This window comes from Mus musculus, chromosome 17 (genome assembly GCF_000001635.26).
Source record: "Mus musculus strain C57BL/6J chromosome 17, GRCm38.p6 C57BL/6J".
Lineage (NCBI taxonomy): Eukaryota > Metazoa > Chordata > Mammalia > Rodentia > Muridae > Mus > Mus musculus.
In genome coordinates, this window is record NC_000083.6 from 41,970,511 (window position 1) to 42,114,689 (window position 144,179).

At 38.7% G+C, this 144,179-nt stretch overlaps 1 pseudogene; it reads right to left on the minus strand.

The window, feature by feature from the left end:
• On the minus strand, positions 40,146-40,363 carry Gm19847 (predicted gene, 19847; annotated as a pseudogene).

The window sequence follows — 144,179 nt, forward strand, 5'->3', positions numbered from 1 at the left end:
TTTTTGCCCATCTCCTAAGGGAAGTGCTCTTAATATCTTAATTTTACCTCAGCCATATCTGTGTGAAGCATCAGACCCAGAGAACTGCACCATAAAACCTTTTTTATTCTTTAAGCCATTAAATTTATACAGCTTGACACAATGTCAGTAAGAAATTAATATAGCTTCCATCCAAAATAATTGTCTTGCACACTTCACCAATACGTTTTCATATATATTTACCAGCTCATTTTGCCAAACTGTTTTCAGGTGATACACATTTTGTACTTGTATACTGCTTTGTTTCAGTAAGTGCCTGAACACTCAACACAAATTTGTCGAACAAATAAGAGAATATGTTATTTTATGGTCTATTTTCCCTTTAAATTATATTATGTAAAATTTTGTTTACTATGTTCTACTGATCTATGAGAATAATTAGCGGTTTTTCCCTGTTGTATTAAAATCAAATGAAATAAAACACAGGTAGTAACACTGGAAACCTTAAAGCCTAATGTAAATTTAGGTTTCAGTTATTGGTGCTAAGTAAAAAAAACAATTAAACTAATCTAGTTATTGAGCAGACAAATTAGTAGCAAATTTTAATTTAACTATATTTGTTATTTCTTGAGTTCTTAGGTAGTGGAAATTAACATAATGCATAGTGCAGCCAACTCTGTGTTAAAACCAGACTTTCAACAAGACAAGAATAAGACAGTGCAATTAATTGTATTTATTAAATATATGTTGGTAAGTAGAAAGTGCCTTGGACAGTCATTGTAGTTACAGCTAGAAATCCTAGATTAGTAACAGGAGACATTTGGCTGAAAACCCTGCGATTTCATACACAGTGCTTACAGCATGTGCGGGTTAGGGCTGGAGATACACATCAATGATAGTGGGCAAATCTAGCAAGTGTAAGACTTAAGTTTAACCATAGGAACCCTCCAAACAGAATGCCTAAGTGATCTATGTCGTGAAATTTAATTCACAAAATATGTGACTAAACTGACTCTGGACTCTTGTTGTGTTTCATTGTTTTCTAGGGAATTTTATTTGAGTTTATTGGTATTTTTCATTTAGGAAACTTTATGGGAATTTGTTTTGTGTAATATAAATAAATCTGAATAAACATATGCACAGATGCAAATATCCAGCAAGATACTGAAACACAAGGAAGGGTATTACTGAGGATTCAGCTATAATAGCATCTACCAGGCATATCTAACTGTGAATGTGACTCCAAACATTTGTAGATGACAACATCATATTGTCATGTAAAAAGATCATGCAATCATAATAAACATTGGAATCCATAGTACAAGGCCATGGATTTTTTTAATTAAGTTATTTATTTACTTTACATCCTGATCAAAGCTTCCTCTCATTCATCTCCTCCCAGGTCCCCTGTCTCATAAACCCCTCCCCCACATCTACCCCTGCTCCGGTCTCCTCAGAAGAGGGGGCACCTCCCATGGATATCATCCGGCCCTGGCATATCAAGTTAAGGCCATGACTGTTTGATGTGGGAGTCTCTAAGCTTGGAGAAGGATGCTCTGTGTTGTTGGACTCAGGCCTTTAAGCAGGAATGATGCTCAGCTGGTATTGACCAGGCACAAATCATGGTGAATATGTTCGTATGGGATGTCAGAAGTCCAATACTGGGTCGACTGAAGCTATTGGAACAAACTAGTGTTTCAGGGCTGGAAAGATGACTAAGGAGCTCCTGATAGACACTGGACACATAAATTACCCTCGACACAGTCTCTCTCCAGACCTGCAGGCTCATTTCAGTTTCCCTTCTCTGCAAAATCTAATTATAGTCAACTATTGAGGTCAGGTGGTAGTGTGTGGAGTAATAGCCTCAACATCACAAAGACAACAAAACTAAGAATAATAGAGAAATAGGCAGTTAATTCCAGGTATAAAAGAGTCTAAGAAACAAAATGAGATCTGTTTGTATGTTGCTGTTATAATTATTATGATTGTGTTTTAAGAGCCAAAGATTTCCCTTGCTTAATACACACACACACACACACACACACACACAGAGAGAGAGAGAGAGAGAGAGAGAGAGAGAGAGAGAGAGACCCTTCTTCAGAATCATGAGGCACTTTGAGCAATAATGAATGATCCTCATAAATGTGTCCTTATACAGAAAGTGTTTTGAAGCTTGTTTAGTTTGTCTTACAGTGAGTGACCATGTTCTAGAGAAACTCCTGGTATTATTAGTTAAGAATATTTTTTTCTTTTCTCCCTTTCTTTTTCTCCTTTAAGCTACACAGTACTTTTTGGTGAGAAGAAATAAATGTAGGTGTTATTCCTTCTTAAAATAGTCTAGAATATTTATTGCCATGAGACAACATGTTCCCATAGAATATATCAATCTTTGTACCACTCTGGACATATGTTCTTATTTCATTAGCCTATTATCTTCTCCAGAGTCTAAGTCTTAATATAGATTTTTTTAGCTCTTAACAGTATTTCAAGTACAAGATTAATTGTATTATTGATTATGTAATTAATGTTCATTCCATGATGAATATCTTGTAGCAGAAGCCATGAGCCCTCCTAAATCTATTTTCTTGAGATACATCTCAGAGTGTTTAAAAACTTCCATTCCGTTTCTTCCTTTTTATCTTCCTGTGCTTTCTCTTTCTTTTGAGGTAATCTTGAGAGCTGGAGAGATATTCCATTCGGTAAAGTGTTTACTGTGCATATGAGGATATCACTTTAAACCCCACTACCCACATCAAAAGCCAGCTGCAGTAAACTATGCTTACAACCCCAGCCCTGGGCATTTGGAGACAGGAGGATACCTGGAGCTTACTCGCCAAGTAGACTATGGAGCCCCAGATGGTACTGAGACACTCTGTCCCAAAACACAAAATGATTGGCTCTTGGAAAATAGCACCTGGGCTAAAGCTTTACCCTCTACACCCACACACAAATACACAAATTATATAAATATTACACACACACACACACACACAAGAGTAGTTTTAGATTTATCCTAATCTTTTAGAATGGGTCCAATATGAACATTTTTTTTTTAGCATGCAGTCTATAGTAAGGATCAGCTAAAGCTAAGGTGGTGGTCCCCTTTCACCCATTTCTAGGTACAGAGAATGGCCTTACTAATTCAATAATTTTATAGGTATATAACCATTCCTCCCTTCCTGTGTCTTCCCTTTTCTCTTTTATTGTTTCTTACTCAATAAGAAACAAAATAAGACCACTCAGCCTTACCCTATACCACTTTGTTGACATCACCTGAAGCACCTAAAGTTTCAGCTGGGATTCCCTGCTTCCCATTCTCAGTTAGGGTTAAGGGTCAGATTGAATAAAATTCTAGCACAGTTAGGGTGACTGTGTCAAAGGCTGCCATGTGAGTTCAAATATCATGTGTCCATATTTTTTGTTCAAAATCCTCCAAGGAGATTCAGAACTAGACCTGAAAGTTCAATTCTCTATTGTTTTTGTCTTGATGGGAGATGATCACTCCTTCATCTGAGAAGCAGTCAAGATTAGTCAACTGCATACATGTACGAGTCTTTAAGCACTCAAAAAATATTTACTTAAGAAAAGTGCAATTAATCTTTGCAAGACCAAGGGCCTCTCCTCTGAATGATGGCTGACTAGGCCATCTTTTGCTACATATACAGCTAGAGACATGAGCTCAGGGGGTACTGGTTAGTTCATATTGTTGTTCCTCCTATAGGGTTGCAGACCCCTTCAGCTCCTTGGGTACTTTCTTTAGCTCCTCCATTGAGGGCCCTGTGTTCCATCCAGGAGAAGATGGTGAGCATCCACTTCTGTATTTGCCAGGCACTGATTATATGCCCCACTACAGGGGAGTGCCAGGGCTGGGAGGCGGGAGTGGGTGGGTTGGGGAGCAGGGTAGGGGAGAATAAAAGGGACTTTTGGGATAGCATTTGAAATGTAAATGAAGAAAATATCTAATAAAAAATTATTAAAAGAAAAAAAGATGAACAGTGCAATTCTTATATATCAAAATGAGTATATAATGAGAGCTAACCAAAACAAGGCCACGTCTAAATTCTAATTTCCAAATAATCATCAGATTAGACCTGGTGTATGCAAACAGACCGGACTCTGTATGTAAAGTCACTGATAAAGAAATTTGAGTGTCTGATGCCATAGTACACAAGGGTTTTGTTTGTGACACAAATAATTTTGCTTCCCTCTCTGATAAGATAAAAATATACAGGCATTTTGATCCAAGGACAACACAAAATAATCTACCCATTGAATTGCTCAACACCCCCACAAGCTCATGACTCAACAACACAAGAGTTAAGTGGTAGATCAGAATAGACCTGTCTCCTTTGTTTCTATCCTAGTTTCTGTATTATAAAAGGTGTTTTCCCCAGTTACAATCAAGTACAGAGAAGGAGGAACATCTCCTTATGATTATATTATTTATGAAACTCTTATTTGGGCTTTCTCAAGCTACAAATACAGACAGCCCTTACCCATGAATAACCACATAGCTCCAAGTGATTGCATTTAGGATTTCAGGTCATTGGAAAGCACAGAGACAGTACAGACTTGAGCTTTGCCCTGCTTCCCTGCAGTTTCCCTTCCTTGCACACTCACCTGGGATGATCCTACAGCAGTTGCCGTTCCTCACCTTCACGTAAATCACAAGATAGATTAAGCATTTCCAGAAAAAGAAGAAATTCATCAGATGTTTAGGCAGCTGGAATATTCCTAGTGTGACTTTACATTACAAAAAGAAAACCTTGTCTCAATGTTAAAAATAAATATATTAGTTTTCTTGGGAGTTTGACTCCATTGCCATTGCCCTTCCCCCCCAAAGTGTAAGCAAAACAACTCATGGGGACAAAGCTAAGGTTTACTGGATGAGGAGTGCCATGGACTGAGGACTTGTTTCCTAAGACCCAGTTTCTTTGGACAAGCAAGGGAAGAATTGAATGTTTAGTATTTTTATGGAAAGGTGATGCTGTAGTGTCTTTTATAACCTACTCCCTTGATATGTTCCATGAATAAGGCTTATTGTACTGATTGGTTTTTAGAACAATCCAATTTTTTTGTTTGTAATTTCCTTTCATAACAAACAAATGCTACAGACCAATCCCTACAGGATGCCTAGCTGGTTATTAGCTTTGACTGTCTCCTTAGATAAAGAACTATATTTCTCAACACTAGCATTTGCCTCAATGGTTTAGGGAAATGTCAGTTGCAATAGAGTCAGCACATTTTGGAACTCAATATTACCATTTTTTTGGTAGTTTATTCTACCATAAAATATATTAAAAGATAAAAATCTGGACTCAGTAAAAAAAAACACCCTCCTTTTAGTTGTGAGCCTAGCCTTTTGGCTGAGCCATCTCTCCAGCCCGAAACATCATCTTTTCAAACAAAGAATTAGATGATGTTAACAAGGGAGAAGGAAGGAAAGGGGGATGCAGCCTTGCTTAAAGTAGATTTGTCTTTAGAAACTTAATGACAAGTAACAATGGATACTGGAAGGAAACATTGTTCAATTTCTCTTAAGACTGGGTATATTTTTAAAGCCGTATTTATTTTACATTTAAAAAAAATCTTTAAAATCGCAGCTTCTTCATTCTCTCATTGTAGACACCTACAACCCAGATTGTAGGATGAATGTGATTAGTAATATTTTTCTCCTTTCTAAAATCTTCCTTTTCTTCATATGTTCAAATTTTTTCATATCTTAGAATTTTCTATGGGCCCATACAGGATTTTTATTCCTTTATTCCTTTCCAAATAAATGGGGGAAGATAATGAGTAAGATACTTCTACAATCACAGCATTGCTGCTTCCAATGATTTATAGCTTGCTATGACTATTCATAGTGCATTAAAAATGCATGCATTTCTCAAGCGCTCATTCACTTTTATAGATGCCACTGGGCTACAGTAGTGAGTGTACCATAAAGGGCTGTTGCAAATAATCCCAGACACTTTGTAAGTGTTACAGCTGATTGTAAATGTATCTGTATTTTATGACCTTGTACCTTGAGATTTAAAAATGTGGAAGATAAAGAAAACAAAGGAAGGAAGGGGGGGAGGAAGGAAGGAAGGAAGGAAGGAAGGAAGGAAGGAAGGAAGGAAGGAAGGAAGGAAGATAAAATCTATAAACCCAGAAACAGTGATGTCTTCAAAGAATTTTTCAGTTCTATCAATGACAGTCAGTGTGTCTTGCCTCTATTTCTTTGTTCTACTTGGGGTCTCTACAGATTGGATGATACCTTTCCACACAGACAGGGTTTTTTGCTCTTTTCAGTTTGTCAAGTTTTCCAGAAACACCTAGAAAGTACTAACTAGCTGGGCAATCTTTTATTCTTTCTGAACAAGCAAGTTCAGAAGTAAAATTAAGCAACAAACCAACCTGCCTTTTGGATCACAGAATCACATTTGTGTTTCCTTTTCTCTGTTTCTACCCCTGTGAAATCAAGAATTAAATTCTCTGCTACTAGGATCCAGACTTGTACTTCTTAGAAGTAGCTGAGAATGTATTTCACATTTCAGATTTTATTATCCACCACCTATAAAACAATATTGTATTATTTGCTTCAAGGAAACATTGAGTATGAGTTTTTGTCCTCTAAAATGTAAGGAAAAAGTTTAGTAATATTATTACTAAATTACAGTTTTATATATATAATATCTCAGGTCTTGTCTCAGCTTGAGGAGGGCCCAGAGAAAGGCAGAAATTGGGAACAGCGCTGATTCAATAATGACTTGAAGTCAGAAGTGAATCCAAGCTGCTAGTTTAGGTACTCTCTCAGTTCTTGATGATCTTCAGTATTCTTTATTCTTCAACTTTAGCTTAAGTTTAATAGCTTGATAGCTTGATTCTTCAACTTAATTCTTCCTCCTTCTCATTCTTTTGCTTTTTCCAATCTCATGCTGTTGCTCGTCCTCAGAAAGCATGAACCCAGTCTTTTATTTACTAAAGCTACATCATTAGGGCTTTGATCATTGTTAGTAATTATCAAGAATTCTTAGATTTACATAAACTCTATGAGTCCCAGCCCCCATTTCTTTAGAGCATAACCAAGCATAAAGCAAAAGCACATTTCCTTATAGGTTTGCACTACCTATTCTTTATGGGTAGCTGAACAGAGCTCTCCCAGTTTTCTGGTACAACAGACAATAGTCTTTAGTAACTGCTTCCATGTAAGAATAGAAAAATGACCAACTACTAAAATTAAAAATGATTCCTTACAAAGATTTGAATTTATGTAAGTAAAACTGTAAACCAGTTAGCTCTCTAATCTTTTCACACATTGTTACTTTCAATTCTTCACTCAGCTTTAAAACAAACAAACAAACAAACAAACAAACAAACAAAAACAAAACAAAACAAAAAAACCCAGCTTACTAACAATTTTTTCCAATATTCTATTAGGTATTTTCTTCATTTACATTTCAAACGCTATCCTGAAAGTCCCCTATACCCTCCCCAAACCCCACTCCCCTACACAACCACTCCCATTTCTTGACCCTGGTGTTCCCCTATACTGGGGCATATAAAGTTTGCAAGACCAAGGGGCCTCTCTTCACAATGATGGCCAACTAGGCCATCTTCTGCTACATATGCAGCTAGAAACACAAGCTCTAGAGTTAGTTCATATTGTTGTTCCACCTATAGGGTTGCAGACACCTTCAGCTCCTTGGGTAATTTCTCTAGCTCCATTGGGGGCCCTGTGTTCCATTCAATACCTGACTGTGAGCATCCACTTCTGTGTTTGCCAGGCACTGGCATAGCCTCAAAAGACACAGCTATATCAGGGTCCTTTGAGCAAAATCTTGCTGATATATGCGATAGTACCTGCATTTGGTGGCTGATTAGGGGATATATCCCCTGGTGTAGCAGTCTCTGGATGGTCCATCCTTTTGTCTCAGCTCCAAACATTGTCTCTGTGACCCCTTCCATGGGTGTTTTGTTCCCAATTCTATAAAGGGGCAAAGTGTCCACACATTGGTCATCATTTTTCTTGAGATTCATGTATTTTGCAAATTTTATCTTGGGTATTCTAAGTTTCTGGGCTTATATCCACTTATCAGTGAGTTCATATCATGGGAGTTCTTTTGTGATTGGGTTACCTCACTCAGGATGATACCCTCCAGATCCATCCATTTGCCTAGGAATTTCATAAATTCATTATTTTTAATAGCTGAGTAGTACTCCATTGTGCAATGTACCACATTTTCTGTCTCCAGTCCTCTGTTGAGGGACATCTTGGTTGTTTCCAGCTTCTGGCTATTATAAAAAGGCTGCTATGAAAATAGTGGAGAATGTGTCGTTCTTACCAGTTGGAACATCTTCGGGATATATGTCCAGGAGAGGTATTGCAGGATCCTCCGGTAGTACTGTGTCCAATTTTCTGAGGAACCACCAGACTGATGTCCAGAGTGGTTGTACAAGCTTTCAATACCACCAACAATGAAGGAGTGTTCCTCTTTCTCCACATCCTCGCCACCATATGCTGTCCCATGAATTTTTTATCTTAGCCATTCTGACTGGTGTGAGGTGGAATCTCAGGGTTGCTTTGATTTACATTTCCCTGATGATTAAGGATGTTGAACACTTTTTCAAGTGCTTCTCAGCCATTTGATAATCCTCAGTTGAGAATAATTGCTTTAGCACTATAGCCCATTTTTTAAAGGTGTTATTTGATTTTCTGGAGTCTACCTTCTTGAGTTCTTTATATATATTAGATATTAGAACCCTATCTGATTTAGGATAGGTAAAGATCCTTTCCCAGTCTGTTGGTGGCCTTTTTGTCTTATTGAGAGTGTCTTTTGCCTTACAGAAGCTTTGTAATTTTCTGAGTTCCAATTTGTCAATTATCAATCTTATAGCACAAGCCATTGCTGTTCTATTTAGGAATTTTTCCCCTGTGCCCATATCTTTCAGGCTTTTCCCCACTTTTTCCTCTCTAAGTTTCAGTGTTTCTGGTTTTATGTGGAGTTCCTTAATCCACTTAGATTTGACCTTAGTACAAGGAGATAAGAATGGATCAATTCGCATTCTTCTACATGATAACCACCAGTTGTGCCAGCACCATTTGTTGAAAATGCTGTCTTTTTTCCACTGGATTGTTTTAGCTCCCTTGTCAAAGATCAAGTGACCATAGGTGTGTGGGTTGATTTCTGGGTCTTCAATTCTATTCCATTGGTCTACTTGTCTGTTGCTATACTAGTACCATGCAGTTTTTACCACAATTGCTCTATAGTACAGTTTTAGGTCAGGCATGGTGATTCCATCAGAGATTCTTTTATCATTGAGAAGACTTTTTTTTCTTTTTTTTTTTTCACTTTTTAAAAAATTAGGTATTTTCCTCATTTACATTTAGAATGCTATCCCAAAAGTCCCCAATACCCACCCCCCCCCCCACTCCCCTACCCACCCACTCCCCCTTTTTGGCCCTGGCATTCCCCTGTACTGGGGCATATAAAGTTTGCAAGTCCAATGGGCCTCTCTTTCCAGTGATGGCCGACTAGGCCATCTTTTGATACATATGCAGCTAGAGTCAAGAGCTCTGGGGTACTGGTTAGTTTATAATGTTGTTCCACTGATAGGGTTGCAGTTCCCTTTAGTTCCTTGGGTGCTTTCTCTAGCTCCTCCATTGGGGCCCTGTGATCCATTCAATAGCTGACTATGATCATCTACTTCTGTGTTTGCTAGGCCCCGGCATAGTCTCACAAGAGACAGCTATATCTGGGTCCTTTCAGCAAAATCTTGCTACTGTATGCAATGGTGTCAGCGTTTGGAAGCTGATTATGGGATGGATCCCTGGATATGGCAATCAATAGATGGTCCATCCTTTCCTCAAAGCTCCAAATTTTTTCTCTGTAACTCCTTCCATGGGTGTTTTGTTCCCAATTCTAAGAAGGGGCAAAGTGTCCACACCTTGGTCTTCGTTCTTCTTGAGTTTCATGCGTTTAGCAAATTGTATCTTATATCTTGGGTATTCTAAGTTTCTGGGCTAATATCCACTTATCAGTGAGTACATATTGTGTGAGTTTTTGCTATCCTAGGTTTTTTGTTATTCCAGATGAATTTGCAAATTGCCCTTTCTAATTCATTGAAGAATTGCGTTGGAATTTTGATGGGAATTGCATTGAATCTGTAGATTGCTTTTGGCAGGATAGCCATTTTTACTATATTAATCCTGACCATCCATGAGCATGGGAGATCTTTCCATCTTCTGAGATCTTTAATTTCTTTCTTCAGAGACTTAAAGTTTCTGTCATACAGATCTTTCATTTCCTTAGTTAGTGTCACACCAAGGTATTTTATATTATTTGTGATTATTGTGAAGGGTATAGTTTCCATAATTTCTCTCTCAGTCTGTTTATCCTTTGTGTAGAGAAAGGCCACTGATTTGTTTGAGTTAATTTTATATCCAGCTACTTCACCAAAGCTGTTTACCAGGTTTAGGAGTTCTCTGGGTGGAATTTTTAGGTCACTTATGTATATTATCATATCATCTGCAAATAGTGATATTTTGACTTCTTCTTTCCAATTTGTATCCCCTTGATCTCCTTTTGTTGTTGAATTGCTCTGGCTAGGACTTCAAGTACTATATTGAATAGGTAGGGAGAAAGTGGGCAGCCTTGTCTAGTCCCTGATTTTAGTAGGATTACGTCCAGTTTTTCTCCATTTACTTTGATGATGGCTACTGTTATGCTGTAGATTGCTTTTATTATGTTTAGGTATGGGCCTTGAATTCCTGATCTTTCTAAGACTCTTATCAAGAATGGGTGTTGGATAGTGTCAAGTGCTTTCTGATCATCTAAGGAGATGATCATGTGATTTTTGTCTTTGAGTGTGTTTATATATTGAATTACGTTGATGAATTTCCATCTATTAAATGATCCCTGCTTCCCTCCTATGAAGCCTACTTGGTCATGATGGATGACAATTTTGATGTGTTCTTTTATTCGGTTTGAGAGGATTTTCTTGAGTATTTTTGCATCGATATTCATAAGGGAAATTGGTCTGAAGTTCTGTTTCTTTTTTGGATCTCTGTGTGGTTTAGGTATCAGACTAATTTTGTGGCTTCATAAAATGAATTGGGTAGAGTACCTTCTGTTTTTATTTTGTGGAATAGTTTGAGGAGATTTGAAATTGGTTCTTCTTTGAGGGTCTGATAGTACTCTGCACAAAACCATCTGGTCCTGGCCTTTTTTTGGTTGGAAAACTATTAATGACTGCTTCTATTCCTTTAAGGAAAATGGGAGTGTTAAGATGGTTAATCTCGCCCTTCTGGCCCACTCCAGCACCAGGGTGCCTTGCCCACAGATGAACCACACAGGATTCCCCACAGGATCCTAAGACCTCTAGTGAGTGGAACACAACATCTGCTCCAATCCAATCCCTCGGGACCTAAGACTGCATTAACTAGGGAAGCAGATAACCCAGCCTGAGCAGGGGCACAAGTCCCTTCCGGTTCACTCTAGCAGCAGAGTTCCTTGTGCGCAGAGTTTCTGGACACCCCCAAGGTCCTCACAGGATCCTCCATGGGATCTTAAGACTGCTGGTGTGTGGAACACAACTTCTGCCAGGAGGCAGGTTCAAACACCTATCTGGGCACCTTCCCTTCAAGAGGAGAGCTTGCCTGCAGAGAGTACACTGACCACTGAAACTAAGGATAGAGCCAGTCTCCCAGGTCTGCTGATAGAGGCTAACATAATCACCTGAGGAACAAGCTCTAACCAGAGACAACTATAACAACTAGCTCCAGAGAATACCAGATGGCGAAAGGCAAATTTAAGAATCCTACTAACAGAAATCAAGACCACTCACCACCATCAGAACGCAGCACTCCCACCCCACCTAGTCCTGGGCACCCCAACACAACCGAAAAGCTAGACACGGATTTAAAAGCATATCTCATGATGATGGTAGAGGACATCAAGAAGGACTTTAATAACTCACTTAAAGAAATACAGGAGAACACTGCTAAAGAGTTATAAGTCCTTAAAGAAAAACAGGAAACACAACCAAACAGGTGATGGAAATGAACAAAACCATACTAGAACTAAAAACGGAAGTAGACACAATAAAGAAAACCCAAAGCGAGGCAACGCTGGAGATAGAAACCCTAGGAAATAAATCTGGAACCATAGATGCGAGCATCAGCAACAGAATACAAGAGATGGAAAAGAGAATCTCAGGTGCAGAAGATTCCATAAAGAACATCAGCACAACAATAAAAGAAAATACAAAATGCAAAAGGATCCTAACTCAAAACATCCAGGAAATCCAGGACACAATGAGAAGACCAAACCTATGGATAATAGGAGTTGATGAGAATGAAGATTTTCAAACTTAAAGGGACAGCAAATATCTTCAACAAAATTATAGAAGAAAACTTCCCATACCTAAAGAAAGACATGCCCATGATCATACAAGAAGCCTACAGAATTCCAAATAGACTGGACCAGAAAAGGAATTCCTCCGGACAAATAATAATCAGAACAACAAATGCACTAAATAAAGATAGAATATTAAAAGCAGTAAAGGAGAAAGGTCAAGTAACATATAAAGGCAGGCCTATCAGAATTACACCAAGCAAAGTATTCCAAAACAAAACCAAATTCACACATTATCTATCCACAAATCCAGCCCTTCAAAGGATAATAACAGAAAGAAACCAATACAAGGACAGAAATCATGCCCTAGAAAAAGCAAGAAAGTAATCCCTCAACAAACCAAAAGGAAGACAGCCACACGAACAGAATGCCAACTCTAACAACAAAAATAAAAGGAAGCAACAATTACTTTTCCTTAATATCTCTTAATATCAATGGACTCAATTCCCTAATAAAACGACATAGACTAACAGACTGGCTACAAAAACAGGACCCAACATTCTGCTGCTTACAGGAAACCCATCTCAGGGAAAAAGATAGACACTACCTCAGAGTGAAAGGCTGGAAAACAATTTTCGAAGCAAATGGTCTGAAGAAAAAAGTTGGAGTAGCCATTCTAATATCGAATAATAACGACTTCCAACCCAAAGTCATCAAAAAAGACAAGGAGGGACACTTCATACTCATCACAGGTAAAATCCTCCAAGAGGAACTCTCAATTCTGAAAATCTACGCTCCAAATGCAAGGGCAGCCACATTCATTAAAGACACTTTAGTAAAGCTCAAAGCACACATTGCACCTCACACAATAATAGTGGGAGACTTCAACATACCACTGTCATCAATGGACAGATCATGGAAAAAGAAGCTAACGAGGGACACAGTGAAACTAACAGAAGTTATGAAACAAATGGATCTAACAGATATCTACAAAACATTTTATTCTAAAACTAAAGGATATACCTTCTTCTCAGCACTTCACAGGACCTTCTCCAAAATTGACCATATAATTGGTCACAAAACAAGCCTCAACAGATACAAAAATATTGAAATTGTCCCATGCATCCTATCAGACCACCATGGACTAAGGCTGATCTTCAATAACAACATAAATAATGGAAAGCCAACATTCACATTGAAACTGAACAACACTCTTCTCAATGATAGCTTGGTCAAGGAAGGAATAAAAAAAGAAATTAAAGACTTTTTAGAATTTAATGAAAATGAAGCCACAACATACCCAAACCTATGGGACACAATGAAAGCATTTCTAAGAGGGAAACTCATAGCTCTGAGTGCCTCCAAAAAGAAACTAGAGAGAGTACACACTAGCAGCTTGACAACACATCTAAATGCTCTTGAAAAAAAGGAAGAATATTCACCCAAGAGGAGTAGACGGCAGGAAATAATCAAACTCAAGGGCGAAATCAACCAAGTGGAAACAAAAAGAACTATTCAAAGAATTAACCAAATGAGGAATTGGTTCTTTGAGAAAATCAACAAGATAGATAAACCCTTAGCTAGACTCACTAGAGGGCACAGGGACAGCATCCTAATTAACAAAATCAGAAGGGAAAAGGGAGACATAACAACAGATCCTGAAGCAATCCAAAACACAAACAGATCCTTCTACAAAAGGCTATACTCAACAAAACTGGAAAACCTGGACGAAATGAACAAATTTCTAGACAGATACCAGTTACCAAAGTTAAATCAGGATCAAGTTAATGATCTAAACAGTCCCATATCCCCTAAAGAAATAGAAGCAGTCATTAATAGTCTCCCATCCAAAAAAAAGCCCAGGACCAGATGGGTTTAGTGCAGAGTTCTATCAGACCTTTAAAGAAGATCTAATTCCAGTTCTGCACAAACTATTTCACAACATAGAAGTAGAAGTTCTTCTACCCAACTCATTCTATGAAGCCACAATTACTCTGATACCTAAATTACAGAAAGATCCAACAAAGATAGAGTTTTCAGACCAATTTCCCTTATGAATATCGATGCAAAAATACTCAATAAAATTCTCGCTAACCGAATCCAAGAACACATTATAGCAATCATTAGTCCTGACCAAGTAAGTTTTATTCCAGGGATGCAGGGATGGTTTAATATACAGAAATCCATCAATGTAATCCATTATATAAACAAACTCAAAGACAAAAACCACATGATAATCTGGTTAGATGCTGAAAAAGCATTCGACAAGATCCAACAGCCATTCATGATAAAAGCCTTGGAAAGATCAGGAATTCAAATCCCATACCTAACCATGATAAAAGCAAACTACAGCAAACCAGTAGCCAACATCAAAGTAAATGGTGAGAAGCTGGAAGCAATCCCACTAAAATCAGGGACTAGACAAGCCTGCCCACTTTCTCCCTACCTGTTCAACATAGTACTTGAAGTCCTAGCCAGAGCAATTCAACAACAAATGAGATCAAGGGGATACAAATTGGAAAAGATGAAGTCAAAATATCACTCTTTGCAGATGATATGATAGTATATATAAGTGACCCTAAAAATTCCACTAGAGAACTCCTAAACCTGATAAACAGCTTCGGTAAAGTAGCTGGATATAAAATTAACTCAAACAAGTCAATGGCCTTTCTCTACACAAAGAATAAACAGGCTGAGAAAGAAATTAGGGAAACAACACCCTTCTCAATAGTCACAAATAATATAAAATATCTCAGCGTGATTCTAAATAAGGAAGTGAAAGATCTGTATGATAAGAACTTCAAGTCTTTGAAGAAAGAAATTAAAGATCTCAGAAGATGTAAAGATCTCCCATGCTCATGGATTGGCAGGATCAACATTGTAAAAATGGCTATTTTGCCAAAAGCAATCTACAGATTCAATGCAATCCCCATCAAAATTCCAACTCAATTCTTCAACGAATTAGAAAGAGCAATCTGCAAATTCATCTGGAATAACAAAAACCCTAGGATAGCAGAACTCTTCTCAAGTATAAAGAACCTCTGGTGGAATCACCATGCCTGACATAAAGCTTTACTACAGAGCAATTGTGATAAAAACTGCATGGTACTGGTATAGAAACAGACAAGTAGACCAATGGAATAGAATTGAAGACCCAGAAATGAACCCACACACCTATGGTCACTTGATCTTAGACAAGGGAGCTAAAACCATCAAGTGGAAGAAAGACAGCATTTTCAACAAATGGTGCTGGCACAACTGGTTGTTAACATGTAGAAGAATGCGAATCGATCCATACTTACCTCCTTGTACTAAGGTCAAATCTAAGTGGATCAAGGAACTTCACATAAAACCAGAGACACTGAAACTTATAGAGGAGAAAGTGAGGAAAAGCCTCGAAGATATGGGCACAGGAGGGAAATTCCTGAATAGAACAGCAATGGCTTGTGCTGTATGATTGAGAATTGACAAATGGGACCTCATGAAACTTCAAAGCTTCTGTAAGGCAAAAGACACTGTCAATAAGACAAAAAGGCCACCAACAGATTGGGAAAGGATCTTTACCTATCCTAAATCAGCTAGGGGACTTATATTCAATATATATAAAGAACTCATGAAGGTGAACTCCAGAAAATCAAATACCCCCTTAAAAAATGGGGCTCAGAGCTAAACAAAGAATTCTCACCTGAGGAATACCAAATGGCTGAGAAGCACCTGAAAAAATGTTCAGCATCCTTTATCATCAGAGAAATGCAAATCAAAACAACCCCTAGATTCCATCTCACACCAGTCAGAATGGCTAAGATCAAAAATTCAGTTGACAGCAGATGCTGATGAGGATGTGGAGAAAGAGGAACACTCCTCCATTGTTGGTGGGATTGCAAGCTTGTACAACCACTCTGGAAATCAGTCTGGAGGTTTCTCAGAAAATTAGACATAGTACTACCGATGGATCCCACAATACCTCTCCTGGGCATACATCCAGAAGTTGTCCCAACCGGTAAGAAGGACACATGCTCCACTATGTTCATAGCAACTTTATTTATAATAGCCAGAAGCTGGAAAGAACCCAGATGCCCCTCAACAGAGGAATGGATACAGAAAATGTGGTACATCTATACAATGGAGTACTACTCAGCTATTAAAAAGAATGAATTTATGAAATTCCTAGGCAAATCGATGGACCTGGAGGGCATAATCCTTAGTGAGATAACTCAATCACAAAAGAACTCACATGATATGTACTCACTGATAAGTGGATATTAGCCCAGAAACTTAGTATACCCAAGATATAAGAGACAATTTGTAAAACACATGAAACTGAAGAAGAACAAAGACCAAAGTGTGGACACTTTGCCCCTTCTTAGAATTGGAAACAATCACCCATGGAAGGAGTTAAAGAGAGAAAGTTTGGAGCTGAGACAAAAGGATGGACCATTTAGAGACTTCCATATCCAGGGATCCATCCCATGATTAGCCTCCAAACGATGACACCATTGTATACACTAGCAAGCGTTTGCTGAAAGTACCCTGATATAGCTGTCTCTTGTGAGACAAGGCCGGGGGCTAGCAAACACATAAGTGGATGCTCACAGTCAGCTATTGGATGGATCACAGGGCTCCCAATGGAGGAGCTAGAGAAAGTACCCAAGGAGCTAAAGGAATCTGCAACCCTATAGGTACAACAACATTATGAACTAACCAGTACCCCGGAGCTCTTGACTCTAGCTGCATATGTATCAAAAGATGGCCTAGTCGGCCATCACTGGAAAGAGAGGCCCATTGGACACGCAAACTTTATATGCCCCAGTACAGGGGAATGCCAAGGCCATAAAATGGGAATGGGTGGGTAGGGAAGTTAGGGGGAGGGCATGGGGGACTTTTGGGATAGCATTCTAAATGTAATTGAGGAAAATACTTAATAATAAACATATTTTAATAAAAGATGGTTAATCTCATCCTGATTTTACTCTGGTACCTGGTATCTGTCTAGGAAGTTGTCCATTTCATCTAGGTTTTCCAGTTTTGTTGAGTATAGCCTTTTGTAGTAGGATCTGATGATGTTTTGGATTTCCTCAGGATCTGTTGTTATATTTTTTTTTCATTTCTGATTTTGTTAAATAGCATACTTTCCCTGTAACCTCTAGCTAGTTTGGCTAAGGGTTTATGTATCTTGTTGATTTTTCTCAAAGAACCAGCTCCTGATCTGGTTGATTTTTTGTATAGTTCTTTTTGTTTCCACTTGGTTGATTTCTGCCCTAAGTTTGATTATTTCCTGCTTTCTACTCCTCTTGGGTGAATTTGCTTCTTTTCATTCTAGAGCTTCTAGGTGTACTCTCAGACTCTTAGTGTATGCTCTCTCTACTTTGTTTTTGGAGGCACTCAGGGCTATGAGTTTTCCTCTTAGGACCACTTTCATTGTGTCCCATAAGTTTGGGTATGTTGTGGCTTCATTTTCATTAAACTCTAAAAAGTCTTTGATTTCTTTATTTCATCCTTGACCAAGGTATCATTGAGTAGAGTATTGTTCAGTTTCCACGTGTTTGTTTGCTTTCTATAATTGATGCTGTTATTGAAGATTAGGCTTTGTCCATGGTGATCTGATAGGATGCATGGGACAATTTCAATATTTTTATATCTGTTGAGGCCTGTTTTGTGAATGATTATATGGTCAATTTTGGAGGAGGTATCATGAGGTGCTGAGAAAAACGTATATCCTTTTGTTTTAGGATAAACTATTTTGTAGATATTTGTTGAATCCATTTGTATCATAACTTCTGTAAGTGTCCATGTGTGTCTGCTTAGTCTCTGTTTCCAGGATCTGTCCATTGTTTGAGTGGGGTGTTGAAGTTTCCCACTATTTTTTTTTTAGATTTATTTATTTATTATATGTAACTACACTGTAGCTGTCTTCAGACACTCCAGAAGAGGGTATCAGATTTCATTAGGGATGGTTGTGAGACACCATGTGGTTGGTGGGATTTGAACTTGGGACCTTTGGGAGAGTATTTAGCACTCTTAACGACTGAGACATCTCACTAGCCCAAAGTCTCCCATTATTATTTTGTAAGGTGCAATGTGTGCTTTGAGCTTTACTAAAGTTTCATTAATGAATTTTGCTGCCCTTGCATTTGGAGCATAGATACTTAGAACTGAGAGTTCATCTTGGTAGTTTTTTACTTTGATGAGTATGAAGTGCCCCTCTTTGTCTTTTTTGATAACTTTGGGTTGGAATTCAATTTTATTCAATATTAGAATGGCTACTCCAGCTTGTTTCTTCAGACCATTTGCTTGAAAAAATGTTTTCCAGACTTTTACTCTCAGGTAGTATCTGTCTGTTTCCCTGAGGTGGGTTTCCTGTAAGCACCAAAATGTTGGGACCTGTTTGTGTAGCCAGTCTGTTAGTCTATGTCTTTTTATTGGGGAATTGAGTCCACTGATGTTAAAAGAAATCAAAGAAAAGTAATTGTTACTTCCTGTCATTTTTATTGTTAGAGTTGGCATTCTTTTCTTGTGGCTGTCTTTTTTTTAGGTTTGTTGAAGGATTACTTTCTTGCTTTTTCTAGGGTGTAGTTTCCATCCTTATATTGGTGTTTTTCCATTATTATCCTTTGAAGGGCTGGACTCATGGAAAGATATTTTGTGAATTTGGTTTTGTCATGGAACACTTTGCTTTCTCCATCTATAGTAATTGAGAGTTTTGCTGGGTGTAGTAGCCTGGCTCACATTTCTGTTCTCTTAGTGTCTGTATAACATCTGTCCAGGATCTTCTGGCTTTCATAGTCTCTGGTGAGAAGTCTGGAGTAATTCTAATAGGCCTGCCTTTATATGTTACTTGACCATTTTCCCTTACTGCTTTTAATATTCTGTCTTTATTTAGTGCATTTTTTTCCTCTGATTATTATGTGTTGGGAGTAATTTCTTTTCTGGTCCAGTCTATTTGGAGTTCTGTAGGCTTCTTGTATGTTCAGGGCATCTCTTTCTTTAGGTATGGGAAGTTTTCTTCTATAATTTTATTGAAGATATTTGCTGGCCCTTTAAGTTGAAAATCTTCATTCTCATCAACTCCTATTATCCGTAGGTTTGGTCTTCTCAACGTGTCCTGAATATCCTGGATGTTTTGAGTTAGGATCTTTTTGCATTTTGCATTTTCTTTGATTGTTGTGTCCATCTTCCCTATGGAATCTTCTGCACCTGAGATTCTCTCTTCCATCTCTTTATTCTGTTGCTGATGCTCACATCTATGGTTCTTGATTTCTTTTCTAGGGTTTCTATCTCCAGAGTTGTCTCCCTTTTGGTTTTCTTCATTGTTTCTACTTCCATTTTTAGATATTGGATGGTTTTGTTCAATTCCATTGCCTGTTTGGTAGTGTTTTCTTGTAACTCTCTAAGGGATTTTTCTGTTTCTTTTTTAAGGGCTTCTAGCTGTTTATCTGTTTTTTCCTGTATTTCCTTCTTAAAGTCCTCCATCATCATCATGAGAAGTGACTTTAGATCCATGTCTTGCTCTTCTGGTGTGATGGTGTACCCAGGACTTGCTATGGTGGGAGAGTTTGGTTCTGATGATGCCAAGTAACCTTGGTATCTGTTGCTTCTGTTCTCATGGTTGCCTCCTGCCTTCTGATTATCTCAAGTGCTTGCTGCCCTCAATATATCTGATTGGAGACTGACCTTCTTATAATCCCAGTTGATTTTAGACTCCTCAGAGTTCAACTTTCTCTGTCATCCTTTGATTGTGGGCTCCTGTGAACCTGAAATTCTGGGTGTGTCAAAGGTCTTGGCAGTCAAGCTTCTCTGAGACCCTGAAATACTGTTGTGACCCAGCTCCTGTTATCCTGGGATCCTGTTGTCCTAAGATCCTGGGAGTATTACAGTGCCTGGAAATGGTGTCTCCTTTGAGGACCGTGGAGCTGTCTGGTCTGTTCAAAACCAAGCTAAACCAGAACTGATCAAAAGGAACCTGAGCCTCTGGCCAGGAAGGGATCCGGTGTCCTTGTTCCTGCTTTCACAGGCCCATCAATTGGATTGGAATTGATGTTGTGTTCTGCTCACCAGTGATCCTATGATCTCGTGGAGAGTCCTCTAGGGACCGTAGGGGTGTCCACTGATTCCTTGCCCAAGGTGACCTGGTACTGGCGCTGACCGGAAGGGAGGGGCTTGTGCCCTTGGTCAGGCTGGTTTTCTGCTTCCTTAATGCTGTCTCAGGTCCCGTAAGATTGGATTGGAACCAATGTTGTCTTCCACTCACCAGTGATCCTACGATAGTGTGGAGAGTCCTCTAGGGACCATGGGGGTGTGCACCAACTTCAGCACCCAAGGTGACACAGTGCTGGTGCCGACCAGAAGGCACGTACTAACATCTTATATGCTTCTATATCATCTTTCAATTCTCTAGTCTTCATTTCTTTATCCTAGCAATTCCATGGCATCTTGTTATTTCCTTCTAATACTATTTATTCCTAAATCATATATAAATTCCTGTGTTTTTCTATGCATACCCTTTTTCCCTGAGAGCATTGTAACTCTCTGTCCTAGATACCTTCAAGTTCATCCTGGCTAATCAATGCAGCAGTCATTGGATTGGAGAATACATGTGTTTCCCCATGATTCCAAATTCAGGGCCAAGTCTGGCAATGAACTACTGCCAAAAAGGACTATGTAGGCTTATATTGTCTAGATCTTAATGACCCTAATGGCCAAGTAGGGGGCCTGTTCTTCATTCTCCATAGCCTCATGATCATCTCCATTCCTCATTCCTGAGAACTGCACCTATTTCCTTTACTATGGTGTGTTAAGCTCTGAGTAATGGGGAAGTCTTTTCCCCAGAAAGAAAGATTGAAAGTAGAGTAATAATGAGAGCAGATCAACTTTGGAGCAACAGCAACCATCAGCACAGGTTAGGGTCATGAGATCAACAGCCTGCTGGTGCTCCAAAGGCAGGAACCATGTCACATCTCCCCTTAAGCAGCCATGAGCTCCAAGGGCAGGAACTATGCCACACCTCCCCTTAAGCAGCCATGCTGGATCTGGCATTTAATAATTACTTTTACCCCTTTTAGCTCCTTGGGTACTTTCTCTAGGAACAACAATATGAACTAACCAGTAGCCCCAGAGCTCGTGTCTCTAGCTGCATATGTAGCAGAAGATGGCCTAGTTGGCCATCATTGGGAAGAGAGGCCCATTGGTCTTTCAAACTTTATATGTCCCAGTACAGGGGAACGCTAGGGCAAAGAAGTGGGAGTGGGTGGGTAGGGGAGCAGGGCGGCGGGGGGCGGGGGGGAAGGTATAGAGGACTTTCAGGATAACATTTGAAATGTAAATGAAGAAAATATCTACTAAAAAAAGAAAAAAATTACTTTTACATCAGTAGAAGAAAATACCTCAGTTTCATATAGTGATTCATGTAACTAAAGTTACATCATAAGTATTATTCCACTGAAATTTTGTGCTAAAGTAAATTTTCATTATATGTTTTCTAAAAAGCAAACAAACATAAAATGTATTTCTAACTCTAGGGTAGAGAGAGTGATATTTGAAGAAATGGAACTTTTAGGATTTCTTCCCATATATCATGTGCTTCTGGTTGACATCTGTCAACCTAGAGATAATAAAAAGATCTTAATACTTTAATCTGCATAGAGGATCTTCTTTATAAGATGTAGTAACTCTTAGGAATTAGAGTAACTCTAAGTTTAAAAAGAATTTAACCTAAAACTTGAGGCTAAGAAATAGTCAGCAAGGCAGGGCAGATTTTAAAGTCTATTTCCCCATTGTTCACTGCTTTAAAAAAAAAAGATGAGAGTCAGTTCTCAAGACAATACATAAACTAATAACTGACATATTAACTTAATGGAACTGTTTATATTGTCCAGAAAAATCTTATCAGGGAATTTAAAATTCAAGGTATATATTGCAGGCTTCTATATGTCAAATGCTATATCTTTCTGTACATTAAAAAATCAACTCATGGATGAGAAGAAAAGAAATGATCTGGTGACTAATAGATCTGAATTAAATCTGGGCTTGCCATTTTCTAGTTACATGATACTTAACATGTTATTTTCTCACTTTAAAGTAAAGTAGTACTAATGGTGATCTCCACATCCTATGGTTTGTGGTAATCACTATAACTAGTAGAACACCTGTCACATATTAAAAATGAATACCTATTGACCAGGTAGACCTCTTTGAAATACAACAAATCATTTATAATTCCACTCCTGAACTCTTTATACTTCATTTATCAGTTGTCCAATGAGGGCACCAAATATTTTATAACAAAATAGGAACATTTTGTTATTCCATGTTGTCCTAACTGAGAAATCATTGGCAGATGAATTAAAATCCTTCTTTCTCTTTGCCCCAATAAATCTAAGCCATAGAAAAGCAAGAACATGGAGAGTCAGGGCCAGTAAGCTTGAAATCTTTTTAGAAGATGAATAATTGCCAAGGTATGAATACTTACTAAGACAAGCCATGCCTGAATTAGTTTATCAGAAGCCGAGTTTCCAAAGTAAGCTGTCAAAAGTGTTTTGTGGGGATGGTGACAAGGCCATATTCACAGTGCTGTTGTCAATGGTTGAGCATGAATAAAAGGAAAATCATTGGGTTTGAAAACATCAAGAAATTTTATGGCAAAGCCTTTGGTTATATTATATTAAAATTTCTATGGCAATTCTCCAATGCCCAAGAGACAGTTAAATAGCAGGCATAAATAAACAAGTTTCAATGCCATTTTTACACAATGATTTTTCTTCTTCCTGTTATAACTGGAAATTTCTGGTTCCCGTGTTTGTGTAGTCTACCATCTTTAGGCTTTGAACATCAACACACATTTTGAGTTTCTTTGAGTTTCACACATGAATGTATTTTTGAGACCTGGGGTTGTAGAAGAAAGAGACAAAGAAACAAGAAATAGAGTTGGAATTCAGTGCAAATGACTCACACCAGAAATGTGGCATTATCCATTATGTGTTACCAACATTAGAGGAAATGAGTTGAAAAGAAATCTGACAAATTGTTTATTATAACCAACTTCCAGTCAATAACCTAAACAAATTTAAAAGTGTTACCTTATCATTATTGGATACAATTTTTACAACTAATGGCAAAAATAAGGTATTTTGTTCTTTCTTCCACACTCAAGGACTAGAGATACTGTTTTATGAAGGAGGAAGACAATAGGAAAAAAAATAGATGCCCAGACTCCAGTCAAAAAAGGGAATAGCACACCCCAAATTCCCTTTTATCTCAGTGTCCTATTTTCACTGAAAGCCAACAAAAAGCACTGATAGTTGAATTTTTTTATTTCAGTTTTCTTTCTGGGGATTGTAAAGAATCCCAAACATATAAATCTTTCAGGATCCTCTCTTATTGTATCATATAATAGTATCTTTTTTGATAAAGAATCAATGTGTGCAAGACGCTAGGACCTCATTTTCACTAGAGTTCTTGGCTATTGTCCATTTTCCATACTCTCATACCATAAGGTACTATAACTTTTTGAAGCAGATTTTCCTTAGAGATCAATAAAATAATAAACTGCAAAAGTACAACCATTAACGTATTGGCTTTACCATGAAAATACCACATTTTACTGGCTGCCCTTCAAGTCCCTTGGCTCCACTAAGACTTATGGAAGCGTCTAGGGTTGCTACTAATGGCCAAACAATCAGCAAAGCTCTTGTGTTGCTCTTGCCCTTGCTGCACTCTCTTCCTCACTGTGAGCTATAAGTTCTTTTGAGTTATTGTGTTGTTTGAAGTCGCTCTATATATTGCTTGTAAGAATCCACCCCCTCTTTTTCTGTAAAGGAGAAAGCTCTATGAGGGGGTGGGTGACAATTATAGAGAAGGAAAACAATTAGTCATGTGTCACAAGGTGCTGCTATTAAATGCTACAGCACAATGGTATTTCCAGTTTAGCTTCAAGTGATTGCAGAAGTCTATTCCATGGGGCTACTTTCTCAGAGTGTAAAGCCTGGTTTAATGCTGTTGTACACTCAGTAAGTTAGGAAGTAGTATATTTTTGTAAAGTACATGTTCTAGTTTGTTTCTTGCTGCTGTTACCAAAAGAAGCTTGGGTGTAAAAGGGCTTTAAACTGGCTTATGGCTTTAGTTTATCACTTACCAAAGCCAAGGTAGAAACTAAAGACAGAAACCTAGAGGCAGGAATGGAAGCAGAGACTACAGATAAGCTCTGTGTAGGTTTTCTCTCAAGATCATGTTTAGTTACCCTTTCTAATACCTTCCAGGAACATCTGCCTATGAATGTTGAAGAGTCAAATATTCTTCTCAATAACTATGAGTTAGAAAAATTCATGAGTACAATGTCTGTGCCATGCTTCAAAGACCACCTTCTTCTTCCTCTTCTTCCTCCTCTTTCTCCTCCACTTCCCCCTCCTCCTCTTCTTCTTCAGACTTATTTATTTATTTTATGTATATATACACTATTACTGTCTTCAGACATACCAGATGAGGGCATCAGATCTCAATACAGATGGTTGTGGGCCACCATCCGTTACTGGGAATTGAACTCAGGAATTCTGAATGAGAGCATCCAGTGCTCTTAATCCTCTTAACTCCTGAGCCATCTCTCCTGTCCCTAAAGACTTCTTTTTGTAGAGACTTCCCCACACCTCTTTACTTCTCCTCCCCCTATCACGAAGTGCTTGAAACATAGGAGAGAGTCATATAGATGTCACATTTGGTACTGAGCCCTTCATAGTCACATAATCAATGTTTCCACCAGTTATGAGTCTCTGCATGAGCCACTGCCTGATGCAATAAGAAGCTTCTCCAAGGAAGTCCCAAAAGTAGCATCAATTTATAGTTATAAACATGAATATTGAAAAGGCAACTTAATAACATCTTCATTTGCCAGAACAAGAGTTTTACCATGTCCAGATACCAGTACATGCTGATAAGGGCAGTGTCTAACATATGGACCTCATGCAACTGAGAAATGGTGGGGGTTTCTCTTAGGCTATTGGTATATGAAATAAAGGTTAGCAGCAGGAAACTTAGGAAACATTAAAAATTACTATGGTGACCTAGATCATTTTAAGAACAGAAGGCATTTTGCTGAAAAAATTCAGTTAAGTTGGTAAACAGCCAAGTGTTTTTTTTTCAATGCATTAATATGCTAATATACAGGTTATCACTAATGTGTGTGTTACAAGCTATAATTAAGCATGCCATTGCTTGGATTATGTTAAAATTTTTCACATAATAAACTTAGTTAATACAATGAACTACTCAGCATAAGTTTTGTTTTTGTTTTGTTTTGTTTTGTTTTTGTTTTTGTTTTTGTTTTTTAAAAGCTACTTTTCTAGGTTAGCAAGCAGAATTTCAAACACTGGGATTTCTCAAAAGACAGAAACTAGTTGGTTGTGGTCAATTATGAAACAGAATAATTATCTAGGATATTTAAGAGAGAACTGAACTAAGTTAGGGACATACATAGTTTATATAGTGACTTCCTCATTTTAAAAATGAAAGTCCTAAAGATTTGGAAATCTACTTAGAATTTATTTTAAAAAGTCAGAAGATTGCCAGATGTATATTCCATTCCGAGGGGGGGAAAACATACAAGCAAATAATTTGAAAAGAAAAAAAATAAAGCTTCATGTAATTTTGAAGTCCAGATTATGATCTATTTCAAGAATCCTGTTATTTATTATTTTTGCTATGCCTTCATAAGAACATTTTCTCTGAAATATGATCATTTAAAGGCCATAGATTGTGTGATATAAGCAGAATGTCTTGGACAAATATTCAAGTGGCATGAATTTGGAATGTAAATCTCTGGTTAAGCCATGAATCTCAAGATATATTCACGAGTATCTCTGAATTTTAGTTTTTTCCTACCAGAGAGTAATAATATTTGTATTTTGTGTGATTGGTAGATGAAGTTAATATAGAAGACTTAAGAATTTAAGTGATAAATGGCACTTGCTATGTTAGTCACCTATATGATACTGTAACAAAACACTGAGATGAAATAACTTAAAAAGAGTTCAGGTCTCTTTTGACTCACTGTGTCAGAGGCATCTATCCATGGCTCATGGGCACTGTTGCTGTTTGGAATGTTGAGGCAACACTTCATGTGGAGAATGTTTTCCTCAGGATACCTAGACAGAGACAGTTAATGAAAGACTATGTGTGTGTGTGTGTGTGTGTGTGTGTGTGTGTGTGTGTGTGTGTTTGTGTATTCTCATGCTGAGTATGCTCAGTGTTGCAGGGAATATCATAGAAAAGAGGACAGAAAGATTGGAAGAATCAGAGGACTAGACCTCAGTGTCTCCAAAATTTGACAAGAATTTTATACTGTCTTCTATATGCAACAAAGAAGCTATACCGATTAAATCTCAACAATATTTTTGCTTAAACAAGACCTTCACAATGAAATATTCGACTAACCTGCTGAGGTAGATGAGAGAAATTGAACTAAGTTCACCCATAGATAAGGAACTTCAGAAGATAAATGTCAACTGAAAGAGAATCCATCTTCCTTCACATCATCAGGAAGCTTAATAACAAAGAGGGCCCAAGGGAGGATGGTTGACTCTCTCAGAAAAAGGGAAACAAAATAGATAACAAATGTGGATGGAGATAGGTTATTGGGTGGGAGGAGAAGTGGGGAGGGAAGCACGGCAGGGGGCGTGGGAGCTGCAGTAGAGAGGACAGGGTAGAGAGAACATAAATCAGCAGGGAGGCAGGCTCGATCTCTAGGACATGCCAAATACCTGAAGTGGGGGAAGGCCCCTGGAGGTCCATGGGGTGATTCTAGCTGAGACTCCAAGTAGTGGGGGGATATGGATTCTGAAGTGACTACTTCCTGTAGCCAGAAGGACTCCCAGTGAAGGGATATCAACAGCAACCTACCTGCAAAGCCTTCCACCCAAAATATATACTGCCTACAAAATGTGAAGGGACAAAGATGGAGCAGAGTGAGAGGGAATGGTCAACCAATGATTGGCCTAAATTGAGACCCATCCCATGGGCAAGAACCAATCCCTGACACTATTAATGATACTCTTATTCTTGCAACAGGAGCATAGCATAACGGTCCTATGAGAAGCTCGACCCAGTACCCACTGGAAAGAGATGCAGAGACTCACAACCAAACATTAGATGGAGCTCTGGAGTCTTATTTAAGAGGTGGAGGAAGTATACCATTGTGTAAATGTACCATATTTTCTGTATCCATTCCTCTGTTGAGGGACACCTGGGTTCTTTCCAGCTTATGGCTATTATAATTATGGCTGCTATGAACATAGTGGAGCATGTGTCCTTCTTACCAGTTGGAACATCTTCTCAATATATGCCCAGGAGAGGTATTGCAGGATTCCCCGATAGTACTATGTACTATTTTCTGAAGAATCACCAGACTGATTTCCAGAGTGGTTGTACAAGCTTGCAATCCCACCAACAGTGGAAGAGTATTCCTCTTTCTCCACATCCTCTCCAGCATCTGCTGTCACCCGAATTTTTGAACATAGCCTTTCTGACTGGTGTGAGGTAGAGTCTCAGGGTTGTTTTGATTTGCATTTCCCTGATGATTAAAGATGCTGAACATTTTTTCAGGTGCTTCTCAGCCATTCAGTATTCCTCAGATGAGAATTCTTTGTTTAGCTCTGAGCCCCATTTTTTTAAGGGGGTATTTAATTTTCTGGAGTCCACCTTCTTGAGTTCTTTATATATATTGGATATTAGTCCCCTATCAGATTTAGGATTGGTAAAAATCCTTTCCCAATCTGATGGTGGCCTTTTTGTCTTATTGACAGTGTCCTTTGCCTTACAGAAGCTTTGCACTTTTATGAGGTCCCATTTATCAATTCTCGATCTTACAGCATAAGCCATTGCTGTTCTATTCAGGAATTTTTCCCCTGTGCCCATATCTGTGAGGCTTTCCCCCACTTTCTCCTCTGAAAGTTTCAGTGTCTCTGGTTTTATGTAGAGTTCCTTAATCCCTTAGATTTGACCTTAGTACAAGGAGATAAGAATGGATCAATTCCCATTCTTCTACACGATAACCACCAGTTGTGACAACACCATTTGTTGAAAATGCTGTCCTTTTTCCACTTGATGGTTTTAGCTCCCTTGTCAAAGATCAAGTGACCACAGGTGTGCGGGTTCATTTCTGAGTCTTCAATTCTATTCCATTGGTCTACTTGTCTGTCGCTATACCAGTACCATGCAGTTTTTATCACAATTGCTCTATAGTACAGCTTTAGGTCAGGCATGGTGATTCCACCAGAGGTTCTTTTATCATTGAGAAGAGTTTTTGCTATCCTAGGCTTTTGTTATTCCAGATGAATTTGCAATTGCCCTTTCCAATTTGTTGAAGAATTGAGTTGGAATTTTGATGGGGATTGCAATGAATCTGTAGATTACTTTTGGCAAGATAGCCATTTTTACTATATTGATCCTGTCAATCCATGAGCATGGGAGATCTTTCCATCTTCTGAGATCTTCTTTAAATTCTTTCTTCAGAGACTTGAAGTTCTTATCATACAGATCTTTCACTTCCTTATTTAGAGACACACCAAGGTATTTTATATTTTTTGTGACTATTGTGAAATTCCCTAATTTCTTTCTCAGCCTGTTTATCCTTTGTGTAGAGAAAGGCCATTGACTTGTTCGAGTTAATTTTATATCCAGCTACTTTACCGAAGCTGTTTATCAGGTTTAGGAGTTCTCTGGTGGAATTTTTAGGGTCACTTATATATACTATCATATCATCTACAAATAGTGCTATTTTGACTTCTTCCTTTCCAATTTGTATCCCCTTAATCTCCTTTTGTTGTCTAATTGCTCTGGCTAGGACTTCAAGTGCTATATTGAATAGGTAGGGAGAAAGTGGACAGCCTTGTCTAGTCCCAGATTTTAGTGGGATTGCTTCCAGCTTCTCACCATTTACTTTGATGTTGGCTACTGGTTTGCTGTAGACTGCTTTCATCATGTTTAGGTATGGACCCTGAATCCCTGATCTTTCCAAGACTTTTATCAAGAATGGGTGTTGGATTTTGTCAAATGCTTTCCAAGCATCTAATGAGATGATCATGTGGTTTTTGTCTTTGAGTTTGTTTATATAGTGGATTGTGTTGATGGATTTCTGTATATTAAACCATCCCTGCATCCCTGGAATAAAACCTACTTGGTCAGGATGGATGATTGTTTTGATGTGTTCTTGGATTCAGTTAGTGAGAATTTTATTGAGTATTTTTGCATTGATATTCATAAGGGAAATTGGTCTGAAGTTCTCTATTTTTGTTGGATATTTGTGTGGTTTAGTTATCAGAGTAATTGTGGATTCATAGAATGAATTGGGTAGAGTACCTTCTGTTTCTATTTTGTGGAATAGTTTGAGAAGAACTGGAATTAGATCTTCTTTGAAGATCAAATAGAACTCTGCATTAAACCCATCTGGTCCTGGGCTTTTTTTTTTTTTTTTTTTTTTTTTGGTTGGGAGGCTATTAATGACTATTTCTAGTTCTTTAGGGGTTATAGGACTGTTTAGGTCATTAACCTGATCCTGATTTAACTTTGGTACCTGGTACTTGTTTAGAAATTTGTCCATTTCATCTATGTTTTCCAATTTTGTTGAGTATAACCTTCTGTAGAAGGATCTGATGGTGTTTTGTATTTCTTCAGGATCTGTTGTTATGTCTCCCTTTTCTTTTTTTTTTTTTTTTTTTAGTATCTTTTTTTTTTTCCATTTTTTATTAGGTATTTAACTCATTTACATTTCCAATGCTATACCAAAAGTCCCCCATATCCACCCACCCCCACTCCCCTGCCCACCCATTCCCCCTTTTTGGCCCTGGTATTCCCCTGTACTGGGGCATATAAAGTTTGCAAGTCCAATGGGCCTCTCTTTCCAGTGATGGCCGACTAGGCCATCTTTTGATATATATGCAGCTAGAGTCAAGAGCTCCGGGGTACTGGTTAGCTCATAATGTTGTTCCACCTATAGGGTTGCAGATCCCTTTAGCTCCTTGGCTACTTTCTCTAGCTCCTCCATTGGGAGCCCTATGATCCATCCATTAGCTGACTGTGAGCATCCACTTCTGTGTTTGCTGGGCCCCGGCATAGTCTCACAAGAGACAGCTACATCTGCGTCCTTTCAATAAAATCTTGCTAGTGTATGCAATGGTGTCAGCGTTTTGGATGCTGATTATGGGGTGGATCCCTGGCTATGGCAGTCTCTACATGGTCCATCCTTTCATCTCAGCTCCAAACTCCGTCTCTGTAACTCCTTCCATGGGTGTTTTGTTCCCAAATCTAAGGAGGGGCATAGTGTCCACACTTCAGTCTTCATTCTCCTTGAGTTTCATGTGTTTAGCAAATTATATCTTATATCTTGGGTATCCTAGGTTTGGGGCTAATATCCACTTATCAGTGAATACATATTGTGTGAGTTTCTTTGTGAATGTGTTACCTCACTCAGGATGATGCCCTCCAGGTCCATCCATTTGGCTAGGAATTTCATAAATTCATTCTTTTTAATAGCTGAGTAGTACTCCATTGTGTAGATGTACCACATTTTCTGTATCCATTCCTCTGTTGAGGGGCATCTAGGTTCTTTCCAGCTTCTGGCTATTATAAATAAGGCTGCTATGAACATAGTGGAGCATGTGTCCTTCTTACCTGTTGGGGCATCTTCTGGATATATGCCCAGGAGAGGTATTGCTGGATCCTCCGGTAGTACTATGTCCAGTTTTCTGAGGAACCGCCAGACTGATTTCCAGAGTGGTTGTACAAGCCTGCACTCCCACCAACAATGGAGGAGTGTTCCTCTTTCTCCACATCCTCGCCAGCATCTGCTGTCACCTGAATTTTTGATCATAGCCATTCTGACTGGTGTGAGGTGGAATCTCAGGGTTGTTTTGATTTGCATTTCCCTGATGATTAAGGATGTTGAACATTTTTTCAAGTGCTTCTCTGCCATTCGGTATTCCTCAGGTGAGAATTCTTTGTTCAGTTCTGAGCCCCATTTTTTAATGGGGTTATTTGATTTTCTGAAGTCCACCTTCTTGAGTTCTTTATATATGTTGGATATTAGTCCCCTATCTGATTTAGGATAGGTAAAGATCCTTTCCCAATCTGTTGGTGGTCTTTTTGTCTTATTGACGGTGTCTTTTGCCTTGCAGAAACTTTGGAGTTTCATTAGGTCCCATTTGTCGATTCTCGATCTTACAGCACAAGCCATTGCTGTTCTGTTCAGGAATTTTTCCCCTGTGCCCATATCTTCAAGGCTTTTCCCCACTTTCTCCTCTATAAGTTTCAGTGTCTCTGGTTTTATGTGAAGTTCCTTGATCCACTTAGATTTGACCTTAGTACAAGGAGATAAGTATGGATCGATTCGCATTCTTCTACACGATAACAACCAGTTGTGCCAGCACCAATTGTTGAAAATGCTGTCTTTCTTCCACTGGATGGTTTTAGCTCCCTTGTCGAAGATCAAGTGACCATAGGTGTGTGGGTTCATTTCTGGATCTTCAATTCTATTCCATTGGTCTACTTGTCTGTCTCTATACCAGTACCATGCAGTTTTTATCACAATTGCTCTGTAGTAAAGCTTTAGGTCTGGCATGGTGATTCCGCCAGAAGTTCTTTTATCCTTGAGAAGACTTTTTGCTATCCTAGGTTTTTTGTTATTCCAGACAAATTTGCAAATTGCTCCTTCCAATTCGTTGAAGAATTGAGTTGGAATTTTGATGGGGATTGCATTGAATCTGTAGATTGCTTTTGGCAAGATAGCCATTTTTACAATGTTGATCCTGCCAATCCATGAGCATGGGAGATCTTTCCATCTTCTGAGATCTTCTTTAATTTCTTTCTTCAGAGATTTGAAGTTTTTATCATACAGATCTTTCACCTCCTTAGTTAGAGTCACGCCAAGATATTTTATATTATTTGTGACTATTGAGAAGGGTGTTGTTTCCCTAATTTCTTTCTCAGCCTGTTTATTCTTTGTATAGAGAAAGGCCATTGACTTGTTTGAGTTTATTTTATATCCAGCTACTTCACCGAAGCTGTTTATCAGGTTTAGGAGTTCTCTGGTAGAATTTTTAGGGTCACTTATATATACTATCATATCATCTGCAAAAAGTGATATTTTGACTTCCTCTTTTCCAATTTGTATCCCCTTGATCTCCTTTTGTTGTCGAATTGCTCTGGCTAATACTTCAAGTACTATGTTGAAAAGGTAGGGAGAAAGTGGGCAGCCTTGTCTAGTCCCTGATTTTAGTGGGATTGCTTCCAGCTTCTCTCCATTTACTTTGATGTTGGCTACTGGTTTGCTGTAGATTGCTTTTATCATGTTTAGGTATGGGCCTTGAATTCCTGATCTTTCCAAAACTTTTATCATGAATGGGTGTTGGATCTTGTCAAATGCTTTTTCTGCATCTAACGAGATGATCATGTGGTTTTTGTCTTTGAGTTTGTTTATATAATGGATTACATTGATGGATTTTCGTATATTAAACCATCCCTGCATCCCTGGAATAAAACCTACTTGGTCAGGATGGATGATTGCTTTAATGTGTTCTTGGATTCGGTTAGCGAGAATTTTATTGAGGATTTTTGCATCGATATTCATAAGAGAAATTGGTCTGAAGTTCTCTATCTTTGTTGGATCTTTCTGTGGTTTAGGTATCAGAGTAATAGTGGCTTCATAAAATGAGTTGGGTAGAGTACCTTCTACTTCTATTTTGTGAAATAGTTTGTGCAGAATTGGAATTAGATCTTCTTTGAAGGTCTGATAGAACTCTGCACTAAACCCATCTGGTCCTGGGCTTTTTTTGGTTGGGAGACTATTAATAACTGCTTCTATTTCTTTAGGTGATATGGGACTGTTTAGATGGTCAACTTGATCCTGATTCAACTTTGGTACCTGGTATCTGTCCAGAAATTTGTCCATTTCGTCCAGGTTTTCCAGTTTTGTTGAGTATAGCCTTTTGTAGAAGGATCTGATGGTGTTTTGGATTTCTTCAGGATCTGTTGTTATGTCTCCCTTTTCATTTCTGATTTTGTTAATTAGGATTTTGTCCCTGTGCCCTTTGGTGAGTCTAGCTAAGGTTTTATCTATCTTGTTGATTTTCTCAAAGAACCAACTCCTCGTTTGGTTAATTCTTTGAATAGTTCTTCTTGTTTCCACTTGGTTGATTTCACCCCTGAGTTTGATTATTTCCTGCCGTCTACTCCTCTTGGGTGAATTTGCTTCCTTTTTTTCTAGGGCTTTTAGATGTGTTGTCAAGCTGCTAGTATGTGCTGTCTCCCGTTTCTTTTTGGAGGCACTCAGAGCTATGAGTTTCCCTCTTAGAAATGCTTTCATTGTGTCCCATAGGTTTGGGTACGTTGTGGCTTCATTTTCATTAAACTCTAAAAAGTCTTTAATTTCTTTCTTTATTCCTTCCTTGACCAAGGTATCATTGAGAAGAGTGTTATTCAGTTTCCACGTGAATGTTGGCTTTCCATTATTTATGTTGTTATTGAAGATCAGTCTTAGGCCATGGTGGTCTGATAGGATACATGGGACAATTTCAATATTTTTGTATCTATTGAGGCCTGTTTTGTGACCAATTATATGGTCAATTTTGGAGAAGGTCCCGTGAGGTGCTGAGAAGAAGGTATATCCTTTTGTTTTAGGATAAAATGTTCTGTAGATATCTGTCAGTTCCATTTGTTTCATAACTTCTGTTAGTTTCACTGTGTCCCTGTTTAGTTTCTGTTTCCACGATCTGTCCTTTGAAGTAGTGGTGTGTTGAAGTCTCCCACTATTATTGTGTGAGGTGCAATGTATGCTTTGAGCTTTACTAAAGTGTCTCTAATGAATGTGGCTGCTCTTGCATTTGGTGCGTAGATATTCAGAATTGAGAGTTCCTCTTGGAGGATTTTACCTTTGATGAGTATGAAGTGTCCCTCCTTGTCTTTTTTGATAACTTTGGGTTGGAAGTCGATTTTATCCGATATTAAAATGGCTACTCCAGCTTGTTTCTTCAGTCCATTTGCTTGGAAAATTGTTTTCCAGCCTTTCACTCTGAGGTAGTGTCTGTCTTTTTCCCTGAGATGGGTTTCCTGTAAGCAGCAGAATGTTGGGTCCTGTTTGTGTAGCCAGTCTATTAGTCTATGTCTTTTTATTGGGGAATTGAGTCCATTGATATTAAGAGATATTAAGGAAAAGTAATTGTTGCTCCCTTTTATTTTTGTTGTTAGAGTTGGCATTCTGTTCTTGTGGCTGTCTTCTTTTTGGTTTGTTGAATGATTACTTTCTTGGTTGTTCTAGGGCGTGATTTCCGTCCTTGTATTGCTTCTTTTCTGTTATTATCCTTTGAAGGGCTGGATTCGTGGAAAGATATTGTGTGAACTTGGTTTTGTCGTGGAATACTTTGGTTTCTCCATCTATGGTAATTGAGAGTTTGGCCGGGTATAGTAGCCTGGGCTGGCATTTGTGTTCTCTTAGTGTCTGTATAACATCTGTCCAGGCTCTTCTGGCTTTCATAGTCTCTGGTGAAAAGTCTGGTGTAATTCTGATAGGCCTTCCTTTATATGTTACTTGACCTTTCTCCCTTACTGCTTTTAATATTCTATCTTTATTTAGTGCATTTGTTGTTCTGATTATTATGTGTCGGGAGGAATTTCTTTTCTGGTCCAGTCTATTTGGAGTTCTGTATGCTTCTTGTATGATCATGGGCATCTCTTTTTTTATGTTTGGGAAGTTTTCTTCTATTATTTTGTTGAAGATATTAGCTGGCCCTTTAAGTTGAAAATCTTCATTCTCATCAATTCCTATTATCCGTAGGTTTGGTCTTCTCATTGTGTCCTGGATTACCTGGATGTTTTGAGTTAGGATCCTTTTGCATTTTGTATTTTCTTTGACTGTTGTGTCGATGTTCTCTATGGAATCTTCTGCACCTGAGATTCTCTCTTCCATTTCTTGTATTCTGTTGCTGATGCTCGCATCTATGTTTCCAGATCTCTTTCCTAGGGTTTCTATCTCCAGTGTTGCCTCGCTTTGGGTTTTCTTTATTGTGTCTACTTCCCCTTTTAGTTCTAGTATGGTTTTGTTCATTTCCATCACCTGTTTGGCTGTGTTTTCCTGCTTTTCTTTAAGAGCCTGTAACTCTTTAGCAGTGCTCTCCTGTAAATCTTTAAGTGACTTATGAAAGTCCTTCTTGATGTCCTCTATCATCATCATGAGAAATGTTTTTAAATCTGGGTCTAGATTTTCGGTTGTGTTGGGGTGCCCAGGACTAGGTGGGGTGGGAGTGCTGCGTTCTGATGATGGTGAGTGGTCTTGATTTCTGTTAGTAGGATTCTTACGTTTGCCTTTCGCCATCTGGTAATCTCTGAAGCTAGCTGTTTTAGTTGTCACTGTTAAGAGCTTGTTCTTCAGGTGACTCTGTTAGCCTCTATGAGCAGACCTGGAGGGTAGCACTCTCCTTAGTTTCAGTGGGCAGAGTATTCTCTGCAGGCAAGCTCTCTTCTTGCAAGGCAGGTACCCAGATATCTGGTGTTCGAACCAGACTCCTGGCAGAAGTTGTGTTCCACTCACTAGAGGTCTTAGGATCACATGTGGAATCCTGTGTGGGCCCTTGCGGGTGTCAGGCGACTCAGCTGGCAAGGTAGCCGGGGCTCGAGTGGAGTGGAAGGGGTTTGTGCCCCAGATCAAGCCCGGGTAGCCTGCTTCCCTATGTACCGCAGTCTCAAGTTCCACGCGATTGGATTGGGGTAGGCGCTGTGTTCCACTCACCAGAGGTCTTAGGGTCCCGTGGGGAGTCCCGTGTGGGCCCTTGCGGGTGTTGGGCAAGACTCTGCTGTCAAGGTAGCCCGGGGCTCGAGTCTCGAGTCGAGCGGAAGGGACTTGTGCCCCAGATCAGGCCCGGGTAGCCTGCTTCCCTATGTACCGCAGTCTCAAGTTCCGCGGGATTGGATTGGGGCAGGCACTGTGATCCACTCACCAGAGGTCTTAGGGTCCCGTGGGGAGTCCCGTGTGGACCCTTGCAGGTGTTGGGCAAGACTCTGCTGGCAAGGTAGCCCGGGGCTCGAGTCTCGAGTCGAGCGGAAGGGACTTGTGCCCCAGATCAGGCCCGGGTAGCCTGCTTCCCTATGTACCGCAGTCTCAAGTTCCGCGTGATTGGATTGGGGCAGGCACTGTGGTCCACTCACCAGAGGTCTTAGGGTCCCGTGGGGAGTCCCGTGTGGACCCTTGCGGGTGTTGGGCAAGACTCTGCTGGCAAGGTAGCCCGGGGCTTGAGTCTCGAGTCGAGTGGAAGGGACTTGTGCCCCAGATCAGGCCCGGGTAGCCTGCTTCCCTATGTACCGCAGTCTCAAGTTCCGCGGGATTGGATTGGGGCAGGCACTGTGGTCCACTCACCAGAGGTCTTAGGGTCCCGTGGGGAGTCCCGTGTGGGCCCTTGCGGGTGTTGGGCAAGACTCTGCTGGCAAGGTAGCCCGGGGCTCGAGTCTCGAGTCGAGCGGAAGGGACTTGTGCCCCAGATCAGGCCCGGGTAGCCTGCTTCCCTATGTACCGCAGTCTCGAGTTCCGCGCGATTGGATTGGGGCAGGCAATGTGATCCACTCACCAGAGGTCTTAGGGTCCCGTGGGGAGTCCCGTGTGGACCCTTGCGGGTGTTGGGCAAGACTCTCCTGGCAAGGTAGCCCGGGGCTCGAGTCTCGAGTCGAGCGGAAGGGACTTGTGCCCCAGATCAGGCCCGGGTAGCCTGCTTCCCTATGTACCGCAGTCTCAAGTTCCGCGCGATTGGATTGGGGCAGGCACTGTGGTCCACTCACCAGAGGTCTTAGGGTCCCGTGGGGAGTCCCGTGTGGACCCTTGCGGGTGTTGGGCAATACTCTGCTGGCAAGGTAGCCCAGGGCTCGAGTCTCGAGTCCCTTTTCATTTCTGATTTTGTTAATTAGGATGCTGTCCCTGTGCCCTCTAGTGAGTCTAGCTAAGGGTTTATCTATCTTGTTGATTTTCTCAAAGGACCAGCTCCTCATTTGATTGATTCTTTGAATAGTTCTTCTTGTTTCCACTTGGTTGATTTTGCCCCTGAGTTTGATTATTTCCTGACATCTACTCCTCTTGGGTGAATTTGCTTCCTTTTGTTCTAGAGCTTTTAGATGTGCTGTCAAGCTGCTAATGTATAGTGTCTTTAGTTTCTTTTTGGAGGCACTCAGAGCTATAGTAATTTGAAATTTGGATCCGTTGTGCATTGGGGGTACTGGGGTACTTTGACTTTCTTTCTTGCAATCATGATTCTCTTCCTCGTCTATGTTCAAAGATAAAATCCTTTGTAATGATTCTCTAATGAAGAAACAAGGACATTACAGGCTAAACATTTGATACAAAGATAAATTATTTTCTTATACCATTATATGAAAATAAATATTCTGTATACACAGAGATGATAAGGTGCTAAACAATGCATAAGATTGTATACTGATTTATTTGAAGAATACAGGTGATAGTAGGAACCTTAACATTATGTTACAGAACCTCAAGAACATATAAATGTATTTTTCTACTTGATGTTACTGCAGTAGCATCCTAAGCAATCAATCTATCTATATAGCTGTTTATTCAGCATAATGGACAAGTGTTTAGATTCAAGGCAAGCTTGCTTTTTAATGTGTTTTTATTACATTAATGTTCTTGAGAAAAACAATTAAGATGAAAACAGTTGTGTTGCATAATTGATGCTTTACATGTATCTATGAAAGTTGTGCAATTAGACCCAAGGGGCTCTATTAGTGATTCATCACCATCTGCCATATATAGCTGCATACTGATAGAGCTTTGTGTTTTGCAGATGAAGTAGCAGTAGCAAGCATAACACTGACTTTTGTATGCTTATATGTGGTGTAGATAATAATCATCTCACATTCTTAAAGTACCTGAGGCTACATGCATGCATCAAAGAAGTGATGCCTGACTAAAACTAACCCCATTATTTTTATGAATGTGACAAAGGCAATTTGGCTATTTCTTCCAGAAAGAAAAGACACAGAATTATGAAACAAAATTAAAATCTTATAAAACACAAGATTACTTTCTTTCATGTAGTTTTTAATGGTAGTTTGATTGTTATCCCCCTACAAAAGAATACACATTTTCTATCAGTAATCTGAGGGGCAAAATGTTCCTTTTTCTATCTTTTATTTTTCTGTTTTTTTTTAACATTATAAACAACAAGGATAAAGGAATACAATTTGATCTATATCAGACCTCCACACATAAATTTTTCTGATTGTTGAAATTTGAATTCTAATCATATGACTTATAAAGATATGCATTGCTTTTTAGTTTTCATTAGCCTTTTATAGAATCTAATCTTATCAAAACATTTTTCTACAGTTTTTTTCTTGAAATCAGCATGTCTTAGGGTTTCTATTGCTGTGTTAAAACACCATAACTGAAAGTACATCTGTGAAGAAATAAATGATCGCATTTTACATTCATAGTCCATCACTGAAGGAAGTTAAACCGGGAATTCAAGCAAGGCAGAAATCTGAAGTCACAAGCTGATGCAGAGACCATAAAAGGTGATGGTTACCAGCTTGTGCCTCATGGTATGCTCAGGCTACATTCCTAATCACAAACAGGACCACTGGTCTGGGCATCCTATAACCTACAGTGAGCTGTACCCTTCCACATTACTCATCAGTCAAGAAAGTTCCTCACAGCACTTTGACAAGACAATCTAGTGGGACTATTTTCTTTTTTTTCTTTCTATTTCTTTTTCTTCTCCGTTTTCATTTTTATTTGAATGAAATGAGTTTAAATTAAAAAATTAAGTAGTAATTTTCCATCTAAGGAATAAAGACTGTTTTAAAAAAATACAAAGAGTGAAACATTTTTTCCAAGCAAGTTTACATTTCTTTTGGCTGTGGTTCTGAACAGTTCTCGTTGTGTCTTATCACAATGTTCAAACACATTTCACAGCACCTGTTACAGTCATCAAATTAATCTTAAGTGTATACATTGTCAATATTGAGTCAGAGGAATCTGATATGTTTTCTATGAAAAACTCCACAGTGTACCTCAGTGTCACACAAGACTGCCACCAATCACCCATCCTCACAGGAATTGGCAAAGTTGGTTGGAAATAAGTCCACATAAGAATTGAATATCTAAAGCTGAAATGTTCCTTGTATTAATATTAGCAAAATCTTTACTTTTTCATTACTAAGAAACACTCTAATTGTTTTAGAGCAAAGCTGTCAATAGTCAAGAGAGCTAAAACTATACTCCTGAGGTCAAGCTTGCAGATAAATATTTTTTAAGCCTCTCTCAAAGTATCCTCCCTTCCATCTCCAAATTCTGTAGTGTTTCTTACAAAACTTTGGTCAAGATTAGAAATATATCCACACAGATGTATATGCCATATAATATCAAGAAGAGTAAGCCCAACTAATGACCTTAGGTTTTGAAAGTAGAAGGCAATTAAGATGTACTCAAAGTTACATTAAGAAAAACTTTCACTGGATAATATTGAAACAGCCCCAGAGGTTAAGAAAATACTGATATCAAGGTACAAATGACTACAATGTTAAAATAGATAATGATATCAAGGTCCAAATGACTATAATGTTAAATAGATAAAAGCTACTATATAAGAGCTTCTTTTAAAATCAAAAAGAAAGATCACAACACATGAGTCAGGATGATTTTTCCTGTTCTATTCATGAAGTTTTTAGTCTTTTTATTTATAAGGTTAGTTATGTTGACCTCTGTGCCTCATTTTACATCTAATCGGGTCTCATTCCAACTTCACAAGGTAGGTCTCCCCCAGGAACCTCTGGATTCTGGTCACATCTTTGTCACTGTACAATATCAAAGTAATGCAATATTGTCACGATGTACTGGAGCATAAACACATAGCCAGTACACAGGGCCATCTCCACAACAGAAACCAGCATCAAATTGAGCATGGTTCACTCTCAGGACTCCAGCATGTAAGAGCGCAATGACCAGCAGGTACTGGTAGTACAATCAGGACATCTGCTACCATGCTCCATGCCAGTACCATGCCTGCCATGTATGTGCCTCCCATGATGCAGCAGAGTCAGGCGGTCTGTGGCCCTCTCAGAGACTGCAAAAAGTATCAAAAAGAGTCCTAGAGCTGATAAGCGTGCCTAGATCAACACAAATGATCAGTTGTCTTCCTATTTACTAAAGTAAAATAGACTGAAAAATAAAGAAATAATATCATCACAAGAACCACAAAGAAGAATATGTGAGAATAAGCCCAACCAAGAAAACAAAGCACCTCTGGATGAAAATTTTAAGACAACAAAGAGAAAAATGTAGGAAGACAGTAGAGTGTAGGACAACATGACATTCTCATGGACTGGAAAGATTATGCTCGGAAAACTGAAGTCCATACCAAATATAACTTACATGTTCAGTGTAATCCCGATCAAAATTCCAATACTATTCTTCACATAAAAAAACAATAATGCAAAAATGTATATGGAGACACAAAAGATGAAGGATAAACAAAGAACTCCTGGACAAAAATGAGTATTTTGGGATTGTTTATTCTTCCCCCATAAGACCTGTGCAAACCCAAGACAGACCAAATTTCATCACAGAGAATACAGTTGTGCATAAATCACACTTCTGGTTAAGGGGCTATTGGAAATTGTTAGATGCTGCAAGAGGGCAAGTCATTTTTCTCTAAGTGTGTAGTCCCTGGTAGATCTATGTTCTGTGTGCTTCTACAGCCAAGAATATTTTAGCTGAATAATTTGGTCTTGGTCTGTATTAATATTATTTTCCCATGTAATGAATCCTCACTACAGTTTCTCATCCCTCCACTCCTCCTAATACCCATCCTCTCTCTCTTCCAGATCTACTCCCTTCCCTTTAGAAAAGAGACGACGTCCCAGGGATATAAACCAAACATAGCATAAATTACAATAAGACTAGGCACAAAAAGGGCACAAAGTTGGGTGGATAGGAAAGAGGAGATGTTCTGCAAATAGTTACAAATAGTTGGGAGAGCAGAGAAATATGGTCAAAACACATGGTGTGAAATTCATACAGAACTATAAAAGTGTTTGCAAGTGATAAAAAGCCTAACCATCATGTTTATGAAAATATAACATTAGAACAGCAATCTACCCATCTCAATATCCTTAACTTAATCATCTATGCAAAGTGCCTTGTCTCAATAGTATATTCACTAGTGCTGAGGATGAAGAGAGTAGATATCCATGGATGCAATTGTAGAACTTGTGTGATTTAATTTATTTAAATACTGGTGTTTATATACACTTCACTGCAGTTGTCACCCTTCCTGACAAGTCAAACCTGTGTCCCCTACATTTCCACCCTCTTTGTGGTTCCAGCTTCTCTGTAATGCAAGATGGATAACACTAAGCCTCTAGCTTTCTGGTGTCTGCCCCTTGTTTCAGATAAGAACTCTAGGATGACTTTTCCTCAAGCAACTGTTCATATAGCAAAGCTGACCCATGCTTTCCCGGAACTCTCTCTGATTCAAGAACCGTAACCCCCAATTCATTCTGTTTGCTTATCTCCTTTATGCCCCGCTGAGGTAGTCTAGTGGATTGACACTGGTTCAGATATTTACCTTAAGTACTGAAACTCTGTCACTTCTGGACTTTATCTGTAAAATGTGGATAGTGGTAAATACTTTATCATACAGTTTGTGGATTAAAGAGACAAAAAAGACATATCTGATGTAGAGTGGTTATTCCACTGATATTAATATAATCCCACCTCTTATTTTTTTTTATCCATTTTCAGACAATCAGAATGATCTACAATAAATCTCAATGCTTCCTTCTCCATCCAGTCAGGTACATTCTTGTGAATAGATAATGTCACAATGATAATTTCAGTGAATACAATTCTGCAAAGTGTGTGCAGAATCTATTTAGACTGTGTGTGCAAAGACACGTTTTTCTCACAGAATAAAATGAGAATCCATTGGTGTCAGCGTTTGGAGGCTGATTATGGGATTGATCCCTGGGTATGGCAGTCTCTAGATGGTCCATCCTTTCATCTCAGCTCCAAACTCTGTCTCTGTAACACCTTCCATGGGTGTTTTGTTCCCAATTCTAAGAAGGGCCAAAGTGTCCACATTTTGCTCTTCGTTCTTCTTGAGTTTGATGTGTTTTGCAAATTGTATCTTGTATCTTGGGTATTCTATGTTTGTGGGCTAATATCCACTTATCAGTGAGTACATATCATGTGAGTTCTTTTGTGATTGAGTTATCTCACTCGGGATGATGCCCTCCAGGTCCATCCATTTGCCTAGGAATTTCATAAATTCATTCTTTTTAATAGCTGAGTAGTACTCCATTGTGTATATGTACCACATTTTCTGTATCCATTCCTCTGTTGAGGGGCATCTGGGTTCTTTCCAGCTTCTGGCTATTATAAATAAGGCTGCTATGAACATAGTGGAGCATGTGTCCTTCTTACCAGTTGGAACATCTTCTGATTATATGCCCAGGAGAGGTATTGCGGGATCCTTCGGTAGTACTATGTCCAATTTTCTGAGGAACTGCCAGACTGATTTCCAGAGTGGTTGTACAAGCTTTCAATCCCACCAACAGTGGAGGAGTGTTCCTCTTTCTCCACATCCTCACCAGCATCTGCTGTCACCTGAGTTTTTGATCTTAGCCATTCTGACTGGTGTGAGATGGAATCTCAGGGTTGTTTTGATTTGCATTTCCCTGATGATTAAAGATGCAGAACATTTTTTCAGGTGCTTCTCAGCCATTCGGTATTCTTCAGGTGAGAATTCTTTGTTTAGCTCTGAGCCCCATTTTTAATGGGGTTATTTGATTTTCTGGAGTCCACCTTCTTGAGTTCTTTATATATATTGGATATTAGTCCCCTATCCCACATGCTTGCACGCAGTCCAGTTGTATAGAGGCATTTTCTCAATTGTGGTTCCCTTTTTCAGGTAAGTCTAGTTTGTGTTAAGTTGTTGTTGGTTTTATTTATTTTTTTTTTTGAGCAAACAAACAAAAACCAGGGCAGCATCTCACCCTAGCTGCAGATATTCAGAAAACAAACAGATACTGGCAAGGATATTGACAAATGGAATGCTTTATAGGCCACAGGAGACAATGGCGGTACAAGGTAAACTAGTGCAGCTACTGTGGGAATGGATCTGGAAACATCATAAAGATACTAAAAATAGGTCCTATATGACCCAACCACATCACTTCTTTGTTGACCCCAAGGATGCCAAAGTAACATATCACAGAGACAGCTGTACACTAATGTTTACTATGACAGTGCTATTTACACGAGCTAACCGATGGAAGCACCCAAGGTGTCTAGCAATAGAGCACTGGACAATGAAAGTGCAGGCTATCCACATAATGGAATGGTTTTCAGCCACAAAGAATAATGAAGTTATGTCAACTGCAGGAAAGTGGATGCAAAAAGAAGTAAACATGATAAGCTAGTATCGGCAAGAGAAATGTTTTTTTCTCATTTTTGATTTCTAGATTATATGTAAATACCCACGATTATGTATGTATATATGACATGAATGCAGAAGAAAATTGTCTAGGGAAACACAGATAATGGGGACAAGGGAAGGGGGCTGGGGGAATATTCTCACTGTAAAATACACAGTTGTATGAAAGTATTCATATGGAACATGGAACCTGTGCAATGAATATACACAATAAAAACTGAAACAGACAATAGTCCAGGAAAGCAATAAAACTTGAAATGTATAAACTAAAAAAATAAATAAATAAAAAAAAAACAAAAGTAGAGAATCCAGGTGATAATCTTTCATATGAAAATCAAGAATGTAACTGTATGTGTGCATTTTTAACATTTTCACCTGAGCATCAATAACATGAGACTTTGAAATATTTCCTGCCTTCCGCTCGACTCGAGCCCCGGGCTACCTTGCCATCAGAGTCTTGCCCAACACCCGCAAGGGCCCACACGGGACTCCCCACGGGATCCTAAGACCTCTGGTGAGTGGAACACAGCGCCTGCCCCAATCCAATCGCACGGAACCTGAGACTGCTGTACATAGGGAAGCAGGCTACCTGGGCCTGATCTGGGGCACAAACCCCTTCTGCTCCACTCGAGCCCCAGGCTACCTTGCCAGCGGAGTCGCCTGACACCCGCAAGGGCCCACACAGGATTCCACACGAGATTCTAAGACCTCTAGTGAGTGGAACACAACTTCTGCCAGGAGTCTGGTTCGAACACCAGATATCTGGGTACCTGCCCTGCAAGAGGAGAGCTTGCCTGCAGAGAATACTCTGCCCACTGAAACTAAGGAGAGTGCTACCCTCCAGGTCTGCTTATAGAGGCTAACAGAGTCACCTGAAGAACAAGCTCTTAACAGTGACAACTAAAACAGCTAGCTTCAGAGATTACCAGATGGCGAAAGGCAAACGTAAGAATCCTACTAACAGAAATCAAGACCACTCACCATCATCAGAACGCAGCACTCCCACCCCACCTAGTCCTGGGCACCCCAACACAACCGAAAATCTAGACACAGATTTAAAAACATTTCTCATGATGATGATAGAGGACATCAAGAAGGACTTTCATAAGTCACTTAAAGAATTACAGGAGAGCACTGCTAAAGAGTTACAGGCCCTTAAAGAAAAGCAGGAAAACACAGCCAAACAGGTAGAAATCATTAAAGAAAAACAGGAAAACACATCCAAACAGGTGATGGAAATGAACAAAACCATACTAGAACTAAAAGGGGAAGTAGACACAATAAAGAAAACCCAAAGCGAGGCAACGCTGGAGATAGAAACCCTAGGAAAGAGATCTGGAACCATAGATGCGAGCATCAGCAACAGAATACAAGAAATGGAAGAGAGAATCTCAGGTGCAGAAGATTCCATAGAGAACATCGACACAACAGTCAAAGAAAATACAAAATGCAAAAGGATCCTAACTCAAAACATCCAGGTAATGCAGGACACAATGAGAAGACCAAACCTACGGATAATAGGAATTGATGAGAATGAAGATTTTCAACTTAAAGGGCCAGCTAATATCTTCAACAAAATAATAGAAGAAAACTTCCCAAACATAAAAAAAGAGATGCCCATGATCATACAAGAAGCATACAGAACTCCAAATAGACTGGACCAGAAAAGAAATTCCTCCCGACACATAATAATCAGAACAACAAATGCACTAAATAAAGATAGAATATTAAAAGCAGTAAGGGAGAAAGGTCAAGTAACATATAAAGGAAGGCCTATCAGAATTACACCAGACTTTTCACCAGAGACTATGAAAGCCAGAAGAGCCTGGACAGATGTTATACAGACACTAAGAGAACACAAATGCCAGCCCAGGCTACTATACCCGGCCAAACTCTCAATTACCATAGATGGAGAAACCAAAGTATTCCACGACAAAAACAAATTCACACAATATCTTTCCACAAATCCAGCCCTTCAAAGGATAATAACAGAAAAGAAGCAATACAAGGACGGAAATCACGCCCTAGAACAACCAAGAAAGTAATCATTCAACAAACCAAAAAGAAGACAGCCACAAGAACAGAATGCCAACTCTAACAACAAAAATAAAAGGAAGCAACAATTACTTTTCCTTAATATCTCTTAATATCAATGGACTCAATTACCCAATAAAAATACATAGACTAACACACTGGCTACACAAACAGGACCCAACATTCTGCTGCTTACAGGAAACCCATCTCAGGGAAAAAGACAGACACTACCTCAGAGTGAAAGGCTGGAAAACAATTTTCCAAGCAAATGGACTGAAGAAACGAGCTGGAGTAGCCATTTTAATATCGGATAAAATCGACTTCCAACCCAAAGTTATCAAAAAAGACAAGGAGGGACACTTCATACTCATCAAAGGTAAAATCCTCCAAGAGGAACTCTCAATTCTGAATATCTACGCACCAAATGCAAGAGCAGCCACATTCATTAGAGACACTTTAGTAAAGCTCAAAGCATACATTGCACCTCACACAATAATAGTGGGAGACTTCAACACACCACTTTCTTCAAAGGACAGATCGTGGAAACAGAAACTAAACAGGGACACAGTGAAACTAACAGAAGTTATGAAACAAATGGAACTGACAGATATCTACAGAACATTTTATCCTAAAACAAAAGGATATACCTTCTTCTCAGCACCTCACGAGACCTTCTCCAAAATTGACCATATAATTGGTCACAAAACAGGCCTCAATAGATACAAAAATATTGAAATTGTCCCATGTATCCTATCAGACCACCATGGCCTAAGACTGATCTTCAATAACAACATAAATAATGGAAAGCCAACATTCACGTGGAAACTGAATAACACTCTTCTCAATGATACCTTGGTCAAGGAGGGAATAAAGAAAGAAATTAAAGACTTTTTAGAGTTTAATGAAAATGAAGCCACAACATACCCAAACCTATGGGACACAATGAAAGCATTTCTAAGAGGGAAACTCATAGCTCTGAGTGCCTCCAAGAAGAAACGGGAGACAGCACATACTAGCAGCTTGACAACGCATCTAAAAGCCCTAGAAAAAAAGGAAGCAATTCACCCAAGAGAAGTAGACGGCAGGAAATAATCAAACTCAGGGGTGAAATCAACCAAGTGGAAACAAAAAGAACTATTCAAATAATTAACCAAACGAGGAGTTGGTTCTTTGAGAAAATCAACAAGATAGATCAACCCTTAGCTAGACTCACTAAAGGGCACAGGGACAAAATCCTAATTAACAAAATCAGAAATGAAAAGGGAGACATAACAACAGATCCTGAAGAAATCCAAAACACCACCAGATCCTTCTACAAAAGGCTATACTCAACAAAACTGGAAAACCTGGACGAAATGGACAAATTTCTAGACAGATACCAGTTACCAAAGTTAAATCAGGATCAAGTTAATGATCTAAACAGTCCCATATCCCCTAAAGAAATAGAAGCAGTCATTAATAGTCTCCCAGCCAAAAAAAAGCCCAGGACCAGATGGGTTTAATGCAGAGTTCTATCAGACCTTCAAAGAAGATCTAATTCCAGTTCTGCACAAACTATTTCACAAAATAGAAGTAGAAGGTACTCTACCCAACTCATTTTATGAAGCCACTATTACCCTGATACCTAAACCACAGAAAGACCCAACAAAGATAGAGAACTTCAGACCAATTTCTCTTATGAATATCGATGCAAAAATCCTCAATAAAATTCTCGCTAACCGAATCCAAGAACACATTAAAGCAATCATCCATCCTGACCAAGTAGGTTTTATTCCAGGGATGCAGGGATGGTTTAATATACGAAAATCCATCAATGTAATCCATTATATAAACAAACTCAAAGACAAAAACCACATGATCATCTTCTTAGATGCAGAAAAAGCATTTGACAAGATCCAACACCCATTCATGATAAAAGTTTTGGATAGATCAGGAATTCAAGGCCCATACCTAAACATGATAAAAGCAATCTACAGCAAACCAGTAGCCAACATCAAAGTAAATGGAGAGAAGCTGGAAGCAATCCCACTAAAATCAGGGACTAGACAAGGCTGCCCACTTTCTCCCTACCTTTTCAACATAGTACTTGAAGTATTAGCCAGAGCAATTCGACAACAAAAGGAGATCAAGGGGATACAAATTGGAAAAGAGGAAGTCAAAATATCACTTTTTGCAGATGATATGATAGTATATATAAGTGACCCTAAAAATTCTACCAGAGAACTCCTAAACCTGATAAACAGCTTCGGTGAAGTAGCTGGATATAAAATAAACTCAAACAAGTCAATGGCCTTTCTCTATACAAAGAATAAACAGGCTGAGAAAGAAATTAGGGAAACAACACCCTTCTCAATAGTCACAAATAATATAAAATATCTTGGCTTGACTCTAACTAAGGAAGTGAAAGATCTATATGATAAAAACTTCAAATCGCTGAAGAAAGAAATTAAGGAAGATCTCAGAAGATGCAAAGATCTCCCATGCTCATGGATTGGCAGGATCAACATTGTAAAAATGGCTAACTTGCCAAAAGCAATCTACAGATTCAATGCAATCCCCATCAAAATTCCAACTCAATTCTTCAACGAATTGGAAGGAGCAATTTGCAAATTTGCCTGGAATAACCAAAAACCTAGGTTAGCAAAAAGTCTTCTCAAGGATAAAAGAACTTCTGGTGGAATCACCATTCCAGACCTAAAGCTTTACTACAGAGCAATTGTGATAAAAACTGCATGGTACTGGTATAGAGATAGACAAGTAGACCAATGGAATAGAATTGAAGACCCAGAAATGAACCCACACATCTATGGTCACTTGATCTTCGACAAGGGAGCTAAAACCATCCAGTGGAAGAAAGACAGCATTTTCAACAATTGGTGCTGGCACAACTGGTTGTTATCGTGTAGAAGAATGCGAATCGATCCATACTTACCTCCTTGTACTAAGGTCAAATCTAAGTGGATCAAGGAACTTCACATAAAACCAGAGACACTGAAACATATAGAGGAGAAAGTGGGGAAAAGCCTTGAAGATATGGGCACAGGGGAAAAATTCCTGAACAGAACAGCAATGGCTTGTGCTGTAAGATCAAGAATTGACAAATGGGACCTAATGAAACTCCAAAGTTTCTGCAAGGCAAAAGACACTGTCAATAAGACAAAAAGACCACCAACAGATTGGGAAAGGATCTTTACCTATCCTAAATCAGATAGGGGACTAATATCCAACATATATAAAGAACTCAAGAAGGTGGACTTCAGAAAATCAAATAACCCCATTAAAAAATGGGGCTCAGAACTGAACAAAGAATTCTCACCTGAGGAATACCGAATGGCAGAGAAGCACCTGAAAAAATGTTCAACATCCTTAATCATCAGGGAAATGCAAATCAAAACAACCCTGAGATTCCACCTCACACCAGTCAGAATGGCTAAGATCAAAAATTCAGGTGACAGCAGATGCTGGCGTGGATGTGGAGAAAGAGGAACACTCCTCCATTGTTGGTGGGAGTGCAGGCTTGTACAACCACTCTGGAAATCAGTCTGGCGGTTCCTCAGAAAATTGGACATAGTACTACCGGAGGATCCAGCAATACCTCTCCTGGGCATATATCCAGAAGATGCCCCAACTGGTAAGAAGGACACATGCTCCACTATGTTCATAGCAGCCTTATTTATAATAGCCAGAAGCTGGAAAGAACCTAGATGCCCCTCAACAGAGGAATGGATACAGAAAATGTGGTACATCTACACAATGGAGTACTACTCAGCTATTAAAAAGAATGAATTTATGAAATTCCTAGCCAAATGGATGGACCTGGAGGGCATCATCCTTAGTGAGGTAACACATTCACAAAGAAACTCACACAATATGTACTCACTGATAAGTGGATATTAGCCCCAAACCTAGGATACCCAAGATATAAGATATAATTTGCTAAACACATGAAACTCAAGAAGAATGAAGACTGAAGTGTGGACACTATGCCCCTCCTTAGATATGAGAACAAAACACCCATGGAAGGAGTTACAGAGACAAAGTTTGGAGCTGAGATGAAAGGATGGACCATGTAGAGACTGCCATATCCAGGGATCCACCCCATAATCAGCATCCAAACGCTGACACCATTGCATACACTAGCAAGATTTTATTGAAAGGACCCAGATGTAGCTGTCTCTTCTGAGACTATGCCGGGGCCTAGCAAATACAGAAGTGGATGCTCACAGTCAGCTAATGGATGGATCATAGGGCTCCCAATGGAGGAGCTAGAGAAAGTAGCCAAGGAGCTAAAGGGATCTGCAACCCTATAGGTGGAACAACATTATGAACTAACCAGTACCCCGGAGCTCTTGACTCTAGCTGCATATATATCAAAAGATGGCCTAGTCGGCCATCACTGGAAAGAGAGGCCCATTGGACTTTCAAACTTTATATGCCCCAGTACAGGGGAACACCAGGGCCAAAAAGTGGGAGTGGGTGGGCAGGGGACTGGGGGTGGGTGGATATGGGGGACTTTTGGTATAGCATTGGAAATGTAAATGAGCTAAATACCTAATAAAAAATGGAAAAAAATAAATTCACAGTGTGAAAAAAAAAAAAAGAAATATTTCCTTTATTTTCCAGAGACAATTTGACAAAAGTTAAATAGACAAACCATTTTCTCAAATATTGAGTAATCATTATTTCATATCCTAAGATAAGATAACACAAGAATTACACTATAAAACTGTTGTTTTCAATGTATCCTTGCCCAGTTATTTCAGGCAAGCTCTTTATTTTCTTTTTTTCTGTCTAAGTAAATACTCCTTTGTAACAAACACTTAAAAGAAACAGGGTGGGCTTTCTTCCATTTCTTCCATACCAGAGTCTACTATGAAAATATAAATGTGATACTTCCAGTTAAAAGGTGTTATTCAGACGTAGCCCATGCCCCTCCCATTATTTACAACTTACTTTGGGAAAATGCCCCACCCTAACCACATTCTTCTACTTGATACTTACAGATACAGCATATTCCTCAGATATGCATTCTAAAACACTCTTCCCTAAGCTGCCAGGAGGCAGATGCATATGGATATCTCTGAATTGAAGGCTAGCTTAGTCTATATAAAGAGTTCCTGGACAGCTGAAGCTACATGGAGAAAATCTGTGTAAAAATAAATATCTGTACACTAATGGTATGGCATAATCTTTCCATCTGGCAACCAAAGCCTAAACACATAGTGCTTCAAACACTTTCCTGATATACCAACTGCAATCTCTCCAAACAGAGCCCAACAAGCTAATGTAGTATAACCCAGAATTTCTGGAGAGAAGAGTTTTGTGGGATTAAAGATGGACAGAGTTAGATTGTGAGCAGAACACGCCTCTTGGGAGTCAGGTAGACTGATTTAGTTATTAGACATAGCTTACTTGGAACGTAGTGACTCCAGCAGACTGTGGGCTTCATTGTGACAAGGCAAAACATGCAGCTAGCTGTGCTATGAGCATACAATCGCACATATGTGAGCAAGGGAAATGTTTTCTTCCCCAATCATTATTAATTTCCAAATGAAATTCACAGGGAAATAAAATGGATTTCTGAATTGCCCGAGGGATTAATAAAAAGCATAATATATGCTCTAAGTTCAGCTAATGTACTGAAGTTTGAAATTTTTGGCTTTAAAAACTGTTTGGATACCTACATTATTTCATCCATATATGCTGCTATAAGAGCAATGATGTGGTGTTACATCATAAACTATAGAGACATGATTTCTCTAAGGCTTTGTTTATTCTTCAGATTTCAAATATTAGACCCAAGTATCTCTGTAGTAAAGTTTTCCAGCTCCTATAAGAAACTGTTTTGAATTACATAATATTGTTATTTGTGTTGAGTTTTATACTTTAAATGTTTCATTCATGCTGAAGAGAAGAAATACATATACATCTTTCCTTTATCTGCAAGGGAATTTAGTTGGACAATCACTTCTTCACACTCTGGGTAAATCTTTCCATTCCTTTTACAAAGTCTCTGGATGGCTAACTGCTTCTTCTAACTCACTGCAACATCAAAAGCTGTGTAAGTCTGTGCTGCACCTATCAGATTTTTCAAGCTGCCTGTCTGTGTTTTGAATCTTCCATTTATATGTAGCTGTCAGGAATCAAGGGCAGATCTCAATACAATTGACCTTGGCTATGGCTTCACTATATAATTTCATCATGGGTATTCTTTTGTAATATGATTCTGACCCTTCCTTTCCAATATAATTTTTCTTAGCTAGCCTATATCCCCCTGTGTAAAATATTATCAGACTTCAGATTTTGCTGAGCTTAATCTGTCTACATTATTTTTACTGAAAGTATATTATGTATACACATTAGCTAAATTCAGTGTGATATTGTGGTATCTTAACATTTACATGCAGCATATGTGAATTATTCTCCCAAAATGATGGACACAGTTTTCTTTGGGATATATAGAGTTTCTTTTTCTTTGTGAAAATACTCATACTTGACAAATCAAAATCAGGTCAGATAATTCACCTGAAACTGAGTAAATGATTTTGAGTCCATATTTGCCAAGAGGTAAAAAGCCAACAAATGTGTCTAAAAATGCTTAGTAAGTATCAGGAAACCAAGTAGTAATGATAATGAGATATCGTCTCACTCAAGTCAGAATGGTGACCCTGACATATGAAACAGTGCAGAGACAAAGGAGCCATTTTACAATGTTGACATGAGTGTAACTTAGAACACATAGTATAGGAAACACTACAAAAGTTACTCAAAAATTTTTTACAAAACATTTATAGTCTACCTTACATTCCTTTTGGTATGTGTGTGTGTATGACTGTGTGTATTTGTGTGCATATGTGTATAAACGGAGATCAGTGGTCAGTGCTGAGCATCTTCTTTAATCAGTCTACTGTTGACAATCATGTTTATTAACTCTCAAAATCACATCTAAAATAAACATTGACTGAGTTTTCTTCAACGTGAACAAGTGAAAGTAATAAAAGAAATAAGCCATCATAATCCTCTTTTCAAAAATTTACTTATTCTTTGTGAATTTCATATCATGTACCCCAGTCTCATTAATCTCCCTGCCCCTTCATATTGGAACTTTGCTCTTGCAACCTCCCCCCAAAATGAAACACACACACACACACACACACACACACACACACACACACGCACACACGCACGTGCACGCGCACACGCACACACACACACACACACACACACACACACACACACACACACACACACACACACACCAAACAAACAAAAAAAGCATAAAAAAATCTCACTGTGAGAGCTGTAGGATGCCACACAGTACATCCCTCTGTCCACATATTGTCACTTGCAAATGTTCATTGCAATGAGTTATTGGTCTGATTCTAGATCTCTGACTTCTGTAGCACTAACAATATTGGATCCTCAGGAGCATTTCTTTCTCCCAGTTATCCTGTTATTGTCCTCTGTCATGGAGATTCTGCAGCTTTGGAAAAGCAAACTGGCCCCTTCACATACCTCAAACATTTTCAGATTTGGGCGTGAGCCAATTTGAAGTCCTGAATCTGGGCATAAGAGAGGAGATGAGCTGATCCACCCACTGGCTTTCCCTTGTCCACACCACCAGTGTAAGCTCTCCAGCACTACTCCAATTGGGCAGCCTAAAGGCTCTAAAGCCGCCATCAGCAAGAGACAGGGTCAGTGTAAGTTCATCTGCATCCATGCCTCCAGAGCTAATTCTACTGTGCTACCCAGTCAAAGTATGGGTCCCACTCTTCCAAGTGGCAGCTTGTCAGGGGTTGGGGACAACTCTCCCACTCTTAGATTATCAGGGCTGGCAACCCCATGCCTTTGCCATCAAGACCATCTCCACTCTGTAGCCCAGGAAAGGTACAACGTCCACTCTCCTGAGTGCCACAGCCAGTGACGAGACACAGCTAGCTCTCCCACCCTCACGACCCCAGGGCCAGCTTTCCCAGCTATTTCAGGTTGTAAGGGGGTGGAGGGAAAGGGCATCGCCCCCCCCCCATGCACACCCACAGCACCTCAAGCCAGATGAGTGGTGGAGTCAGTTCTTCCAAGCTCTCACCCTCAGGCCTGGCTCACCCGTTGTTCCCCTAGCCCAGGCCAGATCTGCTGTGCTGGCCAGGTGACAGACAAGAACTGACCTCCTGAGTGCTGCAGTTGTTGATGAACAGAGCCAGCTGACTGCTCCTATGACCATGGGCCCAGCACTCCTCACTGGTGCAGATAGTAAGAGACACCATCTGCACCCATCACCTCTGCACCCATGCCATCTCACAGCAGACAAGTGATAAGGCCAGATCTCCAATGTTATCCCCCTATGCAATCTCACCTATGCCCCTCCACCAGGATCAACTATGCTGTGCTGTCCATGCCCCACTCTACCAAGTGCTGCAGTAACTGAGGGTCAGGGATAGCTCTCCCAAGCTGAAAGCCTTGGAGACAGCTTTTCTGATTGTTGGAAGTGGCAAGGGGTGAAAGGTGTCACCTGTGTGCCTGTTCCATACCATGACAGAGGAGTGGTTAGTGACAGAGCCGAGTCACCTCTCCCAAACTCACACCCTCATACCTGATGGCTCACCTTCATGTCCAGCACCATGGGCTAGCTCTGCTGTATTGCCAGAGCAAGTCCCAGGGATAGCTCACCTAAGTGCTACCCTAGGTGAGAGATGAAGCCAGCTCTCCAGAGCATTATGTCCAGTGTCGGGCAGGGTAGTTATACACAGTCCAGTCTCTGGACATCCAAGTAGTCCCTGGCAACTGCCCCAACAAGGACATCCCATGTTCTCTGGTGCTAATATGAACCACAGACATCGATATCAAGCCCTGCTGTAGCTGTGTTGCCCCCTACTCAGACATGGCCCTCAGCAACAGCTTAGGCTAAGACCTCACTATGGCCCCAGGTGACGGGGCTGGCCACTCACAACAGGCTACTCCTTACTACCCTTGATTCTTCAGTTCCATCTCTCTTCATAATGCTCAAACACTTCCCTTTCTCTCCCATCTGAACCCCACCATACTCCCACATTGTGGTGGCTCCCACTGCAGTCTGCAACATGGCTGGCAGGTCCCTGGGTGACATTTCCTTTCATGCTGCTTGGTGTGGTGGCAAGCAGGTGTCTATTGCCCACCTGTGCCATGTGCTGGAGGGCAGGTATGTGTATGGCAAGAGAGTCTGCAAGTCTCTATCTTCCTCTTCCTATGCTGCACTGCCTGGATTTCATTTCATTTCATTTGTATAAGTCCTGAGCATAAAATAGCTTTGGCCACCCAGCCAGGCTTCAAGCTACAATGAGCAAAGGACCATCTGCCCTGTCCCTGACAGATATGAGAATAACACTGACAATAAGGTGTTTTTTTGTCCATTGCCGGAGGCATAATCCCTTTATATTGCAGAGTAACAGGATGAAAGAAGAAAAAGAAAGAAGAAAGAATGAAAACATAAAAGGGTAAGAAATGAGGAAGGGGGAGGGAGAGAAAGAAAGGAAAGACATGCGCGCGTACACACACACACACACACACACACACACACACACACACACACACACACGGGGCGGGGGGGGGGATTTTGTTCTGGGAGGCAGCAGTGGAAACCAATTATTTTCAAACTGAGTATAATGAATGCCTCCTATACTTACTGTGTCAGCTCTGAACTTTTAAGTATATTTTGCCAACTATATCAGCAAAGTCTTAACACTGGAAAAACTGAGTACTTAGGGTACTCTCTAAGATCCAGTTACTTTTGAGTGCTCTGATTCTGAGCTCAGAAGCAAGGAAAAAGAGACCTTGATCTGGAAGCCACTGCAACTCCCTCACAATTCCTATTTCCAACCGCGCATTTAGGGTAAGAGTGAGATAAAGTCGGAATAAGATTCACCTTTTAAAATGTTTCCCTCTGGTGCAAAAAGTAAAAAAGAAATAACTCTAGGGTGGCGGGAGCTTGCTTATAACATCCTCATTATTGTTATTTACTGGTTCCACGGAGCAGTGCCATTTGCTAAGACATTTCATGAATCTTTTCAAGGACCTGGGTTTATAAGCACTCTCATTAGCAACAAGGTCCTGCTTTGAATTAATGAGCAATTTTCAGGTAAGCATATGAAAATTTGAGCCTCATAATCCATAATCTATGCCATACGTTTATTATTTTTATATAATGCCCTCTTTTACATTTATTAACATATTTATCATGATCATCAGAAGATAATTGTAATCACCATATACTAATGGCTCTACGTTCTTATTCACGTTTCAGATTCTCCACAATGCCTCTCAGTAAGTCCTCCACTTACATTCCAATAATTCTAAATGTGCATCTAATAAATTTCTATATGACCCCACTACCTTTAATTGATTTGTAAAAAGTTCAGACATGCAGCATGAAGTTATGGATAAATCAAAAATCTTGTAAACTGTTGGTAGAAATACATATTGGTACAGATACTATAGAAAATAATATGGCAGTTCCTAAAGAGATTTAAAATTGAGCTAACACCTGGTCCAACAACTTGTCCTGTACATACCCAAGGAAATGAAATCACAACCATCTACCTTAGCTCTTCCTTAAATACAGTAAATCTTATTTCTACATAAGACCTTTGCTTGCTACTTCTAAACCCTCCAATGGATTTCAAAATCATCACACACATAGCTTATTTTTTTAATATTTTTATTAGATATTTTCCTCATTTACATTTCCAATGCTATCCCCAAAGTCCCCCATACCCTCCCCCCACTCCCCTACCCACCCACTCCCACTTAAGTTAACTATTCAGTGCAGTCAGGCTCTCAAAGCTGTGTCATGCAGTCTCACAGTTTCCCAGTGCCCGTTTACCACCATTTTCCATTTAGATCCTTACATAATGCATGATCTAAACTATTATCATGCTTAGTACCTGCTTCTCCCATTACAATGTAGGCTCTATAGACAGAGACTTTCTCAATTTAGGTTATTGTTTTCCTTGACATATAGGTCAGTGTCTTGTGGAACATGGAGCATGAACAAAGGCATCTGCTGAAAGTGAGAATAACATCAATGGGTGGGGGAGGCCCTTGCTCCTGTGGAGGCTCAATGCCCCAGTGTAGGAGAATGCTAGAGCTCTAAGGTGGGAGTGGGTGGTGGCTGGAAGAGCACACTCATAGGAGCATGGGGAGGGGGTAGAGAGAGGGGGATAGGGAGTTGAGCAGGGGAAACTGGGGAGGGGATAGCATTTGTAATGTAAATAAATAAAATAACCAATAAAAATTTTTTGAAAAAAGAGAGTGAGAACAAAAAGATGAGAAGTATTATCAACTCATACTGGAAATTTTACCTCATTTTAGAATTTCTGTGTTTTGATTAATTAGCTTCCAATTTATAAATATTACTTCCTGACCAGTAAGAAATACTCTTACAAAAAAAAATCACTAATGGCGTAAGTGATGACAACTGTAGTGTCGTGTCCTGTTGAGGATCCACTATATGCTTTTGGTGCTGATGGAACTAAGAGATTGTGTTCTGAAATGTGTTGTAGCTCCTATAATCATCTGCCATCCATATATATATATATATATATATATGTAATATTATATTATATTATATATAATCTTAGGGAAGAAGATGGCAAGTGATTTTAATTATTTATATATAATTTATTTGGTTTATTTGTTTTGTTTTATTTGGTCTTTTAATGTGGTAGCAGTTATAAGGATATATTAAGCTAAATCTTCATGGTGTATATATTTCTATACATTTACACAAAAATAAAAAGCTGACTTTTGAAAGAGCATGGAGGATACATTCATATTACTTGTATTGGAATTTTAGTCTCAGAGGTTTCTACTGGACTTGCATGGCAATATTGAATATGTTTTTTTCTCACTTTCCTCCGTATCATTCTTTTCCCTATTTTTTAAATTAAGTATTTTCTTCATTTAGATTTCAAATGCTATCCCAAAGGTCCCCCATACCCACCCACTCCCCTACCCACCCACTCCCACTTCTTGGCCCTGGTGTTCCCCTGTGCTGAGTTTGCAAGTTTGCAAATAAAGTTTGCAAGTTTGCAAATAAAGTTTGCAAGACCAAGGGGCCTCTCTTCCCAATGATGGCCAACTAGGCCATCTTCTGCTCCTTATGCAGCTAGAGACACGAGCTCTGGGGGCACTGGTTAGTTCATATTGTTGTTCTACCTATAGGGTTGCAGACCCCTTTAGCTCCTTGGGTACTTTCTCTAGATCCTCCATTAGGGGCCCTGTGTTCCATCCAATAGCTGACTGTGAGCATCCACTTCTCTGTTTGCCAGGCACTGGCATAGCCTCACAAGGCTATATCAGGGTCCCTTCAGCGAAATCTTGCTGACATGTGCAATGGTGTCAGCATTTGGAGGCTGATGGGATGGATTCCCGGGTGTGGCAGTCTCTAGGTGGTCCATCCTTTCATCTCAGCTCCAAACTTTGTCTCTGTAATTCTTTCCATGGGTGTTTTGTTCCCAGTTCTAAGAAGGGGCAAAGTATCCACACTTTAGTCTTCATTCTTCTTGAGTTTCATGTGTTTTGCTAATTGTATCTTGTATCTTGGACAGGTGGAAGTGACAATTTTCCTCCATATCATTTTTGACAATTCACAAAAGTATAGACTTAATTGGAAAGAGGGATTTTAAGTAAAACTTTGCCTGCATCATATTGGCTTGTTGACATCTGTTGGGGATTTTCTTGATTGCTCACTAATGTGGAGGATTAGATAAGAAGGGTATTTGAATTTGAACCTGAACTCTAACATCAGCAAACAGCTGTCTTCAATGGTCTTTACCACTGAGCTATGAACCTGGGCTTTAGCATTTTAAAAGTGATTCATTCAAGTTTCACATTCTTTATTTATTATTTACAAACATTGTATCTCAATTTACTTTGCAGATTTCCATAATAAAATTGACACATCTTTTCTGGTTTTTACAGGCAGGCTCATTTTATGTTATCTGTGCATTTGTGTTGTTTTAAGGTAGATGAACATGTTTTACCATTTATGTATGTCACATTTATGTAAAAAATGGCAATACATGATCTTTGAAGGCAAAAGTAAATAATCATTAGGTGACCCCTGAGAACAGTTCATTGGGTTATTTTTCAAAGGCCAATTCTTTCTGTGTGTCAGAATCCCCTTGTATTATACAAAAAGCTTGACTCCCTGGGATACGATAAATGCTCAAATTTTAATGCAAAACTTGCCGAGTAATTCAGGTTTATTAAGCTAATCTTGCAGTACCACTACAGATGGCCTGAGAACTGTTGGAGTTTGGCAAGAAAGGCCACACACAGAGCGGCATGCAAGCTCCTTGGCACTCTGCAGCTGTGCACTGCACTCTGAGTCCTAATTATGTCCTGGAGGCTATACTTTTTAGTTCTCAGAAGAAAACCTCAGGGTCAAAGAAAGCCAGAGTACATTCTACAATATCTTGCTCAGAATACAGAAAGTACAACCAAGCTGTTTGATTGTTGTTGAATCTTATTTTTATTTCTGGACGTAAGAAGTAATGATTTTTATTCATTAGAATGGGAGGAGGGGTTATTATTAGTGTGTATTTTTTGCTGTTTTTTTTTTTCTGAATGATTTGTTTGGCTTGGTATTGTATGGAATTTAGGAATGACTATGAAAATTTCATCATTTTATTTTCATGTACGAATAATGTCAATCTATTCCTTAGCAAAATATCTACTTAAATTCTACATTGTGCCAGGAATTTTGTTGTAGCAAGCTCAAAGCACAAATGGTCACCAGAGCTTTGCTCTGTGTAAAGAACACAAACAAATATGGCTTGCTTTGTTGGTTTTACTGGAGAAAGAACCAGCAATAGAGGAAGGGACAGAAGATAGTGGAAGAAATATGAAAACCTGCAAGTGAGATATTTGGAATTCTTTTAAGGAAAGCCTAATAAAGATAGTATATACTGGCATAGCTGCATACACTGGAAATGACCAAGGTTGGGAAGCAAGATGTTTGACAAAGGCACAGCTTTAAAGGAGCAGTATACACCCCTTGAGGAACTGTTGGACAGAGTTCCAGCAAAGCCTAATGGAACGCTGGGTTGCTGTGATATTCTCACTTTTTTTCCTCTTTTAATTTTTATTGGATATTTTCTTTATTTACATTTAAAATGTTACCCCCCCTTCCCAGTTTCCCCCACTCCCTGAAACCTCCTATCCCATCCTCCCACCCCTTGTTCTATGAGGATATTCCTCCAACCAACCAACTAACCAACCAACCAACCAACCAACCAACCAATCCCTCTTCCCCACCCTCAGTTCCCTTACACTGGGGCATTTATCAAGCCTTCATAGGACCAATGTCATCTCCTCCCATTGATGCCTCGAAGGCCATCCTCTACTGCTTACTCAGCTGGAGCCATGTGTATTCCTTGGTCCCTGGGAGCTATGGGGGGTCTGGTTGGTTGATATTGTTGTTCTTCCTATGGGGTTGCAAACCTCTTCAGTGACTTCAGTCCTTTCTCTAACTCCTCCATTGGGGACCCCATGCTCACTCCAATCATTGGCTGTAAGCATCTATCTGCCTCTGTATTTGAAAGGCTCTGGCAGGGCCTCTCAGGAGACAGCTATATCAGGCTACTTTCAGCAACCATTTCTTGGCATCTACAATAGTGCCAGGTTTTGGTAACTGTATATGGGATGAATCCCCAGGTGGGACAGTCTCTGGGTGGCCTTTCCTTCAGTCTCTGCTCTATACTTTGTCTCTATTTTTTCTCCCTTGAGTATTTTGTGCCCCTTTATAAGAAGGACCGAGGCACCCACACTTTGGTCTTCCTTCTTCTTGAGGTTTATGTGGTCTGTGAGTTGTATTTGGGTATTCCAAAATTTTGGGCTAATATTCGCTTACAGTGTGTACATACCATGTGTGTTCTTTTGTTATTTGGGTACCTCACTCAGGATGATATTTTCTACTTCCACCTAATTGCCTAAGAATTTCATGAATTCATTGTTTTTAATAGCTGAGTAGTACTCCATTGTGTAAATGTACCATACTTTCTGTATCCATTCCTGTTGAAGGACATCTGGGTTCTTGCTTCTATGAACATAGCATGTGTCCTTATTACATGGTGGAACATCTTCTGGGTATATGCTCAGGAGTGGTATAGCTGGATCCTCACATAGTACCATACCCAATTTTCTGAGGAACCACCAAACTGATTTCCAGAGTGGTTGTACCAGCTTAAATCCCACCAACAATGGAGGAGTGTTCCTCTTTCTCCACATCTTCGACAGCATCTGCTGTCACCTGAGTTTTAGAACTTAGCCATTCTGACTAGTTTGAGGTGGAATCTCAGGGTTGTTTTTATTTGCATTTCCCTGATGACTAAGGATGTTGAACACGTCTTTAGGTTCTCCTCTGCCATTTGATATTCCTCAGTTGAAAATTCTCTTTACCCCGTTTTTAATTGGGTTATTTGATTCTTTGGAGTCTAACTTCATAAGTGAGTTCTTTGTATATATCGGATATTAGTCTCTATCAGATGTAGGATTGGTAAAGATCTTTCCCAATCTGTTGGTTACTGTTTTGTCCTACTGACAGTGTCCTTTGCCTTACTCTTCCAAGCACGTGAAAGATTGTGTGACAAGAACTTCAAGTCTCTGAAGAAAGAAATCAAACAAGATCTCAGAAGATGGAAAGATCTCCCATGCTCATGAATTGGCAGGATTGATAGAGTAAAAATGGTCATCGTGCCAAAAGCAACCTAAAGATTCAAGGCAAACCCCATCAAAATTCCAAATTAATTCTTCATAGAGTTAGTAAGAGCAACTTTCACATTTATTTGAAAAAAAAAAAAAAAACAGGATAGCGAAAACTATTCTCAACAATAAAAGAACTTCTAGGGGAATCACCATCTCAGACATCAAGTTATACTACAGAGCAATAGTGATAAAAACTGCATGGTATTGGTATAGAGACAGACGGGTAGATCAATGGGATAAAATTGAAGACTCAGAAACCAACCCACACACCTATGGTCACTTGATCTTTGACAAAGGAGCTAAAACCATCCAGTGGAAAAAAGACAGAATTTTTAACAAATGGTGCTGGTTCAACTTTCTGTCACTTTTAGATTTTTGGTCTCTGTGTGTTGCATTCTTGGGAACTTTCTGTATTATGATTCATTTTAAGTCTTTTCCAGAGCAAATTGTTTTCAAGTCTTCTTTAGGAAAATCCTAAACATGGCTTGATCTGGCCACAATTTGGACATCTTCCTTGTGCCCTGGAGATAGTAAGCACAGATATGCACATAGTTAGAAAAGGCCATTAATTCTGAAATAGTCTTGGTATATCCATCACTACACAAACTCACACATTATAATTGGTATAGGATAAACAGAGACAGTTGAGAAACTCTGGTTGGCCAGAGAAATAGGTTACAGAGTTTAGGCCTCCCTTTATAATACTCAAGGAACTCTCTGTAAATGTAGTTTAAAGATATGGGGTCATACAGAATATAGGCCTGGTGGAACAGAACTCAGTAAATAAGATAGATTGACTAAAATAAATTTTCCTACTTTATAGAATAAATGATGAAATAATATAATAAAACAAGTTAGGTATTAGTGTTCATTATTCATAAAAAGACTGGTTCAGACATTTTCTGTTTGTCTAGAATGCTTTAAAACTCCAAACACTGTCATCTTAAAAGAAGGGTGTCATATAATAAATGGAATCTCTTTGAAGGAGATTGTGGTGGTTTGAATATGTTTAATCCAGGAAGTGGCACTGTTAAGAGGTGTGGTCTTGCTTGAGGAAGTGTGTCACTGTGGGGGTGGGCCTTGAAACCCTCCTCCTAGCTTTCTGGGAGACTGTCTTCTCCTCTTTGTCTTCAGGACAAGATGTAGATCTCTCAGTTCCTCCAGTGCCATGCCTGCCTGGTTTAAAATTGAAAGGTTGCCAGTCACTACTACTTTGCCTATGCATATATAAATTTGTTTTCTGATAGTGAAGAATATGAAGATAGTGTTAGTGTGTTTAGAAAAATAATGACAATAATATCCATCCTATAGAAACACATAGCTACAAAATAAAATGAGCTGGAAAAGCTAAATATTTGCTAGAGTGTAAACTAGAACCATCTTGAGGCTATGTGATTTTCTTAAATCAGACAAACACTCAATATTTTATAGAAAATACACAGTGGCATTAGTTAATGTTTAGGATTTATTTATTTGGGCACAAAAGGAAGGAAATATAATGACAATTTTAATAAGAAAAGAATTGAAATGATGAGTACAGAAAAGATGTGGAATCAGAATGGAGCAAAATGTTAAGGAGAAAGTAGAAAGTGTGATCCAAAGGTCAGCAGCATGAATTTTTTATTTCCTTCTAAATGTCTCCAGTGTAGTCAAGGTGGTCATAAAAAAATGAAGACCAATGTCACTGGGAATGATAGTCCAAAGAAATATAAGACCTTGGACTTGAATGGGACACAGTTCACTCAGCCAGAATTAAGGTAATATGGGCATTGGCCTCCGGCAGAAGCAAAGACTCTCAGAAAAATGAGGCTTTGGAATAAATAACTGGACTCACAAAAAAAGCAGGCAAATACACAAGAATCAAATTCACAACTTCCATCCCCGTGAATTTTAATGAAAATTTCCTTCATTACTGGATATTAATTGACATGTCTGCAGGTCTGTCTTGTTCTGTCTTTGCACATTTTTTAGCTCAGTGGAATACAGGTTGGTAAAAGCCACTCATATTTCAAACAGATGAGAAACTTAGGCTGTCTCAAAGCCTGTGACCACAACAAAAGAATGGATACAGAAAATGTGGTTCATTTACACAATGGAATACAAATCAGCTATTAAGAACAAAGAAATCCTGAGTTTTGCAGGGAAATGGATGGAACTAGAAAATACCATGCTGAGTGATGTATCTCAGACCCAAAAGAACATGCATGGTATGTACTCACTAATAAGTGAATATTAGTTTAAAAATATATCCACAGAATACCCAAGATACAGTCCACAGAACTCAAAAAGTTCAACAAGCTGAAGTGCCCAACTGAGGATGCCTCAGTCCAGACTGGGAAGGAGAAGAAAGCAATCACAAGTGCACAGAGAGGGAGGGACCTGGGAGGGAAAGAGGACAAGAGGAGGGAGGAAGTGGGAGAGTGAGGGGAACCGAATCTGGTATTTGGTGAGGGAAAAGCTCTGAGGGCCAGCAGAAAGTTAGGAAACAGACAACCTAGGGAGGTAGGAAGTTGGGGGAGAGGAGGGACTTCCAGAATGCACAAAAGGCCTGGAAGGTGAGAGAATTCAGGACTCAAAGGTCCTTAGATGAAATGGCTGACAGTCAGGTGAGGGAACTTAGAGATCCTACCTCCATCAGGAAGACAGGGCATGAAATGAGGGAGGGAGGTAGCATCCCACAGTCACATCTCTGACCCATAATGATTCCTGTCTGAAAGAATTACAATGATGGAAATGAAGAGGAGTCTGAAGAAAAGAAGGTCCAGTGACAGGCCTACAGTGGGCTCCAGCTCAAGGGGAGGTCCCAAGGCCTGACACTATTACTGAACTATAGAGTGCTCACAAACAAAACAACAAAAACAGGCAAACAAATATATACATAAATAAAAGATTAAAATAAATATATAATACATACACACACACACACACACACACACACACACACACACACACACACACACACACACATATATATAAAGTAACAGCAGATCACATAGCTGAGGGTACTCAAGGGACCTAATTAGGATTTACGTTTTGTAAGTTTCAGCAGAAGTAGTAGTTTGGTTGCTAAGTAGCCTAGTTTGAATGGTTCTCTACTTTTACTGGCAGATTGTATTACAGCTATTTCTCTACTATGCGTATCCCTTCCCATAAAATACTTGTCATACTCATGCTCTCATATGTAGAGATATCATATGATAAAAAGTAATGTCTACCTAAAAGTTAACTTTAATTGATCTTGCAAACTTTATATGCCTCAGTACAGGGGAATACCGGAGTCAAGAAGTGGGAGTGGGTGGGTAGGGGAGCAGGGTGGGGGGAGGGTATAGGGATCTTTCGGGATAGCATTTGAAATGCAAATGAAGAAAATATCTAATTAAAAAATTGAAAAAAAAAACCCACAGTTTGTCTTACTGTTTATGTGCCCAAATCTACTTTATGCCAGATCAGGCCACATTCAATAATTACAGGGATAAGTCTCAGGATGTGTTAGAGTAGAAGTGGGTAATCATCAAGAGTTGTCAAGAGGAGTAACTTACTTTCATTTATTTTAAGCCTGTATACTACAAATGTATGTAAGTATATATGTAAGTACATATATGTCAATGGATGTCTTGGCTTGATAAGTGTTTGCTACGGGCACTTTTCAGAGAGGGTGGGTATGCATAGCACCCACAGGAAAGGTTCTCAAGCACCAAGCACATTATTAAGAAAAGTCTATGTCTATCCTAAAGTGTGATCCCAAGTTGCTAAGGTATGCCTTATGCTTGCGGCCTCATTTCATGTGCAGAGTTCAGTACCCTGATCTTTGATGCACAAAGACACACTATTAAAATGCATAAATTTATCTAAAACCCCTTCATCTGCTATGAGCTTCAAATATCTATATAAAAAATCTAAACGTCATTTATTTTTCTCAAGATTTATGCAATAATATTGTAACCACTAGAACAACCTGAAAAAGCAGTTTCCTGGACAAGGGCAGAGAATATGCCAAGACTGTAAAATGTAAGAACCAGCAATTTATGCCAAAATGTTCACTACAATGATTTTATATAATAACCATCAAATTCTGTAAATATTTTATTTAATATGCCTTTATTTTTTATTTTCAAGATTACAATATACTCATTTCTCACTTCCCTTTGTCCCTCTACATCCTCCGTACATCTTTCTGCTCTCCTTCAAATTTATAGCCTATTTATTCACTAATTGCTTTGTCATGCATATATGTATACATGTATGTATATATGTATGTGTATGATATGTATGTGCATTATACATTCACCTCCCTCAGCATAGCCTGCTTAGTCCCTACAATATTGTCTATGTTTGTTCTAGTGATGACCTTTTAGTACTAGACAAACAATTTGTGTGCTCTTCCATAGTGAAAGCTCTCCTGCTCCCAGCTTTCCTCAGTTGTCTATAGTTCTTTTTGGAGGGTTGAGGTTAGAATTTTGGCTCTCTGAGTCTTGTTCAGTTCTTAGGGAAGTAAGCAAAGTGGCTGAGATCATAGTAGAACAGTCATGTCATGACCAGAAGATAGCATTTTACAATACTATTTTCCATTCTCTGGGTTTTGAACTCTTTCTCCCCACCTCTTCATTGATGTCCCCTGCGTTTTGTGGTAGAAAATTGATACAAATATCTCAATAGGACTCTTAGTCACCTACTTTTATCATTTTAACCAGTTCTGATTCATTTTCATTAACTTCTGCCCATTGCAAAATTAAGCAAAGGTAAGAACAGCACATAACTATGGTTATACAAATAAATATTTAGAAGGCAGTCTGAAAGCATGAACATTTGGCAAAATCATAGTACTAGTTTTCTCTGTAGGAATGATGGTCTCCCCAACCAGGAACCTTTAACATGTATTACAATACCTGGAATGAAATTTCCTCCTGTGGTAGACCTAAATTCTGATTAAAATTGGTTTATTACAACTAACTACCTCATAAAAATCATGTCACTAATACACCTGTGGAAACACCTTGCCTGCCAAGTTGGTATTATAAAATGAAAGGCTTAGCCTGGGGTAAAACCACTGGCATCTTTCTGCTCAGCAACTTAAATGGATCATCCAGGTACTATGACAACCAGTCAGCAGGAAATTTCCAGTGTGGAGAGTCCCTGATACTGCTTCTAGGATATTGGCTGGGATTTGACTTTGGGCTAGGACAATGAAGTAGGTTCAAGATGAATACAGATGAGGAATGTGTTCTTTGTATCTTAATGGGTCTTGTTAAGACCCGGAATACAGTAATCATGGGGCCTTCGTTTATGCTTTGTTTGTCCTTTGACCACTTTGTTTATGTCTTAAGATCATATTCTTTGTATGTACCTAGAATGATATAAAAGCAGACTGGAAAAAAAAAACTACTTCAGCTTCAGTCTCAGAACTGGCTGGAATCATGTTATAGTGTTGTCTAATTGTCTTTTTCTTTTCAATCCTCACTCTCTCCCTTGAGACTCAGTTGACTGACTGAGCTGGCTTGGTCAGTCCAGACACCAAAGAATGTGACATCTTCATAAATAGGGTCTTAACATCTAGCTATGGTTGGATATCAAGAACAATGTCAACATTCTGTATATTTTTAAATGCTTTCTAGTTAGTTTTTGTCAATCTGAACAATCATCTGGGAAGAGAGAATCTCAGGTGAGGAATTGCTTAGCTGTCTGTGGGAGCATTGGTGTAATAAATGATTGATTTGGAGGCTCAACCCATGATAAATGATTGATTTGGAGGATGCAGCCCACTGTGGTTGTTGCTAACACTTGTTCCTGGGTTTGAGGGACAGTGTTTAATCCTAGGACTCAGTAGGCAGAAACAAGCCAACGTCTGAGTTCCAGGACAGCCTGGTCTACAGAGTAAGTTCCAGGACTGCCAAGGCTATGCAGTGAACCCTTTCTCAAAAAACAAAAACCAAGAAAGAAAGAGAAGGGGGAGGGAGGGAGAGAAGGAAGGAAGGAGAGAAGGAAATAAGGAAGGAAGGGAGGAAGGGAGGGAGGGAGGGAGGAAGGAAGAAAAAGGAAACTAAACCATGGAAAGCAATCCATTAAACAGAATTACTTCTCCATTGTCTGGTCCAATTTCTGCCTCCAGGTTCCTGCTCTGACTTCCTTCAGTGCAAGATTGTGACTTGGGAGTTATAAAATGAAATAAAATCTGTCCTCTCCAACTTGCTTTTAGTCACATTAGTGGAAAAAATTAAGACAAAACCTCCAGAAGCCTCCCTGATTACTACATATAGCAAGATTTTCATACTTGATACTAAGGGTTTGAAGGGTGTTTTGGAAAGGGATAAAGAGGGCCTCACTACATCCATGGCTGACCTGGAAATGAATGTATAAAACAGACCAGCATAAGGTTTTCTTTTAATAATCCATGTCATGTGTCTGGGGTCATCACTGTCCACTTATACATGGTACCTCTTCTTCTTCTTCTTCTTCTTCTTCTTCTTCTTCTTCTTCTTCTTCTTCTTCTTCTTCTTCTTCTTCTTCTTCTTCTTCTTCTTCTTCTTCTTCCTCCTCCTCCTCCTCCTCCTCCTCCTCCTCCTCCTCTCCTCCTCCTCCTCCTCCTCCTCCAAATATGCTATATTTTGTAATTAGTTTGCAAGCTAGTATATTTTCATTCAGATTTTCTTACACCCTGCTTTTATTTTTAATCTACCACCTATCACTCTTCCCCCCACACACACTCCTATCCTTTCAATGTTTAAACCTTGACTATCTATCCCCCATTTCTTTCCCATCAGTTATGTTCTCTTCTCCACTCTAATAATATTTTTCAATTGGCTTGGAAGATAGTAGGTTTCTGGTACACCCTTCCCTTTGCTTAACCTATCCCTCTTCCCTCTTCCCTTAAAACCAGTTGCCCTGGTATTTGCCTATTATTTATCCTGTTCACACAGACCAGTTGATACTTAGAATATCTTGTACAGAGCTGTTACTGCTTATTAAACAAGGATGAAGATAGGGCTCCAGATTTCTTTTTCTGTAGGAAGCATCTAAGTGTGATTAAAAGTTCAATGCCAAGGCAAAACTACTTTTAAATTCCAACTACATCCCTTCCCAGGTGTATTATTTTGTTAGGTGCTGAGAATTGAACAAAGGAGGGGATTATTAATTTTCATAATTTTAAAATGTTGGAATTTAAAATATGTAGTAATGATTTTTTTATGGTTGTGCCTCTTTCTTCTTAGAACCTTGAACATAAGAGACACAAGGTAGGTACATAAAAAGCTTCTACTTGATTGAATAAAATAGTTCATCAAAGTTTTATTTTCCTAAGAGATAGGTATAACATAAAATATTGCCATATAATACCATCCAAAGAGGTTTTTTATTATTGTAATTATTGTTATTATATTCATTATTGTGATAGAATATTAATAAAGACAAGTGAAAAAATAGGTTATGCAATCTATCCTCTTGCTAAATGAATCACTGAAGTTATTTAGAGCATGCTTATTGTCTTGACAGTGCCATTATAAGAAGTGATTAACCTTAGAAAGTTAATAACTGACCTCTAGATCACTGGTTCTCAACCTGTGAGTCTCAGCCCAGTTAGCAAGCTGCAATCACCAAAAATATTTGCATAACCATTCATAACAGTGGAAATATTACAGTTCTGGGGTAGCAATGAAAATAATTTTATGGGTGCAGTTCATGGCAATACGAGGCACTATATTAAACAGACACAACATTCAGAAGGTTGAGACACTGCCAGAGAGAAGCTATTTTGTTTTGTGCTAAGAAAGAATACAAAACTCAAATAGGGGATCACTACTGAGTCCTACACCACCTTAGCAATCAGGCCATCTAAATGTTCAGCTGACAAAGAAACAGTGCTTTACTCTGCCCTCATTGATAAATTAACCAATGTTCTACAAAAGATTCACCTTTATGAGTGAAGTCCATGGGAGATAAGCACTCGTTATTGAATCAAGAGATAACTTTCCTAGGCAAAAATAAGGTCTCATTAATAAAAAGAAAATATCAACAGAGTAGAAAAATTTATACATGTAACCATGTGACTGACATTCAATAACTATGTGATGTTTAATTCAGCAAATTCTTTCAGCTTTATAAAAAGAGTAATATCTATTTTTGTATTTTATAGTTAAGAGATCTTGTCAACATTTAGGTGCAATTCACTTGAGGGTTTTAGAATATACTGATACAATGCACATAGCACACAATGCTGGAAATTCAGATGATAAGTGATGATCATATTAAAATAAAGCTGTAGTGACTTCTTATGAGAGTCTATTTCTATTCCAGATTCAGAAACAGTAGACCAAAGTTTAAAAAATTCCTTGTAAAACTGAACTTGGTGAAGCAAGAAGATTATTAAGGTTGCTCCAAGAGCATGAGGGAAGGGCTACTTAAAGAAACAGGTGATTTGGGCATTATGATTTACAAATGCAACAATACTGAAGTCCTCTTTGAAACCTAAAGGCAGATTCACGAGTTGAAAGCTAGATCCATGTCCCATTCCTTCTCCCCACAAATATTCACTGTGTATATAAAGCTCAGAGTTTTGTGAGTTTTGTGCATGTCATGAGCCTCATGACCACCACCCCCACCCCTTTTCACACAGGAACATTTATATAGGGATGAAATAGCTACACAATGCAAGCCTTAGATATCAAGAAAAGGAGAGAATTCTGGACAGAGGATCATTCTCGAATTCATGAGCAATTGAACACTTAGGAGTCATAAACCCTTATGTAAGGAACCAGGAGATGTTTTAATAATAAAAGATGCATTCAGTAAAGAAAACCCACATACATAATATAGCATATCTTATCATGCTATACATGAACTGTAGAATATGGAAAATACAGAACTTTCATTTAGAAGACCATTCATGGGTACATACTGCAACTACTGCTGGACAAGGTGGTTTAGTTTTCAGAATGTGACATTTTAAATAAGCCTTTAGAACTCAGCTATATCAATATCACTTACATGAGTTCATTCATGATTGACATATATGGAAGCAGTTAGCACTCTTACTTAACAGCAGGATGATTAGAGAACTCATTATATCTCTTAAGTGTTCTGACCTTCTTGTTTTATTCTACTTAGACTACTGAACTTTAGATAATATATTGCCAAGGAATATTGGGTTTCTCTCTGAGTTATCCCTTGGCCTCCTTGATTTACTTACTCTGTTGTTGCTGATGCATACTGTACACTGAGCCTTATGTATATGACAAGAAATGCTTTCTATTTAAAGACAATTTATAGCACAAGCATAAAGAATAAAAGACAGGAGAGGAAATGTGAAAATACTAGCTCATATGACCAATATCTTTACAATGCTAAGCTCAAGAAACTCATCGTCTGCTGGGTTTGACCTCTAATTATGCATCTGACCTTGCTCTTTTCATCACTTAAGGAGTGTTGCATTTCATCTTGCTCTGCAAAGTTCATAAAATCCCAAAAGTATTTACTGACCAGCCCTCCACAGGAAAAAAAATTGCTAGCTGTGATGGTTGGTTTTAATGTCATCTTGCAACAAATTAAAATTAACGGAGTAGAAAACTTCAAGAGAAGAATTATCCCGATTGTTGTAGTTGATGTGGGAAGGCCCACCCCAAATATCGGTGGTATGTGCTTGATTCATCATAGATAAAATGGGGCATGGGAGGAGGAAGGTTGTTTGCCTGTTGCTCCCGTGGCCTCTCACTTGTTGATTTGCCCTGTTGTTGCTGACGATTATTCCTTCATTGACATCAGAACTGGCATTTTCCAGGTTTTTAGTCTTGACCAAGGAAGGAACAGTGACTCTCCAGGAATCTTCTAATCTTTCAGTACCGTATTTGAATTTGTGAGGCACCCAGACTTATAGACTGAGCAAGTACCGGCTTTTCAGCCTCTTAAGTGTGAGGCAGCTGTTGTTACTATTTTAGCATAAGCTGATCTAATAAATTCATTATATTCATATTTTTCGTCACACCAGCACTGTTCCTCCAGAGAACCCTCACTGACAGATTGACCTTTGCGATAATCTCTTGCGATTTATGTGTATTGCCATAATATTCTTTGAATGGACAGATTCAGTATCGGGGTGTCTTGAAATGTCCTCTGTCAAAAAACATTAGCCTATTAATTTTCAATTTTGCCTCAGCACACACTGAGAATGAGGACAGAAGACAGTCAGATGATTTGCCAAAACATCACAAGAATGGCCTCTATCTTCCTTGCTATTTACATTCCTTGTTTCCCTCTAAACTCTATTGACCTGGGACTCTAAGGCCCACATTACTCTCACTAGTACTATCTACCAAGGTCCTACAAGAGCAGCCTATTAAGCTCTATGTGCAACACTCAACTGCTTTTTTAGTCCAAAGTCCCAAAGCCTCCTGCAATTCTCTTAAAATAAACATGGATAGGTTATTCACATCAATATCATGGTTCATGGCACCAACTTTTATGTTAGTTACCTTCACTGCAACACTTTGGCCAAAGCAACTTATAAAGAAAGCTTAATTGGTCTTACAGTTCCACAAAGTTAGAATCTATAATGGCAGAGTAGACCAAATGGGTAGAGTAGATAGCAAATAGCTGATACAGCAGCTGAGAGCTCATATGTTGAACATCAAACAATAAACAGAGAGTACAACAGGCATGGCACACCCTTCCTCCAACAAAGCCACAACAGCGAATCCTCCTATCTTATGGTTTATATTGCTGCAATGAATCACCATGACCGAAAAGCAAGTTAGGGATGAAAGGGTATATTTGGCTTATACTTCCATATCATAGTTCATCATTGGAGGAAGTCAGAACAGGAACTCAAGCAGGCCTGAAACCTGGAGGTGGGAACTGATGCAGAAGCCATGGAGGGGTGCTGCTTACTGGCTTGCTTCCCATGGCTCAGCCTGCTTTCTTATAGAACCCAAGACCACTAGCCCAGCGAAGAGGCTGCTTAACATGAACTGTGCCCTCCCCCATTGACTGCTAATTGAGAAGCTGGAGAAATGGAAGCATTTCCTCACCTGAGGTTTCTTCCTCTCTGATGACTCTAATTTGTGTCAGGTTGACACAAAACCAGCCAGTATACCTCTACAAACAGTTCCAAAAACAGGAGTCCTTGGAGATCATTACCATTGAAACAGCCATATCCTCAAAACTCTTACATTTTAAATAACACTCCCAATAATTTTCATATTCTCTCCCTCTTTCTGTCAGTCTCTGTCTCTGTCTCTCTGTCTTTCTCTGTCTGTCTCTGTCTCTGTCTCTATCCCTGTCTCTCTCTCTCTGTCTCTCTGTCTCTCTCTCTCTCTCTCTCTCTCTCTCTCTCTCTCTCTCTCTCACACACACACACACACACACACACACACACACACACACATCTTAAATTTTACACAAAGTTGGAAAATTCCTTTGCTGTGGACATAATCTTTTCAGTCCTTTACTTTTCCATGGACCTATTTCAAATGCTTAGGAACAGAAATTATTTCAAATCTCAGGTTTTCTAAAAATTTAGTAATATTTGCCCATAATGAGGAAGGAATTTGAGAAATAAGATCCTGTCTAAATATAAAATTGATTTATATTTCACATATATAGTATACCCTTAGCTTACAGTTAGTGTATGCAATAGTTTTAATACAAGTGTGTTTTCACTGAGACCCATCACAATACAATGAATTCAAATATAGTTTTTGTTTGTTTGTTTGCTTGTTTACTTTTTAACTCATCTTTAATGCTCAGAATGTTTCAGAATTATAGACAGTATAGGTGTTTTAACTCCTGCCTTATGAATAATCATTCATAAAATTCAGTACAAGAGAGAGCTAGAATTTCTAAAGCACAACCTTTTACATGGTATTTTATTTTACTTAGATGACTTATATGTAGATGGTGTCAGTGATTTTTGAGGTGGCAAATGTAATCAGCAAGATAACACTAAGATAGATACCAAAAGTAAATCTAATTTGCCTGTTATCTCCTGTTACTACATTTGCCATAACTCCAGTACTTGTAATTACAGCCCAAAGTTACTCTGTTATTTTGTTAATAGATATTTAAATCCCCTCATTGAATTCATCGCAATTTTCTGTCTCCTCTATTAGGATAACAAAACTTTAACTCTATCCTCTCAGTGGAACAGAGAAATACAAGTTAATGAAAGAGCTTTTATCAACACAATATCATTAAATTAAGTGTTGATAGTCTTTAGGTATTGATTCTTTTCTAAGAAACACAACTGCCTGCTTTTAAAACCTATTTCAGACAAACACCATGATCTACTGTTTAAGTGTGAATATCTGATATCATTGGCAACTTTTGCAATATAAAATAATTTGGCTATCATTACAGCAAAAGTAAATCATCTCTCCTTTGATTCACATATCTTTTCAAACGCTCTATAACTGCTTTGCTAGTCAGTGGACCCACACTAAGTGGCTACCACTAACATAAAAGACAAGCAATGCATTCCTGGGGTGAGGATAGCTAGAGACTGTGATCCCTAGATAGGCAAACAGCATGTACTTTCTCAGGCCTTGGTCCTGGTCTCAGTCTGTATGAAATATTGCTGGTAGATTTAAATCAGTTGGGGACATCGGTGAGGAGGTCACAAGGCTCAAAGTGGTTTGAAGCAAAGGTAAGCCCACAGTCCAGAGAAGCAGAATCCTTGGAAAACAAAACATTCAAGCATCTGAGTATGTTTTAATCCATACAGAACATACAAAAGCAAACAGAAAGCGTAGCTGGTCATGAAGTCAGGGGTTTGGTCATGAATGACAGTGTTGTTCTGCTTTTGAAATAAGATCTTCTGTAGACCCAACTTGCTTCAAACTCTTGATCGTCGTGCCTACACCACCTCAGCATAACAGTTGATGGTATAAAACTTCCAATAGAAAAAATAAATTGATGTCACCTCTAGACCCAGATGGTCTGGATTTGGGATCAACTACCTTTGTACTACCTGTCAAATAATTGCTTCTTTCTGTGTTCTGATTTTCTTATTTTAAATAAAAAATGGTGGTTAATATAACTAACAATGTCTGTGCAAAGATTCTACACATAGCTAAGAGATTATACTTATTATAGAAATAACATTTTCAAAAATGTCACTTTTTTCTTAATTAGTAGAAAATCAGTGACAGACAATGTATCTAAAATATAGTTTGGTTTCTTCTTTTAACTCTCATCTTGTAGAAAATAATTAAATCTAGATTTAAATGTACAATTATAAGCACTGACTGACATCATTTCCTTCAGTTAAATAATCAGTCTTTGCCTGTGGTTATACCATAACTCTAATATCTTCTTTAAACTTTAAAATGACTTATCTATATTAATTGAAAGGTTTCCATGATATGTGTCAAGTCTCACCCGGCTCCATAAACTTCTGCATTACTTGCTAGTTTGTCTTTTTCTGAAACTGAATCTATTCTACCTCTATCTGAAGATACTGAAATCACTAGATTTTAGCCATCTGTGTAAAAAAAGTTTTGTTTCATGTGAACATGTAGTATTTTCCACAAATATAAAAATGAAATTGAGGTCTTCTTAATAAAGCATCAAAATACAGTATACTTTTTAAATTGATAGTAATATCTCTGAAACTGAATATGAGGCCAAAGTCTCACATTCTAAAAACAATGCCAAAAACATTAATAGCCTATAAAGATGGATTTGGGAAATATCTCAGAAATTGTATGTTGCAAGCTCACTTTTACTTCCATGAAATATGATTCCACATCCAGATGCTCCCCTAAGTTGGAAAAGGGGAGGGGGAGGAAGAATGGGAAGGGATGCAGGAGAAGGAAGCCTTGAGGAAGGAGGGCAGATAAAATGAAATGTCTATGCGAACTAGCTCGGTGGCTGTAATTTTTAAGTAATATGCTATTGATGAAGAATTTACTATTAATTCAGGACTGCAAATCATTGGCTTTTATTATAGACATTAACCTCTCACTTAACCTCTCTGGGTCTCAAGGTTTCACTTTTATAAGAAGAATTCTGGACACAATGGTCTCGATTTAATCAGAGTATTTCGCATTTCTTCTTTCTCTTCCTTTTCTTGCATTTTTAGGAACAACCATGTAGGAAGTATCAGATTGTCAAAGGAAGGTAGACATCTGTGAGGATACAAGCTCAAACCCTCTTAAAGTACAAGTTCCATACATGGAGATTCCTCACTTTTTTTCCAAATGCATTTTCCCAAAAGAGTAACTGATTGCAGAAGAGAAATGAGTAGGTAGCCTTGCACTGGAGAGGTCTAGCAGATGCCTCCCCAGTGACACAATCAGAGAAAACATTGTCAAAAATTAAGTGACTCAAAACTTATGCACATGAGAAGACACAAAGAGGAGAGATTGATATTGTTTCTGTGTAGTATGGAACTAATTGCAAGGATGCAATAAACAAGTAAAATAGAGGGACAATGTACAAGATTACTGTAATTTCCCAAAGCACAATAGCCCATAATGGCACAAGAAAACTAAGGCAACTTTTTTACAGCAAAGAATACTAAGTGCTATACAGGATTTGAATTTGTTTACTGTGAAGGATATGTCTGACAAACCGGGTAAGAGTCTAGTGGGTCTAAAGATTAGGTCATAACAATTTCTATTTTATGTAAATTTTATATGCAACTCAATTATTCTGGGTTAAGAGGATATCACAACACTAGCTTATATTCAAATACATTAGAGAATGGTATAATACTGCTGTTCTCTATTTTTTATGTTTATGATTTATATTAAAATAAAGAGAACTATATGAGAAAATATAAGCTACCATAAGGTTTCATAGAATAACTTCTGTCTCACCCTTTCTCTCCATTTATGTTTATTTTTGTCAAACTGATTATTAAGTTATTATTATTCATCTTGTCTGGTTGAAGTCTGTGTTATCTGAATAACATGTCTTGGCCTGGTAATCATTCACTGAATACAGGTACTTTTGAATTATCTAATATATAAAACTACTATAAACACTATTTACCTTTGTTAGAAAGAAATGGAGAATGGGGTGAAGAAATTATGACTCCTAAAGAGTATCAGCAAAAGATATGCTATAAAGTCATTGGAGAGCCATGTGTAAAGAATCTCTCAGTTCACTTGACGTGAAGTTTTGATGAAACAGTGAGGAATAAAGATGATTCCAGGAAAGAGCTTCCAGATTATAGGAAGTATTTTCCTTAGTATGGCTCATGTAGGTGATTTCCAGGCTTAGAATAAAAGGATGATAAAATTGACATATATTGAATATTTAATAATTTAAAATGACACTCTTTCAACCTCTTTCATAACAATGGCAATTGCTGTGGCTTATGCCTGAGATAGCCAGAGGCAAGGAAGAAAGATCTTTCCAACTTGACAAATAGTGATAGAAAAGGACTGAGAAGTCATTTCCTGCTTGTAGCTCACTCCATCAGTCCACTAAAAGCGACTGGGTACATTAGCTAAATAACTTACCAGTTAAAGCTCATGGCTACGACAGTCATTATTGAATCCCTTATATTGGATCCCCACACTGAACACAGAAAAGGCAATGGTGGCAAAATTCATTCACCACTTTATGCTAATCCATGCTAATAAAATTGAGATGATCTATTGAATCCACTTAATATTTCTCAAATAAGAGTTTTGTACGGTGAAGTTGTTGGAGAGAGAAATCATTCTCATCACAATGAGATACATTTATCATCTGCACTTTTTATTTAAAATAAATGCTCAATTTCCAAAATCCATTTTGTTAGAAAGATGTGTTGAAAGAACATTTTTGGGAAAAGAAATTGTCAGATAAAGTATGTGGATAAATTGATGTCTTTGTTGTCCTCTGGTATGAATATAAAACTAAAAAAGGAGCCTGCCATTATTCATAAATTTACTGATAAATACAAAATTATAATTAATACAAACCAGGAATCAACAAGAATAATTTATTTCTTTAGTTTATGGAAATATTCTAGACTCAAGTAGTTTTAATGAGGTGCTCATGAATCTATTTACATTTTGCAGTTAGTACACAAATATGGAAGGGACCTCCCACTGCTGACTTAATAACTTTCTGGGCATTTTTGATACTTTTGGAAAATCACAAGTATGAGCAAAATGGCACTTAATGCTATAAAATACCACATTGATTGCTTTTCCTCAACAGATTTAACATTAATCCTTTCTAAATCTTTTGTTGATCTTACAACTTACAGAAAGTAGACTTACTCTTCATCACTTCTGTCCAGAACTCATAAGAAAAGAACAACTTACCGATTGACTAAACTTTACATTTTTTTTCTATTTTGCTCCACTATATGTGTGCATGTGGCACTGGGCATGTGTTTTATGTTGTGGCATATGTATAGACAATTGGAATTCAGAAATGGATGTGGGGTGCCTTTTCTTGACTCCTCTTGACATGATGGCTCTGACTCAAACTGAAAATGAAGATTGTGAATTCAGCTAAGCAGTGCTGACAGGAGCCTGATATAGCTGTCTCCTGAGATGCCCTGCCAGAGCCTGACAAATACAGAGGTGGATGCTTGCAGCCAACCATTGGACTAAGCACAGGGTCCCCAGTGGAGAAGTTAGAGAAAGGACTAAAGGAGCTGAAGGGGTTTGCAACCCATAGGAAGAACAACAATATCAACCAACCAGACACCTACCCAGATCTCCCAGGGACTAAACCACCAACCAAGGAGTACACATGGAGGAGCCTGTGGATTAAAAATGGAGTCCAGTGTCTGCCGGGGGGGGGGGGTTGCTAGGGCTGCTGGATGAGGCAGGACTCAACTGTGCACACCCCAAGGCCACCATTGGGCTGTGGGATGCCGAAGGACCCTGTTCAGGGCATGGGGAAGGCACAGACCTGAAGAAGTCGGGTTCAGACTCTGGGGCAACACAGACGCCACTGGGTGCCGTGGCAGAGCCAGTTCTGGAGCCCTTGGGCTGCACAGAGGCCAGGGACGTCGGGTTCTCAGTCTTGGACACCTCAGATACTTGATGGATGTCCCTGAAAGCAGGCTGACTCTGTCCCTGGCCAAAAGGAAAAGGGCAGGAGAAGGGCTCTGGCTGGTTACTGCAGGTTCAAGAGTCCTTGGATTGCTCAGTCCATGGCTTGGGTTAGCAGAAGCCATGGCTGGAGACCAGGGAGGCCTCCGCACAGGAAGCTCCTTAGGGGCAGACCTGCTCCATTGCTCCAGCATGGCAGATCCCAAAGAGAAGAGGCTCCATGGTTTTTAGGCGTTTATTGTAGAAAGGCAGAGGGGGTTAGGGGGAGAGTAGCAAAATAGAGGCTGATCAGGGCCATGGAGAGGGGAGAAGGTAGGGGGAGCAAGAGAGTGAGAGCAAAAGAGTAAGAGAGTAAGAGAGAGAGAGGAGGAGCCGGCCATGGTGGCACACACCTTTAATCCCAGCACTCGGGAGGTAGAAGCAGGCAGATTTCTGAGTTCCAGGCCAGCTTGGTCTACAAAGTGAGTTCCAGGACAGCCAGAGCTATACAGAGAAACCCAGTCTAAAAACCAAAAAACAAAAACAAAAAAACAAAACAAACAAACAAACAAAAACAAAAAACAAAAAGAGGAGGGGGCAAGTAGCTCCTTTTAAAGTAGACTGGGCCTACCTAGCTGTTGCCAGGTAACTGTGGGGAAGAACATTCCTGGCTGTTGCCAGGTAACTGTGGAGGTAGAGTCCAGATAGAAAAACCAGGAGCATGTGGCATTGCATATATGACTGATGGCCACACACCTCTGGGGGGGGGGGAGTGGGGGTGGGAGGCTGTAGCTGCAACAGGAGCCAGGGTCCCAGGAGGCATGGCTGAACACCTGTCATTCCTAGGGTCACCAGGGTTCAAGGCCTGTGCTCTACTGGGGACCAGGATGTCTGTACTCACCACCACACAGAGACCCATAACTTCAGTCATGTATCAATGGGAAGAGAGGACCTTGGTCCTGTGAAGGCTCAATGCCCTAGTGTAGGGGTATGCCAGGGCAGGCAGGTGGAAATGGGTGGTAGAGTGGGTAGAGGAGCACCCTCATAGAAGCAGGGGGGCGGGGAGTATGGGACAGGTGGTTTCTTGAGGGGAAACCAGGAAAGGGGATAACATTTGAAATGCAAATAAATAAAATATCTAATAAAAAATAAAATAAAATAAAATAAAATAAAATAAAATAAAATAAAATAAAATAAAAAGAATTCAGCTAAGCAGGCTAGACAAAGAGATTCAGGCATCGTCCTCTCACCTAACCCCATCCCTCATCACTACCGTTAACACTTGTCACTTCTGCACACCCACTGCAGCATATACCACCATGCCAAATTTTTACTCTGAAATCTGTGGATCTAAGCGCTGGTTCTTAAACGTGAGAGTCAAGCTTTTTACTGTCTGAGTCTCAGTTCAGCTACATTTTAACTATGTGTGTGCTTTAAGGAATTCCTGGGACTGCCTACTGGGAAAGGTATTGTTTCTTCTCTCTTAAATTGCGTATAGTCTGGATATTGGACAATTCATGCTTCTAAGAGTTCAGTTAACAGCAAAGTTGTTTATTAAGGCAAACACTTGACATCCCAGAGCCATTGTTGAATAAATTATTTAGAATTTGGAATTTAGCCAGTCAAAATAAGACAAGGCTTGTCTGCAGAATTCTTTCCGGCCTGTGTTATTTTATTGACACTCATTTAGTAAGAATTAACCTAATGGATACAGTCAAACTGCAAGCCAAAAATGACTGTTATGGTGATACATATTCTAAAAGAAAAACATACTAAATCACTAGGATTATTATATGAGTATAAAAAGGGTAAATACTGAGAATTCATTGTCCTTGTGCATTATGTGTTTAAAGTACTGAATATTAATATACTTATTTTCTACATTCAGACCACGCAAAAAAACACAAACCTCTTAATCTTTACATACCAATTCTCTTCCACCTCATATGAATTATGTACATTTTATTATGTCCAATTATTAAGTTGTAAATAATGTAAATAGTCAAATTATAGTAATTGGATGGTCATGTAAGCAAAGGGCAATATAAATGGAATATAATTGACATTTCAATTCATCTATGTTTTAGAAAGTTGCCTTTTCTGGCTTTGCATACACAGCAGTTTAAAAGGTTCACAGATTTTAAAGTTCCAAAATGAGTTCACAGAAATACAACAGTTATTCTAGCCTTAACTTGGCAGCCTCTGCACCAATTATCTTTAGATCACATGAATTAGAAGACATTTTTCACCCATAAAAATTCATAATTAGCCTGAAGTGGTCCCAGTGTTAACCCTAGAGTCTGCACTAGAAAAAAAATGTGATGCAGATGATAAACTGATAACAATGGCAAAAATCATATTAATTTTCAGAAAAGCAAACTGGTCTCTAAAAGGAAAAAAGAAAAATCACAGCTACAACCTAATGTGGCTGAGGTACACTATCTATACGCATGAGAACTGTCAGATCAACGTAACCTTGACTATCTCTACCGCGCACCTTGTACATTTCTATAGAGAACTTCAAAGGCATGATACCAGGTTCATTTCCTCTCATAGTAATTTGATACTATCCTCCCCTTTTTACCCAATGATATCAATTTACTAATTCTACAGAACATTGTAATGCAAAACTAAAGACAATTGAGGAATCTAGTACAGTGCTATTACTGCAGTAGGGTTTTTTTTTTATTTTTTATTAGGTATTTTCCTCATTTACATTTCTAATGCTATTCCAAAAGTCCCCCATTACCCCCCCCACTCCCCTACCCACCCACTCCCACTTCTTGGCCCTGGCATTCCCCTGTACTGAGGCATATAAAGTTTGCACGACCAATGGGCCTCTTTTTCCACTGATTGCCGACTAGGCCATCTTTTGATACATATGCAGAGTCAAGAGCTCCGGGGTACTGGTTAGTTCATAATGTTGTTCCACCTATAGGGTTGCAGATCCCTTTAGCTCCTTGGGTACTTTCTCTAGCTCTTCCATTGGGAGCCCTGTGATCCATCCATTAGCTGACTGTGAGCATCCACTTATGTGTTTGCTAGGCCCCGGCATAGTCTCACAAGAGACAGCTATATCTGGGTCCTTTCAGCAAAATCTTGCTAGTGTATGCAATGGTGTCAGCGTTTGGAGGCTGATTATAGGATGGATCCCTGGATATGGCAGTCTCTAGATGGTCGATCCTTTTGTCTCAGCTCCAAACTTTGTCTCTGTAACTCCTTCCATGGATGTTTTGTTCCCAATTCTAAGAAGGGCAAAGTGTATGAGCAGTTTCCTGTGTTTGTTCCTTCTTTAAAAGTCTGTCCTGTTTGGTGTAGCTTTTTTTGAGGAGGCAGGAGACTGGGCATGGAATTACGTGCTTGACTACCTGGAAAAGGACTGGGAGGAGTTCAGGGACGGGAACCATGAACAGAATATATTATATGAAAAAATGTTTTTATAAAAGAACACTTTCTATGACAATTGTACTGTTCCAAAGAACATAATCGGAATTAAAGTAAATTAGGAAATAAGCTAATAATGCACAATTTTTAACAATTTAATACAAATTTTAAATTTTTAATACAAATTTTCAACTACTTGAGAGTCTGTAATAAAGCTGTGCTGGAGTTTCACGTCTGTGAAACAGCTTCGCGATGGTCCCACTCTGCTCTGCTGGCCTGTATGCTGCTCCTCCTGCCTGTCTGCTACTCTTCCTGATTGTGTACTGTTTCTCCTGTCTGTGTGCTGCTCCTTCTGCCTGTGTGTTCCTCCTCTAGCTTGCGTCCTGCTCCTCCTGCCTGCTGGAGTGTGAATATAGCACCCACAGGGCTTTAATGGTTTTCACTCAATGTGAAATTTACACAAGACCCAAGCTACCCATTTCAGGATCATTCTTCTGCCAGGTTTGTTACAGATGAAGATTTGTAAAGTTCTTTGGCCAAAACATTCTAATTCTTTCATGGTGTTTGGCTTTCTTTTTATTCTTTCTTCCAATTATGATTGCCCCAAGTTGACATTATCTGTGTCTATGAAAGAAAACAGCCCCAAACTGGTAAATCTTCATTGAAGGCTCATTTGGCCTCAGAGGAAGATAGCATTACATGGGGTTCTTTGTTCAAAATGTCTCTGGAACTTCATTTTCATATTTAAGTGAACATGTATGTTTGAATTTGTTTATTTAAATTTGAGAAAGTCAAACTAATATCTTGCACAGAGTTAAATCTATGACATTTAGAGCCTTTACACTTACTGAAATTGAAAAACCTGTATACTGCTCAGAATTTTACAGAACTAATTTCTCAACCCTTTTACTCCCCTGCTATTTCTAATTTGAGTGTCAACCTCTGCTCTAAAGCTCCAGCCATATTTCATTGTGTGTGTCAAAGGAAACTGCTTCTGCATCGCCTTCTTTATTTTCACACTCCAAGTAAATTTTATCAACAACAACAAAAAATTCTTCCTCATAGGATAGGTTGAAAATAAATTAAGAAATGAACGAGAATGATTGAATATTGTATATTATTTTGTGATATAAACACATTTTAGTGAAGTTTGATCATGCAATAATACATACGTATAAAAATAATGTATTCATGGTCAAAACTGAAAAAGAATGGGCTGGAAGGTTTCTTAATAAGTCCAGTTTGCTATAGTGTAAGTACAGCTCTTTGATCCCTGTAAAGGAGAAAGTTAGCTGAGCACTTGTGTTTATGAAGTAACACATTGTTCTCTGAACTTGCATGTGGAATTAACTTGACAAACATGTTCACTTAAATATTAATATGAAGTTCCAGAGACATTTTGAACAATGAACCCCATGTAATGCTATCTTCCTCTGAGGCCAAACAAGCCCTCAATGAAGATTTACCAGCTTGGGGCTGTTTTCTCTCATAGAGATGGATAATGTCAACTTGGGGCAATCATAATTGGAAGAAAGGATGAAAAGAAAACCAAACATCATGAAAGAATTAGAGAATACACACAATGCTCTGTCTTAAAACCTCTTTTCTATTGAATTAAGTGCATCATATATCATGCCCCCAAACTAAATAATCCCATATTTTTCAGACAAAAAAATCTTATGTAATCTTTTATTATAAGTAGTACCCTACATTGGGAAATCATGGGTTCTATTTTCCTCACATTTTCTGGTTTAAATTCTTCTTGGGATAATATGCACTCTAGAGCAAGCATGTTGTAATTTTGACTATGGGTTTTCTTCATTCTTCTGTTAATTCTGATGATGTTGACCTTGACACTGTCCATGAGGACACCTTGGTGACATCTGATACTTGTTTTTGTCTGCACCAATTTGCCCAAGAGAAGAGGTTGAGTTTGTTGTTTATTTTTTCGAAAAAGGCAGTCCTATATTAAATTCTTGAATTCATACCTATTGTTGGCTGCACAGGATCTGTGTAAGACCCACCTTAGAAATATTCAGTCATACATGGGAGTGGACTCGTGTCCCCAATCCCAACCCAAGAAGCGTTAATAGTAATCAATAGATGTTGGAGGAGAGATCATTTTTCTCCAATGATTTACCCATTAGTGGTACTCATGGTCCAGTGGATTTTACAACACCCATGCCAACAAAAATAGCTTTGGTTAAGCCTAGTAGTTCACGAAACAAAAGCAAAGAAAGCAAATCAACAAAACACTAAAACTACAAGTTATACCAAAAAAAAAGAGAGAGAGTAAACAGAGAGAGAGAGAGAGAGAGAGAGAGAGAGAGATGAGATGGAGACTTGGTAGGTCGTGTGGGTAGATGGGTAGAGGATAAACAAAACTGGAAGGATGAATGTGACCAGAATGATTAATATACATAATAAAATAAATTAGCACCCCATCACTGCACCATCTCTAGCTTATCTGTGACATGGTTAGTCTCCAACTCATTCCTTTGCTCGTAATTCCAGCAAGGCTAATGTCAAGGGTCCCAGATCTCCATTCCCTGTACTGGAGAAAGTGAGCTGAGCACTTGTGTTTATGAACTAATACACTGTTCTCTAAACTTGCATGTGGATTTAACTTGACAAACTGCTTCAAGTTGATTTCCTATACCTGGAGTTGTGAGCCAGATGAACTCTTTCTCTCATAAATTGCTTTTTTCCAGACTATTTTGTCATAGAAACAGGAAAATAAGAAAAACACCAATACCTGTTTGGATAAAAATAATGATATTTGTTAGTCATGCTTTTTCTCTGCTTTATATCTATCAGTGTAACTCTTTCTCAGGAAAAGTGAAGTAGATATTAATATCACTTCTATTGTTCTTAATGAGAGAATGAGAACACTAGGAGCCACAAATACTTGCAATTCACCAAAGACAATATATGTTTAATACTATCCAATCCTGTATGAAATCATTAAGCAACTACTCTCTTAAATATTGTAAACATTCTTAAAAACAATAGAAGCATTCTAATGCTGATAATGATTATGATTAAGATCAGCCTTGTGTTTCCTTATGACGGGTTACCAATGAAAAAGAGTCTTCTACTCAGTACTGTAGCAATACCTAACTAAAGAACTCAAACTGTTCTGGAGGTTTATCAGAAAATTCGAAATAGTTCTACCTTAAGACCCAGCTCTACTGATCCTGGGCATACACCCAAAATATAACCCACCATACCACAAGAACACATGTTCCACTATATTCACATCAGTTTCAGAAACTGGAATTAGCCCAGATGTCCCTCAACTGAAGAATGAATACAGAAAATGTGGTTCATTTATACAATAGAATACTACTCAGCTATTAAAAACAATGACATCATGAATTTTGGAGGAAAATGGATGGAACTAGGAAATATTTTCCCGAGTGGGATAACCAAGACCCAAAAGACATGCTTAGTATGTACTCATTGATAAGTAGATATTAGGCATAAAGTACAGAATACTGATGATATACCCCACAGACCCAAAGAAGTTAAACAAAAATGAAGTCTCAAGCAAGAATGCTTGAATCACACTTAGGGGAAACAAAATACTCATAAGAGGCAGAGGGAAGGAAGTAACTGGATTAGAGAGGGAAGGTAGAGGGGAATGGGCAGGCAGGATTAGGTGCTGGGAAACACAGGAGAGAGGCCCAGAGGGTCAGGAGAATGAATGAAAATCTGCAGCTGTAGGGGCAGAGGGCTGTCTCTAGGAAATCCTAGAGACCTGAAATCAGGGAAGCTCCCAGGAATCAATGAGGGTGATCTTAGCTGAGATGCCTATCAGTGAGGACATGGAACCTGAAGAGACCATCTCCTATAGCCAGGCAGTGTAAGTATAAGGACACCAACCCACCCATAAAACTTTTGACCCAAAATTTGTCCTATCTAAAAGAAATGTAGGAAAAGAACAGAGACTGAAAGAAAGGCCAACCAATAGTTGGCCCAACTCAAAATGTACTGCTGGAATTATTAATAATATTCTGCTATGTTTGCAGACAGAAGCCTAGCATATCTTCTTCCCAGGGGCAGAGTCAAACAGATGCAGACACCCACAGCCAAATATTAGAAGAATGGGACTGGGGGAATGTCTCTGATATTCTGAGTATAATCCCTGGGATACACATGGTAGAAGTATATATATATATAACTCCTGAAAGTTGTCCTCTGATACCTGCAGGCATATAACACTGTGTATATGAATTAATGTAATAACAACTTATTTAAAGAAATGAAAAAATGAAGAAAAGTGTTACACATGGGATAAATATCATGAAAAGATTCAAATTATATTTAAAGCACATTTTAAAAGAAATCTGAGAAAACAATGTAGAGGTTATCTTTTCAAGAGCAGGGTTTCAGACTTTATTAGAACTAAGCAAAATGATGAAGGAAATCTGGAAGAGTAAAAAATCCCAAACCCTTCATGGTAAAGAAATTGGTTATCTAAAAATTAATGGCAAAACTGTAAATTAACAAGATCTTAGTGATCATTAAGGAAATATAGTGATTATAATAACAAATTCTAAAGTGATTATATTAAATAGAAATTTAAACTCTTTAAAATTTGGAGAAAGAACACCTGCGGTTTATAATAGCTATTACTGAAAAAAAATAAAACTGAGAAAGGACTATTTCAGAACACATAGGGAAGGCTTTGCTGAAACATTTCACTCAATGCCATACATAAAGGCTTTTCTATACATATCACTACAAGTGTGAGTATGGGAGAGCTGTCTCTGACACTTGTCGGCTTCATGGTGACATGTGCAAGGAAGAAATGCCCCTTACCTCTTACCACCTTCAGCAAACAAAAGAGCTGGTCCCAAGTTCATCAGAGCAGGAGAGCTGGCCTTGCCCCTCACCTGCTGCATCACCTGGAAGAACAGACCCTGCACCTTGCCTGGACAGCACAGTAGAGCTAGTCCTAGATGTGGGGGTTGTGGGTGAGCAGGCCCTGAGGACATGAGTGTGAGAGAGCAGGCCCTGCCTTTTGTCTGCTGTGTGGTGGCATTAGCAAGGGATAGATGCCCTCACTTTCACTGTCACTTCTAGCACTGGACCAGAGAGTTGGGCCTGACCAGCCCTTCCTTTACTGATCAGTGAAATAGAGATGACTCTGATGCTTGAGGTGTGGCTAGCCCTGAGGCCCTGCAACTTATCTGCTATACAACACTATAGTTAAGGGAGAGATACCCTCCCCTTCTCTCACCCCTTGCCACATATGGCAGGTGAGAGATCTGGCCCTGGGGTCATGAAAGCAGGATAGCTGCCCCTGCTTCTTACCTGCTGTAGCACTCTGAAAAGAAGGCCCTCCACTCACCTGAGCAGCACAGTACAACTGGCCCTGATTGTAGGGGTTGAAAATGAGGTAACCTTGTCTCTCTTGTCTACTGGGAAGGTCTGAGAAAAGAGAAAGACGCTCTCCTGGCCTCCCAAGTGGGAGAGCTACCTCTACGTTCATGAGAAGTAAAGAACTGTCCTTGTCCCTCACTGACTGAAACACTCCCTCCTCCATCCATTTGCAGCAGGGTATATCTATCCCTTGATGCAGGGATTACAAGTGAGCCAGCCTTGAGGGCATAAGAGTGGAAGAACCTTCAGACTGGCCAGCCAAATATCTCTCAGGCTCAGATCCAGGGTTTTGAATTGGTCCACCCCAACATCTACTTCAATGATAAACTGCTGGAGTGCATGAAGGGGCCATTCCTACAGATCCAAAACTACAGGATCTTCATGACAGAGGCCAATCTGAGAAGAGTCCCAGTGAGGTCCCAGCATTGATAGCATAGCAGAAGCCATAGGCCTTGCACCAGACCAACTAGTCATTGCAATGAACATTTGCAAGCAAGAAAAAAAAAATGTGGACAAAAGAGTTTTCTGTAAAATACACTACAGCTTCCAAAATGATATATTTTCTTCTCTATTGGGGAAGAGGGTTGCAAATGTGGAAGGCAGGTATGAGAGGAGAGGAGATGAGTAGGATTGTTGTGCATGATGTGAAATTCACAAAGAACCAATAAAAAGGTGGGTATTTTTAAGTGCTTTCTTAGCTTCCTGTTCTTGACTCTCACAGTGTCTACCATTTGCTTGCATGCCTCTAGCCCAGTATGATAGAGTTTTATTTCTCTGGAGCCAATAGCTAGAGTTAACTCTTTTCTCCCTGTAATTACCCTTAGTCACTTGTTTATAAAAGGAACAGAAATGTAACTAATACAAAGTATTCATTGCTCTTTTTGAGTACCCGACTCTGCTTCCTAGAACACACATAAAGAGGCTCACAGCCATCTGTATCTCCAACCCCAGGGGAGCTGACACAAGAGCCTGCACACAAACACACACACCCACACACACACACACACATACACACCCACACACACAAACACACACACACTACCACCACCACCACTACCACCACCATACATATACTCACACACACACCACACACACCATACACCAAATATACAACACACACGCAATCATATACCACATATATACTATATGCATATGCATAACACACACTACACATATACCCTATATACACACGTTCACATGCATACCATACACACATACCACACCCGATCACACATACCATACACTCCATACTCATACCACATTCACTCGCTCACACAATACACAACACTACACACACTATGCTACACCACACACATCAAATATACCACTCCACACATACTATAGGCACACACACACACCTATAACACACAGTTAAATAAACATTTATAAAGCACAACACAAAAATAGTAACTATTTTGGATTTGTAACAGACAGTATCATGTACAGGCACAGTAACCAGACTCCTCATGCCTGCCCTTCAGGTTCTTTCTCCCCAATTCCATTACTTCTACCTGTGCTTTTTCTGCCTGTCAATTTTTGTTTGTTTGTGCTTTAGTGTCAGCCTAAGAATAAAGAAAGGAAAAAACTAGACTAATCAATACCAGATTCTCAGAATCTTCCAGTGGTGTACAAAGGGGTCGATGTTGTACTAAATATTGATTTGATGAAAACTATTAAAAGAATAAGAATCTCCTAATGCAGCAGGGAAGAAAGTACAGTAATAAATTCTATCAGTTTTAAAGCCGTGCAAGAAGAAAGGAACACTTTGAAGGAAAAAAAAATAAAACAATTAATTCAAGACAAATAGAACATTGCAAAATGAAAATGTCAAAATCAAGTTAATTCATGTCAGCAACTGCAGGAGCTTTGATAGAATAAAATAACGGTGTTTTAACAGAATTTCTTCTCTGTGTCTTTCTCTTTCATGTGAACACAAATGTAGCCATAGAGGTAAAGTGGAAATTTCTGCTTGGGTCATGTGGTGCAGACTCATGTGATGTTTTGCTGAAGAAAACCCATGAGAGGACACACAATGTTTGGAGAGAGTATAGCTAGAACCCAAGAGACAGCAATGGCTTGCTTGCATAGCTAGTCATGCAATGCCTCGCTGGACTCAAGTCTTTGAAGATCTTCATTTCTTTGAAAGAGGCATGTCAGAGAACCCCTGGCATTCTAGCCAGTTCTGGTCACTCCTATTGATTCATGCCAATTCAGCAGAAGCCTGGCTCTTTCTGCTACATCACGCCATAGCTGCTGATTTGTATTTGGTGACACTTTTAAACTGGACTTTTGGTATCCTGACGTTGCTGCATTTACTGCTGGTATCCTAACATGGCAATTGGAATCCCCACCACAAAGAACTAATACTACATAGATTCACATCCCCTTGTCCTATTTCCCATCTTCTTTCCTCTAACCCTGGATAGTTGGGTCCAAAGCATTTGAGATCCTTATTAAAGTAAGTTTTGAAACCTCTATCTAAGCCTCCACAAAGGCACGCAGCAAGGCTAATCAGATGCAAGAATCTCATACTTTCAGTCATCCCTATTTCTTTTTAATTTTGTAGAAGAATTTCCCCTGTCCAATCACTAAAAATATTAATACAACAGGAAGCCTGTTACTGGATAAAGAAAAGGAAGATGGAGTGACAATTGCAGAGACAGAAAAGGCAGAGACAGGTAGGAAAAAGGAAGCAAGTTGGAGGATGAACAGGATAATTCAGATCCAGAATGGTTTTAAATAGCCACAGGTAGATATGATATCATATAGGGATAGAATAACTGGGGTAACTTGTCTAATCTAGGTGGGCAGCTTGTACCATTGTCAATTAGCACTGAAATTATTGTGGGCAACTTGTGAATTGAGAATTTATTGATATATAAATCTGACTGATTAATTATAAACTTATAGAGTTTTGATCAGGGTTACTGTTAATTGTGACAGCTAGCTGCAAGGCAGACAGTCTTTGCATGGGGCTGGTATGGAGATAACCCACCAAGGTAACACTGGAGCTCCAGGCCAGAGAGCCTGCCAGAATGAGAACACCCCAGTAGAGCCTTGTAGTCTGCCGGTGCCCAGCATAGTATAGGATCTTGCCATTCTTTTCACTATTTCCAGCTACATAATTTTTATGTTTTAATTTACTTTACATCCCAATCACAACCCGCTCCCTCATTTCTCCTCAGTCTCATCCTTACAAATTCCTCTCTCCATTGCTCTTTCCCCTACTCCTCAGAGAAGGGGAGTTTCCTTTGGGTACCATCCCACCCTGTGGCATCTAGTCCCAGCAGGTCTAGACACATCTCCCACTGAAGTCCAACCAGGCAGTCCAAATAGTGGGGAAGGAGGTGCAATGGCAGGGAAGAGACCAAAACATTACCAGCTCCACTTTTTAGGAGACCCACATGAAGACCAAGCAGCACATTTGCTACAAATGTGTAGGGGGTCTAGGTCTAGCTCCTGCATGCTCCCTGGCTGGTGGCCTATCCGTGAGCCCTATCGGCCCAGGTTAGTTGACTCTGTAGGTCTTCTTGTAGTGTCCTTGACACCTCCAGCTCACTCACTCCTGTGCTTCACACTTCTACAACACATCCTGAGCTCTTCCTGGTGTTTTGTTGTGGGTATCTTTATCTGAACCCCTCTGATGCTGAATGTATCCTCTCAGGAGACAGTTGTGCTAGGTTCCTGTCTGCAAGCATAGCAGATTATCATTCAGGGGTTGGCTCTCTCACATGAAATGTGTCTCAATTTGGGGCAGTGATTGGTTGGTTCCCTCAGTCTCTGCTTCATCTTTATCTCTGAACATTTTATTTTAGGCAAGAAAAATTTTGGGTTGACGTTTTTGTGGGTGGATTGATGTCCCCACTCCCTCTTCTAGAAGTCTTGCCTGGCTAGAGGAGGTGGCCACTTCAGACCCTAAATCCCCATCTGGCAGGAATCCAAGCTTGAGTAACCTCATAGACTCCCTGTATCCTCTCAATCCCAGGCTACTAGCTCATCAACAGAAATGGCCCTATCCCTGCCTGGTTTCCATCCTCACTCCAGTTGTCTCTTAACCCACCTCTCCCCACACCTCATGGACATCTATGTTCCCCTCCTTAACTAACTTATTTATGGGGGTGGAAGACAGAGCAGTATATATCGATTCCAGTTCCCCAGAAACCAGAAGAGAACAGAAAAACCATATGAAGCTGGAGTTAGCAGATTGTTGTGAGCAGCCTGATATGAGTGCTGGGAACTGAATTCAGATCCTCTAGTTGTACACAAGTTCTCTTAACCAGAGAGGCATCTCATCAGCCCATACTTATCTTTTTCATCCTGCCCCGGTTCTTTCTGACTTATGCAGTGATGACCAGATCTTAAGCAGCTCTGCTGAACCAGCTAACTCTGAATTCTGAGGTAAATACTGAGGATGATAAAACAGCAAATTAAGAAACATACAGTTTCTTCACCCAGTGTGCCTTGTTGAGCACTGGAAAACTGTTTAGGTTTTGTTTCTATAGGCTGTGCTCTATGTTAGGAATAAGCCAAGAAGTAGTCTCAGCTTGAAGAGGGATTCCTGATGAAGGAGTGTTTGGGAGTGGTTAAAGAGTGGATCGAAATCAATCATAGGTACAAATTGACAGTTCTGTAGTGTGCTCAAGATGGCTCCCTAGACAGCTGTCTCTTGCTAGAAAAAAAATTCTAAAAGCTCTCTGGATAGCTCATGGGTTTTCTGACCAAAGTCAGAAAACACATTAGAAAAAAATTCTTGGATTTTCTAAACACAGTCAGAAAGCACACCAGACAAATTCTAAAAAGAAACTGCTGTAGCTCTAGACAGCTCATCTCTTGCAGATCTAATAGGCCACCCTTTTATTTACATATCAATTGAATGGTTTCCTCTGGTTCTCTTTTGGTTATTGCATGAAGTAACATTTTAAGACCTTAGCCCCTTGATTTTTAGAAAGAGACAGCAAGTATAATTTTGTAGCCTAGCAAATGAACACAGAGATCTGCCTGCCTTTTCTAGGCACAAATAATAAATTTGGGATCCTGTCCTGAGATTAGCATTCCCACCATGTCTGGACCTAAACTCACTCTGTCCCAGGCTGACCTTGATCTCAGATATCTGCCTGCCTTTGTATCTTTCTGAGAAGTTGGTTGATTAGTGCAGCTGCCTTTGGTCTTTTAGGTCCATGGAGCCCACTCATAGAACTCATTTTGCATCTCCCGAATTTTGATTTTATTTCTTATATTTTGCATAGATAAGTTACATGGGATGTATCTTAGGCTGGGGCAATCATTGGTTGGTTCCATCAGGCTCTGCTCTAACTTTATCTCTGAACATTTTGTAGGCAAGACAGATTTGGGGTTGAAATATTCTTCAACTTGCAGGTTTAGCTTGAGGATTTATTTCTGATTGAATTTGTAGGACAAAAACATAGTCTTTCCGTTGCTGTTCCTGTATTTAACTATCATTAATCATTGTTGTTTATATTCTTATGCAAAAAAATTGCATAGTTGATAAATGTAAATAATGCATCCTTTAATTCATGTTTTCAAAGTTCTTACCCTTAAAAGCTGTCCTGAAGGTCACAACATTTACCATTTTGCTAAGAAATGCATTCTTGCCTCCCAGACTCATGCTATTTCTAATTATCAAAAGACATAGAAAGCACTTGTGAAGGTGTAGCGAGGGATAAAGTGGATGTTATAAATGAAGTATATAGCTTAATACTTTTCAGAGTGTAACCACTCAATGCCAACTCTGTTGAGAAGCAGGTGTTATATTAAAAATACAATTATGACAAAAACATACAGAAGATAGAATAGCTTCACTAAAAAAAATTAAATTCAGCTTTAACTTACAATGGTAAATGTGTAAGACCACCAGGTTGACCTCAGAAGAACTTCAATCAACACTTTGAAACAGGAAGTCAAAAATGAATTGGGCATCAAATTGACCTTATACTAAGTCACTATTGGTAGAGCTCAGAGGTCCCATGAAGGCTATCTAAATTCGTCCCAAAGGAAGCTCCCTCAGGTATTTAAAATCCTTGTCCAAGATTCCATAGTCTCGCTGCATTGCCACACTGGAGAGAACAGGCTCACAATTCATGAACACTTAGAGTGCACACGTAAGCCATACTTGTTGTTAGGAATAGTCTTTCATAAGTCAGTGTGGAAATTAAATGATGGGTAGTGTCCACCCATGAAGAAATTCTCCAAGACTGAAACTGCTCTGTGCTATGCCTCTTGTGGCAGAATCTAACTGTTCCTTTAAGCACTGGATCAATGTACATTCTCAATTTAGTTCCAGTCTTCCAGTAATGATTAATGATAGTTAAACACAGGAGCAATAATGGAAAGACTCTATGAGTTTTAGACCTACAAATTCAATCAGAAATAAATCTTCAAGCTAAACCTGCAGGTTGAAATGGAGCTTTGTGAAATTATAATTTATGAAGGCTGGCTCTTGTCAGTTACCTTTAAGTCCAGCTGATTGAATTTACAATTCCCCAAATGTTTCCAGTAAACGAAATTCATATAACAATACACTTTTACATTTCCTCTGAAATTTATAGAAAAGCACATTTATAACCATTTTTCATAGCTAAGAATGGTTTTGTAAGTTCCAACTGCCATCTTTTTGCAAGAGTAACTCAAGAGAATTATTTTATCATATGTGTGTTTTCTCAAAGATTTACAAATGCTATAAAAGAGTTGTCTTTATAGGATTTTCCATGAACAAAGATTTTACAGTATCTTCAAGGGGGAAATATTGTATACAAGAGCGAATTTTATCCAACTATTGAGAATAAAAATTAAGTGAATTATCTTTATAAGTATTGTAATAGCACCTAAATTTTAATAAATATTCAGACACCAACATTCATTGTGAAATGAATAACAAGAGAAGGACATGACTTTTCCTAATGGGAGGATGCTTGAGCTGATTAAAGATGGCCCAATGTTTGATAGTACAAGCTTCAAAGAGCTCTCCAGTCCTGCATTTCATAGCACAGGGAGAGCAACAACAACAATAGCAAACAGTGGATAATTAAAGCCACAGGGACCCAAGCATTTTATATGCCCTGATCTCAAGTTGGACATATACCAAAACCATGTATTTCATGGGTCTCAGATGTTAGATATGTAGATGAGCTTATAAGATGATAATTAATTCTGATGACAGATTTGAGTAATTACTTAAAACAGGAATGGTTACTCTGAATGATTTTACCACTAACAATGTTTGAGGAAATAAATATTTGTTCATCTTTGAATATAAATGAATATATACATGTGTCAGCACATCTTGTGGATCCCAGGAAATATGTACTGATAGATGCTGACAGTGGAAGAAATGGTCTTATCAATAGATGAGCCCTACAATTTATGTGTGTGTGTATGTATGTTTATATGCATGTATATGTGTGTTTATATGTGTGTATATGTATATATGTGTCATGTATATCACATATTTTATGTATGCACATATATACATATATGCATTTGTATATATGTAACAACAATTAAAATATAAGGCAATGTATCTAAGAAAGCAAGGGGCACACTGGAATTATTGCAGGAAAGAATGGGAAGAGAAAAAGGATATAATCATATTATAATTAAATAATATACAGTATTAAATACACTCAAAATGACAGTCATTAATACTAATTTAAAAGGTTATAAATATTGTAAATATCTAAGAGCTATTACACCCTGATTAAATTAAATCTTGGAGGTGGAGGCAAATCATTGGAAAGTTTAGAGTCCCCTGGGTTGTTTATAATGCAAAAGGAAGTTGAGAACAAACTGAGTTTTAACTAAGATCCTTTATAGAGTAGATCTATTAACTTTAGGTACAAGGCAAATTGTACTACAGTCACGGCTTTCTCCTGTCATTTGCTAATGGTGTTTCTTTGAGAAATGAGACAATCCCACTGAGAAGCAACATGTGTAAACCCTGAGGTGGTAAAACTCAGGAAATGTCTAGATCCCTCTCTAAAAGCTACTTCATATATCAAATGATGAGTGAAGTGGTGTCCATGAGATTCATATAGTAGACACCTTCACTTAGCCATTGATCAGCAGCAGCCCATGCATAAACTGGAAGGGTGGTTATTCTAGAGAACTTGCTCCTAACAGTCTTCATACAATTTTCATTTTAAGATTCAGCTCCTTGAAGGGGAATTTTGCAAGAATGCAACTTAGTAGTTAAATAAATTAAAGTTTTCCTGTCACCCAGCCCTTCTTCATCTATGCTAATATACCACTATGGCATTGCATGCTTCCATTGGTAACAGTATGCAGTTACTACATAGGATGCCTTCAAAGACGAGTCATCACTGTGATGAAGGTGTGGCAGTAAAGCTATAAGGTAATTGTTCACATTGCATCAAGTCATGAAGAGGAGACAGATATGTGCTACAGTTCAGCTTGCATGCCCCTCCTTTTTTTTTCAAAATGAGATCTGAGTCCATAGAATGATATATTCCCCATTCAGCATAGCTCTTCCCACTTCAATTAACCATGTTTAGAAATGCTTTCACTGATGTGCCCAGGGATTGACCTCCTAGTGATTCTTGATTCTTTTATGTTTACTGTCAATATTAACTATCACACAAACCAAGTAGATTTCTATTTCAGGTGTTCTTAATTACTAGCCTGCTTTGTTGATGATTTCTTTGTTTGTTTTTTTGTTTTGTTTTGTTTTGTTTTGTTTTTCCATTTTTTATTAGGTATTTAGCTCATTTACATTTCCAATGCTATACCAAAAGTCCCCCATACCCACCCACCCCCACTCACATACCCACCCACTCCCCCTTTTTGGCCCTGGCGTTCCCCTGTACTGGGGCATATAAAGTTTGCAAGTCCAATGGGCCTCTCTTTCCAGTGATGGCCGACTAGGCCATCTTTTGATACATATGCAGCTAGAGTCAAGAGCTCCGGGGTACTGGTTAGTTCATAATGTTGTTCCACCTATAGGGTTGCAGATCCCTTTAGCTCCTTGGGTACTTTCTCTAGCTCCTCCATTGGGAGCCCTGTGATCCATCCATTAGCTGACTGTGAGCATCCACTTCTGTGTTTGCTAGGCCCCAGCATAGTCTCACAAGAGACAGTTACATCTGGGTCCTTTCAATAAAATCTTGCTAGTGTATGCAATGGTGTCAGCGTTTGGATGCTGATTATGGGGTGGATCCCTGGATATGGCAGTCTCTACATGGTCCATCCTTTCATCTCAGCTCCAAACTTTGTCTCTGTAACTCCTTCCATGGGTGTTTTGTTCCCAATTCTAAGGAGAGGCATAGTGTCCACACTTCAGTCTTCGTTCTTCTTGAGTTTCATGTGTTTAGCAAATTGTATCTTATATCTTGGGTATCCTAGGTTTGGGGCTAATATCGACTTATCAGTGAGTACATATTGTGTGAGTTCCTTTGTGAATGTGTTACCTCACTCAGGATGATGCCCTCCAGGACCATCCATTTGGCTAGGAATTTCATAAATTCATTCTTTTTAATAGCTGAGTAGTACTCCATTGTGTAGATGTACCACATTTTCTGTATCCATTCCTCTGTTGAGGGGCATCTGGGTTCTTTCCAGCTTCTGGCTATTATAAATAAGGCTGCTATGAACATAGTGGAGCATGTGTCCTTCTTACCCATTGGGGCATCTTCTGGATATATGCCCAGGAGAGGTATTGCTGGATCCTCCGGTAGTACTATGTCCAATTTTCTGAGGAACCTCCAGGCTGATTTCCAGAGTGGTTGTACAAGCCTGCAATCCCACCAACAATGGAGGAGTGTTCCTCTTGCTCCACATCCATGCCAGCATCTGCTGTCGCCTGAATTTTTGATATTAGCCATTCTGACTAGTGTGAGGTGGAATCTCAGGGTTGTTTTGATTTGCATTTCCCTGATGATTAAGGATGTTGAACATTTTTTCAGGTGTTTCTCTGCCATTCGGTATTCCTCAGGTGTGAATTCTTTGTTCAGTTCTGAGCCCCATTTTTTAATGGGGTTATTTGATTTTCTGAAGTCCACCTTCTTGAGTTCTTTATATATGTTGGATATTAGTCCCCTATCTGATTTAGGATAGGTAAAGATCCTTTCCCAATCTGTTGGTGGTCTTTTTGTCTCATTGACGGTGTCTTTTGCCTTGCAGAAGCTTTGCGGTTTCATGAGGTCCCATTTGTCAATTCTCGATCTTACAGCACAAGCCATTGCTGTTCTATTTTGAAATTTTTTTCCCTGGGCCCATATCTTTGAGACTTTTCCCCACTTTCTCCTCTATAAGTTTCAGTGTCTCTGGTTTTATGTGAAGTTCCTTGATCCACTTAGATTTGACCTTAGTACAAGGAGGTAAGTATGGATCGATTCGCATTCTTCTACATGATAACAACCAGTTGTGCCAGCACCAATTGTTGAAAATGCTGTCTTTCTTCCACTGGATGGTTTTAGCTCCCTTGTCGAAGATCAAGTGACCATAGATGTGTGGGTTCATTTCTGGGTCTTCAATTCTATTCCATTGGTCTACTTGTCTGTCTCTATACCAGTACCATGCAGTTTTTACCACAATTGCTCTGTAGTAAAGCTTTAGGTCAGGCATGGTGATTCCACCAGAGGTTCTTTTATCCTTGAGAAGACTTTTTGCTATCCTAGGTTTTTTGTTATTCCAGATGAATTTGCAAATTGCTCCTTCTAATTCGTTGAAGAATTGACTTAGAATTTTGATGGGGATTGCATTGAATCTGTAGATTGCTTTTGGCAAGATAGCCATTTTTACAATGTTGATCCTGCCAATCCATGAGCATGGGAGATCTTTCCATCTTCTGAGATCTTCTTTAATTTCTTTCTTCAGAGATTTGAAGTTTTTATCATACAGATCTTTCACTTCCTTAGTTAGAGTCACGCTAAGATATTTTATATTATTTGTGACTATTGAGAAGGGTGTTGTTTCCCTAATTTCTTTCTCAGCCTGTTTATTCTTTGTATAGAGAAAGGCCATTGACTTGTTTGAGTTTATTTTATATCCAGCTACTTCACCGAAGCTGTTTATCAGGTTTAGGAGTTCTCTGGTAGAATTTTTAGGGTCACTTATATATACTATCATATCATCTGCAAAAAGTGATAATTTGACTTCCTCTTTTCCAATTTGTATCCCCTTGATCTCCTTTTGTTGTCGAATTGTTCTGGCTAATACTTCAAGTACTATGTTGAAAAGGTAGGGAGAAAGTGGGCAGCCTTGTCTAGTCCCTGATTTTAGTGGGATTGCTTCCAGCTTCTCTCCATTTACTTTGGTGTTGGCTACTGGTTTGCTGTAGATTGCTTTTATCATGTTTAGGTATGGGCCTTGAATTCCTGATCTTTCCAAAACTTTTATCATGAATGGGTGTTGGATCTTGTCAAATGCTTTTTCTGCATCTAACGAGATGATCATGTGGTTTTTGTCTTTGAGTTTGTTTATATAATGGATTACATTGATGGATTTTCGTATATTAAACCATCCCTGCATCCCTGGAATAAAACCTACTTGGTCAGGATGGATGATTGCTTTAATGTGTTCTTGGATTCGGTTAGCGAGAATTTTATTGAGGATTTTTGCATCGATATTCATAAGAGAAATTGGTCTGAAGTTCTCTAACTTTGTTGGATCTTTCTGTGGTTTAGGTATCAGAGTAATAGTGGCTTCATAAAATGAGTTGGGTAGAGTACCTTCTACTTCTATTTTGTGAAATAGTTTGTGCAGAATTGGAATTAGATCTTCTTTGAAGGTCTGATAGAACTCTGCACTAAACCCATCTGGTCCTGGGCTTTTTTTGGTTGGGAGACTATTAATAACTGCTTCTATTTCTTTAGGTGATATGGGACTGTTTAGATGGTCAACTTGATCCTGATTCAACTTTGGTACCTGGTATCTGTCCAGAAATTTGTCCATTTCGCCCAGGTTTTCCAGTTTTGTTGAGTATAGCCTTTTGTAGAAGGATCTGATGGTGTTTTGGATTTCTTCAGGATCTGTTGTTATGTCTCCCTTTTCATTTCTGATTTTGTTAATTAGGATTTTGTCCCTGTGCCCTTTAGTGAGTCTAGCTAAGGGCTTATCTATCTTGTTGATTTTCTCAAAGAACCAACTCCTCGTTTGGTTAATTCTTTGAATAGTTCTTCTTGTTTCCACTTGGTTGATTTCACCCCTGAGTTTGATTATTTCCTGCCGTCTACTCCTCTTGGGTGAATTTGCTTCCTTTTTTTCTAGGGCTTTTAGATGTGTTGTCAAGCTGCTAGTATGTGCTGTCTCCCGTTTCTTCTTGGAGGCACTCAGAGCTATGAGTTTCCCTCTTAGAAATGCTTTCATTGTGTCCCATAGGTTTGGGTACGTTGTGGCTTCATTTTCATTAAACTCTAAAAAGTCTTTAATTTCTTTCTTTATTCCTTCCTTGACCAAGGTATCATTGAGAAGAGTGTTATTCAGTTTCCACGTGAATGTTGGCTTTCCATTATTTATGTTGTTATTGAAGATCAGTCTTAGGCCATGGTGGTCTGATAGGATACATGGGACAATTTCAATATTTTTGTATCTATTGAGGCCTGTTTTGTGACCAATTATATGGTCAATTTTGGAGAAGGTCCCGTGAGGTGCTGAGAAGAAGGTATATCCTTTTGTTTTAGGATAAAATGTTCTGTAGATATCTGTCAGGTCCATTTGTTTCATAACTTCTGTTAGTTTCACTGTGTCCCTGTTTAGTTTCGGTTTCCACGATCTGTCCTTTGAAGAAAGTGGTGTGTTGAAGTCTCCCACTATTATTGTGTGAGGTGCAATGTATGCTTTGAGCTTTACTAAAGTGTCTCTAATGAATGTGGCTGCCCTTGCATTTGGTGCGTAGATATTCAGAATTGAGAGTTCCTCTTGGCGGATTTTACCTTTGATGAGTATGAAGTGTCCCTCCTTGTCATTTTTGATAACTTTGGGTTGGAAGTCGATTTTATCCGATATTAAAATGGCTACTCCAGCTTGTTTCTTCAGTCCGTTTGCTTGGAAAATTGTTTTCCAGCCTTTCACTCTGAGGTAGTGTCTGTCTTTTTCCCTGAGATGGGTTTCCTGTAAGCAGCAGAATGTTGGGTCCTGTTTGTGTAGCCAGTCTGTTAGTCTATGTCTTTTTATTGGGGAATTGAGTCCATTGATATTAAGAGATATTAAGGAAAAGTAATTGTTGCTCCCTTTTATTTTTGTTGTTAGAGTTGGCATTCTGTTCTTGTTGCTGTCTTCTTTTTGGTTTGTTGAATGATTACTTTCTTGGTTGTTCTAGGGCGTGATTTCCGTCCTTGTATTGCTTCTTTTCTGTTATTATCCTTTGAAGGGCTGGATTCGTGGAAAGATATTGTGTGAATTTGGTTTTGTCGTGGAATACTTTGGTTTCTCCATCTATGGTAATTGAGAGTTTGGCCGGGTATAGTAGCCTGGGCTGGCATTTGTGTTCTCTTAGTGTCTGTATAACATCTGTCCAGGCTCTTCTGGCTTTCATAGTCTCTGGTGAAAAGTCTGGTGTAATTCTGATAGGCCTTCCTTTATATGTTACTTGACCTTTCTCCCTTACTGCTTTTAATATTCTATCTTTATTTAGTGCATTTGTTGTTCTGATTATTATGTGTCGGGAGGAATTTCTTTTCTGGTCCAGTCTATTTGGAGTTCTGTAGGCTTCTTGTATGATCATGGGCATCTCTTTTTTTATGTTTGGGAAGTTTTCTTCTATTATTTTGTTGAAGATATTAGCTGGCCCTTTAAGTTGAAAATCTTCATTCTCATCTACTCCTATTATCCGTAGGTTTGGTCTTCTCATTGTGTCCTGGATTACCTGGATGTTTTGAGTTAGGATCCTTTTGCATTTTGTATTTTCTTTGACTGTTGTGTCGATGTTCTCTATGGAATCTTCTGCACCTGAGATTCTCTCTTCCATTTCTTGTATTCTGTTGCTGATGCTCGCATCTATGGTTCCAGATCTCTTTCCTAGGGTTTCTATCTCCAGCGTTGCCTCGCTTTGGGTTTTCTTTATTGTGTCTACTTCCCCTTTCAGTTCTAGTATGGTTTTGTTCATTTCCATCACCTGTTTGGATGTGTTTTCCTGTTTTTCTTTAATGTTTTCTACCTGTTTGGCTGTGTCTTCCTGCTTTTCTTTAAGGGCCTGTAACTCTTTAGCAGTGCTCTCCTGTAATTCTTTAAGTGACTTATGAAAGTCCTTCTTGATGTCCTCTATCATCATCATGAGAAATGTTTTTAAATCTGGGTCTAGATTTTCGGTTGTGTTGGGGTGCCCAGGACTAGGTGGGGTGGGAGTGCTGCGTTCTGATGATGGTGAGTGGTCTTGATTTCTGTTAGTAGGATTCTTACGTTTGCCTTTCGCCATCTGGTAATCTCTGAAGCTAGCTGTTTTAGTTGTCACTGTTAAGAGCTTGTTCTTCAGGTGACTCTTAGCCTCTATGAGCAGACCTGGAGGGTAGCACTCTCCTTAGTTTCAGTGGGCAGAGTATTCTCTGCAGGCAAGCTCTCTTCTTGCAAGGCAGGTACCCAGATATCTGGTGTTCGAACCAGACTCCTGGCAGAAGTTGTGTTCCACTCACTAGAGGTCTTAGGATCACGTGTGGAATCCTGTGTGGGCCCTTGCGGGTGTCAGGCGACTCAGCTGGCAAGGTAGCCCGGGGCTTGAGTGGAGTGGAAGGGGTTTGTGCCCCAGATCAAGCCTGGGTAGCCTGCTTCCCTATGTACCGCAGTCTCAGGTTCCGCGCGATTGGATTGGGGCAGGCGCTGTGTTCCACTCACCAGAGGTCTTAGGGTCCCGTGGGGAGTCCCGTGTGGGCCCTTGCGGGTGTTGGGCAAGACTCTGCTGGCAAGGTAGCCCGGGGCTTGAGTCTCGAGTCGAGCGGAAGGGACTTGTGCCCCAGATCAGGCCCGGGTAGCCTGCTTCCCTATGTACCACAGTCTCAGGTTCCGCGGGATTGGATTGGGGCAGGCGCTGTGTTCCACTCACCAGAGGTCTTAGGGTCCCGTGGGGAGTCCCGTGTGGGCCCTTGCGGGTGTTGGGCAAGACTCTGCTGGCAAGGTAGCCCGGGGCTCGAGTCTCGAGTCGAGCGGAAGGCTCAGATGGGATTCTTGACATCATTCTCAAGCAGGCTTGGCCACACCTGCAGAGAACAATGATTGGTCCAATAGAAAATATTTCAGACAGTCTGGAAGTCTGAAGTTGAAACAATTATGACATGAAAAACAAGATCTGAAAAAATGACCTTTGACTCTCTTTTGATCTGGCCCTTCAATAATTCATCATGCTATCTAAAGTACACTTAATACTAGTTAATTTTTTATATAACAGAAACCATGGACATACTAATATCTGAAATTTTACCTACTTTCTAAACGTTTAGCAGTTTTAATTCATATATATGTGTAGATTTATGTGTGTATGAATACCTGCAGAGGCTAAAAGAGGTCATCAGATCTCCTGGAGCTAGAATTATAGAAGGTTATGAGCTGGTTCATGTATGCACTGGGCACTTAACTCATGTTTTGAAAAATTACTAAACACTCCCCACTCACTGAAATTTTCAAAATATCTCTATAAAATCCTACACCTACAAGCCCTTGCTCACCACTATCCTACTCTAACATTTTACGGATTTCAGTAGTATGAACAGAAGTGAGATCATTTGAGGACTTCCCCCATACAAACAAGTATGAGAGATAAGATATTCATTAATTAGCTTGACTTAATTAGCCATTTTACAATGCATGCATATTTCTAATGACCTTTTGTAAACAATAAATACATTCTATTTCATCTTTCATTAAAAGGAATTTTTAAAGTTTTAAAAACACCTTTGGAGAAAAAAAAAAAAAAAAAAAAACCCTGACTCTCATGACCAGGAGTGTCCTGTCACTGTCTATCCTGATCAAGAAGAGACACAAGGACAGAATATACAGCCTTTGGTGGAAAAAAAGTGAGAAGTTTGTTTGAAAGAGCTGAAGTACAGAGATGCATCTCCTAGAGAGGGAAGTTCTATGGAGCTACAGCCAAGTGTCAGGCAAGCATATATGTCACACAATTACATGTAACTCCTGTCTTTTGATGGCTTGTTTTCAATTGCCAACACTCTTGAAAAGAATGAAACACACACTGATAATTGATTGATTATTCTCACCTACAAATTACATGAATTACTGTGACTTTATTCATTTATTTTCAGTGATAATACATTAAGATCCAAGTTTATTATAGTGGCCTTCGCTTAACTATGAAAACTTTGCTGAGTTCAACTTTTTTTCTACAACGTTTTTTTTTACTTAAAATAGTTCACTATAGGAAACATTGAAATTCATCTCAGAATTCAACACCAATTTCAATTTCACTTGGTTGATACCCTTATGCTCCATTATGAGCCCCATTGCTACACTTCATGAATATTTCCTCATGAATTTTAAAATTTGATTTATTCAGTTTTGTTATTCAGTCCTCTATCAATGTGTTGCCCTACTTGAAATGGAATAGTGATTCAATACCTCTTCACCCTTCTGTAATGGATCTAATACCTGCATTTTGCATAGAGTTTATTTGGCTACTCTGGCCATTCAAATGTCTTATTTGATTTCCACAGCACATTTGATACATTGTTCTTCTGACACTATTCTGACTTGAGTGGGAAGAAGCATCATTCAGTACAAAGTTTCCTATGGAGATATAAAACTGTATCTGTGAATCAGAGTTTTAGAAGAATATAGAAGAGGAAGATTTATGAAAGATGTTTATACCTCTGGACTATTACGAACTAAAACTGAAGTCTGGGCTTCTAGATGTAAGATGCAGCCTCTTTGATGTTTGAAATCACGCAAACATCTGGATCAGAGAGAATGCTTCCTGACCAAGAGCAGATGAATTACGTTTCCAGTCTCAAACTTTTTGATGGAGATAGGAATGAAAAAGAGAAATAGCAGTTCATGACACAGTACACCAAAAAATTTAGTCATGTAAGCAGAGAATTAATGAATTGTAGAACACAGCATTGACTGTATCTTTGGGAACATGATGCATATACAGGTAGGACTTCAAAAGGGTGTTAATACCCTTAGAGGAAACAGCTTGAAAAGCAAGTTTAGCATTACTCAGTGTAAATAAGAAGCTCTTTGACTATAGAGCCATAAGAGAAACATGAGATTAAAACAGTATTACTATTTCTTTTCTAATTGCAATATACATATAAGCCACCTTACCATCTTGGCAAAATAAGCATTGTTTTTGATAAGTCCTGGATAAGACTCATCTTTTGCATTTCTGTTAAGTCTTCAGGTGATAGAGACAATCCTTTGAAAAACAAGGCACAGTATTATCTTTGTACCACTGGCATGCAACATGAGTTCTTTCTCACTGAATCCTGTCAATCTCTCCCATGGGAATTATCAGAAACAGACACATTTAAAAGATAAAGGGAGTATGTCTGTCTGTTTCCATAATAACCATTGTTTTACTTTGTTCTCTCTTTTTTATTTTAATTATGTATTTTCTTCATTTAAATTTCCATGCTATCACAAAGGTCCCTCAACCCCCCCCCCCCGCACTACCCTACCCACCCACTCCCACTTTTTGGCCCTAGAGTTCCCCTGTACTGAGGCATATAAAGTTTACAAGACCAAGGGGCCTCTCTTTCCACTGATGGCCAACTAGGCCATCTTCTGCTCCTTATGCAGCTAGAGACACGAGCTCCAGGGGGTACTGGTTAGTTCATATTGTTGTTCCACCTATAGGGTTGCAGACCCTTTAGCTCCATGGGTACTTTATCTAGCTCCTCCATTGGAGGCCGTGTGATCCAACCAATAGATGACTGTGAGCATCCACTTCTGTGTTTGCTAGGCACTGGCATGACCTCACAAGAGACAGCTATATCTGGGTACTTTCAGCAAAATCTTGCTAGTGTATGCAATGGTGACAGCATTTGGAGGGTGATTATGGGATGGATCACCCGGTATGGCAGTCTATAGATGGTGCATCCTTTCGTCTGAGCTCCAAACTTTGTCTCTGTAACTCCCTCCATGGGTGTTTTGTTCCCAATTCTAAGAAGGGGCAAAGTGTCCACACTTTGGTCTTCCTTATTCTTGAGTTTCATGTGTATCCATTCAGCTGTTGAGGGGCATCTGAGTTCATTCCAGCTACTGGCTATTATAAATAAGGCTGCTATAAACATAGTGAAGCATGTGTCCTTCTTACAGGTGGAACATCTTCTGGATATATGCCCAGGAGAGGTATTGCGGGATCCTCCTGTAGTACTATGTCCAATTTTCTGAAGAACCACCAGACTGATTTCCAGAGTGGTTGTACAAGCTTGCAAACCCACCAACAATGGAGGAGTGATCCTCTTTCTCCACATCCTCGCCAGCATCTGTTGTCACCTGAATTTTTTATCTTAGCCATTCTGACTGGTATGAAGTGGAATATCAGGGTTGTTTTGATTTGCATTTCCCTTATGATTAAGGATGCTGAACACTTTATCAGGTGCTTCTCAGCCACTCATTATTCCTCAGGTGAGAATTCTTTGTTTAGCTCTAAACCCTATTTTTAATGGGGTTATTAGATTTTCTGGACTTGACCTTTTTGAGTTCTTTATATATATTGGATATTAGTCCCCTATCTGATTTAGGATAGGTAAAGATCCCTTCCCAATCTGTTGGTGGACTTTTTGTCTTATTGACCTTGTCATTTGCCTTACAGAAGCTTTGCAATTTAATGAGGTCCCATTTGTCGGTTCTCAATCTTACAGCACAAGCCATTGCTGTTCTATTCAGGAATTTTCCCCCTGTACCCATATCTTTGAGGCTTTTCCCTACTTTCTCCTCTATAAGTTTCACTGTCTCTGGTTTTATGTGGAGTTCCTTGATCCACTTAGATTTGACCTTAGTACAAGGAGGTAGGAATGGATCAATTCGCAATCTTCTACATGATAACCACCAGTTGTGCCAGCACCATTTGTTGAAAATGCTGTCTTTTTTTCCACTGGATGGTTTTAGCTCCCTTGTCAAAAATCAAGTGACCATAGGTATGTGGGTTCATTTCTGGGTCTTCAATTCTATTCCATTGCTCTACTTGTCTGTCGCTATACAAGTACCATGCAGTTTTTATCACAATTGTTCTGTAGTACAGATTTAGGTCAGGCATGGTGATTCAACCACAGGTTCTTTTATCCTTGAGAAGAATTTTTGCTATCCTAGGCTTTTTGTTATTCCAGATGAATTTGCAGATTGCCCTTTCTAATTCGTTGAAGAATTGAGTTGGAATTTTGATGGGAATAGCATTGAATCTGTAGGTTGCTTTTGGCAAGATAGCAATTTTTACTATACTGATCCTGCCCATCCATGAGCATGGGAAGTTTTTCCATGTCCTGAGATCTTCTTTAATTTCTTTCTTCAGAAACTTGAAGTTCTTATCATACAGATCTTTCTCTTCCTTAGTTAGAGTTACGCCAAGGTATTTTATATTATTTGTGACTATTGAGAAGGGTGTTGTTTCCCTAATTTCTATCTCAGCCTGTTTATTCTTTATGTAGAGAAAGGCCATTGACTTGTTTGAGTTAATTTTATATCCAGCTACTTCACCGAAGCTGTTTACCAGGTTTAGGTGTTCTCTGGTGGAATTTTTAGGGTCACTTATATATACTATCATATCATCTGCAAATAGTGATATTTTGACTTATTCCTTTCCAATTTGTATCCCCTTGATCTCCTTTTGTTGTCTAATTGCTCTGGCTAGGACTTCAAAGTGCTATATTGAATAGGTAGGGAGAAAGTGGGCAGCCTTGTCTAGTCCCTGATTTTAGTGGGATTGCTTCCAGCTTCTCACCATTTACTTTGATGTTGGCTACTGGTTTGCTGTAGATTGCTTTTATCATATTTAGGTATGGGCCTTGAATTCCTGATCTTTCCAAGACTTTTATCATGAAGGGGTGTTGGATTTTGTCACATACTTTCTCCTATTAAAAGAGATGATCATGTGATTTTTGTCTTTGAGTTTGTTTATATAATGGATTATGTTGATGGATTTTTGTATATTTAACCATCACTGCATCCCTGGAATGAAACCTACTTGGTCAGGATGGATGATAGTTTTGATGTGTTCTTGGATTTGGCTAGCAAGAATTTATTTGATGATTTTTGCATCAATATTCATAAGGGAAATTCTTATGAATTAAGGGAATTGAAGTTCTCTATCTTTGTTGGATCTTTCTGTGGTTTAGGTATCAGAGTAATTGTGGCTTCATAGAATGAATTGGGTAGAATACCTTCTACTTCTATTTTGTGGAATAGTTTGTGGAGATCTGGAATTAGATCTCCTTTGAAGGTCTAATAGAACTCTGAACTAAACCCATCTGGTCCTGGGATTCTTTTGGTTGGGAGACTATTAATGTCTGTTTCTATTTCTTTAGGGGATATAGGACTGTTTAGATCTTTAACCTGATCCTGATTTAACTTTGATACCTGGTATCTGTCTAGAAATTTGTACATTTCAGCCAGGTTTTCCAGTTTTGCTGAGTATAGCCTTTTGTAGAAGGATCTGATGGTGTTTTGGATTTCTTCAGGATCTGTTGTTATGTCTCTCTTTTCATTTCTGATTTTGATAATTAGGATGCTGTCCCTGTGTCCTTTAGTCAGTCTGGATAAGGGTTTATCTCTCATGTTGATTGTCTCAAAAAACCAGCTCCTTCTTTAGTTGATTCTTTGAATAATTCTTCTTGTTTCCACTTGGTTGATTTCTCCCCTGAGTTTGATTATTTCCTGCCCTCTACTCCTCTTGGGTGAATTTGCTTCCCTTTGTTCTAGAGCTTTTAGGCTTGTTGTCAAGCTGCTAGTATGTGTTCTCTCTAGTTTCTTTTTGGAGGCACTCAGAGCTATAGGTTTTCCTCTTAGAAATGCTTTCATTGTGTCCTATAAGTTTGGGTATGTTGTGGCTTCATTTTCATTAAACTCTAAAAAGTCTTTAATTTCTTTCTTTATTCCTTCCTTGACCAAGGTATCATTGAGAAGAGTGTTGTTCAGTTTCCACTTGAATGTTGGCCTTCTATTATTTATGTTGTTATTGAAGATCAGCCTTAGTCCATGGTGATCTGATGGGATGCATGGGACAATTTCAATATTTTTGTATCTGTTGAGGCCTGTTTTGTGTTTGTGTTTTATATGGTCAGTTTTGGAGAAGGTTCCATGATGTGCTAGATGAAGGTTTATCCTTTTTTTAGGAGAAAATGTTTTGTAGATATCTGTTAAATCCATTTGTTTCATAACTTCTGTTAGATTCACTTTGACCCAGTTTAGTTTCTGTTTCCAGGATCTGTCCATTGATGAAAGTGGTGTATTGAAGTCTCCCACTATTATTGTGTAATGTGCAATATGTGCTTTGAGGTTTACTAAAATTTCCTTAATGAGTGTGGCTGCCCTTGCATTTGGAGCATAGATATTCAGAATTGAGAGTTCCTCTTGGAGGATTTTACCTTTGATGAGTATGAAGTGCCACTCCTTGCTTTTTAAATAACTTTGGGTTGGAATTCGATTTTATTAGATATTACAATGGCTACTCCAGCTTGTTTCTTCAGACCATTTGCTTCGAAAATTGTTTTCCAGCCTTTCATTCTGAGGTAGTGTCTGTCTTTTTTCCTGAGATGGGTTTCCTGTAAGCAGCAAAGTGTTGGGTCCTGTTTGTGTAGCCAGTCTGTTAGCCTATGTTTTTTTTTTTTTTAAATTGGGGAATTGAGTCCATTGATATTAAGAGATATTAAGGAAAAGTAATTGTTGGTTTCTATTATTTTTGTTGTTAGAGTTTGCATTCTGTTCTTGTGGCTGTCTTTTTTTTTAGGTTTGTTGAAGAATTACTTTCTTGCTTTTTCTAGGACATGGTTTCTGTCCTTGTATTGTTTTTTTTTTTGTTTGTTTGTTTTTTTTGTTGTTGTTGTTTTTTGGGTTTTTTTTTCTGTTATTATCCTTTGAAGGGCTGGATTCATGGAAAGATATTGTGTGAATTAGGTTTTGTTGTGGAATACGTTGGTTTCTCCAGCTATGGTAATTGAAAGTTTGGCTGGGTACAGTAACCTGGGCTGGCATTTGTGTTCTCTTAGTGTCTGTATAACATCTGTTCAGGATCTTTTGGCTTTCATAGTCTCTGGTGAAAAATCTGGTGTAATTCTGATAGGCCTGCCTTTATATGTTACCTGACTTTTTCCCTAACTGCTTTTAATATTCTATTTTTACTTAGTGCATTTGTTGTTCTGATTATTATATGTTAAGAGGAATTTCTTTTCTGGTCCTGTCTATTTGGAATTCTGTAGGCTTCTTGTATGTTCATGGGCATGTCTTTCTTTAGGTTTGGGAAGTTTTCTTCTATAATTTTGTTGAAAATATTTGCTGGCCCTTTAAGTTGAAAAATCTTCATTCTCATCTACTCCTATTATCCATAGGTTTGGTCTTCTCATTTTGTCCTGAATTTCCTGGATGTTTTGATTTAGGATCTTTTTGCACTTTGCATTTTCTTTGATTGTTGTGCCGATGTTCTCTATGGAATCTTTTGCACCTGAGATTCTCTCTTCTATCTCTTGTATTCTGTTGCTCATGCTCACATCTATGGTTCCAGATTTCTTTCCTAGGGTTTCTATCTCCATCGTTGCCTCACTTTGGGTTTACTTTATTGTGTCTACTTCCCTTTTTAGGTCTAGTACGGTTTTGTTCATTTCTATCACCTGTTTGGATGTGTTTTCCTGTTTTTCTTTAAGGACTTCTACCTGTTTGGTTGTGTTTTCATGTTTTTCTTTAAAGACTTGTAATTCTTTAGCAGTGTTTTCCTGTATTTCTTTAAGTGAGTTATTAAAGTCCTTCTTGATGTCCTCTACCATCATAATGAGATATGCTCTTAAATCCGGGTCTAGCTTTTCGGGTGTTTTGGGTACCCAGGTCTGGGTGAGGTGGGAGTGCTGGGATCTAATGATGGTGAGTGGTCTTGGTTTCTGTTAGTAAGATTCCTACGTTTGCCTTTTGCCATTTGGTAATCTCTGGAGTTAGTTGTTATAGTTGTCTCTGGTTAGTGCGTATTCCTCTCATGATTCTATTAGCCTCCATGAGCAGACCTGGAAGACTAGCTCCTGAGTTTCAGTGGTTAGAGCACTCTCTGCAGGCAAGCTCTCCTCTTTCATGGTAGGTGCCCAGATATCTGCCTCCTGGCAGAAGATGAACGCCCGAAACAGGGCCTGTCCCAGAAGCTGTTATCTTCTGTAGTTCACACTCTCACCTGTGCAGACTAGTCTCAGCAGGATCCGGGAACCAGGGTGGCTCCCCCAATTGCTCTGGCAAAGCCCTCCCGGAGAGGGTGGACACCTCTCCTCTGGCAGGGAAGGTGCCCGGATGTCTGGTGCCTGAAAAGCTGTCTGCCTCAGAAGATCTGTGGCTTCTGCCTGTCCCAGAAGCTCTTAGCTTTTGTATTCCACACTCTCACCTGTGCAGACTAGTCTCAGCAGAATCTGGGAACCATAATGGCTCCCCCATATGCTGTGGCAAAGCCCTTCCCAACCGTTGTTTTCAATGATGCTTTGTGTAACTGATTAGCTTATTTTAGCTGTTCTCCACATACTTCTGCCACCTACAGAAGACAGAGAGAAAAGGTATTGACTTAGGGTTTTACTGCTGTGAAGAGATACCATGACCAAAGCAACTCTTATAAGGACAACATTTAATTGGATCTGGCTTACAGATTCAGAGGCTAAGTCCATTATCATAAAGGCCAGAACATGACAACATCCAGGCAGGCATGGTGCAGGACCAGCCGAGAGTTCTACATGTTTATCTGAAGGCTGCTACAGAAGGTTGCTTCCAGACAACTAGGAGGAGGGTCTTAAATCTCATACCCACAGTGACACACCTACTCCAACAGGGTCACACCTTCTAATAATGCCACTCCCTGGGCCAAGCAGATACAAACCAGCACAGATACATAAGATGAAGCTTTGTAGTTGTTATTTCATTTCATTTCATTTCATCTGTAAGATTTTAGCCTAAAATTGATTAAGCAATACTTAAACATCAAGATATTAAATTCCCTTAGAGATATAAGAAGTAATATGCTTCATTTATATCATTTGCTAAATAAGTAGTAAATATTGAGCTGTGGATTCTAATAACAATACATCTCACACACACACACACACACACACACTCACACACACATACACACACTCACACACAAACACACACATTGCTGCCCATTGCCAATCCATGTCTTTTTTTGATCATTAAAATGTATCATGTTAATTCAAAATGAAAGATAATATTAGAAAGCTTTAAATTGACTCCTGTGCATAGACACAGCGCTTAAGCAGGTATTTACACTGTTAATCTTATAATTCATTATTCTAGTAAATATAATGATTTTAATACACACATCACATATATATGGACTTTTCATTTGAACAGATATCTAAATGTTAAATCCATGGAAAAGGTAATAAAGTGATGAATGGAAAAAATAAAAGTGATTCCATCAGGGGACTGTTCATTTATTTCAATTGTATACATGTGTATGCATACATTCAGAGACTGGATTGATATCATTAATTAAACTATCTGTAGAAAATATTCACAAACTCATTTTCCATTTAATATTAGTCATTCAGATCATAAGCCAATATCTATTATAATTTCTTTCCACTTGTTAATTCCACTTTCTTATTTGTATCATAGTGGAAAGAGACTAGAGTATTTATTTATGCAAATATTTAAAGAGTATTTTTCTAACCAAATTATCCTTAGTTTTCCTCAGGTTAAAAATGTTATCTCGGTGTAGTCTTGTATCAAAGATAAATTGAACCTAGCATTAACAATGATATTGTCTGAGATAATAATACCTGACTCCATTGAACTCAAAAATATATTCATCAGGGACTGGAGAGATAGTTTGGTGGATAAGAGCACTGACTCCTCTTCCAGAGGTCCTGAGTTCAATCCCCAGCAACTTCATGGTGGCTCACAACCATTGGTAATGGAATCTAATACCCTCTTCTGGTGTGTTTGAAGAGAGTGACAGTGTACTCACATACAGTCATAGGGACAGACTACCTTATAGGACTGTGAACTTGAATGACTGTCATGTAAATTATTGTGCTTTCGTAGTGACTGTCTAATCAATATTTCCTCTCTTCTTCTCAATGTCATTCTTCCTGACAGATATTGCTCTACATAGTCTTGTCGGAGAAGAAGCAGAAACTCAGAGAAGTTAGGATCATGTTGCCCATTTACAACATGTAGCAAATGCTAACAGGCCACTAGGTGGCTTGAGTCCAAATCTTTGTTTATTTTGTTTTTTGTTTTTGTTTTTGTTTTTTAATTTTTTATTAGATATTTTCTTTATTTACATTTCAAATGTTATCCCCTTTCCTAGTTCCCCTTCCAAAATCCACCTGTCCCCTACCCCTACCCCTGCTCCCCAATCCACACACTCCCATTCCTGGTCCTGGTATTCCCCCATACTGGAGCATAGAGCCTTCACAGGACAAGGGCCTCTCCTCCCATTGATGACTGGCTAGGCCATCCTCTGCTACATATACACCTAGAGCCACAAGTTCCTTAAGTTCCTTAAGGCTTTGCTCTAAACTTTGTCTCTGTAACTCCTTCCATGGGTATTTTGTTCCTCCTTCTAAAAAGGATTCTGAGCATCCAGACTAATATCCACTTATCAGTGAATGCATATCATGTGTGTTCTTTTGTGATTGGGTTACCTCACTCAGGATGATGCCCTCCAGGTCCATACATTTGCCTAGGAATTTCATAAATTCATTCTTTTTAATAGCTGAGTAGTACTCCATTGTGTAAATATACCACATTTTCTGTATCCATTCCTCTGTTGAGGAATATCTGAGTTCTTTCCAGCTTCTGGCTATTATAAATAAGGCTGATATGAACATAGTGCAGCATGTGTCCTTATTACAGTTGGAGCCTCTTTTGGGCATATGCCCAGGAGTGGTATTGCTGGATCTTCCTGTAGAACTATGTACAATTTTCTGAGGAACTGCCAAAGTGATTTCCAGAGTGGTTGTACCAGCTTGCAGTCCCACCAGCAATGGAGGAATGTTCCTCTTGCTCCACATCTTCGCCAGCATCTGCTATCAGCCAAATTTTTTATCTTAGCCATTCTGACTGGTGTGAGGTGAAATCTCAGGGTTGTTTTGATTTGCATTTCCCTGATGATTAAGGATTCTGAACATGTTTTTAGGTACTTCTCAGCCATTTTGTATTCCTAAGTTGAAAAATCTTTGTTTAGCTCTGTACCTCATTTTTTAATAAGGTTGTTTAGTTTTCTGGAGTCCAACTTCTTGAGTTCTTTATGTATATTTGATATTACTCCCTATTGGATTTAGGATTGGTAAAGATCTTTTCCCAATCTGTTGGTTGCCTTTTGGTATAATTGACAGTGCCCTTGGCTTTACAGAACCTTTGGAATTTTATGAGGTAACATTTGTTGATTCTTAATCTTACAGCACAAGCCATTTGTTTTCTATCCAGGAATCTTTCCCCTGTGCCCATATCTTCGAGGCTCTTCCCCACTTTCTCCTCTATAAGTTACAGAGTCTCTGGCTTTATGTGGAGTTCTTTGATCCACTTAGACTTGAGTTTTGTACATGATCATGTGGTTTTTGTCATCGAGTTTGTTTATATAGTGGATTACGTTGATGGATTTCCGTATATTGAATCATCCTTGCATCCCTTGAATGAAGCCTACTTGATTATGATGGATGATGGTTTTGATGTGTTCTTGGATTCAGTTTGCAACAATTTTATTGAATATTTTTGCATTGATATTCATAAGAGAAATTGGTCTGAAGTACCCTTTCTTTGTTGTGTATTTGTGTGGTTTAGGTATTAGAGTGATTGTAGCATCATGGAACAAATAGGGTAGAGTATCTTCTGTTTCTTTTGTGGAATAGTTTGAGGAGAATTGGAATTAGGTTTTCTTTTAAGGTCTGATAGAACTCTGCACTAAACCTATCTGGTCCTGGGCTTTTTGTGGTTGGGAGACTATTAATGACTGTTTCTATTTAGGGGAAATGGGACTGTTTAGATCATTAATCTGATCCTGATTTAACCTTGGTACCTGTTACCTGTCTAGAAAATTGCCCATTTCATCCAGGTTTTCCAGTTTTGTTGAGTATAGCCTTTGTAGTAGAATCTGATGACTTTTTGGATTTTCTCAGATTCTGTTGTTACGTCTCCCTTTTCATTTCTGATTTTGTTAATTAGGATACTGTCCCTGTGCGCTCTCTACTTAGTCTGGTAGGGGTTTATCTATTTTATTTATTTTCTCAAAAAAAAAAAAAAAAGAGCTCCGTGTTTAGTTGATTCTTGGTATACTTCTTTTTGTTTCCACTTGGTTGATTTCAGCCCTTAGTTTAATTATTTCCTGCAGGCTACTTCCCTTGGGTGAATGTGAATTTGCTTTCTTTTATTCTAGAGCTTTCAGGTGTGCTGTCAAGCTGCTAGTGTAGCTTGCTCTTGTTTTGTTTTGGTATCACTTAGACCTATGAGTTTTCATCTTTGGACTGCTTTCATTGTGTCCCATAGGTTTGGGTATGTTGTGGCTTCATTTTCATTAAATTAAAGTCTTTAGTTTTTTTCTTTATTTCTTCCTTGACCAAGTTATCATTGAGTAGAGTGTTGTTCAGTGTCCACATGTATGTCTTTTTCCTATTATTTATGTTGTTATTGAAGATCAGTATTAGTCCATGGTGATCAGATGGGATTTTTGGGATTATTTCAATATCTTTGTATCTGCTGAGGCCTGTTTGGTGACCAATTATATGGTCAATTTTGGAGAAGGTGCCATGAGGTGCTGAGAAGAAAGTATATACTTTTGTTTTAGGATGAAATGTTCTATAGGTATCTGTTAAATCCATTTGTTTCATAACTTTTGTTAGTTTCAATGTGTCTCTGTTTAATTTCTGTTTCCAGGATCTGTCTATTGATGAGAGTGGGGTGTTGAAGTCTCCCACTATTATTGAGTAAGGTATAATGTGTGCTTTGAGTATTAGCAAAGTTTCTTGAATGAATGTGGCTGCTTTTCCATTTGGAGCATAGATATTCAGAATTGAGAGTTCATCTTGGTAAATTTTACTTTTGATGAGTAAGAAGTGTTCCTCCTTCTCTTTTTTGAGAACTTTGGTTGAAAGTCAATTTTATTCAATATTACAATCGCTACTCCAGCTTGTTTCTTGGGACTATTTTTTGGATAATTGTTTTCCAGCCCTTTACTCTAAGGTTATGGCTGTCTTTGTCCCTGATGTGAGTTTCTTATATGCAGCAAAAATTTGGATCCTGTTTATGTAACCAGTTTGTTAGTCTATGTCTTTTTAGGGGGAATTGAGTCCATTGATATTAAGAGATATTAAGGAAAAGTCGTTGTTGCTTCCTTTTATTTTTGTTGTTAGAATTGGAATTCTGTTCATGTGGCTAAATTCTTTAAGTTTGTTGAAAGATTACTTGCTTGCTTTTTCTTGAGCTTAGTTTCCCTCATTGTGTTAAAGTTTCCCCTTTATTATCCTTTGAAGGGCTGGATTTGTGGAAAGATATTGTATAAATTTTGTTTTGTTCTATAATACCTTAGTTTCTCCATCTATAGTAATTGAGAATTTAGCTGGGTATAATAGCGTAGGCTAGCATTTGTGTTCTCTTGGGGTCTGTATGACACCTGCCCAGGATCTTCTTGCTTTCATTATCTCTGGGGAGAAGTCAGGTGTAATTCTGATAGATCTGCCTTTATATGTTACTTGACCTTTTTCCCTTACTGCTTTTAATATTCTTTCTTGGTTTTGTTCATTTGGTGTTTTGATTATTATGTGTCAGAAGCAATTTCTTTTCTGGCCAGTCTATTTGGAGTTCTGTAGGCTTCTTGTATGTCCATGGGCATCTCTTCCTTTAGGTTGGTGAAGTTTCCTTCTATAATTTTCTTGAAGATATTTACTGGCCCTTTAAGTTGGAAATCTTCCTTCTCCTCTATACCTATTATCTTTAGGTTTGGTCTTCTTATTGTGTCCTGGATTTCCTGGGTGTTTTGAGTTAGGATCTTTTTGCATTTGAATTTTCTTTGATTGTTGTGTCAATGTTTTCCATGGTATCTTCTGCACCTGAGATTCTCACTTCTATCTCTTGTATTCTCTTGGTTATGCTTGCACCAGTGGCTCCTTACTACTTTTCTAGATTTTCTATTTTCAGAGAGGTCTCCCTTTTTGATTTCTTTATTGTTTCTACTTCCATTTTTAGATGGTTTTGTTCAATTCTTTCACCTGTTTGGATGTGTTCTCCTGTATTTCTTTAAGGGAGTTATTTATTTCCTTCTTATAGTCCTCCATCATCATCATGAGAAGTGACTTTAAATCTGTATCTTGCTTTCCTGGTGTATCCAGTACTTGCTATGGTGGGAGAGTTTGGTTCTGATGATGCCAAGTAACCTTGGTTTCTGTTGCTTCTGTTCTTATACTTGCCTCCTGCCATCTGATTATCTCAAGTGCTTGCTGTCCTCAATATATCTGATTGGAGTCTGTCCTTCCTGTAATCCCGGTTGATTCAGGACTCCTCAGAGTGCAGCTTTCTCTGTGATTCTGTGATCCTGTGAATCTGAGATCCTGGGTGTGTCAGAGTTCTTGGCAGTGAAGCTTTCTCTGACACCCTGAGATCCTGGTGTGACCAAGCTCCTGGGATCATAGAATCCTAAGATCTTGGGCATGTTATAACACCTGGAAGTTGTATCTTCTCTGGGGATCATGGGGCTGTCCACTGTATTCTTGTTTTAGATAACTCTCTGGACTTAACACAGCTGCTGTGGTGCCAGCCCTGTGGCTGCCTACTTCATTGACAGCAGCTGCTTTGCAGTACAGTCCACTCAGCCTTCCAAATAGCATTTTAAAAAGTTGGCAGTGTGCAATTACTGTGCTGATAGTAAGCCTCTTTATCTTAATCTGGTGCTTTCAATAGCTACTGGTACTCCATACCAACATATTTTGCCTCAAAATAAGGGACCATGTCATATATATTTTTGTATCCTTATGTCTAGAATAGTTCTGACTAAGCTGCAGATGTTCTTAATTCAATTTAAATGAATCTTTTATAAAAATACCTGGTATATATGCACAGTCTTGTAACTTCCACATTAAAATTTAAAATGTACATGCTGTCAATTATTTTCCAGTTTACTACATGTTTGTCCAGTCTGATGTCAATTTTCTTTGAATGTTTCAATCAAAATTTAATTTATCATATTTAACAGATAATTCCTCAAAGATGATATGGAGAAAGAAAACTAGACTATTCACAAATGTAAATATTGCTATCTAATAACATAAGGCCAAATCTTATAAGGACCACTTCAGTTTGCTTTCAAGCAAGATAGCATCATCTACCTGCCCTTGCTTTCTGTGCTAGAGTACATTTGTGGTGTATTGTTGATAGCTCTTAAGCTATTAAATCTGGGACAATTTAGTAAAATGGCAAATTGTTTAGAAAGCAATTAAACTTGAGCAAATCAAAATGCAAAAATGACAGCTCCAGAACAAAGACAAGGCTAAAATAAATTATACCATAAATTATGGAGAAAACATTCAGCTGTTTCTCTTCTCTGAAGAAATGCCTAATCATCAGTAAACTCTAGCATGCTATCATTTGCACTAACCCTGCCTGCTTGTAACTTCTCTCCATGCTTTCAAAATTATTGACCTGTTCTATGTATTTCAATATTTTGTCCTCATCAACCAAATATTTAAAAAAAACAGAGAAGTGTTACAGCTCTGCATAATTGATATGCCATTTACCTCTTATTAATAAGATTAAGGCCATAATATCTGATCAGATTCTTAGAATACAAGGAATAAAACCCAGTGAAATCTGTTTGAGGAATATTAGACAGCCCATAAAACTGAACAGAAGTACTTACACAGACATGCAGGCAAATGTTCATATGCATAGTGGACAAATAAATGTCTTTTGTCAAGTAGCAATTTCCTTTTAGAGGGTGGAATTCTGTTATATAATCTGGGAAGGGTCTACAGGAAAATTAATGTTATAGTTTGGACTTAAGAGATTCCTTATGAATTTTCTTATTTTAAATAAAAGTTTGGTTCTCAAATTGAGATAGCACTGCATTTGGGAGTTAACTGACCCCTGAGAATGCTAGTATTAACAATGAATTAATCTTTCCATGAATTCATTTCGAGGATAAACTACAAGCAGTGATACTCTTATCTTTGGTCTTTGGCTCTTTCAGAAAATTCTACCCATGCACCACCAAAACTGGATAACTCAGTTCATTTCTAATGAGCTGTTAGGATCCAAGGCCTAAGTGGAGTGCTCCTTTGAAAGGGAGATATGGTGTTTGGCCCCTCTCCTCTGGCCTCCTTCCCTTTCCTTTCTTTCTCCAAAGTGTCAGAGATAAGCAACTTTATGCCTCAACATAGTGCACTGCCTCACTACTGACCCATGAGGATGGAACAAAACCCTACATAACAGTAAGTAAGAAAAATATTTATTGCTTTAACTTCCTGGGTTTTTTTTTTTAATATGTGATTGCTTCTCCGTTTTTGCATGTTGGTGTTTTGCCTGTATGTACGTATGTATGTATGTATATATGTATGTATGTATGTATGTATGTATGAGGGTACCAGAAGCCCTGAAACTGGAGTTACTAAAACTTGTGAGATACCCCATGTGGGTTCTAGGAATTGAACCATGATCCTCTAGGAGAGCAGCCAGTTCTCCTCTCTCTCTCTCTCTCTCTCTCTCTCTCTCTCTCTCTCTCTCTCTCATTACAGCAGTTTTATTTTTTCTTATTTTATTTTTTATTAGATATTTATTTTATATACATTTCAAATGCTATCCCGAAAGCTCCCTATACCCTCCCTCTGCCCTCCTCCCCTACCCACCCACTCCTGCTTCTTGGCCCTGGTATTCCCCTGTATTGGGGCATATAAAGTTTGCAATATCAAGGGGCCTCTCTTCCCAGTGATGGCCGACTAGGCCATCTTCTGCTACATATGCAGCTAGAGATATGAGCTCTGGGGGTACTGGTTAGTTCATATTGTTGTTCCACCTATAGGATTGCAGACCCCTTCAGCTCCTTATGTGCTTTCTCTAGCTTCTCCATTGGGGTCTCTGTGTTCCATCTTATAGATAACAGTGAGCATCCATTTCTATATTTGCCAGGCACTGGCATAGCCTCATATGAGACAGCTATAACAGGGTCCCTTCAGCAATCACTCAGCCATCTCTATAAACACTGAAATTCCTTATTATCAGGCTTTTTGTCATAGCATTGGGAAGAAAATTGATACAGGTAACATTCCTAAAGACTTCCTGGAGTCTGTTAGGAACTGTTATTGTTCTTTGCTCTAAACAAATGTTTTAATAACCCTTTAAAGGTTTAATGCAATGTGTATTGAAAACATTAATTCTTCTTTCCCCATCTCCTCCTATAGTCACCCTTTCACCTGCATTAAGCTTTCTTCCTTTTTCCAACCCCATATCTACTACAGAAGCAGTTATAGCAGTGTTTACAACAGTAGAAATATGGAGGCAAGGTACTAACCCATTATGGAATGAATGATTAAATGAAATATAACATTTAGAAGAATATTGTACAGGCTTAAAAGTGGTGTTTGAAATTCTAATGCATGCTATAGCAAGGTGCATCTTGGGACTAACTACATTAAACCCGACCAAAAATGAAATATATGATCTTACTGGTGTGAGGTATCTTACAAGGTTCAATTCATAAAACCACAAAGAGAGTGATACCCAGGGACTTAGGTGGGGGCAACATGGAGTTGGTGTTTCTGGTGTACGGTTTTAGTTCTGAAAGATAAAAACGTCCTGAAAATTTGTTGTTCATGAGTGTGAAGATATTTAACCCTACTGAACTGCATGCTTGAAAATGATCATGATAGATAGTGCTATGACATGTTCATTATACCACAGTGAAAAAGATGCTATAATGGAAAAACATTATTCTTTGATTTACATTTTGGCTTCCAAGCAGTGTTGAGAAAATGTGACTCATTCTGTGTTGTAATGAGCTGATACTATAGGCCTATTGTAAAGTAAAAGCATGTCTCTCTCCCTGCAGCAGACCACAGGGAGTTGCTCAACTTCAGTGCTTATCCATCAAAAGGATGATGTGAGGGCAGCTCAGTTCAATAAGACTGTGGATCAAGCATGACATAGTTAGAGGAAGATGCTCTTATTTTGATCATCAGTAAGATCTGCAGAAAGCATCCATATTTATACATTTATACTGATGTACAAACATGCATGGATAATCACACACTTGCTGTTCATTCCCAACACTGCACCTCTCCGATGACTTTTCTGAACCCAGCATCCTCCTAACAGAAAACCTCTGCTGTGTGATTCCTCAGCACCTTGCTGGGAGCTCCCAATGTATTTATAGCTCGGTGAGTCATTTTTCCAGGGTGAAATTCTGCTCTGGGCTGTCAGTTTATTCATTATAATGTGCCAAACTACTGCAGATACACTAAACCAATTTATTATCCCATTAAAAAAAAGTGAGAGGAGAGAGAAGATGAGGGAATTCATCCAACACAATCCTATGTTCTGTATGGTGATGCAGCCTGATGATTGAAAATCTTACAATGTAAATTAAAATGTTAAAAAAAAACTATTGTATGCATGAAAACAAGAGAAGGATTTTAGGCATGATTGCAGATTAGATATGTGTGTATACACTTGAACAATGAACAGGAAAAGGAAACAGTTCACAAAATCACATGAATCAGGTTGTTTTCTAATGTATGTTAGTTACAAAGGAATTGAAAAATAAATATATATGAATGTGTGTATACATGTGTGTACATATGAATATGCATGTATATGTGTTATCTAATTCTATAACGCCTAAGAGAATTAAGACTCAGTAACTGATCTTAATTTTTATACTCTGAAATTTCAGAGCACTGTAATTCAATAATCCTTAATTTATCTATATAGAAAGCATCAGCTGCCAGAGCAAGCAAAATGTCTGTCCTGACAGATTTAGGAATATATACTGGACTTACTGGTTTTATGTGTCATCTTGATACAAGCTGTAGTTTCACAGAGAAAAGAGCCTGAATTGAGGAAATGCTTCTCTCTGTAAGGCATTTTCTCAATTAGTGATCAGGGGAGGGGGGAAGCCCATTGTGAGTGGTATCACCCCTGGGCTGATGGTTCTAGGTTCTATAAGAAGGCATGCTGAGCAAGCCAGGTGAAGTAATCCATCAAGCCTCTAAGCAGCACCCCCCATGGCCTTTGCATCAGCTTATACCCCCAAGTTTCTGACCTGTGTGAGCTCCTGCCCTGACTTCCTTTGGTAATGAACAGCAATGCGGAAGTGTAATAAGCTGAATAAACCCTTTCCTCCCCAGCTTGCTTCTTGGTCATGATGTTTTCTGCAGGAATAAAAACCCTGACTAAGACATGGGCTTACCCATTAAGATCTCCTGGAATTCTTTAGAAGTGTGGATCAGCAATTTCCAGGTCGTCACTTCTGATTTAACATGTCTGAGTTTGAGTTGGGTGTTCTTTTAATACCCTAGATGATGCTCACTAAAGCATATGACATTCCTGGAAATACCCAGAATTGTATGATTGATTACATTAATTATCCCTTCTCATTTTTGATGTCTATATGAAATGATAGAAAAGATGTGCATCTGTATTCCGGTCATTATCACACAGACCTAGAAGGTATTTGGATGTTATCCCTTGTTAGAGTAGCCATGCTGGATTAATATTCCTCTACAGTAGTAGTCATGGGGAGATAAGACTTGTGGCAGAATTTCTAGAAAGTGGGTGAAACCATGTTGACTGGAGGTAACAGGAGTAAATCATAACCTAGATAAGAGGACATAAAACCAGATTCAGAGAAATAATCCCCTAAATTCTCTTAAAAGCTCTGAAGTGTAACAAGAGATGGAACAAATATAATAGTAAGTAGATAAAGTAGTTGTTTTAGCTTTTAAAAATGCCTGTGAAACAATAGGCTCTTATTCCCTGGCCTCTGTTTCTAATGAGAGGATTAGTACTTCCACATAAACTATTACATCTGTTCTCTGAAGAATGAGATAAAATTTTCCTGTTGGAAGAGATGGAGGTACAAGACTGGGACCTCAGCCTGTATTAAGCCTCTTCATCTGCAAAGTGGAGGATATGGATGAAGTAGATTCAATAATTACATGTATTAGAGTATGCCTGTCTTTATTTTGGCAAGTAAACAAATGCTCACTGTGCTCATTTTATTTGTTTTCAAATTTGTTTAACATTATTGAGAACCCTTGCATTTTCTCATATATATTTGTAGAATTTCAATTTCATTCTCTTAAAAATGACTCTGCAAATGGAGTGATGCTGAAGCCTCCAGGTGCTTTGCTGTGCCCTGTGTTTCTTTGGATGGAGGGAAGATGCTCACTTTGTAGAGTGGATCTAGGCATTTTAGTGCTTGAAGGTGACAAAGACCTGTCTCTTCTTTCTCTTGTTTCTGTTGGGTATTGCACTTTAATATCTCTTCACACTCTATTTAATGGCTTGTTATCATATACTTAGCATAGACAAAAGTACTTCCCTCATACCCAGGATAAAGTGACTCTTTTTATTAGAGACTCTTTCTTATTCTCAGGTATTTAGACCCACTTTTTTCATCAAACCCATTGCAGCAATATTCTGTATCCCTGGGATGTGAATTGTTTTAAAAATCAAAATCATCAGCTGAATAAAAGCCCCATGTTTATTCTGTCTGTCTGCCCATTTTCAAAGATAAAATACAAATGCTCAAAAAATTGCAAAAAGTGTTCAAAGTAACTAACCATCAGAGAAGTACAAAATAAATATGATTAAAAATACAGCAGATATTTGCAAGGATATGGTAAAAGGGAAACCTGACACATGGCTAATTGGAATGTAATTTTTTTTACTTATTCCCACAAAACTATTTTTTATTTCTCTGTGTGTGAATGCATGTGCCTGCTTATGTACATACATGAGTCTTTGAGTGCATGTGTGTGCATAGGTGCACATACATGTGTATGCAAGTGGGTGGAAGCTACAGATCAGCCTTGGGTTTCATTCCCCAGCAGTGGAAAACTTGCCTTTCTTTTTGGCAGAGACTTTCACTAGAACCTGAGACTCGCTCACTAATGAGGCTAGAATGACTGAATGAGAAGCCCAGAGATTCTCTCTCTTCTACCCTAGCTCAGGGATATGGAAGACCTAACCCTAAGCCTAGATTTTTGCATCTGGTCCTCACTCTCATGCTAAGCAGTTTACCAACTAAATTACATTACTAACTTTCAAGAGAAGGTATGCCCTGGAGGGAAAATTATCTATTACAACTAGACATAGAAATATTGGCTTACAGCAATATGTACGTTTTGCTATATATTTGATGAATATTTATTGCATGTATAAACAAGAAAGAGGAATTAGTGAGTGCTAGCTCATGTGAAAAGATTGGAATGTGTATTACAGATGAACAGAATTTATGATTATTCTCTTTTTCATGCAGAGACTTGCCAACATTTTATTACAGAAATGGAAAAATGGATTGCAACAACTCCAGTGTTACTGTGAGTGGTTAGCATGCTGGAGATGCAAGGATGGCAGTTCGTACAGGTCATAAAGAAACTGAATCGGGGTGGGGTGGCAGAGTGGATGGAGGTACAGACCTGGAGAATGACTGACTTCTAGTATTTGGAAAGTGAGAGGCATGAGTCAAGACCATCTCTTAAGGTTGGTGTTTAAGTGGCTTGTTAATAATGTCTTTCTGATGTTGGAGGTTATCAGGAGAATATTTTTTGGTTTGTTTGTTTGTTTGTTTGTTTGTTTTTTAGTATTAAAGGAACATTTTAATGCATTTCAAATCAGAAGAATATTTTGAAAGCTGATTAAATCAACCCTCAAGATATTGAATTCCTTTTCTATAATGCAGTTAGCTGTAAAGTTAAAATAAAGGCTAGAATTAAGGTGGATTTGGGACTACAAGACTGGCTCATTAAGTAAAGAAACTTGTGGCCATGGCTATAGCCTGGATTTGACACAAAGAACCAACATGGTAGGGGAAAGAAATGACTCTCACACCCTGTACCTTTCCACATGCATGGAACATTTACTCATCCACATATACTCATGCAAACATGCATACACACACACACACACACACACACTCATGCACACATGCATGTACACACACATATTTAAATATATGTAAAAGCAAGAACTTTTTAGAAAGATAGGTTTGTTCTAAAATCTAGAGTTCAAAATTTTTAGTTTCTTTTTTGTTTAAATACATAGACTTTTAGAATTATCAACATGTAAATGGACTGACAAGAAAGCTAAATAATTAAATAACTGCTAGATTATATATTTTTATTGTAAAGAGAGAATATATTCATAATTGGGAGTCAGATCTCCCAAATTTTCTCTCCCATTGTCAGTACACAGAGTATAGTGTGAAGAAAATATATTCTTGACTACTAGTCTCAGATGATGTTAAAGGAGCAAATGAAGTAGTAAGTAGAATTTTACCAGTTTTTTTTTTGTTTTAAATGTACTTTATTCTGATGTTCTTTTCTGATTTTCAGCTTAAGCTGTAGACACTCATCACACTGCTTATTTAATCTCAGGAGAATGTGGATTTGTGTTTGTGGGCACAAAACTGAGAGCAACAACATATTTTTTTTTTTCTTTTTGCTTCCATTTAGGTAGAGTCAAGTCAGTTTTGTTACCAAGACACAATATTCTTCACAAAATCCTCTAGAAAATATTCTGAAACTAATGTAAGTGCTTTTCCTGGTTTTGTTTTTGTTTTTGAAATTAAACCCAGCTTACTCCTTGAATCTCTATTTCTATTGGATGTCGAGCACTCTAGAGCCCATTTTCCTGTCAAGTCTCCTCTCTACCCACTACAGCTCTCAACAGTTATTGCTGGGTAATCTCTGACACACCTTAAGTGAATCTTCTTCACCCGGTTCATGATTTTTCTGGCATTTCACTTCAAAGATCTACCCTTTCCATCCTCGGAATCTGCCAAATTATCCTCTTGTAGAGTCCTTCCTCCCACTCTAAGTCAGGTCTCTAGACTTATGCTGTCAAAGAATCTACCATTCACAGCCCTGGAAACTTCTGATGCTGTAAATATCCCCAGCTCAAGTTAGTATCTTCCTTGAAGTTAAATATTGCTGTTGTTCATCTTTAAATATATACATATATCATATATATATAATTTTGTACATATTATATAAAGTTATATAATGCATATCATATATGTTATATATAATTATATATTATTTTAATATATAATTTTTGTACATACTATGAAATTTATATATGATATATAAGATACTTGGATATATTTTATAATTTATAAATGATATATAATATTATGTTATATATTATCCATAATTTATAGATTATATATTTAAATATATTTTATACAGCATATATGAAAATTGTTCAAAAGATTACTAAATCTAATTTTCAGTTGACTAATTAGCATATCTACTTTTGGTTTATGGTATTGCCTACTTTTAACAAATATTTTTGTAATAAACTACCTTACTTCTATAACAGTATAGACTTTATAATCTTCTCAAATTTAATTTGATTTTATATGATGGTATTTAAAATAAACTACCATATATTTATTTTATGAATTAGATAGAAAAAGATGAAAGAGTTCGATTGTTAATTTACTAAGCTAGAAAAATTATATTGATAAATTCACCCCAAATTATTGAGAAAGAGTTAACAAAATTAAGTCATTTTCACATTAATTAAAGAAAATGTATTGAATTACCAGTGAAATAAAAGATATAATTTATTATACATTATTTTATTTGGAGGTGCTGCTCCAGTACTTTTAAGTAAGGATTTCTCAGTCAATAATCATAATTATCTATAGGTAAGGCTAATAATGTGCTAAGAAAAAGAGGATCATTACCGCCAATTAAATAGAAGTTGAGATCTCAACACTGGCTCTATTTCTGGGTGTTTTGTTTGGTTGTTTGGTTGTTTGGTTTTGTTTTGTTTTGTTTTGTTTTGTTTTGTTTTGTTTTGTTTTGTTTTTGAGACAGGGTTTCTCTGTGTAGTCCTGGCTGTCCTGGAACTCACTTTGTAGACCAGGCTAGCCTAGAACTCAGAAATCCACCTGCCTCTGCCTCCCAAGTGCTGGGATTAAAGGCTTGCACCACCACTGCCTGGCTCTGGGTGTTTTATATAAAAAGGAACATCTAATAAAGTGTGGTTCAATCAACTGAAAACTGACAATGGAATTCAGCACATAGTATGTCAAGTAGATATTGGAGGGGAATCTTAGGGATTAAGAAATTTTAGGAATCAAAGCAGAGTTTAACCATTAGGATTATCATGGAGAGGAAATACAGTAATGAAATATATTATCCCATGGATTATTACTTTCTTCATTACCTATAAATTCAATTAGGTTCTTTAAAAAACACTGGATATTTGTTTTCATGTGTAAAGTTGATCATATTAACCTTTCATTCTTCTCTCATCCTTTTGTACTCATTTAGTCAATTATATGCAGTCGAGTTTTAAAAAATAAAATATAATAATAATTGAAAAAACAAATACCTAGTTAATCTTCAAGTAATGCTTGATTTGTGGTTTTAAAAAAAAAGGCATGAGTTGCTTGCTATTGAAAAGCTGTAAGTGCCTTTATTTTGTTGCTGCATTCTGTTTATTTAATTTTCTTTTCTATCTAAACTTTTTGAGTTCTGCCTTTGAAATCATCATCCATCCAAATATTCAGAGGTTTCTAAACTTTTACAGTTTTAGACATTGTGCTATGTTTTTTGTTTTCATGATGCATTTAAACTTTGCATAGGGTATGCAAATTTATTCTTCTGGGTGAATATCAATTAACACAGTGCAGAAACATACTATCAATTGGGAGAAAATAACCATGGCAATGCCATTGATAAAAAGATAATATTCCATATAACAGTATTTCAAAATTGTTATAAACAATAATGAATTAAATAGTGAACAAAATATTTGAACTTGAATGTACATTTCTTTTTTTTTCACTTGAATTTTTATTTTGTTATCAGTATTCCATGCTTATATAAATATTATTCTATAGCTGTACATTAAAGTGATTCAAAATCTGATAGAAAAACTAGTTTATTTGAAGACCACTAGTAACAATTTGTACTTTTAGGAGGATGCATTATCCTAGACAAGTTAAAATTAGAAACCTTTTGTTTGCCTTCAAGCTATTTTAATCATTAGCTTCATTCTTCTTCTTCTTCTTCTTCTTTTAAAATATTTTTTATTACATATTTTCCTCAATTACATTTCCAATGCTATCCCAAAAGTCCCCCATACCCTCCCCCGCCCCCCCCCCCCCGCAACTCCCCTACCCACCCATTCCCATTTTTTTGGCCCTGGCGTTCCCCTGTACTGGGGCATGTACAGTTTGCGTGTCCAATGGGCCTCTCTTTCCTAGTCGGCCATCTTTTGATACATATGCAGCTAGAGACAAGAGCTCCAGGGATGTACATTTCTTATTTTAAAACTAAAGTAGTAGATACATAAAAGACTGTTTGATAATACTAATAATTATGACAATGTAAACCAAACTCATGGTTAGAAATCACCTCATAAAAGTCACCAAATGTGGGCAGTGGTATAGAAAGAGGGATAGTTGCAACTTCTAAAGCAACCATTAAAAAAAAAAAAAAAAAAAAAAAACTGTATGGAGGTTCCTTAAAAGGCTGATGTTAGAATGACCATGTGGTCTAGCAATCCTAATTTCAAAGACTCACTGGACATTAATGTGTTGCAGTGATATCTCTACTCATAGTCACTGCAGTAAGGATTCATAACAGTCAATTTGTAAAAGGCAATATATGTCATCAAAAGAAGAATTGATAAAATGTTGCATCTTACACATATAGAGTAAAGTATGACAAGTCCTTTATAAAAAGAAAATTCTATCATTTGTAGCAGCACGGAAGAAATCTGTGAGAATTTTGCAAAACAAAATAATCTTGACCCAAAAAGATAGTCCTGCCACTTGTCACTGTGGGTGAAACTTAAAATAATCTAAATCATAGAAAGGAACAGAATTGGGGTTAAGAAGATGAGGGTTGAAATAGAGACATGAGGGAGAAAGAAAATAAAACCCAAAGAGAATAAAGAGGATTTTTAAAATTCTTTTTAGTTTTTTTAACTCCTTGTGGAGCATGATAAATATCATTCCATTTTAAAACTGCCAAAAGTAAAAATTTAAAGTTCTTACTATGAAATATATGAAAACACAGATAATACATGAAACAAAAGGGTAGTAAATGACAATGGCACCCGTCTTCGTTTTGTTTTACTCTTCTGGCTACTTTATAAATGAGAAAAAGAGGAGTTATAATATTTAAAAGTTGAAGCCAAACTGTAGACTATCAAGAGCACAAGAGTATCTGTTAAAAAAAAATAACTGTATTTTAGAGGAAAAAAACATGTATGTGGGGTGCCCAACCTCAGCTGGTACATATAAAATCCCATTCTTACCCCTAAGGCTCAGGGAATAGCCAGAAAGGTTATTAGTGCTATATGAACCAGAAGTCTGCTATGAGACAGTATTGTGGATATGGTTTATTGCTTGTATTATGTCAATTGGCTTCCCAAAATTACATGGGAATTCTCACATCTGCATGTAAGACTCTGAGGGTCCCTGCCCCCAGTTGGCTTTGATTGGTAAATAAATTTGTCAATGGCCAATGGCTGGAAAGGGAGACATATATGGGACTTTTAGGATTCCCAGGAAAGAAATGCAGGAAGTGGGGGAGCAGAATCGCCATGTGAGAAAAAGGAATAAAATCCAGGCTTGAGAGCTGCAGAAGCAAAAGCATAAAGTCATGTAAGAGCCAGGAAAGAGCAGCTCTACCCCAACCCCACCCCATTGGATCTAGAGTAACAACGATGGAATATAGATTTTAGTAAGCAATAATTCAGGAGTATCAGAGGGAATGCATTAGGAAAGTGGAAGTTTGGGAATGGCCCAGCAATTGAGCTGATTAAGGCATATTAAATATAAAGCTGTACATGTGTGTCTTTCATTTGAGAATGGAGTAGCGAGAAACTGGGGAGATTGAAGTGGATTAACAAACTACAGCAACAGGACAGTATATTTCATAGATAACAAGGAAGTTTTGCTTGCAAAATCTAAAAAGTATAGTCACTTACATAAGATCTGTACAACAACATCAGTTGACAAGCCAGCATGGATAGGGAAAATCTCACAAAGCCCCAACTATTCATGAAAACTAGAGGCAAGTAATGGCTGCTGAGAGAGAGACTGCTCCAGGAATGAGCCTACTAATAGGCTATCCAATCTTGAGTAGTCAGCTCTAAACATATAACACACATTTGATCAACTTCAAATGGACTTAGCAGACTATATTCAAGTGTGTGTGAGCATGTGTGTGTGTGTGTGTGTGTGTGTGTGTGTGTGTATGTGTGTGTGTGTGTGTGTGTTTAACACTAATCAATAAAAATATTATAGGCTTTAAAGGAGGCATAGGAGGAATTGGATGGGAACAGGGCGGGAGCTATGAATGGTGTGAATACAAGCTATTATGTATAAAGATTCTCAAAAAATTAAACTCTATTTTTTAACACATACATTGATAGGCCTAGATATGCACAGCACATACCATTCAATTTAATTGATTTGAACTGAGCCATCTGCTGTCTAATTGCCTTTTAGCCACTGGGATTTATGTAAGTAAATGAACATAAAAGGCAGAAAGAATACTAATGTGAATTTGTGTTTGAGTAAGAATGCCTCCTTGTTCGTGGCCAAAAATTAAACATGTGAAAATTGATGTAAAATTAAAGAGTTTATTTTCAAAGTTTCTACCCTCGACTAAGGTAGAATATCTTCTCCCAGCATTTAACAGTAGAGCAGAATAACTGTAAAAATTCATTCCAAGATGCTGGACATCAGCGAAGGAGAAAAGACCAATAACTAAGGGATTCAAATGAAATAGATGAACTTCCTGACTCTGCACAGTAGGGGCCACTCCCCAGGCAGAAAAGCAGGAAGAGTGCTTGGGTCAAAAAGACCTAATGGGGAGCAGTGTATAAATGAGACCCAGAAGGAAATTTAAAAGAGAGAAATCAAGAAGGGTAGTGGGCTTTCTCCATGAACTAAGCATTGATCAGGGGGAAACAATTTCCAGACAGAAAACCACATGAAAAGATGAAAGGCTACACACTTTGCTTTAGTTACACGGGGCTGAGATAGCAAATGTCCATTTGACCAGCCATTCAGGAAATCTCATAATGTATTGAACACTTGGGCATTTTTATTAGCACAATTTTCGTATGAAATTGTCCATAGGTCAAATTCTGCCCTGGTCTTGCCTAATTTTGAAAAGGCATAACTTTAGTGATGAAGCGATTTCTTTATATTGAGAACAATACCACTAATGCAAATAACTCACAGAAAGGAATCATTATGATCCTCAGTAGAAATCATATTTCTGTAGTTTTTACATTAGATGTCAAATAGTGCAAATTCTACATTGTTGGATACTAGCTTTATCTTATTTTTAATTGATCATTGTATTCTATTCTGAACATGGTTGCATTTTCGGAAGTAATATGTTTTTATGTTTTTGCCTTAGCACTTAGGAAAAGGGTTAGTGAAAGGAAAACTCAAGAATGCAAGCTCTATGCTCAGAATATTTCTTCACTGGCATTCTGAAGGAAGGATGTTGCTAGTATAATGGGGTATCTAATGAAATACTTAACCAAATGACTGTCAAAGAATATCTGTTAGATCCTGTCCATATAGATTTCACGAGTTGAATCTCTGTGTTCTTTGTAGAAATGGAATATAAATGGTGTGTAATTGATACTGAATCCTTCATGTATTTATTATTCTGTCTATGGTATGAACCTGACTTTATTCATGAATAATGCAACATAAGAGAAAGAAAACAAAAACTTGGAATTTGATTATCCAAAATACTTATTTGGGGGCACAGATACTTTTCAAATCCCAGAAGTACAACTTTCATATCTCATTTATCAGCATGGGTGTTATACTATAGCCAGTGAGCAAAGTCTCATATTTCTATACATATGTCCTATATGTGATCAGGAGATGCTGTTGGAAACAGGTTTAATTAATTTAACTAAAAACTAAACTTGCGTTAGGAAAGCTGAATAACAAGAGTGACTGATTGTTATTCAGAAACTAAACATAATTCCTGAGGGAGTGTTGGTATCTATCAACACCAACAGCCTACCTATCCTTATCACCATGTCCCTGCCCACAACTCTGAAGGAAGACCCATAATCCACCATAGTACAAGCCAATAATAAGCGCCCCAAATAGACTGACTGCCCAAGGATGGTTCCACTTTCTATATGCTTCCCCAACCCCCAGCCAGCCCCCATCCCCATATTCCAGCAGCACCTGTATAAACTGCCCAGTTGGACCAGAGGACACTCTTTGCTATCAGAACCCCACCTTCCAACTCAGGTACAGATGCCCTGCTGGCCACCAAAACCCCATCTTTATTAGATATTTTCTTCATTTACATTTCAAATGCTATCCCAAAACTCCCCTATACACTCCCCCCCGCCCTGCTCCCCAACCCACCCACTCCTGCTTCCTGGCCTTGGCATTCCCCTGTACTGGGCATATAATCATCAAAAGAACAAGGGCCTCTCTTCCTAATGATGGCCGACTAGGCGATCTTCTGCTACATATGCAGCTAGAGACATGAGTTCTGGGGTTACTGATTAGTTCATATTATTGTTCCTACTATAGGGTTTCAGACCCCCATTATTTAACTTGAGTAAAGACACACCACTCAAACATAGACCACTTCTGGCAGAAGTCAGTGAGGAAATGGAAACCAATGGGGAGGGGGGAAAACACCCAATGACACAAAAAAGCATCTACATCTATAATCACTCCAAACCCAAATGCCTAATCATCAACATAAAAACCCAATCAACGATCACAGGGCTCCCAGTGGAGGAGCTAGAGAAAGTACCCAAGGAGCTAAAGGGATCTGCAACCCTATAGGTGGAACAACATTATGAACTAACCAGTACCCCGGAGCTCTTGACTCTAGCTGCATATGTATCAAAAGATGACCTATTTGGCCATCACTGGAAAGAGAGGCCCATTGGACACGCAAACTTTATATGCCCCAGTACAGGGGAACGCCAGGGCCAAAAAGGGGGAGTGGGTGGGTAGGGGAGTAGGGGTGGGTGGGTATGGGGTACTTTTGGAAATGTAAATGAGCTAAATACCTAATAAAAAATGGGAGAAAAAAAGAACCCAATCAACAACAGCAAGGGCAATATGTCACCACCAAAGCCCAGTTATACAACAATCCCTGAGTACTCCAGTGCATCTGGAAACACAGGAAAATAACTACTTTATAAAGATGAAAGCAGTCTTTAAGGTAGAATTGAATAAAACTCTTTTTTTATTCTATTTTTTATTAGGTATTTATTTCAGTTACATTTCCAATACTATCCCAAAAGTCCCCCACCCACTCCCCCACCCACTCCCCCACCCTCCCACTCCCACTTCTTGGCCCTGGCATTCCCCTGTACTGAGGCATATAAAGTTTGCACGACCAATGGGCCTCTCTTTCCACTGATGGCCCACTAGGCCATCTTCAGATATATATGCAGCTAGATATACAAGCTCCGGGGGGTACTGGTTAGTTCATATTGTTGTTCCACCTATAGGGTTGCAGATCCCTTTGGCTCCTTGGTTACTTTCTCTAGCTCCTCCATTGGGGACCCTGTGATCCATCCAGTAGCTGACTGTGAGCATCCACTTCTGTGTTTGCTAGGCCCCAGCATAGTCTCACAAGAGACAGCTATATCTGGGTCCTTTCAGCAAAATCTTGCTAGTGTATGCAATGGTGTCAGCGTTTGGAAGCTGATTATGGGATGGATCCCCGGATATGGCAGTCTCTAGATGGTCCATCCTTTTGTCTCAGCTCCAAACTTTGTCTCTGTAACTCCTTCCGTGGGTGTTATGTTCCCAATTCTAAGAAGGGGCAAAGTGTAAGATACAATTTGCAAAACACATGAAACTCATGAATAAAACTCTTAAAGAATAACGAGAAAGACAAGAGAAAAAAAAGTTGAAGGAAACAAAACTATTCAGAACCTAAAAATAGAAAAACAAAGGGAAAAACACAAACTGAGGGAATCCTGGAGGTGGAATATGTAGGTAAACAAACAGAAACTAAAGCTACAAACTTCACTAACAGAACACAAGAGGTAAAAGGCAGAATCTCAGGCATTGAAGATATGGTAGAAAAAACAAATACATTAGTCAAAGAAAACATTAAATTTGAAAAATTTCTGAAACAAAACATTCAAGAAATCTGTTACACTATGAAGAAATCCAATCCTAAAAATAATAGGAATAGAAGAATGAGAGAATCCTCCTCAAAACCCAGAAAATATATTTAACAAAATCATAAAAGAAAACTTTCCGTAAAAAGGACTTGCCTATAAAGGTTCAAGAAGCTTACAGAACGCCAAATAGATTAGACCAGAAAATGATATCCCTCTTGCCACATAATAACCAAATACTAAATATACAAAACAAACAAACAAAAAGGGAATGTTCAAAGTTGCAAGAGAGAAAGCTTAATTATACATGATTTTTCAATGGAGACTCTTAATGGAGAAGCAAGAACAGCCTGAACAGTTGTCTTGTAGACTCTAAGGGATCACAGCTGCCAGCCCAGAATACTATACCCAGCAAAAGCTCCAATCACCACAGATAGAGAAAATAAAATAAAGTCAAATTTAAACAAAACATATCCACAAATCCAGTCTTGCAGAAGGTACTAGGAGGTTACCTACTCCCATGAAAATAGGAAATAAATAATCTCACACCAACAAAACTGGAAAACAACCCCCCCAAAAAATGCAACACACATACAAACTACCACTACTATCACTAAACAACAAAATACCAGGAATTATCAGTCCTTAGTCATTGATATCTCTTAATATCAGTGGACTCAATTCCCCGATAAAAAGACACAAACAGAATGGATACCAAAACATCTTTCTGCTACATACAAGAAATGCACCTCAATATCAAAGATAAACATTGCCCCAGATTAAAGAGTTAGAAAAATATTTTCCGAGCAAATGAACCTAAGAAACAAGCTGGTATAGGAAAGACACTTCATACTCCTTCTAGGAAAGGTCCACCAAGATAATCTTTCAGTTCTTATAACATATATGCCTCAAAAACAAAGACTTCTCTGTCTGTAAAGGAAACAATATTAAGCATAAATCACATGTTGACTCAAACACATTGATAATGGGAGACTTCAGTGTCTACTCTCACGAATAGACTAGTCATCCAGACAAAAACTAAACAGAGAAATACTGGAGCTAACAGATGCTATGAACCAAATGGATCTAACAAATATCTACAGAACATTTTACATAGACGGATATACCCTCTCCCCGTGTCTTAAAAACATTCTCCAAAATTAAGCACATCAGCAGTCATAAAGCAAGTCTCAGCAGATAAAATAAAAATTAAAAAGTGCCCTGCATACTATCAGACCACCATGGGTTAAAATGATTTCAATAACAACAGAAACAACAGAAAGCCTACACACTCTTGGATACAGAACAGTTCTCTATGGAATGACTGTTCCGTCGAAGCAGAGAGATAGAGAAAGAAAGAAAGAAAGAGAGAGAGAGAGAGAGAGAGAGAGAGAGAGAGAGAGAGAGAGAGAGAGAGAAAGAAAGAAAGAAAGAAAGAAAGAAAGAAAGAAAGAAAGAAAGAAAGAAAGAGGAAAGAGGAAAGAGGAAAGAGGAAAGGGGAAAGAAAGAGGAAAGGAAAGGAAAGGAAAGGAAAAAGGAAAGGGGAAAGGGGAAAGAGGGGAAAGGGGAAAGAGGGGAAAGGGGAAAGAGGGGAAAGGGGAAAGAAAGAGGGGGAAGGGGAAAGAAAGAGGGGGAAGGGGAAAGAAAGAGGGGGAAGGGGAAAGAAAGAGGGGGAAGGGGAAAGAAAGAGGGGGAAGGGGAAAGAGGGGGAAGGGGAAAGAAAGAGGGGAAGGGGAAAGAAAGAGGGGGAAGGGGAAAGAAAGAGGGGGAAGAGGAAAGAAAGAGGGGGAAGGGGAAAGAGGTGGAAGGGAAGGGGAAAGAGGGGGAAGGGGAAAGAGGGGAAAGGGGAAAGAGGGGAAAGAGGGGAAAGGGGAAAGAAACGGAAAGAGGAAAGCAGGGGAAAGAGGAAAGAAGGGGAAAGAGGAAAGAAGGGGAAAGGGGAAAGAGGGGAAAGGGGAAAGAGGGGAAAGGGGAAAGAAGGGGAAAGGGGAAGGGGGAGAAAGGGGAGAGGGGAAAGGGGAAAGGGGGGAAAGGGGAAAGGGAAAAAGGGGAAAGGGAAAAGGGGAAAGGAAAAGGGGAAGGGAAAGGGAAGGGAAAGGGAAGGGAAAGGGTAGGAAAGGAAAGGGGAGAGAGAGAGAGAGAGAAAGAGAGAGAGAAAGAGAGAGAGAAAGAGAGAGAGTGAGAAAGAGAGAGAGAAAGAGAGAGAGAGAAGAGAGAGAAAGAGAAAGAGAGAGAAAGAGAGAGAAAGAGAGAGAAAGAGAGAGAAAGAGAAAGAAAGAGAGAGAAAGAGAAAGAGAGAGAAAGAGAAAAAAAGAGAGAGAAAGAGAAAGACAGAAAGAAAGACAGAAAGAAAGAAAAATTAAGGACTTCCTAAAATGCAATGAAAATTATTAATGCACAACATACCCAAATGTATGAAACACAAAGAAAGCAGTGCTAAGAGGAAAGTTCATAGCACTAGTGCCCTCATAAAGAAATTGAAGAGATTTTATACTAACAATTTAACAGCCCACCTGAAAACTCTAGAACAAAAGAAGCAAACACACCCAAGAGGAGTAGATGGCAGAAAATACTCAAACTGAGTTTTGAAATCAATAAAATAGAAAAAAAATACAAAGAATCACTGAAAAAAAAAAGTTTTTTTCAGAAAATCAAAATATGAACAAACATCTAAACTAACTAAAAAACATAAAGATTGTCCTAATTAACAAAATCAGAAATAAGGGTGGGAGGATCACAACATACACTGAGGGTATCCAATGAGTAATTAGGTCATACTTTAAAAATCTATATGCCACAAAATTGAAAAATTTAAAAGATATTGATACATTTCCCAATAGATACCACTTATCAGAGCCAAGATCAGATAAAACAATTTAAATAAACCTATAGGCCCTAAGAAAAATAGATGCAGTCATTAAAATCTCCCAACCAAAAATACATAGGGAATCAGTAGAGAGAATGGAGGGGGAAAACCTCAGGAGGGAGGAGGTTGGAGGGACTCTACAGAATGTGCCAGAGACCTGGAGGGGAGAGACTCTCAGGACTCAAGGGAGGAAACATAGATAAAATGCCCAACTGTAGGGAGAGGGAACTTATAGAGCCACCTCCAGCAGGAAGACAGGTATGACTGCACTCTGGAAGACCCAACACGCAGCTCAAAGAGTCAGAGGCAGATAGTTGTACCCAACCAATAAACAGAAGCAGCTGACTCCTGTTGCTGAATTAGGGAAAGACTGAAAGAAGCTGAGGAGGAGGGTGACCCTGTAGGAGGACCAGCAGTCTCAATTAATCTGGACCCCCAGGCTCTCTCAAACACTGGATCACCAAAGAGGCAGCATACACCAGCTAATATGAGGCCACCAACACACATACAGCAGAGGACTGCCAGTTCTGTGTTCATTCAGAGATAATGCACCTACCCCTCAAGAGGCCCCAGGGAGTTATGAGGTCATTGGTGCATGGGGGAGGGGGGTACAAGGGGTTGGGGAGGAGGTATGGGACATGGAGTAGTGCTGGAGACAGCATAAATGGAGGGACTCCCTGCAGTTGGCCAGGATGGAGACATCTCAGTAGCCTGCAGCAGCTCTTGTAAAAAACAGTTGCTCCTGTTTCTCCTAACCTTAGCCCTGGACAATGGCTGTATAGATTTCATTTGTGTGTGACTGCTTTTCAGTTGGCCTTGGTGTGTATAATTATTCTATTATATCTGACTTTCTTATTTCTTTCTCCTTCTGTTCTGGCAAATTCTGTGAAACCAGATGTTTCCTGATGTAATAATTCTTAAATAATTAAAAATTGAGACATGGGGCACAGCACAGCACAGTCCTAATGGCCCAGGTACATGCTGTGTCTTCTCATCTTGGAAACAATGTAATAACTGCACAATGGTAGTTCCAGATCAATGCTTGACTTGCAAAGAAAGTTTGAAGAAATTATTAGAAAATGAATTAGAGCCAACACTGGTACCCCAAGAAAAGAAAAAAACTATTGAAGTCATGAAATAAGTTTTGCACAACATTTGCGAATGGTTCCTGGATAAGCAAGTATGGAATATCCAAAATTTTATACTAGTAAAACTAAATCAAAACACTGTGACTCTTAAGAGAGTCATTGTGTGCAATGTGCAGAAGCAGAAAGCTAGCAGAACTACTGAGTTAAGTGTTAACTTGATTCTTTCTGGCCACTACCCGGCAGCTTTGCCCATGTCATTTATCATTAGAGCTTCACAGGAAAATGCAAGTAGCTGGCCTCAGAGCTCTGAGTTCTGAAGTATAATAAGTTAAAGTTAAAGTTTAAATAATGGTAAGTTTGCAATTATCATTATTTTGGCTATAGGCCCGGGAATAGGGAAGCTTTGCAGAACAATTGTAATTCTTGATTCTTCGTGGGACATGGTTATTCTTTTAATTTGATTTGGCAATGATTATATATTGTCTTTTTTTACTGGCTTTTGGAGTATCAATAAAAGACTGGGGCAAGAGAAAGGCAGGAGAGTGAGGAGAGAGCATCTAGAAAGAGAGAGTGAGGAGTATGTGAGGTGAATGTGGAGAGTGAGTGGAGAGAGAGCATGAGAAGAGCATGTGAAGAGTGAGTGAAGAGAGAATGTGAAGAGTGAGTGAGGAGAGAATGTGAAGTGAGTGAGGAGAGAATGTAGAGAGTGAGTGAGGAGGGAATGTAGAGAGTGAGGAGAGAATGTAGAGAGTGAGTGAGGAGAGAATGTGAAGATTGAAGAGAGAATGTGAAGAGTGAGTGGGGAGAGAATGTGAAGGGAGTGAGGAGAGAATGTAGAGTGAGTGAGGAGAGAATGTGAGGAGTGAGTGAAGAGAGAATGTGAGGCGTGTATGGAGAGTGTGTGTGAGTGAAAGAAGAGTGCATGTGGTGTGTGTGAGAGAGATGGGTGTGAAGAGTGTATGTGAGAGTGAAAGGGGAACACACTGAGGTGTGTATGAGCGTAAGAGTTCAAGAAAGGAAAAGTGCACAGGAGAAAGGCGGAGTGCACAAGAGAATGCAGTGTGTGCAGCCTCAAGCTGCGAGTGAATGAGAGAGAAAGACAGCAGAGAATGAGGGAGAAGAGAGAGAAACTCTAAGCCTTGAAAAATTGCCTGTCAGCTTGTACCCAAAAAGTAATCTGTATATATTTATTATGCGCCTTCTAGATATCCCTGCTTTCAGTTAAGAACTCCAATCCTGTGTCAAGTGTGAACCCTAGCAGGGCAGTAGGAGGGTGGATCAGGGGTGGGAGGGAATAAAATATGGAGTGTAAACTTAATTAATTAGTTAATTAATTAATTTAAAAATACATAGGGCAAGAGAGTTTTAGCACAGAATTCTACTACTTCCAAAAAAGAGCTAATGCCAATACTCCTTTGTTTTGTTTTGTTTTGAGCAAGACATTAAGAGATATTTATCTCACAGTTGTTCTTCTTAGTCTCTAAAAAGAAAAAGAAACACCTGAAAAAAATGTTCAGCATCCTTAATCATCAGAGAAATGCAAATCAAAGCAACCCTGAGATTCCACCTCACACCAGTCAGAATGGCTAAGATCAAAAATTCAGGTGACAGCAGATGCTGTCGAGGATGTGGAGAAAGGGGAACACTCCTCCACTGTTGGTGGGATTGCAAGCTTGTACAACCACTCTGGAAATCAGTCTGGCGGATCCTTAGAAAATTGGACATAGTACTACCGGAGGATCCTGCAATACCTCTCCCGGGCATATATCCAGAAGATGTTCCAACTGGTAAGAAGGACACATGCTCCACTATGTTCATAGCAGCCTTATTTATAATAGCCAGAAGCTGGAAAGAACCCAGATGTCCCTCAACAGAGGAATGGATACAAAAAATGTGGTACATTTACACAATGGAGTACTACTCAGCTATTAAAAAGAATGAATTTATGAAATTTCTAGGCAAATAGATGGACCTGGAAGGCATCATCCTGAGTGAGGTAACCCAATCACAAAACAACTCACATGATATGTACTCACTAATAAATGGATGTTAGCCCAGAAACTTAGAGTACTCAAGATACAAGATGCAATTTGCAAAACACATGAAACTCAAGAAGAATGAAGACCAAAGTGTGGACACTTTGCCCCTTCTTAGAATTGGGAACAAAACACCCATGGAAGGAATTACAGAGACAAAGTTTGGAGTTGAGACAAAAGGATAGACCATCTAGAGACTGCCATACCTGGGGATCCATCCCATAATCAGCCTCCAAACACTGACACCATTGCATACACTAGCAAGATTTTGCTGAAAGGACCCAGATATAGCTGTCTCTTGTGAGTGGATGCTCACAGTCAGCTATTGGATGGATCACAGGGTCCCTAATGAAGGAGCTAGAGAAAGTACCCAAGGAGTTAAAGGGGTCTGCAACCCTATTGGTGAAACAGCAATATGAACTAACCAGTACCCTCCCCCCACCCCCGGAGCTCGTGTCTCTAGCTGCATATGTATCAGAAGATGGCCTTGTCGGCCATCATTGGAAAGAGAGGCCCATGGGTCTTACAAACTTTATATACCTCAGTACAGGGGATCGCCAGGGCCAAAAAGTGGGAGTGGGTGGGTAGGGGAGTGAGGGGGACAGTATGGAGGACTTTTGGGATAGCATTGGAAATGTAAATGAAGAAAATACCTAATTAAAAAAATAAAAATAAAAGAGAGTACATGAGGCCATGAAATTGCTAAAATAGAAAACAAAGATTAGAGAATTAAAAGAAGATGCATAAGCATATAAAAAGTTGTAGTTTTCCTAGCTACTTGAAGAATTGGAAATGACAGTGTATAGAGAGGTATTAGAGAGAGCTAGACGCTTTACTTACATTAAATTAAAAATATTGTGAGGAATTATTTTAACCTTAGTAATCTGTCATCTATCTGTTCTTACCTGAAAGCAGTTACTAAAGACTGCTGTCTGCTCTACCAGGAGACTGCAAGTGCTGTGCCCAACTACCTGTGAAGAACCCATGTGTAAACGCTATAAGGAGATGTGCTCTTGCTTTGTGTTTAGTTTCTGTGTTAAGGAAGGGGGGTTGGGACTATTGATCTGGGACTCATAGAATTTGTGTAAATTTAAGAATTTCTAAAACATTATTCAAATCCTTGATGGTGTAACTTTAGCAAATAAAAGACTGCATTGAGGCTCTCTTTTTGAGAGAAGGTAAGAGAATGAAAAGAGTCATGGGTAAAATGAGAAGGGAGAAGGAAAACAAATGTAAAGAGAAAAGGAAGAAAGGAGGAGAGGGAAGAATGTAAGAATCCTTGGGTATACAGAAAGCACGTGACCTGAAAGCTTGCATCCACTACTGACTCTGAGTCATTATTGAATTAGCTCTACTCCCATTCCCCCATTTCTCAGGGATCTCCTCATACCGAGGCTGGACCTTTGTATATTTGGACTGATAGTTCCAGAGGGATGAGACTCCATCATGCCAGGGAAGCACGGCAGTAGACATGAAGGCAGATACAAGGGGCTGGAATGTTACATCTTTTGCCATAAACTTGAGGTAGAAAGAAGAAAAAGAGCATAAAGTACCAGCCTGTGTACTCTCAAAGCCCAACCCCAGTGACACACTTCCTCCAACAAAGCCACAAGTCCTAAACTTCCAAAAATAGCATCACCAACTGGAGAATCAACTATTAAAATGCTTGAGCCTATGGGAAATATTTCCAACTTAAAAAAATACAAATGAGTAGTAGGAGTGGGTGGGTAGGGGAGCAGGGTGGGTATAGGGGACTTTCAGGATAGCATTTGAAATGTAAATGAAGAAAATATCTAATAAAAAATGGGAAAGAAAAAAAAAAACAAGTGTGCATCTCCTCTTTTATTCTAGATGACTTTTGCTATTTTAGAATGCTACTTCTTAGTAAACCCGAAGTACAAAGATTAATATGTAGTATAATATATGTGTATGTAAGTCTATTAAAACTGTTAGCTTAATGCTAGGCAAAATTGAAATGATGGTGCCTTTCCTAAATTTTATAATTATTCATTTTTTTCTCAACTGCATATTGATTTGAGGTATGTAAATTTAAAACTTTTATGTGGCATAATATGGTGTCTTTGTGTTTTAAATTATTAGACATTAGAAAACCTGATGTGGAAAATAAAGTAGTTAACTATGATCATAAAGAACAATCACCCACTTAGTAAAATATACTCTCATTTTAGACGGTCAACTAGATTGGAAAATAAAATAAAACCACAGAATTATTGAAAATCCTTAGACAGTGAAAAGGGGAAGGAAAGGAACTCGATTTTATAAATGTGTTTATTTCTAGAGATGAAGCTTGCAAGCAAAAGGAAAGAAGACCTTTACAAAGATTTTAACAGCTTTCTGACAACATGATTACTGAGATCATGGAGTTGTGCCCCTGGGATAGTCCAAGTATGCTATTACTTAGGAAATGCAAAACTTAGTTTGGACAAGTCATTAGGCACAGAGATGGGAGAGAAATTCCACAGGCATTGGCAAGAGTTTGGTTTTCCGAAATATCCATGGTGGCAAATGCATGCCATGAAGGAAGTACAGTGTATGCTTGCATAGCTAATAGGTCACATTATCTCTGGTAATAGACATTAATAAAGACCTGTTATTCCTCTTCTATCAGACAACACCTTTATCTTAAGTTATAGGGTGTTTTGTTTTGAATCCTAGTTTGGTTGGTTGGTTGTCTGATTGATTGATTGGTCAGTTGGTCGGTTGGTTTAGTTTGGTTTCGTTGTAGAAAACAAATGCCTTCACTTGTCTCAGCTTGAATTAATATTTTCTTCCCTGTTAAGTTTTTAAATTAATTATTTTTGTGGTTAAATCAAGTCAGTGATTGAAAGTTGTTCATATTTAAATCCTTGAGTAGTTTTAATGTATACTCTGAGTATTAAAAGTCCAATTAAAGAGCAATAACATTTCCACCGGGCAGTGGTGACCCACGCGTTTAATCCCTGCACTTGAGAGGCAGAGGCAGGTAGATTTCTGAGTTCGAGGCCAGCCTGGTCTACAGAGAGAGTTCCAGGACACACAGAGACCAGGGCTACACAGAGAAACCCTGTCTCGAAAAACAAAACAAAACAAAAAAAGAGCAATAGCATTTCCTCCAGATTTATTGGAATTGATTTTCTGTTAATATATCCAAACATCTCTTTCTAGCAAGCATTTGTAGTGCCAAGGATGCTGTAAAGCCTATTCAAGGAGAAAAGTTATTAACATTTTTACCTAGTAGTAAACACTGTAGGCTCAGCGATAATCAGCATATGCCCAGGATATGGCAAGATATGCAATAATGGCATGAATATTCTGGGATGTAACCAAATGCCTACTGATTCCATTTAAGAAATACTACACAAACCAAAACTCATGCCTGTGATATAAACTAAGACCTGTAGATGGCATTGTAGAAATCCTACTTTTATTATTCTGCTAAATTGACAGTATCAGCTTGTCTTCTAAATTCTAATTTTTACACCAGTATGAGTTCAGTACAGGTTTCAACTCACATCACAGAAGCCTTTTTATGAAATGAGTGATGGGTTAATAAACATGAAGACTTACAGCTGGTTGAAATGAAAAGAAAACATTGACTGTCGGAGTGCTTAGCTCTGGTTGGAGACTGCTCAGCCCTGGTAGGAGTGCTTAGCCCTGGTGGGAGTGTTCAGCCCTGGTAGGAGTGCTTAGCCCTGGTGGGAGTGTTCAGCCCTGAACAGAATATTTATTTACTTCCTTCCTCCAAAGCTCACATATCAGACTGAGAATGAATCAGGGAAATAATTTCATCCACAATTGCCTCAAAAAACACCTTACAATAAACCTAACCAAGTAAAGGAAATACTCAAACAACTCAGACTTTAAAACACTAGAGGGAAAAATACTGAAGAAAATACCACAAGATAGAGAGAACTCTCATAAAATTACACTAGTGTGGCTAATATGAAAACAGCCATCTCCCCCCCCAAAAAAATCAATCTATAGATTCAAAGAATTGCCTATAAAAATTCCAATGCAATTCTTTACAGACAAAATCTAGATATGTATGTGAAAGCCCAAAAGACAGCAGATATATGAGTCTATACTAATATATAATATATATTCATATATCTAATAAAAATGCTACTGGAGATATGTATTGCTATTCCTGATTTCAAGTTAAACTACAGAATCAATAATAAAAAGAATAGACACAGAGATCAATGGAATAGAATTAAAAATTCAGGTATAAGCCCACACACATACAGCAAACAGAATTTTTAGGAAGATGCAAAATTTAAAACATTAGGGTAGAGACAGCATCTTTAACAAATGTTGGGGAAATTTGTTATCTATGTGTAAAAGAATGAATCTTAATTCTGCTTGCCACTCTGTAAACAAGTCAATTCTAAATACAACAGAGAACTCAGCATTAATTCTGAAATTCTGAAACTTCTGGAAGAAAAAACAGGGTGC